Below are 143830 nucleotides of genomic sequence, written 5' to 3'. Positions count from 1 at the left end.
GTGGGGGGGGAGAGTGGGGGGGGGCAGAGAGAGTGGGGGGGGGAGAGTGGGGGGGGGGAGAGTGGGGGGGGGAGAGTGGGGGGGGGCAGAGAGAGAGACGGGGAGAGAGAGAGTGGGGAGAGTGGGGGGGGGCAGAGAGAGTGGGGGGGGGGGGGGAGTGGGGGGGGAGAGTGGGGGGGGGGAGAGTGTGGGGGGGGGCAGAGAGAGTGGGGGGTGGGGGGAGTGGGGGGGGGGAGAGTGGGGGGGGGGCAGAGAGAGAGACGGGGAGAGAGTGGGCAGAGAGAGAGCTTGGGGGAGAGTGGGAGAGTGGGAGAGAGAGTGGGGGTGGGCAGAGAGAGAGACGGGGAGAGAGAGAGTGGGGAGAGTGGGGGGGGGGGCAGAGAGAGTGGGGGTGGAGAGAGTGGGGGGGGGGGGAGAGTGGGGGGGGGAGAGTGGGGGGGCAGAGAGAGTGGGGGGTGGGGAGAGTGGGGGGGGGGGGAGAGTGGGGGGGGGGGGAGAGTGGGGGGGGGGAGAGTGGGGGGGGGCAGAGAGAGAGACGGGGGAGAGAGAGAGTGGGGAGAGTGGGGGGGGGGGCAGAGAGAGTGGGGGGGGGGGAGTGGGGGGGAGAGTGGGGGGGGGGGAGAGTGTGGGGGGGGGCAGAGAGAGTGGGGGGTGGGGGGAGTGGGGGGGGGGGAGAGTGGGGGGGGGGCAGAGAGAGAGACGGGGAGAGAGTGGGCAGAGAGAGAGCTTGGGGGAGAGTGGGGAGAGTGGGGAGAGAGAGTGGGGGTGGGCAGAGAGAGAGACGGGGAGAGAGAGAGTGGGGAGAGTGGGGGGGGGGCAGAGAGAGTGGGGAGGGGGAGAGTGGGGGGGGGGGGAGAGTGGGGGGGGGCAGAGAGAGTGGGGGGTGGGGAGAGTGGGGGGGGGGAGAGTGGGGGGGGAGAGTGGGGGGGGCAGAGAGAGTGGGGGGTGGGGAGAGAGTGGGGGGGGGGAGAGTGGGGGGTGGGGAGAGTGGGGGGGGGGGGAGAGTGGGGGGGGGAGAGTGGGGGGGGGCAGAGAGAGTGGGGGGGGGGGAGTGGGGGGGGAGAGTGGGGGGGGGGGGAGAGTGGGGGGGGGGGGGCAGAGAGAGTGGGGGGGGGAGAGTGGGTAGAGAGAGGGGCAATCGGTGTTGCCGTGTGTGACTGAGTGTGGTAATTGAGGTCCTGTGCCTCCCCTAGGTCTACTCCAGCCTTCAATGAGCACCTGCTGCTGTGCTGTGTGAACGTCACCACTGGGGGAGACAAAGGCGGCCCGGAGTGGTGAGGGCCCCCCACCCCCTCGTGTGCCGTGTCGGCCTTCATAGGCGCTGCTGCTGCTGCTCGCTAACAGCACTTGCCCCATGAGTGTGTTGAAGGCTATACGGGATGTCTTTGCCTTGTGTGTATGTGGCGCAACAATCTTACTGGTAGGAACCTCCTGGTGACACCAGCCCACAGGGGATTATTGTGTCCGTCGTGCAGAGAGGGGCTGGGTGGGGAGGGAGGGGCTGGGTGGGGAGGTGAGGGTGGGGGAGGGGCTGGGTGGGGAGGGTGGGGCTGGGTGGGGGGTGGGAGGGGGTGGGGATGGGTGGGGAGGGGCTGGTCACCCCATGGTGCCCTTATAAAACTCAACGTTTAACCTACTCACGCCGGCTTGTGCCCGCCCTCACAGTCGGGCATATTTGCGGAATACACCACGCCGCAGTTGACCCTGCAGGCCATTGACCGAGCAACCCAACGTTCCTACCAGCTCCCTCCGCAGGAATGTGTTAGGTGCTCGCAAACAGCACTTGCCCCATATGTCTGTTAAAGGATATACGGGGGTCTTTATCTCTTGTGTGTGTGTGGCACAACAATCTTTAATAGGCGCTCGCAGACAGCCCACGCGATCCGCGCGCCACTGGAGCGGTTCGCACGTGCGGGGCCGCCCCGGGGAATACAGGCGCGCGGGAAACAATCAACACGTGCCGAGAGAGAGAGCCGGAGAGAGAGAGAGCGACTTGGAGTAGGAAGAGAGGGGTAGAGAGAGGGGGGGGGCAGAGAGGGGGTAGAGAGAGGGGGGGCAGAGAGGGGGTAGAAAGGGGGGAGGGGCGGAGAGGGGGTAGAGAGAGAGGGGGGGCAGAGAGCGAGAGAGCCGGAGAGAGAGCGCGACTTGGAGTAGGAAGAGAGGGGTAGAGAGAGGGGGGGGGCAGAGAGGGGGTAGAGAGAGGGGGGGGCAGAGAGGGGGTAGAAAGGGGGGGGGGGCGGAGAGGGGGTAGAGAGAGAGGGGGGGCAGAGAGGGGGTAGAGAGAGAGGGGGGGCAGAGAGGGGGTAGAGAGAGAGAGGGGGGAGCAGAGAGGGGGTAGGGAGAGAGGGAAGGGGTAAGGGGAGCAGAGCGAGAAATCTTTTGCTAAATTTTTCATTTAAAAGGGGGCAGGGGTGGGTTTACATAAAGCAAAGCATTGAAAAAAAACCGAAATGATGAACGAAGCAAAGTGCCGACTACACCGAGCATCTTCTTGTTTCCTCTGATCGTAAAAGAAGAGAGAGAGAGAGATAGCCGGCAAGAGAGGGAGGGAGGAGAAAACGACTTTTGACTTTTAAACAACTTTTATTGCCGCCAGCAGCAACAGCACTGGAGGCGATTCCGATATGAAACAACACAAAGTCACCAGCAACACAAATGAAAATAAACGCTACAAATCCACACGCTGTGTACCCGGCCGGGTACGGGTACCCGTTTGCGACCCTGGTGTGGCCGGGTACGGGTAGGCCGTGAGTCACTGGTGAGTCACCGATTGTCACTCATTTCCCAACGTCTTGTCTCTTCTCACAATTCAAGTTCCTAGAATCAACCCACCCGCGCCTGCAACATGGCTTCATCCCAGAGGTCGCAATCGGGTATCGGGCAGGGTACGGGTATTAATTCTAGATTTGAAGCCACTTGATGCAGCTAATTCGGCTGTGACGGTCCCACCTGATGACGGAGACTTGTGTTGCCTCCGAAACGTCGTGATTTTTGTTTTATTTTATTTTATTTTCATTAATTTTGATGTTTTACCTACGTGACTTTACCGAAAAAACCTAAGAATAGAATAGGGTACGGGTAGCAGGGTATCGGGTAGGGTACGGGTACCCGTTTGTGACCCTGGTGCGGCCGGGTACGGGTACGGGTAAGGAATCAAAACCCGTTTGCGACCTCTGCTTTGCCCCAACGTTCCGCGTGCATTTGACACGCGACGCGGGCGATTACACTGGTCAACAACAACAAAAAACATGTTTTTCTGGCCTGGACTTTTGCAGCTGTTTTAGACTAATTTCGGGGTGCTGATTCCAAATATGATCTCAGATTTGCTCCATCACATCTCATTTTTAAATCCTTTATATTAAGTTCGCTTGTTTGCTTAGGACCGTGCAAATCTTTCGGTCGTTTTTTAACCCACTTCCCGTGATCCAATCGAGCTGACATTTTCCACACAGACTCGTTGTGCGACTTTTTAGGACAAAAATATTATATTTAATTACCAATTGCTTAATGCTGCCATGCAATCATCTGACCCATGGGTGGCAGCCATCTCAAGCCAGAGGACGAGAGGACTCTAGCCGCCACGCGTATAAAGGATTTATAGTGAAGACTTGTTATGTTATCGGCATACCCCATTTTAATTGATTTTACCCGAAATTAACTCGGTCACTGATGATTGCAAGTTGTTGCGAGTCAGTGACTGCTTTAGTGTTAAAATATGGCGCTGTATTTTTAGGATAGTGTGTTTATAATATCATTTTATGTAGACATCCACATTTATTTAATATTTTTCTTCTGCCGTTTTTATTGAAAATGCAATATTTAATATCTCAAAAACCTGATGTGGTAGGCAAAAACTGATGCCAGATTCGGAATCAGCACCCCAAAATTACCTCAAAACCGTTGGAATACATTATGCCAGAAACACGTGTGTTGACCAGTGTTATATAACACAGACACAGATGGAACAGATGGAGATTAGTCCACACACTTTGCTGTTAACCCCCCTTAGCCCGAGCAGATCCAAGAGGGCGCGGTTCCCCTTCGACACTGCTCCACGGATGACACTTTATAGTATAGCACAGCGATGGGCCTTACCTGCTAAAATTAAAAAGTGATATTTTAAAATACTTTTTTTTAAACGCGCTTTAATGAAATGTACCGTACGAGTAGTGGCAGAACTCCACGACTCCAGGAAGTGGCCCCGAAGCTTGCCATCACGTAAGGGGACCGTGGTGATTTACAGCCAACGTCAGTTGAGCGTGGACAATTAGACCCAAGCCGAAACATAACTTTTTAAAAATAATGTTAAAAAATATATACATATATTTTATGATAGAATATAGTATTGTCATCAGAATGACATGAGTATACCAAGTTTGCAGTCGATACCACATTGGGAAGTGGGTAAAAATTGAGTTACAAGATTTGAGGCTACGACAACAACAACAGACAGAGTTAAATAAAATTGTGTAATAATAAAAAATAAAGTTTCCTAGTAGCCGCTGCGTTACCCATCTTCACGACGGGAGATTACAGGCAGGCCACGTAGCCTAAACTACTAAACTAAACTATTTGAAGCATGTTTGGGGGGGGGGGGGAGGGGGCAGAGCTTTTTGACGTCATATCTGACTTTTTGTGACGCCGTGTGACGATGGGGGGGGGGGGTTAAAAATCGTCCAAAATCGCGTGACGTCATTTATGGACAGCCCCTTTATCACCACCATCACCATCGCCATCATCATCGCGTGGAGATTGATAGCAACCAGCATAATAACAATAACTCGAGACACGTGGCGTTGATTGTTGGCGTCGAGGAGACGAAACAACCGGAACACACCGAGAAATATCCACGCGACCACGGGGAGAGAGAGACATGGTCGGGATCGAACCCACGACCTCCTGTGTACCAGGCGAGGTAGTCAACATCTCCTAGCCACCGTGATGATGATGAGAGAGAGACACCACAAACTCCAAATATACAGCAGCAGGCATCGTCAGGGTCGGAATTGAACCCACGACCTCCTGTATATCAGGCGAGGTAGTCAACATCTCATAGCCACCGTGATGATGATGAGAGACACCGCAAACTCCAAATATACAGCAGCAGGCATCGTCAGGGTCGGGATCGAACCCACGCCCTCCTGTAGACCAGGCGAGGTAGTTAACATCTCCTAGCCACAGCGTCGCCCCCCCCCCCACCACCACCACCCCCCACCACCACCACCCACCACCACCACCACCCACCACCACGACCACCACCCACCACCACCACCCACCACCACGACCACCACCCACCACCACCACCCACCACCACCACCACCCCCCACCACCACCACCACCCACCACCACCACCACCCACCACCACTACCCCCCACCACCACCACCACCCACCACCACGACCACCACCCACCACCACCACCCACCACCACCACCACCCCCCACCACCACCACCACCCACCACCACGACCATCACCCACCACCACCCACCACCACCACCACCCCCCACCACCACCACCACCCACCACCACCCCCCACCACCACCACCACCCACCACCACCACCCCCCACCACCACCACCACCTACCACCACCACCCACCACCACCACCACCCACCACCACCACCCCCCACCACCACCCACCACCACCACCCACCACCACCCACCACCACCACCGTCTGGCTGCAGAGGCTGCCCGCTCATCTCTCGCGCGAGAATTGCCGGGCAATTGATGGCGAACGGCATCGGGAAGCCTCCCTGGGGTTCATTAGCTTGGCCAGCCGAGTCTCGGAGTGGGGGGGGGGTGGTGGGGTTGATTGGGGGGGGGGGGGGTAGGAGGAGTTAGGGGGGTTGATTGGGGGGGGGGGGGCAGCCGCTTTGTCGGGTCTCTCCGGCTCGAGCTGAGAATGAGCGAGAATTGAACGCACGATCGCAACGGGGGTTGCGAGCGAGGCGGGCAAATCGACATTTGAGTTGCCCTGGGATTGATGGGCAATTTGCGCTCGCGGGCGGGTGGGGGCTATGGGGGGCATGGGGGCGGGGGTGGAACGGGGTGGGGTGGGGGGGTGATGAGGAAAGTTGGGTGGCTAAATCGAGTACTCAGCTCTCATCTGGGGACGCGGTGAGCGCGGGCTCGATGGATGGAGGGAGAATTGTGATGGTGGTTGTGGTGGTGGTGATGGTGGTGGTAGTAGTGATGGTGGTGATAATGGTGGTGATGGTGGTAGTATTTGCGACGGTGGTGATGGTGGTAGTAGTAGTGATGGTGGTGGTAATGGTGGTGATGGTGGTAGTAGTAGCGATGGTGGTGATGGTGGTAGTAGTAGTGATGGTGGTGGTAATGGTGGTGGTAGTAGCGATGGTGGTGATGGTGGTGGTAGTAGTGATGGTGGTGGTAATGGTGGTGATGGTGGTAGTAGTAGCGATGATGGTGATGGTGGTGGTAGTAGCGATGGTGGTGATGGTGGTAGTAGTAGTGATGGTAGTGGTGATGGTGTTAGTAATAGTGATGGTGGTAGTGATGGTGGTGATGGTGGTAGTAGTGATGGTGGTGGTAGTGATGGTGGTGATGGTGGTGGTAGAAGTAGTGATGGTGGTAGTGATGGTGGTAGTAGTAGTGATGGTGGTGGTAATGGTGGTGATGGTGGTAGTGATGGTGGTGATGGTGGTAGTAGTGATGGTGGTGGTAGTGATGGTGGTGATGGTGGTGGTAGAAGTAGTGATGGTGGTAGTGATGGTGGTAGTAGTAGTGATGGTGGTGGTAATGGTGGTGATGGTGGTAGTGATGGTGGTGATGGTGGTAGTAGTGATGGTGGTGGTAGTGATGGTGGTGATGGTGGTGGTAGAAGTAGTGATGGTGGTGGTAATGGTGGTAGTAGTAGTGATGGTGGTGATGGTGGTGGTAGAAGTAGTGATGGTGGTAGTGATGGTGGTAGTAGTAGTGATGGTGGTGGTAATGGTGGTGATGGTGGTAGTGATGGTGGTGATGGTGGTAGTAGTAGTGATGGTGGTGGTGGGAGTGATCATGGTGGTGGTGATGGTCGTGATGGTCGGGGTGGTGATGGTAGTGGTAATGGTGGTGATGGTGCTAGTGAGGGTCGTAATGGGGATGATGTTGATAGTGTTAATTGTGATGGTGGTCGTGATGGTAGTAATGGTCGTGATGGTGATGGGGGTAGTAGTGATGATGGTGGTGGTGGGAGTGATGGTGGTGGTGGGAGTGATGGTGATGGGGGTAGTAGTAATGATAGTAGTGATGGTGGTGGTGATGGTGGTAATAGTAGTGATGGTGGTGGTGGGAGTGATGGTGGTGGTGGGAGTGATGGTGGTGGTGATGGTGGTAGTAGTAGTGATGGTGGTGGTGGGAGTGATGGTGGTGGTGATGGTGGTAGTAGTGATGGTAGTGATGGTCGTGATGGTGATGGTGGTAGTAGTGGTGATGGTGGTGGTGGGAGTGATGGTGATGGTGGTAGTAGTAGTGATGGTAGTAGTAGTAGTGATGGTGGTGGTGGGAGTGATGGTGGTGGTGGTAGTAGTAGTGATGGTGGTGATGATGGTGATGGTGGTGGTGGTAGTAGTAGTGATGGTGGTGGTGGGAGTGATGGTGATGGTGGTAGTAGTAGTGATGGTGGTGGTGGGAGTGATGGTGATGGTGGTAGTAGTAGTGATGGTAGTGATGGTGGTAGTGATGGTGGTGGTGGTAGTAGTAGTGATGGTAGTGATGGTCGTGATGGTGATGGTGGTAGTAGTAGTGATGGTAGTGATGGTGGTAGTGATGGTGGTGGTGGTAGTAGTAGTGATGGTAGTGATGGTGGTAGTGGTAGTAGTAGTGATGGTAGTGATGGTGGTAGTGGTAGTAGTAGTGATGGTAGTGATGGTGGTGATGGTGGTGGCGGTATTCGTGGTCGCTGTACACAGACCCAAACGTTCCACTACACCAAGCGGCCAGTAACAATCAGCACGATGTATGGAATATACCAGCCACGGTATATAAACATACTTTGTACATTGACTGCCAAGTCGCCTTGTACAATCTAAATACACCACGTTGTAGGCTTTCGCGACCAGTATTATGATTAGATTTGAGGGGGGGGGGTCAGATCTCCCCGTACAGTGATATGTTGAAATGTGCTTCTTGTCAATGAAAAAACTCGGTGTGCATTTGTGTCATTCCTTCACGTAAAGTCCTGGCCACAAACGCAAAGTTTGTGGAGGAAAAACAACAGCCATTTCATATACTTTTGAGGCATAAGCAATGAGAAAATAACACTTTCTACCCAGGGCCAAAACTCATGTTACATTGTGAAATCAAATTGAATGCGGAAAGTTTACTTGACGCGCCTGTCACTGCAAATCGCATTTCGTTGTAGGGGGCCGTCCATAAATGACGTCACGCACCTAAGGGGGTTGGGGGGGGTCAGACATTTGTGACGATGTGTGACGAGGGGGGGGGGACTTTGAGAAATGTGACGTCGCATCAAAATGCGCAACTTTAAATAAATGTAGACAACACGTTCTACTTAATTAAATAGACTTTTTATTAAATGTTTTCTCCTACAACATCAGAGTGCAGCGCCACATTAAATACGCACTACAATGACAATAAAATAATTCAAATAAAACATGATAAAAAATAATTCTCACGACGTTTCGGCCACAACGCAAGCAACCGTCCTCAGGTAATGAACAGGTCTGTGGCCGAAACGTCGTGAGAATTATTTTTATTATGTTTTATTTTTTATTATTTTATTATTTCCCTTCTACGTGACTTTACCGAAAGAACCAAGAAGATGAATCCCTGCAGTCACGAAAGCTTTACATCGAAATACAATGACAATAGTTTAAAGCGATTTGAATGAAGCATGCTTTATTTTCAAAATGAAAACATGGTTTTGGGGGGGGGGGAGGGGGCAGAGCTTTGTGACGTCATATTTGAGGGGGGGGGGGGTCTGACTTTTTGTGACGCCGTGTGACGAGAGAGGGGGGGGGGGAGGGGGTCAAAAATCGTCCAAAATCGCGTGACGTCATTTACGGACGGGCCCCGTACACTCATTTAAGTCTGAGTCGACCTAGGCGGAAACCGGCTCAGAACGCTCGCTGTCGCTGTTTTATTTGGTCGTGAGCGGGAATCGAACTCGGGCTGTTTTGACCGCAGCGTTTGTGGGGCGCGGTGCGGCGCTAACCGCTGCGCCACCGCTCCCCCAATGCATGAATGAATGACACTTTGAAAGTTTTTTTACTGAAAACTTTCGTGGACTTGCGAGGGAATTCATCTTCGTTGGTAGAAAATAAAAAAAAATGAAAAATAAAAATTCCATTTACACGTGACTTTACCGAAAGAACAAAAGAAAATGCTTCATAATGTTCTACAGAATTGTCTCGTACGTTCTAATAGCGTCCCGTAAAACCCTCTGCGTTAATTAGACGTAATTACCCCATCCCAGCATATACATCCACTGCCAAGCAAATTAGAACATTAATGAAATTATCCATAATAGAGGGGGGAGGGGGGGGTTTGGGGGGGGGGGTTTAGTGAAATTAATAAGCAGCACGAATACACAAAGCACAGACAACTCAAATTAATGAAACTCAATATTCTACGAGGTCTGAGGCACATATTTCAGAAGCGACCCTGGTTAGGGGCCGTCCATAAATGACGTCACACGATTTTGGACGATTTTTGACCCCCCCCCCCCCCATCGTCACACGGCGTCACAAAAAGTCAGACCCCCCCCCCCTCCTCAAACATGACGTCACAACGCTCTGCCCCCCCCCCCCAAAAAAATAAAACATGCTTCAAATTGATCATTGGTTTTTTACCCTTCTATCTGGCAACAAAACTGACACCTTTTTACAAGGAGTCATGTTTGCATAGACCACAATACCTGCAGTCATAATGCAAACAAAAAACACAACTCTGATAATGTATGCACTGTCCTTGAAGTTGATTGGTCCACACCCGAGACAGCTTTCCTTAGAGCCTAGTCTCACATTTTGCATTATGGCTGCAGGTATTGTGGTCTATGCAAACATGACTCCTTGTAAAAAAAGGTGTCAGTTTTGTTGCCAGACAGAAGGGTAAAAAAACAATTATTATATTTTTTACTGGCAAATGAGGTTCCAATGATGCTTCAAATCGCTTTAAACTATTGTCATTGTAGTGCATATTTAATGTGGCGCTGCACTCTGATGTTGTAGGAGAAAACTTTTATTAAAAAGTCTATTTAATTAAGTAGAACGTGTTGTCTATATTTATTTAAAGTTGCGCATTTTGATGTGACGTCACATTTCTCACCCCCCCCCCTCCTCGTCACACATCGTCACAAATGTATGACCCCGCCCCCCCCCCTAGGTGCGTGACGTCATTTATGGACGGCCCCCTATCACGAAAAGTGGACATTTGTGGTGGCGAAATAACTCTAAGCGTGCGATGTCGATCTTCTAACGTGGAGGGGAAACCCGGAGAAAAATCCACGCGACCACGGAGAGAGAGACACGCAAACTCCAAATATACAGCAGCAGCAGCAGGCGTCGTCAGGGTCGGGATCGAACCCACGACCTCCTGTAGACCAGGCGAGGTAGTTAACATCTCACCACGGATCTGAGAGTCTCCAAGAGGCTGGCTTACACAGCGAACCCAGGACCTCCTGTAGACCGGGCGAGGTAGTTAACGTCTCATAGCCACCGGGATGATGATGAGAGAGACACACGCAAACTCCAAATATACAGCAGCAACATGCATCGCCAGGGTCGGGATCGAACCCACGACCTCCTGTACACCAGGCGAGGAAGTCAACATCTCACCACGGATCTGAGATTCTCCAAGAGGCTGGCTCACACAGCGAACCCACGACCTCCTGTATACCGGGCGAGGTAGTTAACACTCCTAGCCACCGTGATGATGAGAGAGAGAGACACGCAAACTCCACATACACAGCAGGCGTCAGGGTCGGGGATCGGACCCACGACCTCCTGTAGACCATGCGAGGTAGTCAACATCTCCTGGCCGGCGTAGCGCCCCAAGAAGCGTTATCACAACAGAGAAATGAGTCCATGAGGTCTCAACATCCCAACCAAGGCAGGGAAACCTTCGCAGGAGGTGCCAATCCACTGCTGGATGAGACGCGCCAAGGAGGCGTGCAGTGTCTGCTCGTCAATTTGACCCTGACGCCCCCTGGCGTATCGATAGCTCAGCGTTGCCTTGGTGTGGCCTGGGGCTGTTGTTGTTGTTGTCTTGGTGTGGTCTGTGATTGTTGTTGTTGTTGTTGTGTTGGTGTGGAATTGTTGTTGTTGTTGATGTCTTGGTGTGGTCTGGGATTGTTGTTGTTGTGTTGGTGTGGTCTGTGATTGTTGTTGTTGTTGTTGTGTTGGTGTGGGATTGTTGTTATTGTGTTGGTGTGGTCTGTGATTGTTGTTGTCTTGGTGTGGTCTGGGATTGTTGTTGTTGTTGTGTTGGTGTGGTCTGTGACTGTTGTTGTTGTTGTTGTGTTGGTGTGGGATTGTTGTTGTTGTGTTGGTGTGGTCTGTGATTGTTGTTGTCTTGGTGTGGTCTGGGATTGTTGTTGTTGTTGTGTTGGTGTGGTCTGGGATTGTTGTTGTTGTGTTGGTGTGGTCTGGGATTGTTGTTGTTGTTGTGTTGGTGTGGTCTGGGATTGTTGTTGTTGTTGTGTTGGTGTGGTCTGGGATTGTTGTTGTTGTTGTCTTGGTGTGGTCTGGGATTGTTGTTGTTGTTGTGTTGGTGTGGTCTGGGATTGTTGTTGTTGTTGTCTTGTTGTGGTCTGGGATTGTTGTTGTTGTTGTGTTGGTGTGGTCTGGGACTGTTGTTGTTGTTGTCTTGATGTGGGACCGTTGTTGTTGTTGTCTTGTTGTGGTCTGGGATTGTTGTTGTTGTCTTGTTGTGGTCTGGGATTGTTGTTGTTGTTGTCTTGGGGTGGTCTGGGACTGTTGTTGTTGTTGTCTTGTTGTGGTCTGGGATTGTTGTTGTTGTTGTTGTTGTTGTTTTGGTGTGGTCTGGGACTGTTGTTGTTGTTGTCTTATTGTGGTCTGAGATTGTTGTTGTTGTTGTTGTCTTGGTGTGGTCTGGGATTGTTGTTGTTGTTGTCTTATTGTGGTCTGGGATTGTTGTTGTTGTTGTTGTTTTGGTGTGGTCTGGGATTGTTGTTGTTGTCTTGGTGTGGTCTAGGATTGTTGTTGTTGTTGTTGTTTTGGTGTGGTCTGGGATTGTTGTTGTTGTCTTGGTGTGGTCTGGGATTGTTGTTGTTGCTGTTGTTTTGGTGTGGTCTAGGATTGTTGTTGTTGTCTTGGTGTAGTCTAGGATTGTTGTTGTTGTTGTTTATCTGCCTTGCCCCAAGCTTGCATTTGCCGTTGACAAATTGGCAAGTTCTGTATGAACTTACGCAATCTGCGCCTCTGAACTGCCTAGTTATTTATTTATAGTTGCTGACTTGCTTTACTTTTTATCTGTTATGCACCGCTATCGTATGCGTGCGCGTATGCGTGTGTGTGTTTGTATTGTGTGTTGTTGTATCTTTCTGAGCCAGCCCTACTGGATGGACAAAGAGCTCAATAAAGATTCAGATTCGAGGCAGGCGGCAAAGGCTACGAAGCGTGGCCTGTAACCCAGCACTGTGGAGGCAGCGAGCGTTGGTGGATCGCACACAGATGGGATCTACATCTCACTTTCCCTGGGCGCCGAGGAAGAGCCCCCTCGTTATGCGCGACCCTCGCTATCCGCGGTTTTGGCTATTGTTGAATGCCATTTGGAACTTTCTGCATGACTGCACTTTGAGCGAGAGAGAGAGAGAAAGTAAGAGATACAGTGATGAGAGAGAAAGTGTTGAGATAAAGTGATGAGAGAGAAAGTGTTGAGATGAAGTGATGAGAGAGAAAGTGTTGAGATGAAGTGATGAGAGAGAATGTGTTGAGATGAAGTGATGAGAGAGAAAGTGTTGAGATGAAGTGATGAGAGGGAAAGTGTTGAGATGAAGTGATGAGAGAGAAAGTGTTGAGATGAAGTGATGAGAGAGAATGTGTTGAGATGAAGTGATGAGAGAGAAAGTGTTGAGATGAAGTGATGAGACAGAAAGTGTTGAGATGAAGTGATGAGAGAGAAAGTGTTGAGATGAAGTGATGAGAGAGAATGTGTTGAGATGAAGTGATGAGAGAGAAAGTGTTGAGATGAAGTGATGAGAGAGAAAGTGTTGAGATGAAGTGATGAGAGAGAAAGTGTTGAGATGAAGTGATGAGAGAGAAAGTGTTGAGATGAAGTGATGAGAGAGAAAGTGTTGAGATGAAGTGATGAGAGAGAATGTGATGAGATGAAGTGATGAGAGAGAAAGTGTTGAGATGAAGTGATGAGAGAGAAAGTGTTGAGATGAAGTGATGAGAGAGAAAGTGTTGAGATGAAGTGATGAGAGAGAAAGTGTTGAGATGAAGTGATGAGAGAGAAAGTGTTGAGATGAAGTGATGAGAGAGAATGTGTTGAGATGAAGTGATGAGAGAGAAAGTGTTGAGATGAAGTGATGAGAGAGAAAGTGTTGAGATGAAGTGATGAGAGAGAAAGTGTTGAGATGAAGTGATGAGAGGGAAAGTGTTGAGATGAAGTGATGAGAGAGAATGTGTTGAGATGAAGTGATGAGAGAGAAAGTGTTGAGATGAAGTGATGAGAGAGAAAGTGTTGAGATGAAGTGATGAGAGAGAAAGTGTTGAGATGAAGTGATGAGAGAGAAAGTGTTGAGATGAAGTGATGAGAGAGAAAGTGTTGAGATGAAGTGATGAGAGAGAAAGTGTTGAGATGAAGTGATGAGAGAGAAAGTGTTGAGATGAAGTGATGAGAGAGAAAGTGTTGAGACGAAGTGATGAGAGAGAAAGTGTTGAGATGAAGTGATGAGAGAGAAAGTGTTGAGATGAAGTGATGAGAGAGAAAGTGTTGAGATGAAGTGATGAGAGAGAATGTGTTGAGATGAAGTGATGAGAGAGAAAGTGTTGAGATGCAGTGATGAGAGAGAAAGTGTTGAGATGAAGTGATGAGAGAGAAAGTGTTGAGATGAAGTGATGAGAGAGAAAGTGTTGAGATGAAGTGATGAGAGAGAAAGTGTTGAGATGAAGTGATGAGAAAGAATGTGTTGAGATGAAGTGATGAGAGAGAAAGTGTTGAGATGAAGTGATGAGAGAGAAAGTGTTGAGATGAAGTGATGAGAGACAATGTGTTGAGATGAAGTGATGAGAGAGAAAGTGTTGAGATGAAGTGATGAGAGAGAAAGTGTTGAGATGAAGTGATGAGAGAGAATGTGTTGAGATGAAGTGATGAGAGAGAAAGTGTTGAGATGAAGTGATGAGAGAGAAAGTGTTGAGATGAAGTGATGAGAGAGAAAGTGTTGAGATGAAGTGATGAGAGAGAAAGTGTTGAGATACAGTGATGAGAGAGAAAGTGTTGAGATGAAGTGATGAGAGAGAAAGTGTTGAGATGAAGTGATGAGAGAGAAAGTGTTGAGATGAAGTGATGAGAGAGAAAGTGTTGAGATGAAGTGATGAGAGAGAAAGTGTTGAGATGAAGTGATGAGACAGAATGTGTTGAGATGAAGTGATGAGAGAGAATGTGTTGAGATGAAGTGATAAGAGAGAAAGTGTTGAGATGAAGTGATGAGAGAGAAAGTGTTGAGATGAAGTGATGAGAGAGAATGTGTTGAGATGAAGTGATGAGAGAGAATGTGTTGAGATGAAGTGATGAGAGAGAAAGTGTTGAGATGAAGTGATGAGAGAGAAAGTGTTGAGATGAAGTGATGAGAGAGAAAGTGTTGAGATGAAGTGATGATAGAGAATGTGATGAGATGAAGTGATGAGAGAGAAAGTGTTGAGATGAAGTGATGAGAGAGAAAGTGTTGAGATGAAGTGATGAGAGAGAATGTGTTGAGATGAAGTGATGAGAGAGAATGTGTTGAGATGAAGTGATGAGAGAGAATGTGTTGAGATGAAGTGATGAGAGAGAAAGTGTTGAGATGAAGTGATGAGAGAGAAAGTGTTGAGATGAAGTGATGAGAGAGAATGTGTTGAGATGAAGTGATGAGAGAGAAAGTGTTGAGATGAAGTGATGAGAGAGAATGTGTTGAGATGAAGTGATGAGAGAGAAAGTGTTGAGATGAAGTGATGAGAGAGAATGTGTTGAGATGAAGTGATGAGAGAGAATGTGTTGAGATGAAGTGATGAGAGAGAATGTGTTGAGATGAAGTGATGAGAGAGAATGTGTTGAGATGAAGTGATGAGAGAGAAAGTGTTGAGATACAGTGATGAGAGAGAAAGTGTTGAGATGAAGTGATGAGAGAGGATGTGTTGAGATGAAGTGATGAGAGAGAAAGTGTTGAGATGAAGTGATGAGAGAGAAAGTGTTGAGATGAAGTGATGAGAGAGAATGTGTTGAGATGAAGTGATGAGAGAGAAAGTGTTGAGATACAGTGATGAGAGAGAAAGTGTTGAGATGAAGTGATGAGAGAGGATGTGTTGAGATGAAGTGATGAGAGAGAAAGTGTTGAGATGAAGTGATGAGAGAGAAAGTGTTGAGATGAAGTGATGAGAGAGAAAGTGTTGAGATGAAGTGATGAGAGAGAATGTGTTGAGATGAAGTGATGAGAGAGAAAGTGTTGAGATACAGTGATGAGAGAGAAAGTGTTGAGATGAAGTGATGAGAGAGGATGTGTTGAAATGAAGTGATGAGAGAGAAAGTGTTGAGATGAAGTGATGAGAGAGAAAGTGTTGAGATGAAGTGATGAGAGAGAATGTGTTGAGATGAAGTGATGAGAGAGAATGTGTTGAGATGAAGTGATGAGAGAGAAAGTGTTGAGATGAAGTGATGAGAGGGAAAGTGTTGAGATGAAGTGATGAGAGAGAAAGTGTTGAGATGAAGTGATGAGAGAGAAAGTGTTGAGATGAAGTGATGAGAGAGAATGTGTTGAGATGAAGTGATGAGAGAGAATGTGTTGAGATGAAGTGATGAGAGAGAAAGTGTTGAGATGAAGTGATGAGAGAGAAAGTGTTGAGATGAAGTGATGAGAGAGAAAGTGTTGAGATGAAGTGATGAGAGAGAAAGTGTTGAGATACAGTGATGAGAGAAAATGTGTTGAGATGAATTGATGAGAGAGAAAGTGTTGAGATGAAGTGATGAGAGAATGTGTTGAGATGAAGTGATGAAAAAGAATGTGTTGAGATGAAGTGATGAGAGAGAAAGTGTTGAGATGAAGTGATGAGAGAGAAAGTGTTGAGATGCAGTGATGAGAGAGAAAGTGTTGAGATGAAGTGATGAGAGAGAAGTGTTGAGATGAAGTGGATGAGAGAGAATGTGTTGGGATGAAGTGATGAGAGAGAAAGTGTTGAGATGAAGTGATGAAGAGAGAAAGTGTTGAGATGAAGTGATGAGAGAGAAAGTGTTGAGATGAAGTGATGAGAGAGAAAGTGTTGAGATGAAGTGATGAGAGAGAAAGTGTTGAGATGAAGTGATGAGAGAGAAAGTGTTGAGATGAAGTGATGAGACAGAAAAGTGTTGAGATGAAGTGATGAGACAGAAAGTGTTGAGACGAAGTGATGAGAGAGAAAGTGTTGAGATGAAGTGATGAGAGAGAATGTGATGAGATGAAGTGATGAGAGAGAAAGTGTTGAGATGAAGTGATGAGAGAGAAAGTGTTGAGATGAAGTGATGAGAGAGAAAGTGTTGAGATGAAGTGATGAGAGAGAAAGTGTTGAGATGAAGTGATGAGAGAGAAAGTGTTGAGATGAAGTGATGAGAGAGAATGTGTTGAGATGAAGTGATGAGAGAGAAAGTGTTGAGATGAAGTGATGAGAGAGAAAGTGTTGAGATGAAGTGATGAGAGAGAAAGTGTTGAGATGAAGTGATGAGAGGAAAGTGTTGAGATGAAGTGATGAGAGAGAATGTGTTGAGATGAAGTGATGAGAGAGAAAGTGTTGAGATGAAGTGATGAGAGAGAAAGTGTTGAGATGAAGTGATGAGAGAGAAAGTGTTGAGATGAAGTGATGAGAGAGAAAGTGTTGAGATGAAGTGATGAGAGAGAAAGTGTTGAGATGAAGTGATGAGAGAGAAAGTGTTGAGATGAAGTGATGAGAGAGAAAGTGTTGAGATGAAGTGATGAGAGAGAAAGTGTTGAGACGAAGTGATGAGAGGAAGTGTTGAGATGAAGTGATGAGAGAGAAAGTGTTGAGATGAAGTGATGAGAGTGAAAGTGTTGAGATGAAGTGATGAGAGAGAATGTGTTGAGATGAAGTGATGAGAGAGAAAGTGTTGAGATGCAGTGATGAGAGAGAAAGTGTTGAGATGAAGTGATGAGAGAGAAGTGTTGAGATGAAGTGATGAGAGAGAAAGTGTTGAGATGAAGTGATGAGAGAGAAAGTGTTGAGATGAAGTGATGAGAAAGAATGTGTTGAGATGAAGTGATGAGAGAGAAAGTGTTGAGATGAAGTGATGAGAGAGAAAGTGTTGAGATGAAGTGATGAGAGACAATGTGTTGAGATGAAGTGATGAGAGAGAAAGTGTTGAGATGAAGTGATGAGAGAGAAAGTGTTGAGATGAAGTGATGAGAGAGAATGTGTTGAGATGAAGTGATGAGAGAGAAAGTGTTGAGATGAAGTGATGAGAGAGAAAGTGTTGAGATGAAGTGATGAGAGAGAAAGTGTTGAGATGAAGTGATGAGAGAGAAAGTGTTGAGATACAGTGATGAGAGAGAAAGTGTTGAGATGAAGTGATGAGAGAGAAAGTGTTGAGATGAAGTGATGAGAGAGAAAGTGTTGAGATGAAGTGATGAGAGAGAAAGTGTTGAGATGAAGTGATGAGAGAGAAAGTGTTGAGATGAAGTGATGAGACAGAATGTGTTGAGATGAAGTGATGAGAGAGAATGTGTTGAGATGAAGTGATGAGAGAGAAAGTGTTGAGATGAAGTGATGAGAGAGAAAGTGTTGAGATGAAGTGATGAGAGAGAATGTGTTGAGATGAAGTGATGAGAGAGAATGTGTTGAGATGAAGTGATGAGAGAGAAAGTGTTGAGATGAAGTGATGAGAGAGAAAGTGTTGAGATGAAGTGATGAGAGAGAAAGTGTTGAGATGAAGTGATGATAGAGAATGTGATGAGATGAAGTGATGAGAGAGAAAGTGTTGAGATGAAGTGATGAGAGAGAAAGTGTTGAGATGAAGTGATGAGAGAGAATGTGTTGAGATGAAGTGATGAGAGAGAATGTGTTGAGATGAAGTGATGAGAGAGAATGTGTTGAGATGAAGTGATGAGAGAGAAAGTGTTGAGATGAAGTGATGAGAGAGAAAGTGTTGAGATGAAGTGATGAGAGAGAATGTGTTGAGATGAAGTGATGAGAGAGAAAGTGTTGAGATGAAGTGATGAGAGAGAATGTGTTGAGATGAAGTGATGAGAGAGAAAGTGTTGAGATGAAGTGATGAGAGAGAATGTGTTGAGATGAAGTGATGAGAGAGAATGTGTTGAGATGAAGTGATGAGAGAGAATGTGTTGAGATGAAGTGATGAGAGAGAATGTGTTGAGATGAAGTGATGAGAGAGAAAGTGTTGAGATACAGTGATGAGAGAGAAAGTGTTGAGATGAAGTGATGAGAGAGGATGTGTTGAGATGAAGTGATGAGAGAGAAAGTGTTGAGATGAAGTGATGAGAGAGAAAGTGTTGAGATGAAGTGATGAGAGAGAATGTGTTGAGATGAAGTGATGAGAGAGAAAGTGTTGAGATGAAGTGATGAGAGAGAAAGTGTTGAGATGAAGTGATGAGAGAGAAAGTGTTGAGATGAAGTGATGAGAGAGAATGTGTTGAGATGAAGTGATGAGAGAGAAAGTGTTGAGATACAGTGATGAGAGAGAAAGTGTTGAGATGAAGTGATGAGAGAGGATGGGTTGAAATGAAGTGATGAGAGAGAAAGTGTTGAGATGAAGTGATGAGAGAGAAAGTGTTGAGATGAAGTGATGAGAGAGAATGTGTTGAGATGAAGTGATGAGAGAGAATGTGTTGAGATGAAGTGATGAGAGAGAAAGTGTTGAGATGAAGTGATGAGAGGGAAAGTGTTGATATGAAGTGATGAGAGAGAAAGTGTTGAGATGAAGTGATGAGAGAGAAAGTGTTGAGATGAAGTGATGAGAGAGAATGTGTTGAGATGAAGTGATGAGAGAGAATGTGTTGAGATGAAGTGATGAGAGAGAAAGTGTTGAGATGAAGTGATGAGAGAGAAAGTGTTGAGATGAAGTGATGAGAGAGAAAGTGTTGAGATGAAGTGATGAGAGAGAAAGTGTTGAGATACAGTGATGAGAGAAAATGTGTTGAGATGAATTGATGAGAGAGAAAGTGTTGAGATGAAGTGATGAGAGAATGTGTTGAGATGAAGTGATGAAAAAGAATGTGTTGAGATGAAGTGATGAGAGAGAAAGTGTTGAGATGAAGTGATGAGAGAGAAAGTGTTGAGATGCAGTGATGAGAGAGAAAGTGTTGAGATGAAGTGATGAGAGAGAAAGTGTTGAGATGAAGTGATGAGAGAGAATGTGTTGGGATGAAGTGATGAGAGAGAAAGTGTTGAGATGAAGTGATGAGAGAGAAAGTGTTGAGATGAAGTGATGAGAGAGAAAGTGTTGAGATGAAGTGATGAGAGAGAAAGTGTTGAGATGAAGTGATGAGAGAGAAAGTGTTGAGATGAAGTGATGAGAGAGAAAGTGTTGAGATGAAGTGATGAGACAGAAAGTGTTGAGATGAAGTGATGAGACAGAAAGTGTTGAGACGAAGTGATGAGAGAGAAAGTGTTGAGATGAAGTGATGAGAGAGAATGTGTTGAGATGAAGTGATGAGAGAGAAAGTGTTGAGATGAAGTGATGAGAGAGAAAGTGTTGAGATGAAGTGATGAGAGAGAAAGTGTTGAGATGAAGTGATGAGACAGAAAGTGTTGAGATGAAGTGATGAGACAGAAAGTGTTGAGACGAAGTGATGAGAGAGAAAGTGTTGAGATGAAGTGATGAGAGAGAATGTGTTGAGATGAAGTGATGAGAGAGAAAGTGTTGAGATGAAGTGATGAGAGAGAATGTGATGAGATGAAGTGATGAGAGAGAAAGTGTTGAGATGAAGTGATGAGAGAGAAAGTGCTGAGATGAAGTGATGAGAGAGAATGTGTTGAGATGAAGTGATGAGAGAGAATGTGTTGAGATGAAGTGATGAGAGAGAAAGTGTTGAGATGAAGTGATGAGAGAGAAAGTGTTGAGATGAAGTGATGAGAGAGAAAGTGCTGAGATGAAGTGATGAAAGAGAAAGTGCTGAGATGAAGTGATGAGAGAGAATGTGATGAGATGAAGTGATGAGAGAGAAAGTGTTGAGATGAAGTGATGAGAGAGAATGTGTTGAGATGAAGTGATGAGAGAGAAAGTGTTGAGATGAAGTGATGAGAGAGAATGTGTTGAGATGAAGTGATGAGAGAGAAAGTGTTGAGATGAAGTGATGAGAGAGAATGTGTTGAGATGAAGTGATGAGAGAGAATGTGTTGAGATGAAGTGATGAGAGAGAATGTGTTGAGATGAAGTGATGAGAGAGAATGTGTTGAGATGAAGTGATGAGAGAGAATGTGTTGAGATGAAGTGATGAGAGAGAAAGTGTTGAGATGAAGTGATGAGAGAGAAAGTGTTGAGATGAAGTGATGAGAGAGAAAGTGTTGAGATGAAGTGATGAGAGAGAAAGTGTTGGGATGAAGTGATGAGAGAGAAAGTGTTGAGATGAAGTGATGAGAGAGAAAGTGTTGAGATGAAGTGATGAGAGAGAATGTGTTGAGATGAAGTGATGAGAGAGAAAGTGTTGAGATGAAGTGATGAGAGAGAATGTGTTGAGATGAAGTGATGAGAGAGAAAGTGTTGAGATGAAGTGATGAGAGAGAAAGTGTTGAGATGAAGTGATGAGAGAGAAAGTGTTGAGATGAAGTGATGAGAGAGAAAGTGTTGAGATGAAGTGATGAGAGAGAAAGTGTTGAGATGAAGTGATGAGAGAGAAAGTGTTGAGATGAAGTGATGAGAGAGAATGTGTTGAGATGAAGTGATGAGAGAGAAAGTGTTGAGATGAAGTGATGAGAGAGAATGTGTTGAGATGAAGTGATGAGAGAGAATGTGTTGAGATGAAGTGATGAGAGAGAAAGTGATGAGATGAAGTGATGAGAGAGAAAGTGTTGAGATGAAGTGATGAGAGAGAATGTGTTGAGATGAAGTGATGAGAGAGAATGTGTTGAGATGAAGTGATGAGAGAGAAAGTGATGAGATGAAGTGATGAGAGAGAATGTGTTGAGATGAAGTGATGAGAGAGAAAGTGTTGAGATGAAGTGATGAGAGAGAAAGTGTTGAGATGAAGTGATGAGAGAGAAAGTGTTGAGATGAAGTGATGAGAGAGAAAGTGTTGAGATGAAGTGATGAGAGAGAAAGTGTTGAGATGAAGTGATGAGAGAGAAAGTGTTGAGATGAAGTGATGAGAGAGAAAGTGTTGAGATGAAGTGATGAAAGGGAAAGTGTTGAGATGAAGTGATGAGAGAGAAAGTGATGAGATGAAGTGATGAGAGAGAATGTGTTGAGATGAAGTGATGAGAGAGAATGTGTTGAGATGAAGTGATGAGAGACAATGTGTTGAGATGAAGTGATGAGAGAGAAAGTGTTGAGATGAAGTGATGTGAGAGAATGTGTTGAGATGAAGTGATGAGAGACAATGTGTTGAGATGAAGTGATGAGAGAGAAAGTGTTGAGATGAAGTGATGTGAGAGAAAGTGTTGAGATGAAGTGATGAGAGAGAATGTGTTGAGATGAAGTGATGAGAGAGAAAGTGTTGAGATGAAGTGATGAGAGGGAAAGTGTTGAGATGAAGTGATGAGAGAGAAAGTGTTGAGATGAAGTGATGAGAGAGAAAGTGTTGAGATGAAGTGATGAGAGAGAAAGTGTTGAGATGAAGTGATGAGAGAGAAAGTGTTGAGATGAAGTGATGAGAGAGAAAGTGTTGAGATGAAGTGATGAGAGAGAAAGTGTTGAGATGAAGTGATGAGAGAATGTGTTGAGATGAAGTGATGAGAGAGAAAGTGTTGAGATGAAGTGATGAGAGAGAAAGTGTTGAGATGAAGTGATGAGAGAGAAAGTGTTGAGATGAAGTGATGAGAGAGAATGTGATGAGATGAAGTGATGAGAGAGAAAGTGTTGAGATGAAGTGATGTGAGAGAAAGTGTTGAGATGAAGTGATGAGAGAGAATGTGTTGAGACGAAGTGATGAGAGAGAAAGTGTTGAGATGAAGTGATGAGAGAGAAAGTGTTGAGATGAAGTGATGAGAGGGAAAGTGTTGAGATGAAGTGATGAGAGAGAAAGTGTTGAGATGAAGTGATGAGAGAGAAAGTGTTGAGATGAAGTGATGAGAGAGAAAGTGTTGAGATGAAGTGATGAGAGAGAAAGTGTTGAGATGAAGTGATGAGGGAGAAAGTGTTGAGATGAAGTGATGAGAGAGAAAGTGTTGAGATGAAGTGATGAGAGAGAAAGTGTTGAGATGCAGTGATGAGAGAGAAAGTGTTGAGATGAAGTGATGAGAGAGAAAGTGTTGAGATGAAGTGATGAGAGAGAATGTGTTGAGATGAAGTGATGAGAGAGAAAGTGTTGAGATGAAGTGATGAGGGAGAAAGTGTTGAGATGAAGTGATGAGAGAGAAAGTGTTGAGATGAAGTGATGAGAGAGAAAGTGTTGAGATACAGTGATGAGACAGAAAGTGTTGAGATGAAGTGATGTGAGAGAATGTGTTGAGATGAAGTGATGAGACAGAAAGTGTTGAGATGAAGTGATGAGAGAGAAAGTGTTGAGATGAAGTGATGAGAGAGAAAGTGTTGAGATGAAGTGATGAGAGAGAATGTGTTGAGATGAAGTGATGAGAGAGAAAGTGTTGGGATGAAGTGATGAGAGAGAAAGTGTTGAGATGAAGTGATGAGACAGAATGTGTTGAGATGAAGTGATGAGAGAGAAAGTGTTGAGATGAAGTGATGAGAGAGAAAGTGTTGAGATGAAGTGATGAGAGAGAAAGTGTTGAGATGAAGTGATGAGAGAGAAAGTGTTGAGATGAAGTGATGAGAGAGAAAGTGTTGAGATGAAGTGATGAGAGAGAAAGTGTTGAGATGAAGTGATGAGAGAGAAAGTGTTGAGATGAAGTGATGAGACAGAATGTGTTGAGATGAAGTGATGAGAGAGAAAGTGTTGAGATGAAGTGATGAGAGAGAAAGTGTTGAGATGAAGTGATGAGAGAGAAAGTGTTGAGATGAAGTGATGAGAGAGAAAGTGTTGAGATGAAGTGATGAGAGAGAAAGTGTTGAGATGAAGTGATGAGAGAGAATGTGTTGAGATGAAGTGATGAGAGAGAAAGTGTTGAGATGAAGTGATGAGACAGAAAGTGTTGAGATGAAGTGATGAGAGAGAAAGTGTTGAGATGAAGTGATGAGAGAGAAAGTGTTGAGATGAAGTGATGAGAGAGAAAGTGTTGAGATGAAGTGATGAGAGAGAATGTGTTGAGATGAAGTGATTAGAGAGAATGTGTTGAGATGAAGTGATGAGAGAGAAAGTGTTGAGATGAAGTGATGAGAGAGAAAGTGTTGAGATGAAGTGATGAGAGAGAAAGTGTTGAGATGAAGTGATGAGAGAGAAAGTGTTGAGATGAAGTGATGAGAGAGAAAGTGTTGAGATTAAGTGATGAGAGAGAAAGTGTTGAGATGAAGTGATGAGAGAGAAAGTGTTGAGATGAAGTGATGAGAGAGAAAGTGTTGAGATGAAGTGATGAGAGAGAACGTGTTGAGATGAAGTGATGAGAGAGAATGTGTTGAGATGAAGTGATGAGAGGGAAAGTGTTGAGATGAAGTGATGAGAGAGAAAGTGTTGAGATGAAGTGATGAGAGAGAAAGTGTTGAGATGAAGTGATGAGAGAGAAAGTGTTGAGATGAAGTGATGAGAGAGAAAGTGTTGAGATGAAGTGATGAGAGAGAATGTGTTGAGATGAAGTGATGAGAGAGAAAGTGTTGAGATGAAGTGATGAGAGAGAAAGTGTTGAGATGAAGTGATGAGAGAGAAAGTGTTGAGATGAAGTGATGAGAGAGAAAGTGTTGAGATGAAGTGATGAGAGAGAAAGTGTTGAGATGAAGTGATGAGAGAGAAAGTGTTGAGATGAAGTGATGAGAGAGAATGTGTTGAGATGAAGTGATGAGAGAGAAAGTGTTGAGATGAAGTGATGAGAGAGAAAGTGTTGAGATGAAGTGATGTGAGAGAATGTGTTGAGATGAAGTGATGAGAGAGAATGTGATGAGATTGAGCGAGAGAGTGAGCGAGAGAGTGAGCGAGACTTTTTTGACTTTTATAACAATTTTATTCCTCCAGCGACAATGGCGCAGGAGCCTTTCCGTGCATCAAAACGAACGTACATGCCTTTATGGCAACAGCATTCACTTCATTTGATCGCCAAACAAAATGTACATGCCTTCATGGCAACAACCACACTTCACTGATCGTCACGCAACACATCGCCACCGCATCACAGTCAATGTCCGGTGTGCGCGTCGTTCAGGTTCCGGCGCAAATTGCACTGAAACAAGTCCGAGTGCATTCGGCGTGGTCATCTCATGGCAGCACCAAGCACTGCCCAGCCATCGCGCACCACATCGCCACCGCCTCACAGTCAGTGTCCAATGACATTCCGGGCCTTGACACCCTTTCGCCTGGCAGGGCTTCTCCTAACATGACATCCCCTCCACTCCCACCTCCTCACCTCCCCCCCCGGCTGGCGGCGGCGGTAGTGGCGTCGTCCTCAACGCCTCGGGGGAGAAGGGGGGAGGCGGCGGGGGGGGATGGTGGCTGTTTTCGGACCTTGCCCATCAAGGCTTTGACCCGGAAAATTTCCTGGCGACTGTACCCGAAAGTACTCGGGTCCTGGACCACACGCTGGGCCCTTCTCATGAATGTCTTTCTATTCGGGAAGCTGTCCCGCACGTGGATGTTTCGCCTCCCGTATGACCATTTTAGGAAGCCGAGGAGATACTCGGGGGAGCACTCCATCTCGGCCATCGGAGGCCAGGCCTTCGGCCTCTCCCTCCATCCCGTTGGGGCGCCACCGCTGACGGCGCTCACCCCGCTCCCCTGCGACGACGAGGCAGGCGAGGCCGGGTCCGGCTGCTTCGCTCCCTCGGTCGCCGCCTTCACCCGCGCGTCGCCGCTGGCCTTCATGGCCTCCCTCTCCTTGACCTCCCTCGCCCAGGCTATCCTCTCGTCTTCTTCCTCTTCGTCTTCGTCCACCAAAAAGGAGGGGAACAGCCCCGATTTGTCCATTATTTCCGCTATCCGTTTGATCTCTCGGTACCACAACGCCGTAGCGTTGCAGTTCTACCCTCAGCTCTGCGTTCGTGAAGTATGGTGGCGCGCCGGAGATGGTTACCCGAACAGCCGGTGTAGAGAGCGGGCTGCATTGCACGAGCAGCCCCCCCTCCCCTCCGACGCTGAGCCCCCTCTCAACGACACGCGCCGCCACCTCCACCGTGGCCACGTAGACCACGTAGCCCCGATTCTCCCTCTGGATTATTCGGATGGCTGCCGGCCCGGTGTGTGCCGCCACCGCCTCAGCGACGTCGTCGAGCGACGTCCCCAGCGGAGGAAAGCAGCGAAACCCGTGCCGATCCGTGAGGGCCTCCATGCTGCCAGGCTGAGCCATGGTGCTTGCATGGCAGCAGCGCAGTGGCAGCGAAAATTAATCGTAGAAAAAATAAAAAAGTGATAAAAAAAAAAGTAATAACCCCCACACAAAACAAACACACAACAACACACAACCACGCAAACTACCAGCCAGACAGACGAACAAACAAAAGCAACAACCACACAAACAAACACACCAACCACACCACACCGACCACACCACACCAACCAGCCGACAGAACAAACAATGGAAAAGGACGATCAAACAAAAAAGACGACAGACAAACGAACAACCACACAGACAAAGCACTCAGACAGACAAACAACAGCAGTGTTAAAACTGCTATTTATCACAAGCTGATACACGCGAAAGAGAAATCGCAGGTACACCTCTTTTCTAGGCCGGGCTCAGGCTCTCACCTGAGCCCAGGCCTCCATCCGCAGGAGCAACTCGTTTGTGCGACCGCACCCCACGGTGGCGAGAGAGAGAGAGAGTGAGCAAGAGAGTAAGTGAGGAGCGAGAGGTGGGCGTTTTACATAAAGCAAACTTTAAAATTTTAATTAAAAAAATTACGAAATGATGAACGAAGCAAAGTGCCGAATACACCGAGCATCTTCTTGTTTCCACTGATCGTAAAAAAAAGAGAGGGAGTGATGAGAGAGAATGCAATGGGATAGAGTTATGAGATAAAGATAAGTTCACTTATAAAGTGTCACATAATACTGCACTATCACGAATGTTTTCTTATGACAATTGTCATGGATCTAATAGCTTATTTGCGTATTTATTTGAGGTTATTTATTCAATGATGCAATGTTTTCGTAGGCCAATATCATTGTCCGCGAAATTTGCTATTCATGAGCATCTCAGGAACGAATCCTTCGCGGATAACGAGGGGAAGTGAGGCCTTGAAAAGTGTATTTAGATCATCATCATTATTGTTGTTATTTGGCTGCTATAAATGTTCACGTGGTGACAGGACGCTTCGTCGAGCTATCATTTGCCCTCGCCAAGGGTGGAGTCTGAAACAGAGCCACCGTACAGCTCAGTGTGGCCTCACACCTGGTAAAATAAAATAAAAAATAGTTTAGTTTTTTTTGTTTTACTCATCGCCATGTGTTTCCATCTTGTACGCGGGATAGAGCGTTGCTCCCTCGCACGCACTCGCACACACACGCACACGCACTCACACACACGCACGCACGCACACACACACACGCACACACACACGCACACACGCACACGCACTCACACGCACGCACGCACGCACACACACGCACACGCACACACACACGCACATACGCACACGCACACACACGCACGCACACGTGGGTGTGCTTCAGCGCGCTGCTGTTTCCTACCCCCACGTGTAAAAACACTCGTTACACAGGTAGAAACAACAGGTTCCACACTTCGATTTAAAGCTTTCGTGACTGCAGGGATTCATCTTAATTCTCACGACGTTTCGGCCACAACGCAAGCCGCCGTCCTCAGGTGGAGAACAGGTCTGTTGAGAAGACAGAGTCTTGTGAACGACAGTCATTCAGACTCTGTCTTCTCGACAGACCTGTTCTCGGCTGCTTGCGTTGTGGCCGAAACGTCGTGAGAATTGCATTTTATTATGTTTTATTTTATTATTTCCATTCTACGTGACTTTACCGAAAGAACCAAGAACAGGTTCCACACTGCCCACCAGGGATTATTTGTCTGTCTGACTGTCTGTCGTGCATAAATATATATATATAATATAAGCAGCTCTTTGATTGGTGGAGACCTACTGCCGGGTACGGAGAGGGGAAGGGCCTAAGGAAGAGCGGAGTCAGGAGAGGGGCCTGAGGGGGGGGGGTCAGGGGAGGGGTCTAAGGATAAGGGAGGGGGGTCAGGGGAGGGGCCTAAGGGGGGAGGGGCCTAAGGGAGGGGGGGTAAGGGGAGGTGCCTAAGCAAGGAGGAGGGGCCGATAGTTAAGGGGGCTGGCTACCTGGCTGGCTGCCTGACTCCCTAAAGTCAAGTTATCTTGTATACAGGTAGGAACAACAGGTTCCACACTGCCCACCAGGGATTATGTGTCTGTCTGTCGTGCATACCACGACCCCGCCCTACCAGAGCCCTCCCATTGGCTCAGGGGCGCCGAATACAATTATTTAATTAATCGAGCTCGCGGGGTTTCGCCGACCAATGGGAGCAGTGGGTTGGGGTTGGTAGTGGTGGGGGGGGTTAGCGGTGAGGGGGGCGGGGCACCGCCGCGACTCGGGCCAATGAGGAGACGGGAGATGTTTCATTCACAAAATGGAACTGCGGGAGGGGGGGGGGCTCCATTCATAAAATGGCAGCCTTGAAAATAAAAAATTAACCCGTAAAAACAAAGTTTTTCACTATAAATCCTTTATATGCGTGGCGGCTAGAGTCCTCTCGTCCTCTGGCTTGAGATGGCTGCCACCTATGGGTCAGATGATTGCCTGCCAGAAGAGCCGGCCCAGCCACTAAGCGACCCTTGCAATTGCAAAGGGCCCCGTGGCCAGCAGAGGGCCCACCTAGAGTCACTGCGAGCTAGTGGGTGAAAAAAATCATACATCAAAGGGGCCTCCAACCAAATTTTGCTTAGGGCCCCCAAAGGTCTAGGGCCGGTTCTGCCTGCCACCATTAAGCAATTGGTAATTAAATATCTTTTTTTTTTCCTAGAAAGTGTAAAATTTAGGAAAAAATTTCACGAAAATTAATTGTCACGCACAACGAGTCTGTGTGGAAAATGTCAGCCCGATTGGATCACGGGAAGTGGGTTAAAAAACGACCGAAAGATTTGCACGGTCGTAAGCGCGCAAGCAAGCAAGTGAACTTAATATAAAGGATTTAAAAAGCGGATTTTTTGCCTCGTGTTTCTTTCAACATTCCCAGCCTTAAGATGATTCAGTTTGTTCAAAAAAGCAAATGTATTCATTGTAATAGATCAAACAAATTAATGCATTTGTAGGTTAACATGAAGCATATAAATTAACCCCCCCCCCCCAATAAAAACATTTAATTTATGGAGTATTATATATGGCAGGAGGTCACGGGGCAGACCCAGCAGGTGCCACGGGTCGACTGACTGAGATGACCGAGATGACTGGCTGATGCACCACCTGTGCCCCCTACTGTGCCAACAACAACCGCCATTCTCCACTAAGTCGCGGTGACGTCACCACGACGCTTGTGCCAGGCCATGTGCACCTTGAGGCTTCCACGTGAATTGTCGAACGCCCGCTGGCAGGAGGTCACGGGGCAGACCCAGCAGGTGCCACGGGTCGACTGACTGAGATGACCGAGATGACTGGCTGATGCACCACCTGTGCCCCCTACTGTGCCAACAACAACCGCCATTCGCCACTAAGTGGCGGTGACGTCACCACGACGCTTGTGCCAGGCCATGTGCACCTTGAGGCTTCCACGTGAAGTGTCGAACGCCCGCTGGCAGGAGGTCACGGGGCAGACCCAGCAGGTGCCACGGGTCGACTGACTGAGATGACCGAGATGACTGGCTGATGCACCACCTGTGCCCCCTACTGTGCCAACAACAACCGCCATTCGCCACTAAGTGGCGGTGACGTCACCACGACGCTTGTGCCAGGCCATGTGCACCTTGAGGCTTCCACGTGAAGTGTCGAACGCCCGCTGGCAGGAGGTCACGGGGCAGACCCAGCAGGTGCCACGGGTCGACTGACCGAGATGACCGAGATGACTGGCTGATGCACCACCAGCTTGCTGTGTGAGAACAACGCCTCAAGGCGGACAGGACCAGGGCAATGCCACACGTAGCAGAGCATTGATAGGAGCCCGTACCCCTGCCTCTGCCAGGATGATGGCGGTTACAGCCAAGTGTGTGGACTAATCCCCATCTGTTCCAAACTCCCTCCCTTCTACCTGTGGGTGGGGGTCGAAAAGGAGACGTAGCCCCCCCCCCCGGCTCTGCCAGGACATGGCGGTAACAGCAAATGTTGACCTCACGTGTTCCATCTGTATGGGGATAGAGTGTTTCCCCCTCGCACACGTGCGTTTCTTTTTAAATCCTTTATATTAAGTTCGTTTGCTTGCTTGCTTGCGCGCTTACGACCGTGCAAATCTTTCGGTCGTTTTTTAACCCACTTCCCGTGATCCAATCGAGCTGACATTTTGCACACAGACTCGTTGTGCGTGACAATTAATGTTCGTGAAACATTTTTTTCCATAACTTTACACTTTTTAGGAAAAAATAAAATTATTATATTTAATTACCAATTGCTTAATGGTGGCAGGCAATCATCTGACCCATAGGCGGCAGCCATCTCAAGCCAGAGGACGAGAGGACTCTAGCCGCCACGCATATAAAGGATTTATAGTGAAAAACTTTGTTTTTACGGGTTATTTTTTTTTGTATCAGGGTCGCTCAGGTTTCCTCCTGTGAACGACACTCGATTCCGCCGGTGAGTTCAAATGTTTAAATGTCCCGTTTATAGACGTATAGTGACCAGGCAGTGCGCGGATCATTGATCAGATTTGAAGTCATAAACGATGCTCTTTGAATTCTTCTTAATTGCATTTCCGTAATGGATTTATGTCTCAACAGCGTTCGTGCTTTAATTACACGCAGATTGTTGTTATCGCGGGCGAGTGAAAACGAAAACAGATCTCAACGACTGCGTCTCTCGAATTTCACTTTTAATTTGAATTCTTGTTTAATTTTAATTTGTTGATATGTTCATGCGAATCTTGGTGAAGATGTTATCAGTCCGGACCCAGCCTCGCTCACGAACTCAATGAACTGTGAAAACAACAACAATAACAACAACAAAAATAACACCCCCAACCAGACAAAAACAAAGATCCCCCGTATAGCCTTCACAGACTGTAGGGGCAAGTGCTGTTAGCGAGTGGCACCTATGATGGCCGGCACAGCACACGAGGGGGTGGGTGGCCAAAACCACGCCCGGCCGCCTTTGTCTCCCCAGTGGCGAAGTATTTACGCACTGCACCAGCTACTCGTTTGAGGCTGAGTCGACCTGGGGGAGGCCCAGGACCGGTTCAGATAATCGTCACTGGTGTTGGCCGTGAGCGGGAATCGAACCCGGGTCGCCGAGTTCATAGCGCAGCGTAGCGCTAACCGCTGCACCACCGCTCCCCACCTACCAGACACACTACACACACTACACACACAGACACACAACACACACAACACAGACACACACACTACACACACAGACACACTACACAACACACAACACACTGCACAGACACACACTTTACACACACTACACAACACACACGACACAGGAAACACATTACACACAATACACACACAACACAGACACACGACACACACAGACACACTACACAACACACTACACACACAGACACACAACACACACAACACACACTACACACAGACACACTACACAACACACTACACACACTACACACTACACAACACAGACACACTACACAACACACTACACACACTACACAGACACACAACACACAACACATTACACACGCAGACACACAACACACACAACACACACTACACACAGACACACTACACAACACACTACACACACTACACACTACACAACACAGACACACTACACAACACACTACACACACTACACTACACAGACGCACAACACACAACACATTACACACGCAGACACACTACACACACTACACACACTACACAACACAGACACACAACACACACAACACACACAACACAGACACACTACACAGACAAACACTACACAGACACACACTACACAGATACACTACACAGACACATAACCCAGACACACAACACACACAACACACACACAGACACACACTACACACACACCACACACTACACTACACACACAACACAGACACACTACACACACAACACAGACTCACTACACACACTGTACACACTGCACACACACAACACAGACACACACACTACACACACTACACTAGACACACTACACAACACACACTACACACACTACACTACACACACTACACACACTACACACACTACACTAGACACACTACACAACACACACTACACACACTACACACACAACACAGACACACACACTACACACACTACACTAGACACACTACACTACACACACTACACACACTACACTAGACACACTACACTACACACACTACACACACAACACACACTACACACACTACACACACAACACACACTACACAACACACACTACACACACTACACTACACACACTACACAACACACACTACACACACTACACACACAACACACACTACACACACTACACTACACACACTACACAACACACACTACACACACTACACTAGACACACTACACTACACACACTACACTACACACACTACACTAGACACACTACACAACACACACTACACACACTACACTAGACACACTACACACACTACACTAGACACACTACACTACACACACTACACACACTACACTACACACACAACACACACTACACACACTACACTAGACACACTACACTACACACACTACACTACACACACTACACTAGACACACTACACAACACACACTACACACACTACACTAGACACACTACACTACACACACTACACTACACACACTACACTAGACACACTACACAACACACACTACACACACTACACTAGACACACTACACACACTACACTAGACACACTACACTACACACACTACACACACTACACTACACACACAACACACACTACACACACTACACTAGACACACTACACAACACACACTACACACACTACACTACACACACTACACACACTACACTAGACACACTACACTACACACACTACACACACTACACTACACACACAACACACACTACACACACAACACACACTACACACACTACACTACACACACTACACTACACACACTACACACACTACACTAGACACACTACACAACACACACTACACACACTACACTAGACACACTACACTACACACACTACACACACTACACTACACACACAACACACACTACACACACTACACTAGACACACTACACAACACACACTACACACACTACACTACACACACTACACACACTACACTAGACACACTACACTACACACACTACACACACTACACTACACACACAACACACACTACACACACAACACACACTACACACACTACACACACTACACTACACACACTACACACACTACACTAGACACACTACACAACACACACTACACACACTACACTAGACACACTACACTACACACACTACACACACTACACTACACACACTACACACACTACACTAGACACACTACACTACACACACTACACACACTACACTACACACACAACACACACTACACACACAACACACACTACACACACTACACTACACACACTGCACACACTACACTACACTATCTACACACTACACTACACAACACTACACACTACACTACACACACTACACACACACACACTACACACACTACACTACACACACTACACACACTACACTACACACACAACACACACTATACACACAACACACACTACACACACTACACTACACACACTGCACACACTACACTACACTATCTACACACTACACTACACAACACTACACACTACACTACACACACTACACACACACACTACACACACTACACTACACACACTACACACACAACACACACTACACACACTACACTACACATACTACACACACTACACTACACACACAACACACACTACACACACTACACTACACACACTACACACACTACACTACACATACTACACACACTACACTACAGACACTACACAACACTTCACTACACTGGTGGGGAGTGGTGGTTGTGGTGGTGTGGAGTGGTGGTGGTGGTGGTGAATGGTGGTGGTGAGTGGTGGTGGTGAGTGGTGGTGGTGAGTGGTGGTGGTGTGGAGGTGTGGTGGTGGTGAGTGGTCAGTGGTGGTGGAGGTTGTGGTGGTGAGTGGTGGAGGTGGTGAGGAGTGGTGGAGGGGAGTGGTGGGGAGTGGTGGTGGTGGTGAGTGGTGAGTGGTGGTGGTGGTGGAGGTGGTGGTGGTGAGTGGTGGTGGTGGGGAGTGGTGGTGGTGGTGAGTGGTGAGTGGTGGTGGTGGAGGTGGTGGTGAGTGGTGGTGGGAGGTGAAGGTGGTGGTGGTGGTCCTGGGGAGCGGTGGCGCAGCGGTTAGCGCTACGCTGCGCAACGAACCCAGCGGCCCGAGTTTTGATTCCAGCTCACGGCCAACCACCACCGGTGACGATTCTCTGAACCGCTCCTGGGCCTCCACTAGGTCGACTCAGCCTCAAATGAGTACCTGGTGCGGTGTGTAGTAAACATCGCCACTGGGGGAGAGACAAAGGCGGCCGGGCGTGGTACACGCCCCACAACCACCTCGTGTGCCGTGCCTGCCCATGTCCTGCAGTGAGCGAGTGGCGTATGGGGGCGTCCATAAATGACGTCACGCACCTAGGGGGGGTGGGGAGGGGGGTCAGACATTTGTGACGATGTGTGACGAGGGGGGGGAATGTGACGTCACATCAAAATGCGCAACTTTAAATAAACATAGACAACACGTTCTACTTAATTAAATAGACTTTTTCATAAATGTTTTCTCCTACAACATCAGAGTGCAGCGCCACATTAAATACGCACTACAATGACAAAAGTTTAAAGCGATTTGAAGCGTGTTTTATTTTTTTTTGTTGGTAGGGGGGGGGCAGAGATTTGTGACGTCATATTTGAGGGGGGAGGGGTCAAAAATAGTCCAAAATCGCGTGACGTCATTTATGGACGGCCCCTATGCGCTCGTGAACAGCACTTGCCCTAACAATCTGTCGAAGGCTATACGGGGGATCTGTACCTGTGGTGTCCGTGCGCGGTCAACTCTGCCTCGGTGGCGGGACAGCACCACCGCGTGGACGGTGTGAGAATCTCGTCTAGAGGTAAAACCTCTGTCCTGAAGAGAGGAACCTGGTGTAGAGGTAAAACCTCTGTTCTGAAGAGAGGAATCTGGTGTAGAGGTAAAACCTCTGTTCTGACGAGAGGAACCTGGTGTAGAGGTAAAACCTCTGTCCTGAAGAGAGGAATCTGATGTAGAGGTAAAACCTCTGTTCTGAAGAGAGGAATCTGGTGTAGAGGTAAAACCTCTGTTCTGAAAAGAGGAATCTGGTGTAGAGGTAAAACCTCTGTCCTGAAGAGAGGAAACTGGTGTAGAGGTAAAACCTCTTTTCTGAAGGGAGGAATCTGGTGTAGAGGTAAAACCTCTGTCCTGAAGAGAGGAATCTGGTGTAGAGGTAAAACCTCTGTCCTGAAGGGAGGAATCTGGTGTAGAGGTAAAACATCTGTCCTGAAGGGAGGAATCTGATGTAGAGGTAAAACCTCTGTTCTGGCGAGAGGAACCTGGTGTAGAGGTAAAACCTCTGTCCTGAAGAGAGTAAACTGGTGTAGAGGTAAAACCTCTGTCCTGAAGAGAAGAATCTGGTGTAGAGGTAAAACCTCTGTTCTGAAGAGAGGAATCTGGTGTAGAGGTAAAACCTCTGTTCTGAAGAGAGGAATATGGTGTAGAGGTAAAACCTCTGTTCTGAAGAGAAGAATCTGGTGTAGAGGTAAAACCTCTGTTCTGAAGAGAAGAATCTGGTGTAGAGGTAAAACCTCTGTTCTGAAGAGAAGAATCTGGTGTAGAGGTAAAACCTCTGTTCTGAAGAGAGGAATATGGTGTAGAGGTAAAACCTCTGTTCTGAAGAGAGGAATCTGGTGTAGAGGTAAAACCTCTGTTCTGAAGAGAGGAATCTGGTGTAGAGGTAAAACCTCTGTTCTGAAGAGAGGAATCTGGTGTAGAGGTAAAACCTCTGTTCTGAAGAGAGGAATATGGTGTAGAGGTAAAACCTCTGTCCTTAAGAGAGGAATCTGGTGTAGAGGTAAAACCTCTGTCCTGACGAGAGGGATCTGGTGTAGAGGTAAAACCTCTGTTCTGAAGGGAGAAATCTGGTGTAGAGGTAAAACCTCTGTTCTGAAGGGAGAAATCTGGTGTAGAGGTAAAACCTCTGTCCTAAAGAGAGGAATCTGGTGTAGAGGTAAAACCTCTTTTCTGAAGAGAGGAATCTGGTGTAGAGGTAAAACCTCTGTTCTGAAGAGAGGAATCTGGTGTAGAGGTAAAACCTCTGTTCTGAAGAGAGGAATCTGGTGTAGAAGTAAAACCTCTGTTCTGAAGAGAGGAATCTGGTGTAGAGGTAAAACCTCTGTTCTGAAGAGAGGAATCTGGTGTAGAGGTAAACCTCTGTTCTGAAGAGAGGAATCTGGTGTAGAGGTAAAACCTCTGTTCTGAAGGGAGGAATCTGGTGTAGAGGTAAAACCTCTGTCGTGAAGAGAAGAATCTGGTGTAGAGGTAAAACCTCTGTCCTGAAGAGAGGGATCTGGTGTAGAGGTAAAACCTCTGTTCTGAAGGGAGGAATCTGGTGTAGAGGTAAAACCTCTGTCCTGAAGAGAGGAATCTGGTGTAGAGGTAAAACCTCTGTCCTAAAGAGAAGAATCTGGTGTAGAGGTAAAACCTCTGTCCTGAAGAGAGGAATCTGGTGTAGAGGTAAAACCTCTGTTCTGAAGAGAGGAATCTGGTGTAGAGGTAAAACCTCTGTTCTGAAAAGAGGAATCTGGTGTAGAGGTAAAACCTCTGTCCTGAAGAGAGGAAACTGGTCTAGAGGTAAAACCTCTGTCCTGAAGGGAGGAATCTGGTGTAGAGGTAAAACATCTGTCCTGAAGGGAGGAATCTGATGTAGAGGTAAAACCTCTGTTCTGGCGAGAGGAACCTGGTGTAGAGGTAAAACCTCTGTCCTGAAGAGAGTAAACTGGTGTAGAGGTAAAACCTCTGTCCTTAAGAGAGGAATCTGGTGTAGAGGTAAAACCTCTGTCCTTAAGAGAGGAATCTGGTGTAGAGGTAAAACCTCTGTCCTGACGAGAGGGATCTGGTGTAGAGGTAAAACCTCTGTTCTGAAGGGAGAAATCTGGTGTAGAGGTAAAACCTCTGTTCTGAAGGGAGAAATCTGGTGTAGAGGTAAAACCTCTGTCCTAAAGAGAGGAATCTGGTGTAGAGGTAAAACCTCTTTTCTGAAGAGAGGAATCTGGTGTAGAGGTAAAACCTCTGTTCTGAAGAGAGGAATCTGGTGTAGAGGTAAAACCTCTGTTCTGAAGAGAGGAATCTGGTGTAGAAGTAAAACCTCTGTTCTGAAGAGAGGAATCTGGTGTAGAGGTAAAACCTCTGTCCTGAAGAGAGGAATCTGGTGTAGAGGTAAAACCTCTGTTCTGAAGAGAGGAATCTGGTGTAGAGGTAAAACCTCTGTTCTGAAGAGAGGAATCTGGTGTAGAAGTAAAACCTCTGTTCTGAAGAGAGGAATCTGGTGTAGAGGTAAAACCTCTGTCCTGAAGAGAGGAATCTGGTGTAGAGGTAAAACCTCTGTTCTGAAGAGAGGAATCTGGTGTAGAGGTAAAACCTCTGTTCTGAAGAGAGGAATCTGGTGTAGAGGTAAAACCTCTGTTCTGAAGAGAGGAATCTGGTGTAGAGGTAAAACCTCTGTTCTGAAGAGAGGAATCTGGTGTAGAGGTAAAACCTCTGTTCTGAAGAGAGGAATCTGGTGTAGAAGTAAAACCTCTGTTCTGAAGAGAGGAATCTGGTGTAGAAGTAAAACCTCTGTTCTGAAGAGAGGAATCTGGTGTAGAGGTAAAACCTCTGTTCTGAAGAGAGGAATCTGGTGTAGAGGTAAAACCTCTGTCCTGAAGAGAAGAATCTGGTGTACAGGTAAAACCTCTGTTCTGAAGAGAGGAATCTGGTGTAGAGGTAAAACCTCTGTTCTGAAGAGAGGAATCTGGTGTAGAGGTAAAACCTCTGTTCTGAAGAGAAGAATCTGGTGTACAGGTAAAACCTCTGTTCTGAAGAGAGGAATCTGGTGTAGAGGTAAAACCTCTGTCCTGAAGAGAAGAATCTGGTGTACAGGTAAAACCTCTGTTCTGAAGAGAGGAATCTGGTGTAGAGGTAAAACCTCTGTTCTGAAGAGAAGAATCTGGTGGAGAGGTAAAACCTCTGTCCTGAAGAGAAGAATCTGGTGGAGAGGTAAAACCTCTGTCCTGAAGAGAGGAATCTGGTGTAGAGGTAAAACCTCTGTTCTGAAGGGAGAAATCTGGTGTAGAGGTAAAACCTCGGTTCTGAAGAGAGGAATCTGGTGTAGAGGTAAAACCTCTGTCCTGAAGAGAAGAATCTGGTGTAGAGGTAAAACCTCTGTTCTGAAGAGAGGAATCTGGTGTAGAGGTAAAACCTCTGTTCTGAAAAGAGGAATCTGGTGTAGAGGTAAAACCTCTGTTCTGAAGAGAGGAATCTGGTGTAGAGGTAAAACCTCTGTCCTGAAGAGAGGAAACTGGTCTAGAGGTAAAACCTCTGTCCTGAAGGGAGGAATCTGGTGTAGAGGTAAAACCTCTGTTCTGAAGAGAGGAAACTGGTCTAGAGGTAAAACCTCTGTCCTGAAGGGAGGAATCTGATGTAGAGGTAAAACCTCTGTTCTGGCGAGAGGAACCTGGTGTAGAGGTAAAACCTCTGTCCTGAAGAGAGTAAACTGGTGTAGAGGTAAAACCTCTGTTCTGAAGAGAGGAATATGGTGTAGAGGTAAAACCTCTGTTCTGAAGAGAAGAATCTGGTGTAGAGGTAAAACCTCTGTTCTGAAGAGAGGAATCTGGTGTAGAGGTAAAACCTCTGTTCTGAAGAGAGGAATCTGGTGTAGAGGTAAAACCTCTGTCCTTAAGAGAGGAATCTGGTGTAGAGGTAAAACCTCTGTCCTGACGAGAGGGATCTGGTGTAGAGGTAAAACCTCTGTTCTGAAGGGAGAAATCTGGTGTAGAGGTAAAACCTCTGTTCTGAAGGGAGAAATCTGGTGTAGAGGTAAAACCTCTGTCCTAAAGAGAGGAATCTGGTGTAGAGGTAAAACCTCTGTTCTGAAGGGAGAAATCTGGTGTAGAGGTAAAACCTCTTTTCTGAAGAGAGGAATCTGGTGTAGAGGTAAAACCTCTGTTCTGAAGAGAGGAATCTGGTGTAGAGGTAAAACCTCTGTTCTGAAGAGAGGAATCTGGTGTAGAAGTAAAACCTCTGTCCTGAAGGGAGGAATCTGATGTAGAGGTAAAACCTCTGTTCTGGCGAGAGGAACCTGGTGTAGAGGTAAAACCTCTGTCCTGAAGAGAGTAAACTGGTGTAGAGGTAAAACCTCTGTTCTGAAGAGAGGAATATGGTGTAGAGGTAAAACCTCTGTTCTGAAGAGAAGAATCTGGTGTAGAGGTAAAACCTCTGTTCTGAAGAGAGGAATCTGGTGTAGAGGTAAAACCTCTGTTCTGAAGAGAGGAATCTGGTGTAGAGGTAAAACCTCTGTCCTTAAGAGAGGAATCTGGTGTAGAGGTAAAACCTCTGTCCTTAAGAGAGGAATCTGGTGTAGAGGTAAAACCTCTATCCTGACGAGAGGGATCTGGTGTAGAGGTAAAACCTCTGTTCTGAAGGGAGAAATCTGGTGTAGAGGTAAAACCTCTGTTCTGAAGGGAGAAATCTGGTGTAGAGGTAAAACCTCTGTCCTAAAGAGAGGAATCTGGTGTAGAGGTAAAACCTCTTTTCTGAAGAGAGGAATCTGGTGTAGAGGTAAAACCTCTGTTCTGAAGAGAGGAATCTGGTGTAGAGGTAAAACCTCTGTTCTGAAGAGAGGAATCTGGTGTAGAAGTAAAACCTCTGTTCTGAAGAGAGGAATCTGGTGTAGAGGTAAAACCTCTGTTCTGAAGAGAGGAATCTGGTGTAGAGGTAAACCTCTGTTCTGAAGAGAGGAATCTGGTGTAGAGGTAAAACCTCTGTCCTGAAGAGAGGAATCTGGTGTACAGGTAAAACCTCTGTTCTGAAGAGAGGAATCTGGTGTAGAGGTAAAACCTCTGTCCTGAAGAGAAGAATCTGGTGTAGAGGTAAAACCTCTGTCATGAAGAGAGGAATCTGGTGTAGAGGTAAAACCTCTGTCCTGAAGAGAGGGATCTGGTGTAGAGGTAAAACCTCTGTCCTGAAGAGAAGAATCTGGTGTACAGGTAAAACCTCTGTTCTGAAGAGAGGAATCTGGTGTAGAGGTAAAACCTCTGTCCTGAAGAGAGGAATCTGGTGTAGAGATAAAACCTCTGTTCTGAAGGGAGAAATCTGGTGTAGAGGTAAAACCTCGGTTCTGAAGAGAGGAATCTGGTGTAGAGGTAAAACCTCTGTCCTGAAGAGAAGAATCTGGTGTAGAGGTAAAACCTCTGTCCTGAAGAGAGGGATCTGGTGTAGAGGTAAAACCTCTGTTCTGAAGGGAGGAATCTGGTGTAGAGGTAAAACCTCTGTCCTGAAGAGAAGAATCTGGTGTAGAGGTAAAACCTCTGTCCTGAAGAGAGGGATCTGGTGTAGAGGTAAAACCTCTGTTCTGAAGGGAGGAATCTGGTGTAGAGGTAAAACCTCTGTCCTGAAGAGAGGAATCTGGTGTAGAGGTAAAACCTCTGTCCTGAAGAGAAGAATCTGGTGTAGAGGTAAAACCTCTGTCCTGAAGAGAAGAATCTGGTGTAGAGGTAAAACCTCTGTCCTGAAGAGAAGAATCTGGTGGAGAGGTAAAACCTCTGTCCTGAAGAGAGGAATCTGGTGTAGAGGTAAAACCTCTGTCCTGAAGAGAAGAATCTGGTGTAGAGGTAAAACCTCTGTTCTGAAGAGAGGAATCTGGTGTAGAGGTAAAACCTCTGTCCTGAAGAGAGGAATCTGGTGTAGAGGTAAAACCTCTGTCCTGAAGAGAGGAATCTGGTGTAGAGGTAAAACCTCTGTTCTGAAGGGAGAAATCTGGTGTAGAGGTAAAACCTCGGTTCTGAAGAGAGGAATCTGGTGTAGAGGTAAAACCTCTGTCCTGAAGAGAGGAATCTGGTGTAGAGGTAAAACCTCTGTTCTGAAGAGAGGAATCTGGTGTAGAGGTAAAACCTCTGTCCTGAAGGGAGGAATCTGGTGTAGAGGTAAAACCTCTGTTCTGAAGGGAGGAATCTGGTGTAGAGGTTAAACCTCTGTTCTGAAGAGAGGAATCTGATGTAGAGGTAAAACCTCTGTTCTGAAGAGAGGAATCTGGTGTAGAGGTAAAACCTCCGTTCTGAAGAGAGGAATCTGGTGTAGAGGTAAAACCTCTGTTTTGAAGAGAGGAATCTGGTATAGAGGTAAAACCTCTGTCCTGAAGAGAGGAATCTGGTGTAAAGGTAAAACCTTTGTTCTGAAGAGAGGAATCTGGTCTAGAGGTAAAACCTCTGTCCTGAAGAGAGGAATCTGGTGTAGAGGTAAAACCTCTGTTCTGACGAGAGGAACCTGGTGTAGAGGTAAAACCTCTGTCCTGAAGAGAGGAATCTGGTGTAGGGGTAAAACCTCTGTTCTGAAGAGAGGAATCTGGTGTAGAGGTAAAACCTCTGTTCTGAAAAGAGGAATCTGGTCTAGAGGTAAAACCTCTGTCCTGAAGGGAGGAATCTGGTGTAGAGGTAAAACCTCTGTCCTGAAGGGAGAAAGCTGATGTAGAGGTAAAACCTCTGTTCTGGCGAGAGGAACCTGGTGTAGAGGTAAAACCTCTGTCCTGAAGAGAGGAATCTGGTGTAGAGGTAAAACCTCTGTTCTGAAGGGAGGAATCTGGTGTAGAGGTTAAACCTCCGTCCTGAAGGGAGGAATCTGCTGTGGAGGTAAAACCTCTGTCCTGAAGAGAGGAATCTGATGTAGAGGTAAAACCTCTGTCCTGAAGAGCGGAATCTGGTGTAGAGGTAAAACCTCTGTCCTGAAGAGAGGAATCTGGTGTAGAGGTAAAACCTCTGTTCTGAAGAGAGGAATCTGGTGTAGAGGTAAAACCTCTGTTCTGAAGAGAGGAATCTGGTGTAGAGGTAAAACCTCTGTCCTGAAGAGAGGAATCTGGTGTAGAGGTAAAACCTCTGTTCTGAAGAGAGGAATCTGATGTAGAGGTAAAACCTCTGTTCTGAAGAGAGGAATCTGGTGTAGAGGTAAAACCTCCGTTCTGAAGAGAGGAATCTGGTGTAGAGGTAAAACCTCTGTTTTGAAGAGAGGAATCTGGTATAGAGGTAAAACCTCTGTCCTGAAGAGAGGAATCTGGTGTAGAGGTAAAACCTTTGTTCTGAAGAGAGGAATCTGGTCTAGAGGTAAAACCTCTGTCCTGAAGAGAGGAATCTGGTGTAAAGGTAAAACCTCTGTTCTGACGAGAGGAACCTGGTGTAGAGGTAAAACCTCTGTCCTGAAGAGAGGAATCTGGTGTAGAGGTAAAACCTCTGTCCTGAAGGGAGGAATCTGGTGTAGAGGTAAAACCTCTGTCCTGAAGGGAGGAATCTGGTGTAGAGGTAAAACCTCTGTCCTGAAGGGAGAAAGCTGATGTAGAGGTAAAACCTCTGTTCTGGCGAGAGGAACCTGGTGTAGAGGTAAAACCTCTGTCCTGAAGAGAGGAATCTGGTGTAGAGGTAAAACCTCTGTTCTGAAGAGAGGAATCTGGTGTAGAGGTTAACTCCTCTGTTCTGAAGAGAGGAATCTGGTGTAGAGGTAAAACCTCTGTTCTGAAGAGAGGAATCTGGTGTAGAGGTAAAACCTCTGTTCTGAAGAGAGGAATCTGGTGTAGAGGTAAAACCTCTGTTCTGAAGAGAGGAATCTGGTGTAGAGGTAAAACCTCTGTCCTGAAGAGAGGAATCTGGTGTAGAGGTAAAACCTCTGTCCTGAAGAGATGAATCTGGTGTAGAGGTAAAACCTCTGTCCTGAAGAGATGAATCTGGTGTAGAGGTAAAACCTCTGTCCTGAAGAGAGGAATCTGGTCTAGAGGTAAAACCTCTGTCCTGAAGAGAGTAATCTGGTCTAGAGGTAAAACCTCTGTCCTGAAGAGAGGAATCTGGTCTAGAGGTAAAACCTCTGTCCTGAAGAGATGAATCTGGTGTAGAGGTAAAACCTCTGTCCTGAAGAGAGGAATCTGGTGTAGAGGTAAAACCTCTGTTCTGAAGAGAGGAATCTGGTGTAGAGGTAAAACCTCTGTTCTGAAGAGAGGAATCTGGTGTAGAGGTAAAACCTCTGTCCTGAAGAGATGAATCTGGTGTAGAGGTAAAACCTCTGTCCTGAAGAGATGAATCTGGTGTAGAGGTAAAACCTCTGTCCTGAAGAGATGAATCTGGTGTAGAGGTAAAACCTCTGTCCTGAAGAGATGAATCTGGTGTAGAGGTAAAACCTCTGTCCTGAAGAGAGGAATCTGGTCTAGAGGTAAAACCTCTGTCCTGAAGAGAGTAATCTGGTCTAGAGGTAAAACCTCTGTCCTGAAGAGAGGAATCTGGTCTAGAGGTAAAACCTCTGTCCTGAAGAGAGGAATCTGGTGTAGAGGTAAAACCTCTGTTCTGAAGAGAGGAATCTGGTGTAGAGGTAAAACCTCTGTTCTAACGAGAGGAATCTGGTGTAGAGGTAAAACCTCTGTTCTGAAGAGAGGAATCTGATGTAGAGGTAAAACCTCTGTTCTGAAGAGAGGAACCTGGTGTAGAGGTAAAACCTCTGTTCTAACGAGAGGAATCTGGTGTAGAGGTAAAACCTCTGTCCTGAGGAGAGGAACCTGGTCTAGAGGTAAAACCTCTGTCCTGAAGAGATGAATCTGGTGCAGAGGTAAAACCTCTGTCCTGAAGAGAGGAATCTGGTGTAGAGGTAAAACCTCAGTTCTGACGAGAAAATTCTGGTGTAGAGGTAAAATCTCTGTTCTGAAGAGAGGAATCTGGTGTAGAGGTAAAACCTTTGTTCTGACGAGAGGAATCTGGTGTAGAGGTAAAACCTCTGTTCTGAACATAAGAATCTGGTGTAGAGGTAAAACCTCTGTTCTGGCACTTTGGCGGGAATGCTCCGCGGGGGCGTTCCGGTTCTCTTTGCTGATTGGTTAGAATCGGGGGCATGGCTCAGCATTGAAGGAATCGATTCCCGTCTAACCCAAACCTTTGGACTCCCATTGTTTCTCATAGGAATCGAAAGTCTACCGAAGAATCGATTCCATCACGCTTCTTAGCGTGGAATCGATTATTGAAAAACTTATTCTGCGCTAAATCGAATTCGCCTCAGTCGAATCAACGTGAGTCCACAGTCGGCAGCAGGTGAGTGCATCTGTGAGTGTGGGGGTGAGTGTGGGGGTGAGTGTGGGGGTGAGTGTGGGGGTGAGTGTGGGGGTGAGTGTGGGGGTGAGTGTGGGGGTGAGTGTGGGGGTGAGTGCATAGGTGAGTGAGTGCATAGATGAGTAAGTGTGGGGGTGAGTGAGTATAGGGGTGGGTGAGTGCATAGGTGAGTGAGTGCATAGGTGAGTGCATAGGTGAGTGCATAGGTGAGTGCATAGGTGAGTGCATAGGTGAGTGCATAGGTGAGTGCATTGGTGAGTGTAGGGGTGAGTGTAGGGGTAAGTGTGTGTGTGTATGCACATGTGCTCGCTAACAGCACTTGCCCCAACAGTATGTTAAGGCTATACGGGGGATCTTTATCTTTGTCTGTACACGCGCGTCTGTGTGTAGGCTTGTGAGAGCCTCTCGTTTGTAGAACCACATCTAAGAAAGTCTGTGGGCAGTGTTGAGTCTATGGGCAGTGTTGAGTCTATGGGCAGTGTTGAGTCTATGGGCAGTGTTGAGTCTATGGGCAGTGTTGAGTCTATGGGTAGTGTTGAGTCTATGGGCAGTGTTGAGTCTATGGGCAGTGTTGAGTCTATGGGCAGTGTTGAGTCTATGGGCAGTGTTGAGTCTATGGGCAGTGTTGAGTCTATGGGCAGTGTTGAGTCTATGGGCAGTGTTGAGTCTATGGGCAGTGTTGAGTCTATGGGCAGTGTTGAGTCTATGGGCAGTGTTGAGTCTATGGGCAGTGTTGAGTCTATGGGCAGTGTTGAGTCTATGGGCAGTGTTGAGTCTATGGGCAGTGTTGAGTCTATGGGCAGTGTTGAGTCTATGGGTAGTGTTGAGTCTATGGGCAGTGTTGAGTCTATGGGCAGTGTTGAGTCTATGGGCAGTGTTGAGTCTATGGGCAGTGTTGAGTCTATGGGCAGTGTTGAGTCTATGGGCAGTGTTGAGTCTATGGGCAGTGTTGAGTCTATGGGCAGTGTTGAGTCTATGGGCAGTGTTGAGTCTTTGGGCAGTGTTGAGTCTATGGGCAGTGTTGAGTCTATGGGCAGTGTTGAGTCTGTGGGCAGTGTTGAGTCTGTGGGCAGTGTTGAGTCTATGGGCAGTGTTGAGTCTATGGTGCAGTGTTGAGTCTATGGGCAGTGTTGAGTCTTTGGGCAGTGTTGAGTCTATGGGTGATGTTGAGTCTATGGGTAATGTTGAGTCTATGGGCAGTGTTGAGTCTATGGGCAGTGTGAGTCTATGGGTAATGTTGAGTCTATGGGTAGTGTTGAGTCTATGGGCAGTGTTGAGTCTATGGGTAATGTTGAGTCTATGGGCAGTGTTGAGTCTATGGGCAGTGTTGAGTCTATGGGCAGTGTTGAGTCTATGGGCAGTGTTGAGTATGGGTAGTGTTGAGTCTATGGGCAGTGTTGAGTCTATGGGCGGTGTTGAGTCTATGGGCAGTGTTGAGTCTATGGGCAGTGTTGAGTCTATGGGCAGTGTTGAGTCTATGGGCAGTGTTGAGTCTATGGGTAGTGTTGAGTCTATGGGCAGTGTTGAGTATGGGCAGTGTTGAGTCTATGGGCAGTGTTGAGTCTATGGGCAGTGTTGAGTCTATGGGTAGTGTTGAGTCTATGGGCGGTGTTGAGTCTATGGGCAGTGTTGAGTCTATGGGCAGTGTTGAGTCTATGGGCAGTGTTGAGTATGGGTAGTGTTGAGTCTATGGGCAGTGTTGAGTCTATGGGCAGTGTTGAGTCTATGGGCAGTGTTGAGTGGGGAGTGAGTGAGGAGTGAGTGAGTGAGTGAGGTGAGTGAGTAGTGAGTGAGTGAGGAATGAGTGAGTGAGATGAGTAGTGAGTGAGTGACAAATGAGTGAGTGAGGAGAGTGAGGTGAGTGAGTGAGTGAGGTGAGTGAGTGAGAGAGGTGAGTGAGTGAGTGAGGTGAGTGAGTGAGGAGAGTGAGAGATGAGTGAGGGGGAGGGGTTTAATCCGTGGCACGGTGTGGACAGCCACCGACATTGAGTGAGTGGTGAGTGAGTGAGTGAGGAGTGAGTGGTGAGTGAGTGAGAGAGATGAGTGAGTGAGTGAGGTGAGTGAGTGACGAGTGAGTGAGTGGTGAGTGAGTGACGAGTGAGAGAGGTGAGTGAGTGAGATAGTGAGAGAGAGGAGTGAGTGAGAGAGGTGAGTGAGTGAGATAGTGAGGAGTGAGTGATTGAGTGAGGAGTGAGTGGTGAGTGAGTGAGTGAGGTGAGTGAGTGGTGAGTGAGTGAGGAGAGTGAGAGATGAGTGAGGGGGAGGGGTTTAATCCGTGGCACGGTGTGGACAGCCACCGACATTGAGTGAGTGAGTGGTGAGTGAGTGGTGAGTGAGTGAGTGGTGAGTGAGTGAGGTGAGTGAGTGAGTGAGAGAGGTGAGTGAGGGGGAGGGGTTTAATCCGTGGCACGGTGTGGACAGCCACCGACATTGAGTGAGTGAGTGGTGAGTGAGTGAGGAGTGAGTGGTGAGTGAGTGAGAGAGGTGAGTGAGTGAGATAGTGAGTGAGAGAGGTGAGTGAGTGAGATAGTGAGTGAGAGAGGTGAGTGAGTGAGATAGTGAGGAGTGAGTGAGTGAGTGGTCAGTGAGTGAGGAGTGAGTGGTGAGTGAGTGAGAGAGGTGAGTGAGTGAGATAGTGAGTGAGAGAGGTGAGTGAGTGAGAGAGGTGAGTGAGATAGTGAGGAGTGAGTGAGTGAGTGGTGAGTGAGTGAGTGAGGTAAGTGAGTGAGGAGAGTGAGAGATGAGTGAGGGGGAGGGGTTTAATCCGTGGCACGGTGTGGACAGCCACCGACATTGAGTGAGTGAGTGGTGAGTGAGTGGTGAGTGAGTGAGTGGTGAGTGAGTGAGTGAGAGAGGTGAGTGAGTGAGATAGTGAGTGAGAGAGGTGAGTGAGTGAGATAGTGAGTGAGAGAGGTGAGTGAGTGAGATAGTGAGGAGTGAGTGAGTGAGTGGTGAGTGAGTGAGTGAGGTGAGTGAGTGAGGAGAGTGAGAGGTGAGTGAGGGGGAGGGGTTTAATCCGTGGCACGGTGTGGACAGCCACCGACATTGAGTGAGTGGTGAGTGAGTGAGTGGTGAGTGAGTGAGTGGTGAGTGAGTGAGTGAGAGAGGTGAGTGAGTGAGATAGTGAGTGAGAGAGGTGAGTGAGTGAGATAGTGAGTGAGAGAGGTGAGTGAGTGAGATAGTGAGGAGTGAGTGAGTGGTGAGTGAGTGAGTGAGGTGAGTGAGTGAGTGAGAGGTGAGTGAGGGGGAGGGGTTTAATCCGTGGCACGGTGTGGACAGCCACCGACATTGAGTGAGTGAGTGGTGAGTGAGTGAGTGAGGAGTGAGTGACTGAGTGAGTGAGAGAGGTGAGTGAGTGAGTGAGTGAGGAGTGAGTGACTGAGTGAGTGAGAGAGGTGAGTGAGTGAGATAGTGAGTGAGAGAGGTGAGTGAGTGAGAGAGGTGAGTGAGATAGTGAGAGAGAGGAGTGAGTGAGTGGTGAGTGAGTGAGAGAGATGAGTGAGTGAGTGAGGTGAGTGAGAGAGGTGAGTGAGGGGGAGGGGTTTAATCCGTGGCCCGGTGTGGACAGCCACCGACCTCCATGGCGAGCCCGCGGGCAGGGGAGTGGCTCCTCTGCCTGCGTTAGGAATGCGCAGGAGGTGTGTGGGGGGTGAGCGTGTGGGGGGGGGGTGAGCGTGGGGGGGGTGAGCGCGTGGGGGGGTGAGTTTGTGGGGGGTGAGCGTGTGGGGGGTGAGTTTGTGGGGGGTGAGCGCGTGGGTGGTGAGCGTGTGGGGTGAGCGCGTGTGGGGGTGAGAGCGTGGGAAGGTGAGTTTGTGGGGGGTGAGTTTGTGGGGGGTGAGTTTGTGGGGGGTGAGTTTGTGGGGGGTGAGTTTGTGAGGGTGAGTTTGTGGGGGTGAGTTTGTGGGGGGGTGAGTTTGTGGGGGGGTGAGCGTGGTGGTGGTTGTGGTGGTTGTGGTGAGCGTGGTGGTTGTGGTGGGGGTGGTTGTGGTGGTTTTGGTGAGCGTGGTGGTGGTTGTGATGGTTGTGGTGAGCGGTGAGTGGAGGCGCAGTGGTTAGCGCGCCACGCCCGGCGACCCAGGGCGGGGTTCGATTCCCGCTCGCGGTCAATCGGCGCTGGCTCGCGCCTAGGTGGACTCGGCCTCAAATGAGTACCTGTGCTGTGAGCAAGCATCGTCACTGGGGGAGACAAAGGCGGACGGGCGGACGTCGTGCCGTGCCGGCCTTCATGGGTGCTGCTACTCGCTAACAGGACTTTTCTTTCGTGTTGTGCGCGGTGCTTTTAGCGCCACAGCGCGTGGATTTGTAGCGTTTGTTTTCATTTGTGTTGCTGGTGACTTTGTGCGTTTCGTATCGAAATCGCCTCCAGTGCTGTTGCTGCTGCTGGCGGCAATAGAAGTTGTTTTGAAAGTCAAGTCTAGCTCTCTCTCTCGCTCTCTCACTTGTTCACTCTCTCACTTGTTCACTCTCTCATCCGCTCTCTCTCTCGCTCTCTCACTCTCTTACCAAAACACAAACACATGGCTGGGCAAACACAGAACGCAGATGAAACGCCAGAGCACAGAAGCGAGAGGGGAGAGGTGGACTTGCGACTTTCGGGGGGCGTGAGCCTGCGTCAGCTGCAGCGGGGCCTGTGACCCAGTAGTGCCAGGGTTGGTGGGTCGCACACAGATGGCGTTGCGAAACTCCCTCCCTACCCCCGGGCTCTGTGACACAAGAGTTGGCCATTGTGTGGCAGGGCCCAAACTCACTCACAAATTCATTCATCAACCCAGCCACTCACCATCTCACCCACCCATCCACCCACTCACCATCTCACGCACCTACTCACCATCTCACGCACCCACTCACCATCTCACCCACTCACCATCTCACCCGCCCACTGACCAGCTCACCCATCCACTCACCATCTCAGCCACCCACTCACCAGCTCACCCACTCACTCACCAGCTCACCCGCCCACTCACCAGCTCACCCACCCACTCACCAGCTCACGCACCCACTCACCATCTCACGCACCCACTCACCATCTCACCCGCCCACTGACCAGCTCACCCATCCACGCACCATCTCAGCCACCCACTCACCAGCTCACCCACCCACTCACCAGCTCACGCACCCACTCACCAGCTCACGCACCCACTCACCATCTCACCCACTCACCATCTCACGCACCCACTCACCATCTCACGCACCCACTCACCATCTCACCCACTCACCATCTCACCCGCCCACTGACCAGCTCACCCATCCACTCACCATCTCAGCCACCCACTCACCAGCTCACCCACTCACTCACCAGCTCACCCGCCCACTCACCAGCTCACCCACCCACTCACCAGCTCACGCACCCACTCACCATCTCACGCACCCACTCACCATCTCACCCACTCACCATCTCACCCGCCCACTGACCAGCTCACCCATCCACGCACCATCTCAGCCACCCACACACCAGCTCACCCACCCACTCACCAGCTCACGCACCCACTCACCATCTCACCCACTCACCATCTCACCCGCCCACTGACCAGCTCACCCATCCACTCACCATCTCAGCCACCCACTCACCAGCTCACCCACCCACTCACCAGCTCACGCACCCACTCACCAGCTCACGCACCCACTCACCATCTCACCCGCCCACTCACCAGCTCACCCATCCACGCACCATCTCAGCCACCCACTCACCAGCTCACGCACCCACTCACCATCTCACCCGCCCACTCACCAGCTCACCCATCCACTCACCATCTCACGCACCCACTCACCATCTCACCCACTCACCATCTCACCCGCCCACTGACCAGCTCACCCATCCACGCACCATCTCAGCCACCCACTCACCAGCTCACCCACCCACTCACCAGCTCACCCACCCACTCACCAGCTCACGCACCCACTCACCAGCTCACGCACCCACTCACCATCTCGCCTGCTAACTGAAATGACCTAATAAGATGAATTGCTGCAGTCACGGAAGTCAAAATTTAACCTTTCCTATACTTTTGCACTCTCGTGCTTTTTTGTATTTTGGTTGTTGTTGTTGTCACGTTCTTACTCCGTCCCCCTCCTGGACATCTGTGGGGAAAAACGCGCTTCATAGCTCATGGGATTCCTCCTGTCTTAAATACTCATTCTGACGTAGACCGTGTGCGTGTGTGCCATGTGTGTGCCGTGTGTGCCGTGTGTGCCGTGTGTGTGCGTGCCGTGCGTGTGTGCCGTGTGTGTGTGCCGTGTGTGTGCGTGTGCCATGTGTGTGCCGTGTGTGTGCGTGTGCCATGTGTGTGCCGTGTGTGTACCGTGTGTGCGTGTGTGTGCCGCGTGTGCGTGTGCCGTGTGTGTGTGTGCCGCGTGTGCGTGTGGCGTGTGTGCGTGCCGTGTGCCGTGTGTGTGCTGTGTGCGTGCCGTGTGCCGTGTGTGTGCCGTGTGCCGTGCGTGTGGTGTGTGTGTGTGTGTGCCGTGTGCCGTGCGTGTGTGTGTGTGTGCCGTGTGTGTGTGTGTGTGCCGTGTGTGTGTGTGCCGTGTGCCGTGCCAGCATCAATCAGCCATGGCGTCGTCGTTCATCCCGGTGCCCGCCGACTCCGACTTCCCCGTGGAGAACCTCCCCTACGGCGTGTTCTCCACGCACGACAACGTGAGCCTCACACGCACGCACACACAGACACGCACACACGCACGCACACACACACACGCACACACACACACGCACGCACACACAGACACGCACACACGCACGCACACACACACACAGAGCCCCACACGCACACGCACAGACACACACACAGACACACACACTGACACAGAGCCCCACACACGCACACACACACACGCACGCACACAGACACGCACACACACACGCACACACACACACACACACGCAGGCACACACAGACACGCACACACGCACGCACACACACACACACAGAGCCCCACACGCACACGCACAGACACACACACAGACACACACACTGACACAGAGCCCCACACACGCACACACACGCACACAGACACACAGACGTGCACACGCACACACATAGACACAGAGCCCCACACGCACACGCACAGACACACACACACAGACACACACGTAGACACAGACACAGCCCCACACACGCACACAGACAACAACAACAACCGCCATTCGCCACTAAGTGGCTTTGACGTCACCACGACGCTTGTGCCAGGCCATGTGCACCTTGAGGCCACGTGAAGTGTCGAACGCCCGCTGGCAGGAGGTCACGGGGCAGACCCAGTAGGTGCCAAGGGTCAGCTGACTCAGATGAGTGGCTGATGCACCACCTGTGCCCCCTACTGTGGCAACTTGCTGTGCTTTAGCCACCCGGCGCTCTGCTCATTGTTGTGAGCGTCGCTCCTCCGCCCTCCGTTGTTGTTGGAGGGCGACTGCCTCCAACTGCCCAGTAGCGTCCTTCACGAGCCTCCTCCACAGAGGCCGATCTTGACACCGCTGGTACCAGTCATCGGCAAGTCCACTCAGCTCCACGTCCTCCTGTACCACATCACTCCATCTCTTCTCTAGCCCGTGCCGCGCCCGTTTAGCCCCCTCGATTCGGCCGAACAAAAGCTGCTTGGGCATGCGGTGGCTGGGCATGCGGGCTACATGACCCAGCCAACGTAGCCTTGCCTGCTGGAGGAGCTCACCGATGGGACTTTGTCCAAATCTTTCAAGGATTCGTGAGCTCCTCACACAATCCAGCCTACTGGTTGAACCCAGGCTGGATCGTAGGCAGGCCAGCCTGATTGGTTCAGTTAGGGGGGTCCACGTTTCGCGAGCGTAGAGAAGGGGAGGGCATGACAGTGGCCGAGAAGACCCGAAGCTTCGTGTGGAGCGACAGACCAGGTAGCTTCTCAGTCTCAGACTCTGGATCACAGACACACACAGAGACACGCACAATGACAAAGAGACACACACAGACACATACAGACACATACAGACACACACAGAGACACACAGAGACACACAGAGACACACAGACACATACAGACACATACAGACACACACAGAGACACACAGAGACACACAGACACATACAGACACATACAGACACATACAGACACATACAGACACACACAGAGACACACAGAGACACACAGACACATGCACAATGACAAAGAGACACACAGACACACACAGATACACACAGAGACACACAGAGACACACAGAGACACACAGACACATGCACAATGACAAAGAGACACACAGACACATACAGACACACACAGAGACACACGCACAATGACAAAGAGACACAGACACACACAGAGACACACGCACAATGACAAAGAGACACACAGACACATACAGAGATACACGCACAATGACAAAGAGACACACAGACACGCACAGAGATACACGCACAATGACAAAAAGACACACAGACACACACAGAGACACACAGACACACACAAAGACACACAGAGACACACAGACACATGCATAATGACAAAGAAACACACAGACACACACAGACACACACAGAGACACACGCACAATGACAAAGAGACACACAGACACACACAGAGATACACGCACAATAACAAAGAGAGACACAGAGACACACAGACACACAGACACACACAGAGACACACGCACAATGACAAAGAGACACACAGAGACACACAGACACATACAGACACACACAGAGACACACGCACAATGACAAAGATACACACAGAGACACACAGACACACAGATACACACAGAGACACACGCACAATGACAAAGAGACACACAGAGACACACAGACACACACAGAGACACACGCACAATGACAAAGAGACACACAGAGACACACAGAGACACATACAGACACATGCACAATGACAAAGAGACACACAGACACACACAGAGATACACGCACAATAACAAAGAGAGACACAGAGACACACAGACACACACAGACACACACAGAGACACACGCACAATGACAAAGATACACACAGAGACACACAGACACACAGATACACACAGAGACACACGCACAATGACAAAGAGACACACAGAGACACACAGACACACACAGAGACACACGCACAATGACAAAGAGACACACAGAGACACACAGACACATACAGACACATGCACAATGACAAAGAGACACACAGACACACACGCGACCGGGAGAACGTGGATTCGATTCCATCTGAAACACAACCCCCTTCACCCCCCCTTTCACCCACCCCTGTTACTCGCTACTAACAGCACTTGCCCCAACAGTCTACGTGGGCTACACGGTGGTGGGGGGGACCTTTGTCTTTGTGTGGGCGCAGCCTCGGCCTAGGATCGGCGTGGCGATCGGGGACCACATCCTGGACCTGGGCGTGGTGAAGGAGGCCTTCGGCGGGCCCCAGCTCGCTCCTCACCAACACGTGCTCAGCGAGGTGAGCGCCGCACGCACACACGCACCCATGCACACACGCACACACACACGCACACACACACGCACCCATGCACACACTCACTCACGCACACACTCACGCACTCACTCATGCATGCTCTCACTCACGCACTCACACACGCACACACACACCCATGCACACACTCACTCACGCACACACGCACACACACACGCACTCACGCACTCACACGCACACACACACGCACCCATGCACACACGCACACACACACGCACTCACGCACTCACTCACACACTCATGCATGCTCTCACTCACGCACTCACACACACACGCACACACACACCCATGCACACACGCACGCACTCACTCACTCACGCACTCACACACGCACACACACACCCATGCACACACGCACGCACTCACTCACTCACGCACTCACACACGCACACACTCACCCATGCACACACGCACGCACTCACTCACTCACGCACTCACACACGCACACACACACCCATGCACACACGCACGCACTCACTCACGCACTCACACACGCACACACACACGCACACACGCACACACACACCCATGCACACACGCACACACTCACTCACGCACTCACTCACGCACTCACTCATGCATGCTCTCACTCACGCACTCACACACGCACACACGCACACACTCACTCACACACGCACACACGCACCCATGCACACACGCACGCACTCACTCACGCACGCACACACTCACTCACACACGCACCCATGCACACACGCACTCACTCACGCACTCACTCACACACTCATGCACTCACACACGCACCCATGCACACACGCACACACTCACTCACTCACGCACGCACTCACACACGCACACACACACCCATGCACACACGCACACACTCACTCACGCACTCGCTCACGCACTCATGCATGCTCTCACTCACGCACTCACACGCACACACACACACACGCACACACGCACACACTCACTCACTCACGCACGCACTCACACACGCACACACACACCCATGCACACACGCACGCACTCACTCACGCACTCACTCCCGCACTCACTCCCGCACTCGCTCACGCACTCACACACGCACACATACACGCACACACTCACTCACGCACACACACACCCATGCACACATGCACGCACTCGCTCGCTCACTCGCTCACTCACTCACGCACTCACACACGCACACACACACGCACACACACACCCATGCACACATGCACACGCTCACTCACGCACTCACTCACGCACTCGCTCACTCGCTCACTCACTCACTCACTCACGCACTCACACACGCACTCACACACGCACACACACACGCACACACTCACTCACGCACACACACACCCATGCACACATGCACACACTAACACACACGCTCACTCACTCACGCAATGAGGTTCCAATGGTGTAAATGCTTACCCCAAGCTCTCATACTCTGATGGTGCATTGTCTTTGAGTTGTGCGCCTTTTGGCGTCATCTGGTCCAACACCATGTGAGACTAGGCTCTAAGGAAAGCTGTCTCGGGTGTGGACCAATCAACTTCAAGGACAGTGCAAATATTATCAGAGTTATGTTTTTTGTTTGCATTATGGCTGCAGGTATCGTGGTCTATGCAAACATGACTCCTTGTAAAAAAGGTGTAAGTTTTGTTGCCAGATAGAAGGGTAAAAAATCAATTATCATATTTTTTTACTGCCAAATGAGGTTCCAATGGTACATCGAAACTGGTAAGAAAATCGCGTGGAGATCGTGAGATGTCCTGAATTAACGAAACCGTTGCTCGTTCTTACATCTTCTTGGTTCTTTCGGTAAAGTCACGTAGAATGGAAATAATAAAATAATAAAAATAAAACATAATTAAATAATTCTCACGACGTTTCGGCCACAACGCAAGCAGCCGTCCTCAGGTGGAGAACAGGTCTGTCGAGAAGACAGAGTCTGTCTTCTCGACAGACCTGTTCTTCACCTGAGGACGGCTGCTTGCGTTATTATTTCCCTTCTACGTGACTTTTATTTTTATTATTTTATTATTTCCCTTCTACGTGACTTTACCGAAAGAACCAAGAAGATGAATCCCTGCAGTCACGAAAGCTTTAAATCGAAGTTTTATTATGTTTTATTTTTATTATTTTATTATTTCCCTTCTACGTGACTTTACCGAAAGAACCAAGAAGATGAATCCCTGCAGTCACGAAAGAAGCTTTAAATCGAAACGTTCTTACATTGACATGCACATTTCATCTCTAGCCCCACCCACTTGGCTTGTGACCCTTGGGCTGCACCCATCACAAACCTCAGCAGCTCTCTCGCTAATCTTTCACCCGATGACGAGTGCTCGTGTTGCGATCGAAACGTGCTGATGTTTCTGTTTATTTTTTCTACCTCCGTGGCTTGACCCCCCCATGCGTGTGTGCGTGCGTGCGAGTGTGCAGGCTTCTCTGAACGGGCTGATGGCGCTGGGCTGCGGTGCGTGGAGGGAGCTGCGAGCGACGCTGCAGCGCCTGCTCGCCGCCACGGGAGGAGACGGCGTCCTGCGGGACGACGCCGCCCTGCGCCAGCGGTGAGCGGTGGCGGTGAGCGGTGGCGGTGAGCGGTGGCGGTGAGCGGTGGCGGTGAGCGGTGGCGGTGAGCGGTGGCGGTGAGCGGTGGCGGTGAGCGGTGAGCGGTGGCGGTGAGTGGTGGCGGTGAGCGGTGGCGGTGAGCGGTGAGCGGTGGCGGTGAGTGGTGGCGGTGAGCGGTGGCGGTGAGCGGTGGCGGTGAGCGGTGGCGGTGAGCGGTGGCGGTGAGCGGTGGCGGTGAGTGGTGGCGGTGAGCGGTGGCGGTGAGCGGTGGCGGTGAGCGGTGGCGGTGAGCGGTGGCGGTGAGCGGTGAGCGGTGGCGGTGAGTGGTGGCGGTGAGCGGTGGCGGTGAGCGGTGGCGGTGAGCGGTGGCGGTGAGCGGTGGCGGTGAGCGGTGGCGGTGAGCGGTGAGCGGTGGCGGTGAGCGGTGGCGGTGAGCGGTGAGCGGTGGTGGTGAGCGGTGGCGGTGAGCGGTGAGCGGTGGTGGTGAGCGGTGGCGGTGAGCGGTGGCGGTGAGCGGTGAGTGGTGGCGGTGAGCAGTGGCGGTGAGCGGTGGCGGTGAGCGGTGAGCGCCAGGGTTGGGAGCCGGCGGTGAGCGCCGGCTCTCACCGCCGGCAACGGGTTTTGGGTGTGTGGGGGTTGTTGGGGGGGGGGGGGGGGGTTCGGGGGGTTGGGTGGGGGGGATTATGGGAGGGGTTGTTGGGTGTGGGGGGTTGGTGGGGGGGTTGGGGGGGATGTTCGGTACAGAACCCCAGAGGTGCTGTGGGTTGACCGATGTGCCAGGCTGGGGGCAGGAGGAGGTCACGGGACAGATGCACACACACACACACAAAGGTGGCCAGGCGTGGTGACTGTGTGTGTGTCTGTGTGTGTCTGTGTGTGTGTCTGTGTGTGACTGTGTGAGTGTCTGTGTGTGACTGTGTGTGTGTGTGTTTCTGTGGAGCGGTGGTGTAGTGGTTAGCGCGCTGCGCTACGAACCTGGCCACCCGGGTTCGATTCCCGCTCACGGCCAACGCCAGTGACGATTATCTGAACCGGTCTTGGGCCTCCCCTAGGTCGACTCAGCCTCAATTGAGTACCCGGTGCGATGTGCAAACATCGCCACTGGGGAGACAAAGGCGGTCGGGCGTGGTGCTGGCCACCCACCCCCTCGTGTACCGTTCCGGCCTTCATATGCGCTCGCTAACAGCACTTGCCAATACAGTCTGTTAAGGCTACACGGGGGATCTTTATCTTTATGTGTGTGTGTGTGTCTGTGTGTGAGTGTCCATGTGCGTGTTCATGTGTGTGTGTGTGTGTCCGTGTGTGTGTGTGTCCGTGTGTGTGTGTCCATGTGTGTGTGTGTGTGTCCATGTGTGTATGTGTGTGTCTGTGTGTGACTGTGTGTGTGTCTGTGTGTGTCTGTGTGTGTGTGTGACTGTGTGTATGTCTGTGTGTATGTCTGTGTGTCTGTGTGTGACTGTGTGAGTGTACATGCGGTGGTGGTGGCGGTGGTGGTGGCGGTGGTGGTGGCGGTGGTGGTGGTGGTGGTGGTGCAGGCGGTTAGCAAACCACTTGCCCCCACAATCTCTTTTTGAGGCTAACACGGGGGGGGGGGATCTTTGTCTTTACCTTTGCCGTCAGGGCATTCACGCTGCGAGAAGAGGCCACCATGCACCTCCCCGCCAACATCGGTGAGCGGCGCGCGGCATCGGTGGAAACTCCACGTTCCTGTGGCGGGAGCGAGTCTGTTCGACGGACAATTACCGTTGACCCCATCCCCACACCCCACAAAGTGGTATTCATTTTACCAACCGCCCCCGGAGAGAGGTGTGATGGGTTTGAATCAATGCCCACACCAGCATGGGGACTCGCCAACGCCGGCGACGATGATCTGAGCCGGTCCTGGGCCTCCCCTAGGTCCGCTCGACCTCAAATGAGTCGGACCGCCGCGATGGCGAGATGTTAACTACCTCGCCTGGTCTACAGGAGGTCGTGGGTTCAATCCCAACCCTGACGCCTGCTGCTGTATATTTGGAGTTTGCGTGTCTCTCTCTCATCATCATCATCACGGTGGCTATGAGATGTTGACTACCTCGCCTGGTACACAGGAGGTCGTGGGTTCAATCCCGACCCTGACGACGCCTGCTGCTGTATATTTGGAGTTTGCGTGTCTCTCTCTCATCATCATCATCACGGTGGCTATGAGATGTTAACTACCTCGCCTGGTCTACAGGAAGTCGTGGGTTCAATCCCAACCCTGACGCCTGCTACTGTGTATTTGGATTTTGCGGCGTCTCTCTCTCTCCCCGTGGTCACGTGTGTTTTTTTCTCCGGGTCCTCCGGTTTTTCCCTCCACAGTTAGAATCAACGTCACGCTTTCAGAGCGCTTGGAGTGCTGTGCATTTCCATACGATGATAAGCCACTTCGAGTCTGAAAAAGAGCTGAGTGGGCTTGACCTGGTAAAATTAAAACTATGTAATCAGATTAAATAGCTTTAAATTTAAGCCTGGTGCGGTGCGTAAACGCAACCTACGCCCTCGTGTGCCGTGCCGGCCTTCATAGGCGCTGCACGCTAACAGCACTTGCCCCGACAGTCCGTGAACTGTTGTCTTTGCATGAGTGGGTTTGGTGGGTGGGTAGGTGAGTGGGTGAGGGAGTGGGTGGGTGGGTCGTGAGGGAGTGGGTGGGTGGATGAGTGGGCGAGTGGGTGGGTGAGTGGGTGGGTGAGGGAGTGGGTGGGTGGGTGAGTGGGTGGGTGGGTGAGGGAGTGGGTGGGTGGGTGGGTGGGCGAGTGAGGGAGTGGGTGGGTGGGTGGGTGGGCGAGTGAGTGGGTGGGTGGGTGGGCGGGCGAGTGAGTGAGTGAGTGGGTGGGTGAGCGGGTGAGTGGGTGGGTGAGCGGGTGAGTGGGTGGGTGAGCGGGTGAGTGGGTGGGTGAGCGGGTGAGTGGGTGAGGGAGTGGGTGGGTGAGTGGGTGGGTGAGGGAGTGGGTGGGTGAGTGGGTGGGTGAGGGAGTGGGTGGGTGAGTGGGTGGGTGAGGAAGTGGGTGGGTGAGTGGGTGGGTGAGGGAGTAGGTGGGTGGGTGAGTGGGTGAGGGAGTGGGTGGGTGAGTGGGTGGGTGAGGGAGTGGGTGGGTGAGTGGGTGGGTGAGGGAGTGGGTGGGTGGGTGAGTTGGTGGGTGAGTGGGTGAGCGGGTGAGTGGGTGGGTGAGCAGGTGGGTAGGTGAGTGGGTGGGTAGGTGAGTGAGTAGGTGAGGGAGTGGGTGGCTGAGTGGGTGACTGAGTGGGTGGCTGATTGAGCGAACTCATTTGAGAAACACCGAGACAGAGCGAGTGACACCCAGACCCGGGGATTGAACCCAGGCTCTCGGCCGTGCTGGCTCCGTATCTCTGGACACGGCCATTATGAACCTCACGCCCCCCCCCCCCCCCCCCCCCCCCGAGCACTGTGCCCCCCAAATGGTTTGTTTAAATGGCACCTTTGTGTTTGGCGCGACTGCAGGAGACTACACGGACTTCTACTCCTCGCGAGACCACGCGACCAACGTGGGCATCATGTTCCGTGGTCCCGACAACGCGCTCATGCCCAACTGGTGAGGGGACACAGAGAGAGAGAGACTCACACAGCCAGCATTGCTCACAGATCAACTCCACGCACTCCCCTGCCTCTCCCCTCTCATCTCACTCTACTCCCCTCCACGCACTCTCCCACCTCTCCCCTCTCATCTCACTCTACTCCCCTCCACGCACTCCCCTGCCTCTCCCCTCTCATCTCACTCCACTCCCCTCTCATCTCACTCTACTCCCCTCCACGCACTCTCCCACCTCTCCCCTCTCATCTCACTCTACTCCCCTCCACGCACTCCCCTGCCTCTCCCCTCTCATCTCACTCTACTCCCCTCCACACACTCCCCTGCCTCTCCCCTCTCATCTCACTCTACTCCCCTCCACGCACTCCCCTGCCTCTCCCCTCTCATCTCACTCTACTCCCCTCCACGCACTCTCCTGCCTCTCCCCTCTCATCTCACTCTACTCCCCTCCACGCACTCTCCTGCCTCTCCCCTCTCATCTCATTCTACTCCCCTCCACACACTCCCCTGCCTCTCCCCTCTCATCTCACTCTACTCCCCTCCACGCACTCTCCTGCCTCTCCCCTCTCATCTCACTCCACTCCCCTCCACGCACTCTCCTGCCTCTCCCCTCTCATCTCACTCCACTCCCCTCTCATCTCACTCCACTCCCCTCCACGCACTCTCCTACCTCTCCCCTCTCATCTCACTCCACTCCCCTCTCATCTCACTCCACTCCCCTCCACGCACTCTCCTACCTCTCCCCTCTCATCTCACTCTACTCCCCTCCACGCACTCTGCTGCCTCTCCCCTCTCATCTCACTGTAGCCCCATGGTGAGCATGGTTGTGGTGAGCTTGGTAGTGGTGAGCGTGGTGGTGGTGAGCGTGACGGTGGTAGTGGTGAGCGTGGTGGTGGTGAGCGTGTTGGTGAGCGTGGTGAGTGTGGTGCTGCAGGCTGCACCTCCCCGTGGGGTACCACGGCCGCGCCTCCTCCGTGGTGGTGAGCGTGGTGAGCGTGGTGAGTGGTGAGCGTGGTGAGCGTGGTGGTGGTGGTGAGCGTGGTGGTGGTGGTGGTGAGCGTGGTGGTGGTGAGCGTGGTGGTGGTGGCGAGCGTGGTGAGCGTGGTGAGCGTGGTGGTGAGTGTGGTGAGCGTGGTGGTGAGTGTGGGGAGCGTGGTGGTGAGTGTGGGGAGCATGGTAGTGGTGAGTTTGGTGGTAGTGGTGAGTGTGGTGAGCGTAGTGGTGAGTGTGGTGGTGAGCGTGTTGGTGAGTGTGGTGAGCGTAGTGGTGAGTGTGGTGGTGAGTGTGTTGGTGAGCGTGTTGGTGAGCATGTTGGTGAGCGTGGTGAGCGTGGTGAGTGTGTTGGTGAGCGTGTTGGTGAGCGTGTTGGTGAGTGTGGTGGTGGTGAGCGTGGTGGTGAGTGTGGTGGTGAGCGTGGTGAGTGTGTTGGTGAGCGTGTTGATGAGCGTGTTGGTGAGCGTGTTGGTGAGCGTGTTGGTGAGCGTGTTGGTGAGCGTGGTGAGCGTGGTGGTGAGTGTGGTGGTGAGCGTGGTGAGTGTGTTGGTGAGCGTGTTGGTGAGCGTGGTGAGTGTGGTGGTGAGTGTGGTGGTGAGTGTGTTGGTGAGCGTGTTGGTGAGCGTGTTGGTGAGTGTGGTGGTGGTGAGCGTGGTGGTGAGTGTGGTGGTGAGCGTGGTGAGTGTGTTGGTGAGCGTGTTGGTGAGCGTGTTGGTGAGCGTGTTGGTGAGCGTGTTGGTGAGCGTGTTGGTGAGCGTGGTGAGCGTGGTGGTGAGTGTGGTGGTGAGCGTGGTGAGTGTGTTGGTGAGCATGTTGGTGAGCGTGTTGGTGAGTGTGGTGGTGGTGAGCGTGTTGGTGAGCGTGTTGGTGAGTGTGGTGAGTGTGGTGGTGGTGAGTGTGTTGGTGAGCGTGGTGAGTGTGTTGGTGAGCATGTTGGTGAGCGTGTTGGTGAGTGTGGTGAGCGTGGTGGTGAGTGTGGTGGTGAGCGTGGTGAGTGTGTTGGTGAGCATGTTGGTGAGCGTGTTGGTGAGTGTGGTGGTGGTGAGCGTGTTGGTGAGCGTGTTGGTGAGTGTGGTGAGTGTGGTGGTGGTGAGTGTGTTGGTGAGCGTAGTGGTGAGTGTGGTGAGCGTGTTGGTGAGCGTGTTGGTGAGTGTGGTGGTGGGCGTGGTGAGTGTGTTGGTGAGTGTGTTGGTGAGCGTGTTGGTGAGCGTGTTGGTGAGCGTGGTGAGCGTGGTGGTGAGTGTGGTGGTGAGCGTGGTGAGTGTGTTGATGAGCGTGTTGGTGAGTGTGGTGGTGAGCGTGGTGAGCGTGGTGGTGAGTGTGTTGGTGAGCGTGTTGGTGAGCGTGTTGGTGAGCGTGTTGGTGAGTGTGGTGGTGAGCGTGGTGAGCGTGGTGGTGAGTGTGGTGGTGGTGAGCGTGGTGGTGAGTGTGGTGGTGAGCGTGGTGAGCGTGGTGGTGAGTGTGGTGGTGGTGAGCGTGTTGGTGAGTGTGGTGGTGAGCGTGGTGAGCGTGTTGGTGAGTGTGGTGGTGGTGAGCGTGGTGGTGAGTGTGGTGGTGAGCGTGGTGAGTGTGTTGGTGAGCGTGTTGGTGAGCGTGTTGGTGAGTGTGGTGGTGAGCGTGGTGAGCGTGGTGGTGAGTGTGGTGGTGAGCGTGGTGAGTGTGTTGGTGAGCATGTTGGTGAGCGTGTTGGTGAGCGTGTTGGTGAGCGTGTTGGTGAGCGTGGTGAGCGTGGTGGTGAGTGTGGTGGTGAGCGTGGTGAGTGTGTTGGTGAGCATGTTGGTGAGCGTGTTGGTGAGTGTGGTGGTGGTGAGCGTGTTGGTGAGCGTGTTGGTGAGCGTGTTGGTGAGCGTGGTGGTGGTGAGTGTGTTGGTGAGCGTGGTGAGTGTGTTGGTGAGCATGTTGGTGAGCGTGTTGGTGAGTGTGGTGAGCGTGGTGGTGAGTGTGGTGGTGAGCGTGGTGAGTGTGTTGGTGAGCGTGTTGGTGAGCGTGTTGGTGAGCGTGTTGGTGAGTGTGGTGAGTGTGGTGGTGGTGAGTGTGTTGGTGAGCGTAGTGGTGAGTGTGGTGAGCGTGTTGGTGAGCGTGTTGGTGAGTGTGGTGAGTGTGGTGGTGGTGAGTGTGTTGGTGAGCGTAGTGGTGAGTGTGGTGAGCGTGTTGGTGAGCGTGTTGGTGAGTGTGGTGGTGAGCGTGGTGGTGGTGAGCGTGTTGGTGAGTGTGGTGGTGGTGAGCGTGGTGGTGAGTGTGGTGGTGAGCGTGGTGAGTGTGTTGGTGAGCGTGTTGGTGAGTGTGGTGGTGGTGAGCGTGTTGGTGAGCGTGTTGGTGAGCGTGTTGGTGAGTGTGGTGAGTGTGGTGGTGGTGAGTGTGTTGGTGAGCGTAGTGGTGAGTGTGGTGAGCGTGTTGGTGAGCGTGTTGGTGAGTGTGGTGGTGGGCGTGGTGAGCGTGTTGGTGAGCGTGGTGAGCGTGGTGGTGAGTGTGGTGGTGAGCGTGGTGAGTGTGTTGGTGAGCATGTTGGTGAGCGTGTTGGTGAGTGTGGTGGTGGTGAGCGTGGTGAGTGTGGTGGTGGTGAGCGTGTTGGTGAGCGTGTTGGTGAGCGTGTTGGTGAGTGTGGTGAGTGTGGTGGTGGTGAGTGTGTTGGTGAGCGTAGTGGTGAGTGTGGTGAGCGTGTTGGTGAGCGTGGTGAGCGTGTTGGTGAGCGTGGTGGTGGTGAGCGTGTTGGTGAGTGTGGTGGTGGTGAGCGTGTTGGTGAGCGTGTTGGTGAGTGTGGTGAGTGTGGTGGTGGTGAGCGTGTTGGTGAGCGTGGTGAGCGTGTTGGTGAGCGTGGTGGTGAGCGTGTTGGTGAGCGTGTTGGTGAGCGTGTTGGTGAGTGTGGTGAGCATGTTGGTGAGCGTAGTGGTGAGTGTGGTGAGCGTGTTGGTGAGCGTGGTGAGCGTGTTGGTGAGCGTGTTGGTGAGCGTGGTGAGTGTGTTGGTGAGCGTGTTGGTGAGCGTGGTGAGTGTGTTGGTGAGCGTGTTGGTGAGCGTGTTGGTGAGCGTGGTGGTGAGCGTGGTGAGTGTGTTGGTGAGCGTGTTGGTGAGCGTGTTGGTGAGCGTGTTGGTGAGCGTAGTGGTGAGTGTGGTGAGCGTGTTGGTGAGCGTGGTGAGCGTGGTGGTGAGTGTGGTGGTGGTGAGTGTGTTGGTGAGCGTAGTGGTGAGTGTGGTGAGCGTGTTGGTGAGCGTGGTGAACGTGGTGAGCGTGGTGGTGAGTGTGGTGGTGGTGTGTTGGTGAGCGTAGTGGTGAGTGTGGTGAGCGTGTTGGTGAGCGTGGTGAGCGTGGTGAGCGTGGTGGTGAGTGTGGTGTTGGTGAGCATAGTGGTGAGTGTGGTGAGCGTGTTGGTGAGCGTGGTGAGCGTGGTGGTGAGTGTGGTGGTGGTGAGTGTGTTGGTGAGCGTAGTGGTGAGTGTGGTGAGCGTGTTGGTGAGCGTGGTGAGCGTGGTGGTGAGTGTAGTGGTGAGCGTGTTGGTGAGCGTGTTGGTGAGCGTGGTGAGCGTGTTGGTGAGCGTGTTGGTGAGCGTGTTGGTGAGCGTGTTGGTGAGCGTGGTGAGCGTGGTGGTGAGTGTGGTGGTGGTGAGCGTAGTGGTGAGCGTGTTGGTGAGCGTGTTGGTGAGCGTGTTGGTGAGCGTGGTGAGCGTGGTGAGCGTGGTGAGCGTGTTGGTGAGTGTGGTGGTGAGCGTGTTGGTGAGCGTGTTGGTGAGCGTGGTGAGCGTGTTGGTGAGCGTGGTGGTGAGCGTGTTGGTGAGCGTGTTGGTGAGCGTGGTGGTGAGCGTGGTGGTGAGCGTGGTGGTGGTGAGCGTAGTGGTGAGCGTGTTGGTGAGCGTGTTGGTGAGCGTGTTGGTGAGCGTGGTGAGTGTGGTGGTGGTGAGTGTGTTGGTGAGCGTAGTGGTGAGTGTGGTGAGCGTGTTGGTGAGCGTGTTGGTGAGCGTGTTGGTGAGTGTGGTGAGTGTGGTGGTGGTGAGTGTGTTGGTGAGCGTAGTGGTGAGTGTGGTGAGCGTGTTGGTGAGCGTGTTGGTGAGTGTGGTGGTGGGCGTGGTGAGCGTGTTGGTGAGCGTGGTGAGCGTGGTGGTGAGTGTGGTGGTGAGCGTGGTGAGTGTGTTGGTGAGCATGTTGGTGAGCGTGTTGGTGAGTGTGGTGGTGGTGAGCGTGGTGAGTGTGGTGGTGGTGAGCGTGTTGGTGAGCGTGTTGGTGAGCGTGTTGGTGAGTGTGGTGAGTGTGGTGGTGGTGAGTGTGTTGGTGAGCGTAGTGGTGAGTGTGGTGAGCGTGTTGGTGAGCGTGGTGAGCGTGTTGGTGAGCGTGGTGGTGGTGAGCGTGTTGGTGAGTGTGGTGGTGGTGAGCGTGTTGGTGAGCGTGTTGGTGAGTGTGGTGAGTGTGGTGGTGGTGAGCGTGTTGGTGAGCGTGGTGAGCGTGTTGGTGAGCGTGGTGGTGAGCGTGTTGGTGAGCGTGTTGGTGAGCGTGTTGGTGAGTGTGGTGAGCATGTTGGTGAGCGTAGTGGTGAGTGTGGTGAGCGTGTTGGTGAGCGTGGTGAGCGTGTTGGTGAGCGTGTTGGTGAGCGTGGTGAGTGTGTTGGTGAGCGTGTTGGTGAGCGTGGTGAGTGTGTTGGTGAGCGTGTTGGTGAGCGTGTTGGTGAGCGTGTTGGTGAGCGTGGTGAGCGTGGTGGTGAGTGTGGTGGTGGTGAGTGTGTTGGTGAGCGTAGTGGTGAGTGTGGTGAGCGTGTTGGTGAGCGTGGTGAACGTGGTGAGCGTGGTGGTGAGTGTGGTGGTGGTGTGTTGGTGAGCGTAGTGGTGAGTGTGGTGAGCGTGTTGGTGAGCGTGGTGAGCGTGGTGAGCGTGGTGGTGAGTGTGGTGTTGGTGAGCATAGTGGTGAGTGTGGTGAGCGTGTTGGTGAGCGTGGTGAGCGTGGTGGTGAGTGTGGTGGTGGTGAGTGTGTTGGTGAGCGTAGTGGTGAGCGTGTTGGTGAGCGTGTTGGTGAGCGTGGTGAGCGTGTTGGTGAGCGTGTTGGTGAGCGTGTTGGTGAGCGTGTTGGTGAGCGTGGTGAGCGTGGTGGTGAGTGTGGTGGTGGTGAGCGTAGTGGTGAGCGTGTTGGTGAGCGTGTTGGTGAGCGTGTTGGTGAGCGTGGTGAGCGTGGTGAGCGTGGTGAGCGTGTTGGTGAGTGTGGTGGTGAGCGTGTTGGTGAGCGTGTTGGTGAGCGTGGTGAGCGTGTTGGTGAGCGTGGTGGTGAGCGTGTTGGTGAGCGTGTTGGTGAGCGTGTTGGTGAGCGTGGTGGTGAGCGTGGTGGTGAGCGTGGTGGTGAGCGTGGTGGTGGTGAGCGTAGTGGTGAGCGTGTTGGTGAGCGTGTTGGTGAGCGTGTTGGTGAGCGTGTTGGTGAGCGTGTTGGTGAGCGTGGTGAGCGTGTTGGTGAGCGTGTTGGTGAGCGTGTTGGTGAGCGTGTTGGTGAGCGTGGTGGTGAGCGTGGTGGTGAGCGTGTTGGTGAGCGTGGTGGTGAGCGTGGTGAGCGTGTTGGTGAGTGTGGTGGTGAGCGTGGTGGTGAGCGTGGTGGTGAGCGTGGTGGTGGTGAGCGTGTTGGTGAGCGTGGTGGTGAGCGTGGTGGTGAGCGTGGTGGTGAGCGTGGTGGTGGTGAGCGTAGTGGTGAGCGTGTTGGTGAGCGTGTTGGTGAGCATGTTGGTGAGCGTGTTGGTGAGCGTGGTGAGCGTGGTGAGCGTGGTGAGCGTGTTGGTGAGCGTGTTGGTGAGCGTGTTGGTGAGCGTGGTGGTGAGCGTGGTGGTGAGCGTGTTGGTGAGCGTGGTGGTGAGCGTGGTGAGCGTGTTGGTGAGCGTGTTGGTGAGCGTGTTGGTGAGCGTGGTGGTGAGCGTGGTGGTGAGCGTGTTGGTGAGCGTGGTGGTGAGCGTGGTGAGCGTGTTGGTGAGCGTGTTGGTGAGCGTGGTGGTGAGCGTGGTGAGCGTGTTGGTGAGCGTGTTGGTGAGCGTGTTGGTGAGCGTGGTGGTGAGCGTGGTGGTGAGCGTGTTGGTGAGCGTGGTGGTGAGCGTGGTGAGCGTGTTGGTGAGCGTGGTGGTGAGCGTGTTGGTGAGCGTGGTGAGCGTGTTGGTGAGCGTGGTGAGCGTGCTGCTGCAGGCTTCACCTCCCCGTGGGCTACCACGGCCGCGCCTCCTCCGTGGTGCCGTCGGGGACTCCGATCCGCCGCCCCCACGGGCAGACGCGGCCCCACGACGGTGAGCACACACCTCCCGTCCAGCGGCACGCACGCACACGCGCACACGCACGTACACGCACGTACACACGCGCGCATGCACGCACGTACATGCGCGCACACACACACGCACGTACACACGTACACGCATACACGCGCGCACACACACGTACACGCGCACACGCGCATACACGCGCATACACGCGCACACGTACACACACGCGCACACGTACACACACGCACACACACACACACACGTACACGCACGTACACACGTAGACGCGCACACAAACACACTACATTCACGTGCACGCACGCACACTACGCGCACACACTACCCACACACACACACTTGACACACGTGTGTGTGTGTGTGGGGGGGTCTGCGTGTGTGACCTCAAGGTGCACATGGCCTGGCACTAGCGTCGTGGTCACCGCCACTTAAGTGGCGGTTGTTGTTGTTGTTGTTGTGTAGGTGTATGTGTGTGTGACACGACTGTGTTCCCGTGCGTACGCGTGTGTGCGTGTGCGCCTGTGTGTGTGCGTGTTTATGTATCTATGTGTGTGTGTGTGTGCGTGTGTGTGTGTGCGTGTGTGAGTGTGTGTGTAGGGAGCGGTAGTGCAGCGGTTAGCGCGCTGCGCTACGAACCCGGCGACCCGAGTTCGATTCCCGCTCACGGCCAACACCAGTGACGATTATCTGAACCGGTCCCGGGCCTCACCTAGGTCGACTCAGCCTCAAATGAGTACCTGGTGCGGTGTGTAAACATCGCCACCGGGGAGACAAAGGCGGCCGGGCGTGGTTGCTGGCCACCCACCCCCTCGTGTGCCGTGCAGGCCTTCATAGGTGCTCGCTAACAGCACTTGCCCCTACAGTCTGTTAAGGCTACACGGGGGATCTTTGTCTTTGTGTGTGTGTAGACCAGCCCCCCGTGTTCGGAGCGAGCCGCCTTCTGGACTTCGAGCTGGAGATGGTAACAACAACAACATCAACAACAACAACAACATCAACAACAACAACAACAACGACGCAGCCTGCGGACACCCCCGTTCACACCGCCGTGTTTCTATTAGCCTCACGACAACAACAACAACAACTACGACAACAACAACAACAACACCGCTACTACCACGCGCCCTTCGCTCGCCAGTGACGTCATCGTGAGCCACCGCTCTCTGACGGTCCACGGTTAGACGAATTTGAAAATAATTCCACCGCATCGTCACCCCCCTCGCCCCCCCCCCTCGCCCCCCCCCTCGCCCCCCCTCGCCCCCCCCCTCTCCACCCCCCTCGCCCCCCCCCTCTCCCCCCCTCGCCCCCACCCCTCTCCACCCCCCTCGCCCCCCCCTCCCCCCCCCTCGCCCCCACCCCCTCTCACCCCCCTGTCACCCCCCCTCGCCCCTCCACGTGACCCCTCTCCCCCCTCTCCCCCCCATCTCCCCCCCTCCCCCTCTCCCTCCTCGCCCCCCCCCTCTCCACCCCCCCTCGCCACCCCCTCCCCCCCCCCTCGCCCCCACCCCCTCTCACCCCCCTGTCACCCCCCCTCGCCCCTCCACGTGACCCCTCCCCCCCCCCTCTCCCCCCCTCCCCTTCTCCCTCCTCGCCCCCCCCCCCCTCTCCCCCCCCCTCTCACCCCCCTCGCCCCCCCCCTCTCACCCTTGTCCCCCCCCCTCTTCCCCTTCTCCCCCCTCGCCCTCCCTGCCCCACCCTCTCTCCCCCTCGCCCTCTCCCCCACTCCCCCCCTCTCCCCCCCCCCTCTCCCTCCCCCTCTCCCCCCCTCTCCCCCCTCGCCCCCCCCCTCTCCCCCCCCCTCTCACCCCCCTCGCCCCCCCCCTCTCACCCTTGTCCCCCCCCCTCTTCCCCTTCTCCCCCCTCTCCCCCCTCGCCCCCCCCCTCTCCCCCCCCCCCTCTCACCCCCCTCTCCCCCCCTCCCCCTCTCCCTCCTCGCCCCCCCCCTCTCCACCCCCCCTCGCCCCCCCCCTCCCCCCCCCCTCGCCCCCACCCCCTCTCACCCCCCTGTCACCCCCCCTCGCCCCTCCACGTGACCCCTCCCCCCCCCCTCTCTCCCCCCTCCCCCCTCTCCCTCCTCGCCCCCCCCCTCTCCCCCCCCCTCTCACCCCCCTCGCCCCCCTCCTCTCACCCTTGTCCCCCCCCCCTCTTCCCCTTCTCCCCCCTCGCCCTCCCTGCCCCACCCTCTCTCCCCCTCGCCCTCTCCCCCACTCCCCCCTCTCCCCCCCCCCTCGCCCCCTCTCCACCCCCTCTCCCTCCCCCTCGCCCCCCTCGCCCCCCTCGCCCCCCCCCCTCTCCCCCCTGTTCCCCCCCCCCCCCCACGTGACCCCCAGGCCTTCTTCGTGGGGCCCGGCAACCGGCTGGGCGAGCCCATCGCCATGGAGCGCGCACAGGACCACATCTTCGGCATGGTGCTCATGAACGACTGGAGCGGTGAGACACAACAACCACAACAACAACCACAACAACAACAACCACAACAACAACAATATGAACTACAATAGCAACCACAACTACAACAGCAACCACGACGACAACAACACGCACGGCAACAACAATCACAACAATAACAACAACAATCACACCAACAACCACAACAACAACCACAACAACAACCACATCAACACGCACGGCAACAACCATCACAAACATAACAACATTCACAACAACAATCACAACCATAACAGCAATCACAACAATTACAGCAACAATCACAACCATAACAACATTCACAACAACAATCACAACCATAACAGCAATCACAACATTCACAACAACAATCGCAACAACAATCACAACAACAATCACAACAGCAACCACAATGACGATGCAGTTCGACTAGTAACAGTTGGACGAGTCTCCACTCATCGCCTGCGTAGAGAGAGAGAGAGACAGGGCAACTGCATTGAACATGGCTGGTGACGATGACGATGATGATGACGATGATGATCATGATGACGAGGATGATCATGACGATGATCATGACGATGATGATGACGATGATGATCATGACGATGATGATGACGATGATGATCATGACGATGATTATGATGATGACGATGATGATCATGACGATGATGATGACGATGATGATCATGACGATGATTATGATGATGACGATGATGATCATGACGATGATTATGATGACGACGATGATGATCATGACGATGATGATGACGATGATCATGACGATGATTATGATGATGACGATGATGATCATGACGATGATGATGATGATGACGATGATGATCATGACGATGATGATGACGATGATGATCATGACGATGATTATGATGATGACGACGATGATCATGACAATGATGATGATGATGATGATGACGATGATCATGACAATGATGATGATGATGATGACGATGATGATCATGACGATGATTATGATGACGACGATGATCATGACGATGATTATGATGACGACGATGATGACGACGATGGTAATAACGATGGTGACGATGACGATGATGATCAAGAGGTGGAGGAATCCTCCGTAATCTCACTGCCCCCCCCTCCCGCCGCTCAGCCCGCGACATCCAGAAGTGGGAGTACGTGCCGCTGGGGCCCTTCCTGGGCAAGAACTTTGGCACCTCCATCTCCCCCTGGGTGGTCACCATGGAGGCGCTGGCGCCCTTCACGCTGCCCAACGCAAAGCAGGTGCGGCGGTGACCCTCGGTAACCCACGGTGACCCACGGTAACCCACGGTGACCCACGGTAACCCACGGTGACCCTCGGTAACCCACTGTGACCCACGGTAACCCACGGTGACCCTCGGTAACCCACGGTAACCTACGGTGACCCACGGTGACCCACGGTGACCCTCGGTAACCCACGGTGACCCACGGTAACCCACGGTCACCCACAGTAACCCACGGTAACCCACGGTAACCTACGGTGACCCTCGGTGACCCACGGTGACCCACGATAACCCACGGTCACCCACGGTAACCCACGGTAACCCACGGTGACCCACGGTAACTCGCGGTCACCCACGGTAACCCACGGTAACCTGTGGTCACCCACGGTAACCTGTGGTCACCCACGGTAACCCACGGTCACCCACGGCGACCCACGGCGACCCACGATCACCCACGGTGACCCCCGGTGACCCACGGTGACCCACGGTGACCCACGGTGACCCCCACGGCACGAGCCGGATGTTCACCGCGGCCCGCCCACCGTTGACCGTGCGGTGCGCTGCGTGCGGCACGGCGGTGGTAGCTACGAACCCGGTGACCCGGGTTCGGTCGTGAGCCTCCCCCTAGGTCTGCTCAACCTCAAATGAGTACCCAGGAAACAAAGGCGGCGGCCAAACCGCTCCATCGCGTGTGTGTAGGTGTGTGTGTGTGTATGTAGGTGTGTGTGTGTGTAGGTGTGTGTGTAGGTGTGTAGGTGTGTGTGTGTGTTAGGTGTGTGTGTGTGTAGGTGTGCGTGTAGGTGTGTGTGTGTGTGTGTAGGTGTGTGTGTGTGTAGGTGTGTGTGGGTGTAGGTGTGTAGGTGTGTGTGTGTGTGTAGGTGTGTGTGTGGGTGTAGGTGTGTGTAGGTGTGTAGGTGTGTGTGTAGGTGTGTGGGTGTAGGTGTGTGTAGGTGTGTAGGTGTGTGTGTGTAGGTGTGTGTATGTAGGTTAAGGGGGCGTGGGAGCGTGGCGGTGAGGTGTGGGAAGCTGTAAGCCCCAGGATACTTTGGGCTCGCCTTCCCATCAACCAGAGGCGAGGAGTGGTGGTCGTGGTTACTTATGCCCCCACCGAAGACGAACATCCGTGGAGGGATGCAGGCAAAGCCGATGAGTCAGACGCTTTCTATGACCTCCTGTCACAGGTGCTGGCTAAAGTGGCCACTCGGGACAGAGTCATCTTGTTGGGTGACTTCAATGCCCGAGTTGGTCATGATGCTGGCACCTGGTCTGGAGTGATTGGAAGGCATGGGCCAGATCAGCTCAATAATAACGGTAGGAGGCTGCTAGATTTTTGTGCAGCCCATGGGCTTGTAATTACCAACACGCTCTTCCGGCATCGGCGCATCCACACAACATCATGGATACATGCCGGGTCCAAGCAAGAACATCTGCTGGACTACATAGTGACGGACCAGCGGATGCGAGCCCATGTCCTTGACACCAGGACCTACCGTGGAGCTGATCTGACCTCTGACCATCGACTAGTCATCTGTAAGATGCGCCTGCCATTCTTCCACTCCGGTGGTGGGTGTACACCCAGGACCCCATTCCAACCAAAAGTGGCCTGGTCTCAGCTAGCTGATGAAAGTTGCAAGCGAAAATTTCATCATTGCTTGCAGCTGGGGTTGGCATCGTCCCCCACTCCACCTGATGTCGAGGGTAAATGGGCGAGGTTTAAGACTGTGACTCATGCAGCTGCAATGGCTGCTTTGGGTACGCGGTCCAGACCTCCCCGGAAACCCTGGCTGACGGAGGAGGTGTTCAGGTTAATTGAGAAAAAGCGACAGGCCCACTCTCATCGCCTACAGCATCCCACGTCAGAGAATGAGGAGGTTTACCGCAGCCTTCGCTCGGAGGTTCAGAGAGCCGTAAGGCGCTGTAAGGATGGGTGGTGGTCGCGGGTTGCTGAGGAGATGGAGTCTGCCTCAGTGGCCCGCGATCACAAATCACTATTTAACTCCATCAAAAAAGTAACCTGCAGCGCCACACCTATTACCATCATTAGAGGAAAAAACGGTGATCCAATCTCCGACCCCCAGGAACAGGTTTGCAGATTTGCTGAGCATTTCTGTGAGGTCCTGGGGGAGGGAAAATCTCTCAGCCAGGAAAACATCATGGCACAAAGTGGGGATAACCCTGCTGAGGCTGCGGTGCCTCAAATATTGGAAGAGGTCACCCCCTGTGAGTGGCTGGCTGAGGTACCAGCTGTTGAGGAAGTACTGAGGGCGATCCGGAGTCTGAGACCAGGGAAGGCACCGGGCAGAGATGATCTCCCAAGCGAAATGCTGAGGGAGGGTGGCGTTTGTGCACAGACTGCCCTATATGACATCATAACAACAGTCTGGACCACTGGACGGGTTCCGCAGGACTGGAAGGATGCCCTGGTGGTCCCCCTCTTTAAGAAGGGGGACCGTACCGACTGTAACAACTACAGGGGCATCTCACTCCTCAGTGTGCCGGGTAAGGTCCTGGCAAGGATTATTCAACATCGCCTTGCTAGGCACGCTGAGGAGAGGCTTGCGGAGCCCCAATGCGGTTTCAGGAAAGGGCGGTCCTGCACAGATGCCATATTTTCTGTCCGTCTGCTACAGCAGAGGTGTAGGGAATTCCAAAAAGACCTACATCTCTGCTTTATTGACCTGGTCAAGGCCTATGATACCATCAGTAGGACTGGGCTCTGGGTTGTTCTTCGTGCTTTCGGAGTCCCTGACCCTCTGCTCACGATCATTAAGGACCTTCATGATGGTGAGCGGGCCCGGGTAAAACTACGTGGCCGGGAGTCGGAGCCTTTCCCTGTACACCTTGGGGTGCGACAGGGATGTCCTCTGGCTCCCACATTATTTAACATCTATTTCGACTGCGTAGTTCGTGAAGCCTTCAATAGCTGTACCGGGGGAATTACCATTTGGTACAGATATAATGGGAGGCTGATCGACGCCCGGGTGCGATCAAGGGATGGCTCCCTATTGGTCAACCACGTTATGTAGGCCGATGATTTGGTAATAGCAGCTCATTCTGAAGAGGAGTTGGAGACGCTGCTGCTGATGTAATGTAGTAACTCGGCGGGAGACGACTTCACGGGTAACACACTCTTTATTTTATCAAACTTGGTTACAGGTGACTAACACCTACTTTGTATCTCGGGTGACAACCACCCACTTAGCTCCTTGGCGACTAACGCCCACTGAGCTACTCGGATGACCAACATCCACTTAGTACTCGGGTGACAAACACCCACTTAGCTACTTGGCGACTAACGCCCACTGAGCTACTCGGATGACCAACATCCACTTAGCTACTCGGCGACTAACGCCACTGGGCTACTCGGATGACCAACATCCACTTAGTACTCGGGTGACAACCACCCACTTAGCTACTTGGCGACTAACGCCCACTGAGCTACTCGGATGACCAACATCCACTTAGCTACTCGGCGACTAACGCCACTGAGCTACTCGGATGACCAACATCCACTTAGCTACTCGGCGACTAACGCCACTGAGCTACTCGGATGACCAACATCCACTTAGCTACTCGGCGACTAACGCCACTGAGCTACTCGGATGACCAACATCCACTTAGCTACTCGGCGACTAAGTCTTCAGCTCCGTCTTCGGGTCTTCAACTGGGTAACTCTCCCCGAGTGCTCTCGCGCGTCCCCCTTTATACCCCACCTGCGGACGTCGCTGCGAGCACCCACTTATTCGACCAAGCGCCGGGCGCTGGCTACGATCCTCTTTTCCCACATCTCATCGTGCCTCACCACTCACTCCGCGCCGCCCCGTCATCTGTCACTCCCGGCGCGCGCGTCCACACCACGCCCACAACGCGTGCCCAACCCCGCACCCCGCGCCGCCCCGTGATCCATCACTGTCACAGTCGGCGCACGTCAATACCACCACTACATCACCCCCTACCACATAGCTCGCAGCCGCCCCGGCTGCTATAAAAATATACAACCCCCCCTGTGTGCCCCGTAACACAACACAACAACAAGAACAACAACTAAGCTAACAACACAACACGACGCGAACACTACCATCCGCAACCCTCAACCAATGCCACCGCGACAATAGAACAATATATACAAACCGGCGAGTGACAATAGCAATGTGTATGCAAAAAAAATAAATGGAAATTTTTTTTTTTTTTTCTTTCGACTCGTGCAGTGTCCCCTTTTCTTCCGAGCGTCCCTACAACGGGACATTACCCCGGCAGAGGGGAACACCGGGCGAGCTCGGTGTAGAGCAAAAAACGTCTTCATGAAAATTGTTGAGACCTAGCCCGAGTCCGCCTTGCCGGTCCGTCATACGGCACCAGACGCGGTTGAACGTCCGGTGGCGCCGGCGGTTCAGGAAGACATCGGCCAGGCATCGAGGACTCGTGCGTGCCCCGGGGTTCAGGCTCTCGACGGTCAGCAGCCGTCAAGCCCGAGGCACCTGGGGGTGGGTCAGGTGGAGACACGTGAGGATCAGCCTGCGACACCTCCCGCCCCGAGTCGACGGTCACATCACACGCCCGGTCGTCACGGCACAGAACGGGGTCACACGGTGCCGCATAGGGCTTCAGTCGGGAGGGGTGCACATACCAACGGCGTTTCCCCCATTTAATCTGTATACTCTGGGGTCGTGCAACCCGCACAATTTCCACCGGTCCCCTCCAAGGTCTCAACAACTTGGGGGACGTAGCCAACGGTGCATGTGGACAATGCAGCCAGGCCTTATCGCCTGGTTTCCAATCATGCGTATGCACCCTCCGCTCATGCAATTTCTCGTTTGCAATTTGCCGCGACCGCGAATTCAACCTTGCCGCCTCGCGCGCTTCAGTCAATTTGGCGATATTAAATTTGATGTGGTCTGCCAATTTAGATTTTGCCCGTGGCTGGGAAATCCCCAGTTGGACGTCCACGGCCGGATCGGCCTCCCGCCCGTACATAAGAAAAAATGGGGAAAACCCCGTCGCCGCATGAGGGGCCATTCGATAGGCCGCGAGTACCCCCGGCACCTGTAAGTCCCAATCAACCTGATCGTTGCAGACCTGTTGGCACAACATAGACGTAATCGTCCTGTTCAGACGCTCAACCATCCCGTCAGTCTGCGGGTGGTAGGGGGAAGTACGCACTTTCTTTGTACCCAACAGGTCGCACACCTCGCGCAACAAAACGCTCGAAAAATTCTTCCCTTGATCCGTCAGCAAGCGTTCGGGGGCGCCCTTGTCCAACACATAACCCTGGACAAAGGCGTCCGCCACCGCCGCAGCCGACTGGTTGGCGAGCGGCCATGCCATAGGCCATCGGGTGAAGTATTCCACGCCAACCAGCAGGAACCTATTTCCCCTTGGTGTAACCGGAAAGGGCCCCAAGATGTCCAACGCTACCAATTCGTTTATACGCGAAACCTGAATGGATTGCAGCGGTGGATTAGCTGCCAATGGTGGCGGTTTCCTTCTGGCGCACCCTACGCATCCCTTAAGAATATTCGCCACGTCGTTACCCATCCCCGGCCAATAATAGTCTCGCTGGATTAGGGCGAGCGTTTTGTGAAAACCCAGATGCATGAGCCGTTCATGAGCTGCCAGAACAACCCTACCCCGCATAGCAACAGGCACAACGAGCACGTGACGCCGGGACATGTTGTCCCACCTCATCAAAAGGCCCTGTCTGCACACCCAGGAACCGACCCGCGCCTCCCCTTCTTCGGGAGCGCCAACTTTCCGACGCAGCGTAAGTAGGGAGCTGTCGGACATCTGGAGGCGGCCCCACTCAATGAGGGGCAACGACAACAGCGAATCCCTCCCCGTGGGGGCGTCCTCTCCCGGGGTGTCAGTGGCGGCGAGCGCAACTCCCGGGGTGCCGGCGACCGGGGGTTTGCACCGCGCTGATCCCAACAAACATGTGCAGTCCGTGCACGGCGGCAACCGCGACAAGGCGTCCGCGTTTGAGTGCCGCATCCCCTTGCGGTAAATCGTCGTGAATTGGTAGTCTTGAAGGACCTCCAACCATCGGGACAATTGGCCCGATGGCTGTGCCACGCGCATAGCGTATTGTAGAGCCGCATGGTCCGTCCGGACCGTAAAATGACGGCCGTAAAGATACGGCCTGAATTGCTGTGTAAAAAACACAATGGCTAACAATTCACGACGAGTTACGCAATAGCGTTGTTCTGCGGGGGAAAGAACCCTACTACCGTAGGCGACCACCCGTTCAACCCCCCCGACCACCTGTGAGAGCACCCCCCCGATACCCGTATTGCTGGCGTCCGTGTCAAGCAAAAACGGTTGTGTGAAATCGGGGTAACACAAGGGGGGAGCCTGCACCAAAGCGTCACGGAGGGAGCAGAACGCAGCCTCCTCTTCCGCCCCCCAGTGAAACCTCACACCCTTAGCCGTCAAAGCGTGCAGGGGCTTGGCTATGGTGGCAAATTGCTTGACAAAACGACGGTAATAGGAGGCAAAACCAATGAAACTACGAACCTCCGTGACCGAGGTTGGCGTTGGCCATGAGCTGACGCAATGCGTCTTAGCAGGGTCCGTCGAGATCCCTGAACGACTCACGATATGGCCCAAATACCTGACCGATTCCCGAAGCAGAAAACATTTAGCCGGTTTAAATTTAAGCTTAGCGGAACGCATCCTGAGGAACACCGCTCTCAGTCGCTGGAGGTGCTCCTCGAAAGTCCGACTAAAGACGATAATATCGTCAAGATAAATCAAACAGGTATCCCATTGGAGGCCCGACAAAACCAATTCCATGAGTCTCTGGAACGTGGCGGGAGCGGAATGTAAGCCCATGGGCAAACGGTTGAATTCAAATAGGCCCCCAGGTGTCCGGAAAGCAGTTTTAGGTTTTGACTCGTTATCGAGTGGCAATTGCCAAAATCCAGAAAGCAGATCGAGTGTGGAAAAAAACTGCGCTCCCGCCAAGGCATCCAGCGACTCATCCATCCTGGGGAGCGGATACGCATCCGCCATCGAGATTTTGTTTAAGCGGCGGAAATCGACACAAAACCGCAAGGACCCGTCCTGTTTCTTTACTAGGACAATAGGAGCACCCCACGGACTAGAAGAGGGCGAAATGATATCGGCCGCCAACATATCATTAACCGCCGATTGCACATGTTCCTTCTCGGCCGGGCTGAGCCGGAAGGGATTCTGACGAATAGGGGCCGCGTCCCCTGTAGCTATGTGGTGGCGCAACAGGTCAGTGCAGCCGATATCGTACTTATGTTTGCTGAACACGTCAGCAAACTCGATGAGCAAACCCCTCAATGCTCCCAATTGCACCCCGGACAAGTTAGCAGAACCCGCACACAGCGAGTCCAACCACTCAGTCCCCTCATCACTTTGAGGATGCGACTCGACAGTGAAATCTGCTTGAGCCACGAGCCGTTCCTCAACGGGTAGCGGCGCGGCGTGAGCCAGCACCGTTCCCTGCGCAATTACGGCCGGCCGCGACCCCGTATTCAGGACCATTACGAACGGCTCACTGTCCCCTCTCACCATGGTTTGAGCAACCGCTAAATCGAGGCCCTTACTGGCTCTGTTTGACGGCCCCAACAGCACCCCCTGTGCCTCCGCACCCACCTCGAGTGGCTTCCTGAACCGAAGGGGTACTAACATTTGCGATCCCGGGGGCACCCGTACAGTGTGAGTCGCCAGCGCCTGCACCGTCGCACAAACCGTGCGCACTTTGGTAGGGCTCGACAAGAAGGCAACCCGCCGACCTGACGGAAGCTCTATGCAGGCCTGATCTATAAGAATTTTGATGGGCATTTTTGACAAAAAGTCCGTACCTAGCAAACAGGGAACGGCCAGCGATGATGATACAAAAATAGGGCCCGCTAATTTAATGTCACCAATGCAAATAGTCGCCCGAATCTGGCCGATGATCCCCAGGGATCCCCCATTCGCCGCATAAAATGGCACGTCTACTGGCAGAAGGGGTCTACTTTGGACGGGAAGAATGTTATAAATAAGGTCCGAGATGATGGTGGCCGACGCACCCGTGTCAACAAGCACCCGGACCTCAACCCCGTCAATGAACCCCGTTACCACGGACGACCCGGCTGACGCAGCCACGATCCTGTGGGCCAATTCGGACCACTCGACTGCTTGCGGGCCGCGTACGGACCCCCCTCGCTGAATTGAACCCCCGGCACCCAGCCGCGAACCCCCCACCGCGAAGCGGCGACCCGAATGTGCCGTGTTTTTGGACCGAACGTGTGAGGTGCCGCGACTTGCCGGGTTTTGTTGGGATGACTTGTGGCCCTGGTCGTCGTCCCGACGTGGTCCTGCGGCGCGCTGACGCGGGGCCCGGCACCCGGCTGCGACGTGACCCCGAAGGCCGCAGTTGTAGCAGACGACGGACGTCGTAGGTTTCGGTTGCTCCAGCTTGCGGGGCGAACGTGTGGGCGAACGACCTCCCGTTCTCCACTCCCCCGGACGCGATGCAGCGAAGGCCTGCTCCTGCACCGCAGCTGGCTGAGGTTCGGCGATCGTGGCGGCCAGTGCCGCGTTCCCCGGCCATTTGCAGACGACCCCCGGCTTGCGTTTGAGGACCTCGTACGCGTGAATGCTCGTGGCGATCGCCAGGGAGCAGATCTCCATCTCGTCTGCCACGTTGATGGGGACCCCCAACTCGTGGGCCAACACCAGCAGCTGCTCCGTCACCATGGCGTCCTTCCCCTCCTTATCCATGCGGGGAAAAGCTGCGTCCGCCAAGGCGAGTAGTGCCGTGCGGTAGGCTAGCGTCGTTTCCCCAGCCACCTTCCGCCGATCGTAGAACTGGTGGCGACACGTGGAGGGCGGCCCGAACACCTTCGCCATCAGGTGTAGTGCGGCCTGGAGCGTAGAGCGGGACGACCTTGCAGCAGATGTGAAGGCTGCAAGCGCGTCGTCGTCAAGCATCGCTGGCAACGCACGCAGGGCAGTGGTGTCGGACCACCCCGACATCTCCTGATGAGCGAGGAACCTTCGTTGGAAGGCTCCCCAGTCGCCCCCATCCGCCTTGAACGCCGACAGCGCGGGCAATCTTTGCTGGAGGACCCGATCGTCGTCGACGTCGGAGAGATTTTCCCGCGCTCCGCTGGAGTTGTGTAAAATGTCGGCTCGGTTGTCAGGCGCAAAATGGAGGGCTCCGGCGCGCGCTGATGACGTGGGCTGCGCTGCGCGGAGGTGTCCGGCCACGTGGCGTCCGTCTTTCCCGCCAATCGGTGGCGGCCCCCCAAAAACGGCGGCAACTTCCAGACTTTTGGCGCGAAGCGCCTTTTGGCGGGAATCCTCCAACGTCGCTTCCTCCACGACCCCCGCAGCCGTTTTTCCGCTCGCCGGAACGGAGATGTCGGCCAAGACAGCGGCGGCGGCGAGTAGCAACTCCGCCAACCGGGAGTGCGCGTCCTGGAGGCTGGTGTCGGAGGCAAGCGGAGCGTCGGCCATCACCGCGAAGTGCTGCATCGGCGGCAACTCCTCGTCCTCTACTCCCGAGGTCGGTGTCCCCGGTACGCCGTCGTCATCCCGACCTCGCTCGTGGGTACGGGTAGTCTTCCTTGTGTCCATACTTCTTGAAGACAGGTTTACTTCTGACGCCAGTTGTAATGTAGTAACTCGGCGGGAGACGACTTCACGGGTAACACACTCTTTATTTTATCAAACTTGGTTACAGGTGACTAACACCTACTTTGTATCTCGGGTGACAACCACCCACTTAGCTCCTTGGCGACTAACGCCCACTGAGCTACTCGGATGACCAACATCCACTTAGTACTCGGGTGACAAACACCCACTTAGCTACTTGGCGACTAACGCCCACTGAGCTACTCGGATGACCAACATCCACTTAGCTACTCGGCGACTAACGCCACTGGGCTACTCGGATGACCAACATCCACTTAGTACTCGGGTGACAACCACCCACTTAGCTACTTGGCGACTAACGCCCACTGAGCTACTCGGATGACCAACATCCACTTAGCTACTCGGCGACTAACGCCACTGAGCTACTCGGATGACCAACATCCACTTAGCTACTCGGCGACTAACGCCACTGAGCTACTCGGATGACCAACATCCACTTAGCTACTCGGCGACTAACGCCACTGAGCTTCTCGGATGACCAACATCCACTTAGCTACTCGGCGACTAAGTCTTCAGCTCCGTCTTCGGGTCTTCAACTGGGTAACTCTCCCCGAGTGCTCTCGCGCGTCCCCCTTTATACCCCACCTGCGGACGTCGCTGCGAGCACCCACTTATTCGACCAATCGCCGGGCGCTGGCTACGATCCTCTTTTCCCACATCTCATCGTGCCTCACCACTCACTCCGCGCCGCCCCGTCATCTGTCACTCCCGGCGCGCGCGTCCACACCACGCCCACAACGCGTGCCCAACCCCGCACCCCGCGCCGCCCCGTGATCCATCACTGTCACAGTCGGCGCACGTCAATACCACCACTACACTGAGACTGGAGCGTGCCACTAAGAGGTGGGGCCTTACCATCAGCCCCACCAAAACTAAGCACCTGCCTAGGTATTTTGTACCATCGGGCACTCCACCCCCACAACTCTCAATTGGTGATGGGGCAGTTGTGGAGAGAGTGGAGAGTTTCCCATACCTGGGCAGTGTGCTTATGACCGGCTCCAGTTTATCAGCAGAGGTCTCACTCCGAATCAGTCGAGCGGCAATATCTTTTCATCGGTTGCGTAACGCTGTGTGGAAGCTACCTGGTCTGTCGCTCCGCACGAAGCTTCAGGTCTTCTCGGCCACGGTCATTCCCTCCCTTCTCTACGCTTGCGAAACGTGGACCCCCCTAGTGGAGCATCTTCGCCGGTTGGAAACATTTAGGCTGGCCTGCCTACGATCCATCCTGGGTTTAACCAGGCTGGATTGTGTGAGGAGCTCACAAGTCCTTGAAAGATCTGGGCAAAGTCCCATCAGTGAGCTCCTCCGGCAGGCAAGGCTGCGTTGGCTGGGTCATGTAGCCCGCATGCCCAGCCACCGCATGCCTAAACAGCTTTTGTTCGGCCGGATCGAGGGGGTTAAACGGGCGCGGCACGGGCTAGAGAAGAGATGGAGTGATGTGGTACAGGAGGACGTGGAGCTGAGTGGACTTGCCGATGACTGGTACCAGCGGTGTCAAGATCGGCCTCAGTGGAGGAGGCTCGTGAAGGACGCTACTGGGCAGTTGGAGGCAGTCGCCCTCCAACAACAACGGAGGGCGGAGGAGCGACGCTCACAACAACGAGCGGAGCGCCGGGTGGCTAAAGCACAGCAAGTTGGCACAGTAGGGGGCACAGGTGGTGCATCAGCCAGTCATCTCGGTCATCTCGGTCAGTCGACCCGTGGCACCTGGGTCTGCCCCGTGACCTCCTGCCAGCGGGCGTTCGACACTTCACGTGGCCTCAGGGTGCACATGGCCTGGCACAAGCGTCGTGGTGACGTCACCACCACTTAGTGGCGAATGGCGGTTGTTGTTGTTGTTTGTAGGTGTGCGTGTAGATGTGCGTGTAGGTGTGTGTGTAAGTGTGTGTGTGTAGGTGTGTAGGTGTGTGTGTCTAGGTGTAGGTGTGTGATCTTTGTCTTTGTGTGAGTGCAGGATCCGCCGCCCCTCCCATACCTGCAGCACGCCGACCCCTTCTCCTTCGACATCCACCTCAGCGTGGGGATCCACGGTGAGCGCTCCTCCCCCTCCTCCTCCTCCTCCTTCTCGTCGTCGTTGTCATGGTCAATGATGTCATCGTCATTGATGTCGTCATTGTCGTCATGGTCAATAATGTCATCGTAATTGATGTCGTCGTCATTGATGTCGTCATGGTCAATGATGTCATCGTCATTGATGTCGTCATCGATGTCGTCATGGTCAATGATGTCGTCATCGTTGATGTCGTCGTTGTCGTCATGGTCAATGATGTCATCGTCATTGATGTCGTCATCATTGATGTCGTCATCGATGTCGTCATGGTCAATGATGTCGTCATCGTTGATGTCGTCATTGTCGTCATGATCAATGATGTCATCGTCATTGATGTCGTCGTCATCGATGTCGTCATTCTCGTCGTCGAAGGTCATCGTTGTCATCGATGTCATTGTCATGGATGTCGTCATCGTTATCGTCGTCGTTGTTTTTGTCATTGTCGCCATTGTCATCTTTATTGTCGTCATCATCATCTTTATCGTCATCATCATCGCCATCGTCATGATCATCGTCATCATCATCATCATCGTCATCGCACCGCATTCTATCTTAGAGCAGCGCCGCACCAGTGTCCAATAAAGGAGCCAGCGTGATCCACTTCCCCTTCAAGTGACCACTGCGGTGGCTAGGAGATGTTAACTACCTCGCCTGCTGTGCAGGAGGTCGTGGGTTCAATTCAGACCCTGACGACGCCTACTGCTGTGTATTTGGAGTTTGCGTGTCTCTCTCTCTCATCATCACGGTGGCTAGGAGATGTTAACTACCTCGCCTGCTGTGCAGGAGGTCGTGGGTTCAATCCAGACCCTGACGACGCCTACTGCTGTGTATTTGGAGTTTGCGTCTCTCTCCCTCTCTCTCTCGCCCCGTGGCCGCGTGGATTTTTTTAGCGGTCCTCCAGATTTTTCTCTCCGCAATCTCGATTCAACGCCGCGCGTTCAGAGCGTCGATGTCCACGCGGCGATGGCGATGGTTAGCCGCTAAGTGGCAGCTCGGCGGTGGACAATACACAAGTGAAATTAGTCTTAAGTAACGGGACCCACCCTGCGGCTTGCGGTAGTCTTCAGGAAAAGGGTTAACGCGAGGGGGCGAGGGGGCGAGGGGGTGAGGGTGCGAGGGTGGACTTGGTGATGGGTAACTGTCGTGTCCGTGTCCACCTCCCACTCAGGAGAGGGGATGGCTGAGCCGGCGATCGTCTGCAAATCCAACTTCAAGGTTGGTACCCAGATTCACACCACCACGCACCCCTCTCCTGCCTCTCCCCTCTCATCTCACTCCACTCCCCTCTCATCTCGCTCCACTCCCCTCCACGCACTCTCCTGCCTCTCCGCTCTCATCTCACTCCACTCCCCTCCACGCACTCTCCTGCCTCTCCCCTCTCATCTCACTCCACTCCCCTCTCATCTCACTCCACTCCCCTCCACACACTCTCCTACCTCTCCCCTCTCATCTCACTATACTCCCCTCCACGCACTCTCCTGCCTCTCCCCTCTCATCTCACTCCACTCCCCTCTCATCTCACTCCACTCCCCTCCACGCACTCTCCTGCCTCTCCGCTCTCATCTCACTCCACTCCCCTCCACACACTCTCCTGCCTCTCCGCTCTCATCTCACTCCACTCCCCTCCACACACTCTCCTGCCTCTCCCCTCTCATCTCACTCCACTCCCCTCCACGCACTCTCCTGCCTCTCCCTTCTCATCTCACTCCACTCCCCTCCACGCACTCTCCTGCCCCTCCCCTCTCATCTCACTCCACTCCCCTCCACACACTCTCCTGCCTCTCCCCTCTCATCTCACTCCACTCCCCTCTCATCTCACTCCACTCCCCTCCACGCACTCTCCTGCCTCTCCCCTCTCATCTCACTCCACTCCCCTCTCATCTCACTCCACTCCCCTCCACGCTCTCTCCTGCCTCTCCCTTCTCATCTCACTCCACTCCCCTCCACGCACTCTCCTACCTCTCCCCTCTCATCTCACTCCACTCCCTTCTCATCTCACTCCACTCCCCTCCACGCACTCTCCTGCCTCTCCCCTCTCATCTCACTCCACTCCCCTCCACGCACTCTCCTGCCTCTCCCCTCTCATCTCACTCCACTCCCCTCCACGCACTCTCCTGCCTCTCGCCTCTCATCTCACTCCACTCCCCTCCACGCAATCTCCTACCTCTCGCCTCTCATCTCACTCCACTCCCCTCCACACACTCTCCTGCCTCTCCCCTCTCATCTCACTCCACTCCCCTCTCATCTCACTCCACTCCCCTCTCATCTCGCTCCACTCCCCTCTCATCTCACTCTACTCCCCTCCACGCACTCTCCTGCCTCTCCCCTCTCATCTCACTCTACTCCCCTCCACGCAGTCTCCTGCCTCTCCCCTCTCATCTCACTCCACTCCCCTCTCATCTCACTCCACTCCCCTCTCATCTCACTCTACTCCCCTCCACGCACTCTCCTACCTCTCCCCTCTCATCTCGCTCCACTCCCCTCCACGCACTCTCCTACCTCTCCCCTCTCATCTCACTCCTCTCCCCTCCACGCACTCTCCTACCTCTCCCCTCTCATCTCACTCCACTCCCCTCCACGCACTCTCCTGCCTCTCCCTTCTCATCTCACTCCACTCCCCTCCACGCACTCTCCTGCCTCTCCCTTCTCATCTCACTCCACTCCCCTCCACGCACTCTCCTGCCTCTCCCTTCTCATCTCACTCCACTCCCCTCCGCGCACTCTCCTACCTCTCCCCTCTCATCTCGGGTGAGCTGTACGGGTGAGCGTTGTGGGTAAGCTGTGTGGGTGAGCGGGGTGGGTGAGCTGTGTGGGTGAGCGTTGCGGGTGAGCGGTGTGGGTGACGTGTGTGGGTGAGCGTTGTGGGTGAGCGGTGCGGGTGAGCGGTGCGGGTGAGCGTTGTGGGTGAGCTGTGTGGGTGAGCTGTGTGGGTGAGCGTTGTGGGTGAGCGTTGTGGGTGAGCGGTGCGGGTGAGCGGTGCGGGTGAACGTTGCGGGTGAGCTGTGTGGGTGAGCGGTGCGGGTGAGCGGTGCGGGTGAACGTTGCGGGTGAGCTGTGTGGGTGAGCTGTACGGGTGAGCGACCGTGCCACGTGACCCCCCCCCCGCCCAGCACATGTACTGGAGCATGAAGCAGCAGCTGGTGCACCACGCCGCCTCCGGCTGCAACCTGCGCCCCGGGGACCTGCTGGCGTCCGGCACCATCAGCGGCCCGGTGAGCGGCGGCGGCACGCCAGGCCCACACAACCACCACCACCACAACAACAACAACCACCACCACGACAACAACCACCACCATGATAACAACAGCAACCACCACGACAACAACCACGACAATAACCACCACCACGACCACAACCACCACCACGACAACAACCACCACCACCACGACAACAACCACCACCACGACAACAACCACCACCACCACGACAACAACCACCACCACGACAACAACCACCACCACGAAAACAACGACCATCACCACCACCACCACGACAACAACCACCACCATGATAACAACAACAACCACCACGACAACAACCACGACAATAACCACCACCACGACCACAACCACCACCACGACAACAACCACCACCACCACGACAACAACCACCACCACGACAACAACCACCACCACGAAAACAACGACCATCACCACCACCACCACGACAACAACCACCACCACCACGACAACAACCACCACCACCACCACAACAACCACCACCACCACGACAACAACCACCACCACCACGACAACAACCACCACCACCACGACAACAACCACCACCACCACGACAACAACCACCACGACAACAACCACCACCACCATGACAACAATCACCACCACGAAAACAACGACCATCATCACCACCACCACGACAACAACCACCACCACCACCACGACAACAACCACCACCACCACCACAACAACCACCACGACAACAACCACCACCACCACGACAACAACCACCACCACCACGACAACAACCACCACCACCACGACAACAACCACCACCACCACGACAACAACCACCACCACCACGACAACAACCACCACCACCACCACGACAACAACCACCACCACCACCACGACAACAACCACCACCACGAAAACAACGACCATCATCACCACCACCATGACAACAACAACCACCACCACCACAACCACCACAACAACAACCACCACGACATTTCTAGCAGCGGACACACACTCTAAATTCGTGGTGGAGGTGTTGATTCTTAACGCGGAGGGAAAACCCGGAGGACCTGGAGCAAAATCCACGCGACCACAGGGAGAGAGAGAGACACGCAAACTCCAAATATACAGCAGCAGCAGGCGTCAGGGTCGGGATCGAACCCACGACCTCCTGTATACCAGGCGAGGCCGTTAACATCTCCTAGGCACCGTGATGATGATGAGAGACACACGCAAACTCCAACTACACAGCAAGCGTCAGGGTCGGGATCGAACCCACGACCTCCTGTAGACCAGGCGAGGTAGTCAACATCTCCTAGCCACCGTGATGATGATGATGAGAGAGACACGCAAACTCCAAATATACAGCAGCAGGCATCAGGGTTCGGATCGAACCCACGACCTCCTGCGTACCAGGCGAGGTAGTCAACATCTCCTAGCCACCGTGATGATGATGATGAGAGAGACACGCAAACTCCAACTACACAGCGTCAGGGTTCGGATCGAACCCACGACCTCCTGTAGACCAGGCGAGGTAGTCAACATCTCCTAGCCACCGTGATGATGATGAGAGAGAGACACGCAAACTCCAAATATACAGCAGCAGGCGTCAGGGTCGGGGTCGAGCCCACGACCTCCTGCAGACCAGGCGAGGTAGTTAACATCTCCTAGCCACCGTGATGATGATGAGAGAGAGACACGCAAACTCCAAATGTACAGCAGCAGGCGTCAGGGTCGGGGTCGAGCCCACGACCTCCTGCGTACCAAGCGAGGTAGTTAACATCTCCCTCGCCACCCGTGATGATGATTAGAGAGAGAAAGACACCGCAAACTCCAAATATACAGCAACAGCAGGCGTCGTCAGGGTCAGGATCGAACCCACGACCTCCTGCATACCAGGCGAGGTAGTCAACATCTCCTAGCCACCGTGATGATGATGAGAGAGAGACACGCAAACTCCAAATATACAGCAAGTGTCAGGGTCGGAATTGAACCCACGACCTCCTGCGTACCAGGCGAGGTAGTCAACATCTCATAGCTACCGTGATGATGATGAGAGAGAGAGACACGCAAACTCCAACTACACAGCGTCAGGGTTCGGATCGAACCCACGACATCCTGCATATCAGGCGAGGTAGTTAACATCTCCTAGCCACCGTGATGATGATGAGAGAGAGAGAGAGACACGCAAACTCCAAATATACAGCAGCAGGCATCAGGGTCGGAATTGAACCCACGACCTCCTGCGTACCAGGCAAGGTAGTCAACATCTCCTAGCCACCATGGCGCCCCCCCAAGGTGCTTTGTGCTGTCAGCCACGAGCGTCACCTTTGCACCCCCCCCCCGCACTCCCCCTCCCCTCCCCTCCCCCAACCCCCCCCCGTCCCCCCCCCCCCCCGTCCCGGTGCAGGAGCCCGGGAGCTTTGGCTCCATGCTGGAGCTGTCGTGGAAGGGCACCAGGAGCGTGGACCTGGGCGGTGGGAACACTCGTAAGTTCCTCCAGGACGGAGACGAAGTGATCATCACAGGTGGGCCGCGCGTCATCGCTCGCAGCGCACGACAACAACGCACCCGCTCGGTCACTCGCTCACACACTCACTCACTCGCTCACACACTCATTCACCCACTCAGCTACTCACCCACTCAGCCACTCAGCCACTCACTCACTCGCTCACACACTCATTCACCCACCCACCCACTCGCACACTCACACACTCACCCACTCAGCCACTCACACACTCAGCCACTCACACACTCGCACACTCACTCATTCACCCACCCACCCACTCGCACACTCACACACTCACACACTCAGCCACTCACCCACTCAGCCACTCACACACTCGCACACTCACTCATTCACCCACCCACCCACTCGCACACTCACACACTCACCCACTCAGCCACTCACACACTCAGCCACTCACACACTCGCACACTCACTCATTCACCCACCCACCCACCCACTCGCACACTCACACACTCACACACTCGCCCACTCACCCACTCAGCCACTCACACACTCGCCCACTCACTCATTCACCCACCCACCCACTCGCACACTCACACACTCACCCACTCACCCACTCAGCCACTCAGCCACTCACACACTCGCAAACTCACTCATTCACCCACCCACCCACTCGCACACTCACACACTCACCCACTCAGCCACTCACCCACTCAGCCACTCGCACACTCACACACTCACTCATTCACCCACCCACCCACTCGCACACTCACACACTCACACACTCGCCCACTCACCCACTCAGCCACTCACACACTCGCCCACTCACTCATTCACCCACCCACCCACTCGCACACTCACACACTCACACACTCGCCCACTCACCCACTCAGCCACTCACACACTCGCCCACTCACTCATTCACCCACCCACCCACTCGCACACTCACACACTCACCCACTCACCCACTCAGCCACTCAGCCACTCAGCCACTCACACACTCGCACACTCACTCATTCACCCACCCACCCACTCGCACACTCACACACTCACACACTCGCCCACTCACCCACTCAGCCACTCACACACTCGCCCACTCACTCATTCACCCACCCACCCACTCGCCCACTCACTCATTCACCCACCCACCCACTCACCCACTCAGCCACTCACACACTCGCACACTCACCCACTCAGCCACTCAGCCACTCACACACTCGCACACTCACTCATTCACCCACCCACCCACTCGCACACTCACACACTCGCCCACTAACCCACTCAGCCACTCATACACTCTGTGCTGTGTGTGGTGCTGTGGTATGATGTGTGTGGTATGATGTGTGTGGTATGATGTGTGTGGTATGATGTGTGTGGTATGATGTGTGTGGTATGCTGTGCGTGGTGTGTTGTGCGTGGTGCTGTGGTATGATGTGTGTGGTGTGCTGTGCGTGGTATGATGTGTGTGGTATGCTGTGCGTGGTGTGTTGTGCGTGGTGCTGTGGTATGATGTGTGTGGTGTGCTGTGCGTGGTATGATGTGTGTGGTATGCTGTGCGTGGTGTGTTGTGTGTGGTGCTGTGGTATGATGTGTGTGGTATGATGTGCGTGGTATGATGTGCGTGGTGCTGTGTGTGGTATGCTGTGTGTGGTATGAAGTGTGTGGTATGATGTGTGTGGTATGATGTGCGTGGTATGATGTGTGTGGTGCTGTGGTATGATGTGTGTGGTGTGCTGTGTGTGGTATGATGTGTGTGGTATGATGTGTGTGGTGCTGTGGTATGATGTGTGTGGTGTGCTGTGTGTGGTATGATGTGCGTGGTATGATGTGTGTGGTGCTGTGGTATGATGTGTGTGGTGTGCTGTGTGTGGTATGATGTGCATGGTATGATGTGTGTGGTGCTGTGGTATGATGTGTGTGGTGCTGTGGTATGATGTGTGTGGTGTGCTGTGCGTGGTATGATGTGTGTGGTATGATGTGTGTGGTGTGCTGTGTGTGGTATGATGTGCGTGGTATGATGTGTGTGGTGCTGTGGTATGATGTGTGTGGTGTGCTGTGCGTGGTATGATGTGTGTGGTATGCTGTGCGTGGTGTGTTGTGCGTGGTGCTGTGGTATGATGTGTGTGGTGTGCTGTGCGTGGTATGATGTGTGTGGTATGCTGTGCGTGGTGTGTTGTGTGTGGTGCTGTGGTATGATGTGTGTGGTGTGCTGTGCGTGGTATGATGTGTGTGGTATGCTGTGCGTGGTGTGTTGTGCGTGGTGCTGTGGTATGATGTGTGTGGTGTGCTGTGCGTGGTATGATGTGTGTGGTATGCTGTGCGTGGTGTGTTGTGTGTGGTGCTGTGGTATGATGTGCGTGGTATGATGTGCGTGGTGCTGTGTGTGGTATGCTGTGTGTGGTATGATGTGTGTGGTATGATGTGTGTGGTATGCTGTGTGTGGTATGATGTGTGTGGTATGCTGTGTGTGGTATGATGTGCATGGTATGATGTGTGTGGTGCTGTGGTATGATGTGTGTGGTGTGCTGTGTGTGGTATGATGTGTGTGGTATGATGTGTGTGGTGCTGTGGTATGATGTGTGTGGTGTGCTGTGTGTGGTATGATGTGCGTGGTATGATGTGTGTGGTGCTGTGGTATGATGTGTGTGGTGTGCTGTGCGTGGTATGATGTGTGTGGTATGCTGTGTGTGGTATGCTGTGTGTGGTATGATGTGCGTGGTATGATGTGCGTGGTGCTGTGCGTGGTATGATGTGTGTGGTATGCTGTGTGTGGTATGCTGTGTGTGGTATGATGTGCGTGGTGCTGTGTGTGGTATGCTGTGTGTGGTATGATGTGCGTGGTATGCTGTGTGTGGTATGATGTGTGTGGTATGCTGTGTGTGGTATGCTGTGTGTGGTATGATGTGCGTGGTATGATGTGCGTGGTGCTGTGCGTGGTATGATGTGTGTGGTATGCTGTGTGTGGTATGCTGTGTGTGGTATGATGTGCGTGGTGCTGTGTGTGGTATGCTGTGTGTGGTATGATGTGCGTGGTATGCTGTGTGTGGTATGATGTGCGTGGTGCTGTGCGTGGTATGATGTGTGTGGTATGCTGTGTGTGGTGTGCTGTGTGTGGTGTGCTGTGCGTGGTGTGCTGTGTGTGGTGTGCTGTGTGTGGTATGCTGTGTGTGGTGTGCTGTGCGTGGTGTGCTGTGTGTGGTATGCTGTGTGTGGTATGCTGTGTGTGGTATGCTGTGTGTGGTATGCTGTGTGTGGTATGCTGTGTGTGTGTGTGGTATGATGTGCGTGGTGCTGTGCGTGGTATGATGTGTGTGGTATGCTGTGTGTGGTGTAGTCCGGCAAAACAACCTCCTACCTCCTCGCGGTGCCGGACGGGCAACATTGTCGTGGGCAGTGCTGTGGGGGGAGGGCCAATGCCCATTGGCCTCTCCCCTCATGGCGTCTGTGACCACCACAGTGGCTAAACGGGGGCTCTGGACGGGTGCGAGGGGCTGGTAACCCCTCCACCTTCAATTAACCACCACTAAACTACGAAGTAAACATAAACCTGTAATTAATAAGCTTGTGCCGGAGGCCCCGGGGGGTCAGGCTTTTATGACGTCTCCTGGCCAAACCCCATTTGGCGGAGCCAGGAGATTGAATTTTAACCCTCGGGGCTCCTCCAGAAACAACGAAAAACCATTGCGGATGGCCACGTGGAATGTTCGAACGCTCACTGCGGAGGAGAGGCTGCCACTCCTCTGTCGGGAGCTGGACCGGTACCGCCTGGATCTCTGTGGCATTCAGGAGGTCCGGTGGACCGGTTCTGGCTCCTGCCACCATGAGGGGTGGACAGTCCTCTACTCGGGGCAGGAGACTGCCAAACAACAGGGTGTGGCTCTTCTTCTGAACAAAAGAATGAAGGGGGCGTGGGAGCGTGGCGGTGAGGTGTGGGAAGCTGTAAGCCCCAGGATACTTTGGGCTCGCCTTCCCATCAACCAGAGGCGAGGAGTGGTGGTCGTGGTTACTTATGCCCCCACCGAAGACGAACATCTGTGGAGGGATGCAGGCAAAGCCGATGAGTCGGACGCTTTCTATGACCTCCTGTCACAGGTGCTGGCTAAAGTGGCCACTCGGGACAGAGTCATCTTGTTGGGTGACTTCAATGCCCGAGTTGGTCATGATACTGGCACCTGGTCTGGAGTGATTGGAAGGCATGGGCCAGATCAGCTCAATAATAACGGTAGGAGGCTGCTAGATTTTTGTGCAGCCCATGGGCTTGTAATTACCAACACGCTGTTCCGGCATCGGCGCATCCACACAACATCATGGATGCATGCCGGGTCCAAGCAAGAACATCTGCTGGACTACGTAGTGACGGACCAGCGGATGCGAGCCCATGTCCTTGACACCAGGACCTACCGTGGAGCTGATCTGCCCTCTGACCATCGACTAGTCATCTGTAAGATGCGCCTGCCATTCTTCCACTCCGGTGGTGGGTGTACACCCAGGATCCCATTCCAACCAAAAGTGGCCTGGTCTAAGTTAGCTGATGAAAGTTGCAAGCGAGAATTTCATCATCGCTTGCAGCTGGGGTTGGCATCGTCCCCCACTCCACCTGATGTCGAGGGTAAATGGGCGAGGTTTAAGACTGTGACTCATGCAGCTGCAATGGCTGCTTTGGGTACGCGGTCCAGACCTCCCCGGGAACCCTGGCTGACGGAGGAGGTGTTCAGGTTAATTGAGAAAAAGCGACAGGCCCACTCTCATCGCCTACAGCATCCCACGTCAGAGAATGAGGAGGTTTACCGCAGTCTTCGCTCGGAGGTTCGGAGAGCCGTGAGGCGCTGTAAGGATGGGTGGTGGTCGCGGGTTGCTGAGGAGATGGAGTCTGCCTCAGTGGCCCGCGATCACAAATCACTATTTAACTCCATCAAAAAAGTAACCTGCAGCGCCACACCTATTACCATCATTAGAGGAAAAAACGGTGATCCAATCTCCGACCCCCAGGAACAGGTTTGCAGATTTGCTGAGCATTTCTGTGAGGTCCTGGGGGAGGGAAAATCTCTCAGCCAGGAAAACATCATGGCACAAAGTGGGGATAACCCTGCTGAGGCTGCGGTGCCTCAAATATTGGAAGAGGTCACCCCCTGTGAGTGGCTGGCTGAGGTACCGGCTGTTGAGGAAGTACTGAGGGCGATCCGGAGTCTGAGACCAGGGAAGGCACCGGGCAGAGATGATCTCCCAGGCGAAATGCTGAGGGAGGGTGGCGTTTGTGCACAGACTGCCCTATATGACATCATAACAACAGTCTGGACCACTGGACGGGTTCCGCAGGACTGGAAGGATGCCCTGGTGGTCCCCCTCTTTAAGAAGGGGGACCGTACCGACTGTAACAACTACAGGGGCATCTCACTCCTCAGTGTGCCGGGTAAGGTCCTGGCAAGGATTATTCAACATCGCCTTGCTAGGCATGCTGAGGAGAGGCTTGCGGAGCCCCAATGTGGTTTCAGGAAAGGGCGGTCCTGCACAGATGCCATATTTTCTGTCCGTCTGCTTCAGCAGAGGTGTAGGGAATTCCAAAAAGACCTACATCTCTGCTTTATTGACCTGGTCAAGGCCTATGATACCATCAGTAGGACTGGGCTCTGGGTTGTTCTGCGTGCTTTCGGAGTCCCTGACCCTCTGCTCACGATCATTAAGGACCTTCATGATGGTGAGCGGGCCCGGGTAAAACTACGTGGCCGGGAGTCGGAGCCTTTCCCTGTACACCTTGGGGTGCGACAGGGATGTCCTCTGGCTCCCACATTATTTAACATCTATTTCGACTGCGTAGTTCGTGAAGCCTTCAATAGCTGTACCGGGGGAATTTCCATTTGGTACAGATATAATGGGAGGCTGATCGACGCCCGGGTGCGATCAAGGGATGGCTCCCTATTGGTCAACCACGTTATGTATGCCGATGATTTGGTAATAGCTGCTCATTCAGAAGAGGAGTTGGAGACGCTGCTGCTGAGACTGGAACGTGCCACTAAGAGGTGGGGCCTTACCATCAGCCCCACCAAAACTAAGCACCTGCCTGGGTATTTTGTACCATCGGACACTCCACCCCCACAACTCCCAATTGGTGATGGGGCAGTTGTGGAGAGAGTGGAGAGTTTCCCATACCTGGGCAGTGTGCTTATGACCGGCTCCAGTTTATCAGCAGAGGTCTCACTCCGAATCAGTCGAGCGGCAATATCTTTTCATCGGTTGCGTAACGCTGTGTGGAAGCTACCTGGTCTGTCGCTCCGCACGAAGCTTCAGGTCTTCTCGGCCACGGTCATTCCCTCCCTTCTCTACGCTTGCGAAACGTGGACCCCCCTAGTGGAGCATCTTCGCCGGTTGGAAACATTTAGGCTGGCCTGCCTACGATCCATCCTGGGTTTAACCAGGCTGGATTGTGTGAGGAGCTCACAAGTCCTTGAAAGATCTGGGCAAAGTCCCATCAGTGAGCTCCTCCGGCAGGCAAGGCTGCGTTGGCTGGGTCATGTAGCCCGCATGCCCAGCCACCGCATGCCTAAACAGCTTTTGTTCGGCCGGATCGAGGGGGCTAAACGGGCGCAGCACGGGCTAGAGAAGAGATGGAGTGATGTGGTACAGGAGGACGTGGAGCTGAGTGGACTTGCCGATGACTGGTACCAGCGGTGTCAAGATCGGCCTCTGTGGAGGAGGCTCGTGAAGGACGCTACTGGGCAGTTGGAGGCAGTCGCCCTCCAACAACAACGGAGGGCGGAGGAGCGACGCTCACAACAACGAGCGGAGCGACGGGTGGCTAAAGCACAGCAAGTTGGTACAGTAGGGGGCACAGGTGGTGCATCAGCCAGTCATCTCGGTCATCTCGGTCAGTCGACCCGTGGCACCTGGGTCTGCCCCGTGACCTCCTGCCAGCGGGCGTTCGACACTTCACGTGGCCTCAAGGTGCACATGGCCTGGCACAAGCGTCGTGGTGACGTCACCGCCACTTAGTGGCGAATGGCGGTTGTTGTTGTTGTGGTGTGCTGTGCGTGGTGCTGTGCGCGGTACAGGTCACTGCCAGGGCCAGGGCTACCGCGTGGGGTTCGGGGCCTGCACGGGGAAGGTGCTGCCGGCCCTGTGAGAGGCCGCCCGTAGCCCAACGCACATTCCTGTTGAGGCTACAACAGCCTCGTGAAGGCTGACCCAGTCTCGCGAAGGCCTTCGCAGCCTTGTGAAGGCCTTCGCAGCCTTGTGAAGGCCTCCGCAGCCTTGGGAAGGCTGACGCAGCTTTGTTAAGGCCGGCAGCCTTGTGAAGGTCGACGCAGCCTTGCTAAGGCCTCCACAGGCGTGCGATGGTCTGCACAGGCTTGCGAAGGCCGCCACAGGTTTGCGAAGGCCGCCACAGGCTTGCGATGGCCTGCACAGGCTTGCGAAGATCTCTACAGCCGTGCGAAGACCTCCACAGGCTTGCGAAGGCCGCCACAGGATTGCGAAGGCCTCCACAGGCTTGTGAAGGGCGTCTCCCGCAGCTCTACGATGATTCGCGCTGATCGTCCCGATGCCTCGCGTCTTAAGCGCCGATTCCTCTCTCTATTTTTTTATATAATCGATACGTAAAACGTGCAGTACACACACGGGTGATTTTTGGTGCAAATTAAAGCTGTTGCTGAACGGTGATCGATTGCGTCGTCTGTTTTATTCGCCATGTCTCACGGCGCGCTCCGCCACTGGATGAGCCGACGAATTTACATCGTGTGCACGCAGCTTCATATAAGATGGAAATTATACTGGTAGGAACCTCCTGGTTCCACCAGCCCACAGGGGATTATTGTGTCTATCCGTCCGTCATGCATCAAAAAATGGGAGGGGTGGGGCTGGGTGGAGAGGGAGGGCTGGGTGGGGAGGGGAGGGTAGGGAGGGGCTGGGTGGGGAGGGTGGGGAGGGGCTGGGTGGGGATGGGTGGAGAGGGGCTGGGTGGGGAGGGTAGGGAGGGGCTGGGTGGGGAGGGGCTGGGTGGGGAGGGGCTGGTCACCCCATGGTGCCCTTATAAAACTCAACGTTTAACCTACTCACGCCGGCTTGTGCCCGCCCTCACAGTCGGGCATATTTGCGGAATACACCACGCCGCCGTTGACCCTGCAGGCCATTGACCGAGCAACCCAACGTTCCTACCAGCTCCCTCCGCAGGAATGTGTTTCTCGTTGTCGTGAATGCACTCCCGCTTGCTTTGCCCAGGAAAGCATCGGTGAGGTCTCGAGGCTTTTTCGGAGAGGGTCTTGCCAAGTTTTTTTTGTTTGCAGCGACGAGGATGTTGCTGCTCTGTTTGTATCCCCGATTGATTGACTTATTTGCAGTGTGGTCATCACATCTACGCCTCTATATGAGGAGCGAAACGGGAGGACTTCTTCACAAATCTGGCTGTCGCCTGATGAAGCTGGTTATAATTACTGGCGAAACGTCGCGGTACTCTGATTGTGAATGTTGTGGCTTGGCTCTCCAACACACAATCGGTTAGTGCTGTACTAGTGACGAATTGGCCACGTTCTGTTTACGTGACAACCCACACTAATTGGCTGCGTCGGGTGGTGGCGGGTTTAACGACACATAATTACACGATCTAACCAAAAAAAACTATTATGGAGTGTCATTTTTCTTCGTCGAGATGGCGTTTGGGCCAATGCCGGTTCCATCCTGTGGTTCGGTTTTTTTTGCTTTTCTTTTGGGAGGAAACTGGAGAATCCAGGGGAGAAAACTTCGTGCGGAACACAGGGGCAGCAGAGAATGCAAACGCAGCTCACGCTCTGCAGGATAGGGGGGTGATCGGGGCAGAGAGCAGGGGGCTGCCCACACTCTCCTACTGAGTTGTCATCGATTGGGATCGAACCCACGGCCTCCTGTGTACCAGGCGAGGTAGTTGACACCTCACCACCGTGGTGCCCTACACTCTATCCACTGAGTTGTCATCGATTGGGATCGAACCCACGGCCTCCTGTGTACCAGGCGAGGTAGTTGACACCTCACGACAAAGCGTGCAAGACCTCTCGTAGTAGCCCACCCTGGCCACCAGACAAGCGCCATTCGCCACTAAGTGGCGGTGACGTCACCACGACGCTGGTGCCAGGCCATGTGCACCTTGAGGCCACGTGTCGAACGCCCGCTGGCAGGAGACACCGCCACCAACACAGGCGGCGTTGTGTACGCCGCAAACCACTCGTGCTCAACAAGCCACCACCTCGCTCGCGTTTCTCAGCAAGCAGCAGTAGCCACCACCACCCACCACGACTACCCACCCACCCACCACTATCACTCACCACCACCCACCACAACTACCACCCACCACTACCACCCACTACCACCCACTACCACCCACTACCACCCACTCACCACTACCACCCACCACTACTACCAGCCACCACTACCACCCACTACCACCCACTACCACCCACTCACCACTACCACCCACCACTACTACCAGCCACTACCACCCACTCACCACTACCACCCACCACTACTACCAGCCACTACCACCCACCACTACCACCCACCACTACTACCACTACCACCCACTACCACTACCACCCACTACCACCCACTCACCACTACCACCCACCACTACTACCAGCCACTACCACCCACCACTACCACCCACCACTACTACCCACCCACCACGACTACCCACCCACCCACCACTATCACTCACCACCACCCACCACAACTACCACCCACCACTACCACCCACTCACAACTACCACCCACCACTACCACCCACCCACCACTACTACCACTATCACCACTACCACCCACCACTATCACCCACCCACCACTACCACCCACCACAACTACCACCCACTACCACTCACCAATACCACCCACTCACCACTACCACCACCCACCCAACACTATCACCACCACCACCACCACCCATCACTATCACCCACCACCACCACCCACCACTACCACCCACCCAACACTACCACCCACCACTACTACTACCCACCACTACCACCCACCACTATCACCCACCCACCACTATCACCCACCCACCACTATCACCCACCCCTACCACTATCACCCACCCCTACCACTATCACCACTACCACCCACCACTATCACCCACTCACCACTACCACCCACCTCCCACCACCCACCCACCCACCACTACCACCCACCACTATCACCCACTCACCACTACCACCCACCTCCCACCACCCACCCACCACCACCGTCACCAGCGTCACTGACGCACTCTCCCTCCCACTGCCAACGATTCGTCACCGAGACGGGGGGAGGGGCCACTCCAGACGCATCTCGCTCGGCTCCCTCCTCATCCTCCTCCTCATCATCATCCTGTGGAAGTCGTCTGCCCCTTCACTCATTCATTCAGCCGTTCGTTCATTCAGTCGTCCGTTCATTCACTCATTCATTCAGTCGTCCGTTCATTCAGTCGTTCGTTCGTTCACTCGTTCATTCAGCCGTTTGTTCGTTGCCCAGTTGGTTCGGTAAGCTGCTTCTGCTGGTGGTTGTTGTGGTTGTTGGTGGTGGTGGTGATTTGAAGAAGCCATGTCCGGAGACGCTGAGCAACAGCAGCAGCAGCAGGAGCCGCCTCTGGGTGAGTGACCTCGTCCGTGTCCACCTCCGTGTCCACCTCCGTGTGTCCGATGTGAATCTCTCCACTCCACCCACCACGACAGCTCTTGTCTCGCCGTTGTTGTTTTGAGTTGCGCACTCGCTGCTACGTGGCGTCGTCAATGTGTGACGCCTCTGTGTGTGTGTGCTGTGTGTGTGTAGTGTGGGTGTGTAGTGTGGTGTGGGTGTAGTGTGTGTATGTGGTGTGTTGGGTGTAGTGTGGTGTGTCTGTGGTGTGTGTAGTGTGGTGTGGGTGCAGTGTGTGTGTGTGGTGTAGGTGGTGTGTGGTGTAGGTGGTGTGTGGTGTAGGTGGTGTGTGGTGTATGTGTAGTGTGTGTAGTGTGTGTGTAATGTATGTGGTGTGTGTGTAGTGTATGTGGTGTATGTGGTGTGTGTGTGGTGTGTGTGTAGTGTGTGTAGTGTATGTGGTGTGTGTGGTGTGCAGTGTGCGGTGTGTAGTGTGTGTGTGCTGTGTGTGTGTGGTGTGTGTGTGTGGTGTGTGTGTGGTGTGTGTGTGGTGTATGTGTGGTGTGTAGTGTGTGTGTGGTGTGTGTGTGGTGTATGTGTGGTGTGTAGTGTGTGTTTGCGGTGTATGTGTGATGTGTAGTGTGTGTGGTGTGGTGTGTAGTGTGTGTGGTGTGTGTAGTGGTGTGTGTAGTGTGTGTAGTGTATGTGTGTGGTGTGTGTGTGTGGTGTGTCTGTGTGTGTAGTGTATGTGGTGTGTGTGGTGTGTGTGTGGTGTGTCTGTGTGTGTAGTGTATGTGGTGTGTGTGGTGTGTGTGTGGTGTGTGTGTGGTGTGTGTAGTGTATGTGGTGTGTGTGTGGGGTGTGTGTGTGGTCTGTGTGTGGTGTGTGGTCTGTGTGTGGTGTGTAGTGTGTGTGTGGTGTGTGTGTGTAGTGTGTGTGTGGTGTGTGTGTAGTGTGTATGGTGTGTGTGTTTATGTGGTGTGTAGTGTGTGTAGTGTGTGTGTGGTGTGTGTGTGTGTAGTGTGGAGTATGTGTGTGGTGTGTGTGGTGTAGTGTGTGATGTGTAATGTGTGTAGTGTGTGTGGTGTGTGTGTGTAGTGTGTGTATTGTGGTTGGTGTGTGTGGGTGGCGTGTATAGTGTAGTGTGTGTAGTGTGTGTGGTGTGGTGTGTGTGGTGTAGTGTGTGTATGTGGTGTGTAATGTGTGTGTGGTGTGTGTAGTGTGTGTATGTGGTGTGTAATGTGTGTGTGGTGTGTGTAGTGTGTGTGTGTATGTGGTGTGGTGTTGGCCCGGGCACGGCTAACGTCATTGGCGAGCCGTCGATCTTAGTCCAAATCCTCAACGTCCAACCCATTGACCAGCGTGGTGAAGTATGGTCACCCCCCCCCCACCCAGTAGCTTAACAGAGTCACAATGTAATACACTACTACTACTACACACACTAAACCTGCACGGGCGATGATTATATCCACTGCGTGACCAGGGCCCAGGCTTGCCTCACTGTACAGTACACGTGTGTGCCGGACAGTACAGTGCAAACCACGTTATGTCAACTCATCTTAAATATCACAGCAGCCGTGCACACTCGCGGCTAACACGAAATCTGCTCGCGTGTGCTAAACAACATCACGATTTACTGTCATGTATATGACATGTATATGACATGTGTGATGCCTGCAGCAGTAATATTTCCGCATTCGTTAGCTATGTTGTTACTGTGGTTGTGCAGAGGGGTGGTCCGAGAAGTCTTGTGACCTCCCATTTAATTCTGTAAAAAACTTAATGTGTATGTGGTTTATATAAAAAAAAAAGGTTTATTTAAAATAGAAATTAATAATGACAAAACATTTAGGGGGTCAATTCATTGGTGGGTGGGGGCGGGGGTCACAAGACATCAGGACCAACCAGTGTGGTGAGGGTGAGTGTGGTGAGGGTGAGTGAGGTGAGGGGGAGTGAGGTGAGTGGGGTGAGGGTGGCGAGTGTGGTGAGGGGGGTGAGGGTGGTGAGTGTGGTGAGGGTGAGGGTGGTGAGGGTGGTGAGGGTGATAAGGGTGGTAAGGGTGGTGAGGGTGAGTGGGGTGAGGGTGGTGAGGGTGGTGAGTGTGGTGATGGTGAGTGGGGTGAGGGTGAGTGGTGAGGGTGAGTGGGGTGAGGGTGAGTGGGGTGAGGGTGAGTGGGGTGAGGGTGAGTGGGGAAGGTGAGTGTGGTGAGGGTGATTGGGGAGGGTGAGTGGTGAGGGTAAGTGTGGCGAGGGTGATGGCGGTGAGGATGAGTGAGTTGAGGATGAGTGAGTTGAGGATGAGTGTGATGAGGGTGAGTGAGGTGAGGGTGAGGTGAGTGAGGTGAGTGAGGTGAGTGACGGTGAGGGTGGTGAGAGTGAGTGAGGGTGAGCGTGGTGAGTGAGTGTGGTGAGTGAGGTGAGTGTGGTGAGTGACGGTGAGCGTGGTGAGTGAGGGTGAGTGATTTTTCTCTCACCAAAAATAAATAAAAATAAAAATGCAGTGAATTTGAATATGAGCAAACTGCGTCGTGACACGAGACGATGGGAATGTTGCGCAATCGTGAATAATAATAATATGATGTAGTATAGATATTAATAATAATAATGACAAGTACGTCAACCTGCAGCGCATGTGGGATTAGGCAGAGATCGTGTTAAACCTGAAAATTGCACAATTACGACGTTAAGTTAATGCAAACATGGGAGACGTGTACAGTACTGATGTCTCTACAGACGTGGGTAATGTTGAGTCTATGATGGGTAATGTTGGTATATTGGTAGTGTTTAGTCTATGGGTAGTGTTGAGTCTATGGGCAGTGTTGAGTCTATGGGTAGTGTTGAGTCTATGGGCAGTGTGAGTCTATGGATAGTGTTGAGTCTATGGGCAGTGTGAGTCTATGGATAGTGTTGAGTCTATGGGCAGTGTGAGTCTATGGGTAGTGTTGAGTCTATGAGCAGTGTTGAGTCTATGGGTAGTGTTGAGTCTATGGGCAGTGTTGAGTCTATGGGCAGTGTTGAGTCTATGGGCAGTGTGAGTCTATGGGTAGTGTTTAGTCTATGGGTAGTGTTAAGTCTATGGGCAGTGTTTAGTCTATGGGTAGTGTTGAGTCTATGGGCAGTGTTGAGTCTATGGGCAGTGTTGAGTCTATGGGTAGTGTTGAGTCTATGGGCAGTGTTGAGTCTATGGGTAGTGTTGAGTCTATGGGCAGTGTTGAGTCTATGGGCAGTGTTGAGTCTATGGGTAGTGTTGAGTCTATGGGTAGTGTTGAGTCTATGGGCAGTGTGAGTCTATGGATAGTGTTGAGTCTATGGGTAGTGTTGAGTCTATGGATAGTGTTGAGTCTATGGATAGTGTTGAGTCTATGGGCAGTGTGAGTCTATGGGCAGTGTTGAGTCTATGGGCAGTGTTGAGTCTATGTGCAGTGTTGAGTCTGGGCAGTGTTGAGTCTATGTGCAGTGTTGAGTCTGGGCAGTGTTGAGTCTATGGGTAGTGTTGAGTCGATTGGTAGTGTTGAATCTTTGGGCAGTGTTGAGTCTATGGGCAGTGTTGAGTCTATGGGCAGTGTTGAGTCTATGGGCAGTGTGAGTCTGTGGGCAGTGTTGAGTCTATGGGTAGTGTTGAGTCTATGGGCCGTGTTGAGTCGATTGGTAGTGTTGAGTCTGTGGGCAGTGTTGAGTCTATGGGCAGTGTTGAGTCGATTGGTAGTGTTGAGTCTTTGGGCAGTGTTGAGTCTATGGGCAGTGTTGAGTCTGTGGGCAGTGTGAGTCTGTGGGCAGTGTTGAGTCTATGGGTAGTGTTGAGTCTATGGGCAGTGTTGAGTCGATTGGTAGTGTTGAGTCTTTGGGCAGTGTTGAGTCTATGGGCAGTGTTGAGTCTATGGGCAGTGTTGAGTCTATGGGTAGTGTTGAGTCTATGGGCAGTGTTGAGTCTATGGGTAGTGTTGAGTCTATGGGCAGTGTTGAGTCTATGGGTAGTGTTGAGTCTATGGGCAGTGTTGAGTCTATGGGTAGTGTTGAGTCTATGGGTAGTGTTGAGTCTATGGGCAGTGTTGAGTCTATGGGCAGTGTTGAGTCTATGGGCAGTGTTGAGTCTATGATGGGCAGTGTGAGTCTATGGGCAGTGTTGAGTCTATGATGGGCAGTGTTGAGTCTATGATGGGCAGTGTTGAGTCTATGATGGGCAGTGTTGGGTCTATGATGGGCAGTGTTGGGTCTATGATGGGCAGTGTTGAGTCTATGATGGGCAGTGTTGAGTCTATGATGGGCAGTGTTGAGTCTATGATGGGCAGTGTTGAGTCTATGATGGGCAGTGTTGAGTCTATGATGGGCAGTGTTGAGTCTATGATGGGCAGCGTTGGGTCTATGATGGGCAGTGTTGAGTCTATGATGGGCAGTGTTGAGTCTATGATGGGCAGTGTTGAGTCTATGATGGGCAGTGTTGGGTCTATGATGGGCAGTGTTGGGTCTATGATGGGCAGTGTTGAGTCTATGATGGGCAGAGTTGGGTCTATGATGGGCAGTGTTGGGTCTATGATGGGCAGTGTTGGGTCTATGATGGGCAGTGTTGAGTCTATGATGGGCAGAGTTGGGTCTATGATGGGCAGTGTTGAGTCTATGATGGGCAGTGTTGAGTCTATGATGGGCAGTGTTGGGTCTATGATGGGCAGAGTTGGGTCTATGATGGGCAGTGTTGAGTCTATGATGGGCAGAGTTGGGTCTATGATGGGCAGTGTTGAGTCTATGATGGGCAGTGTTGAGTCTATGATGGGCAGTGTTGAGTCTATGATGGGCAGTGTTGAGTCTATGATGGGCAGAGTTGGGTCTATGATGGGCAGAGTTGGGTCTATGATGGGCAGAGTTGGTTCACGGGCCACCTGCCATCAAGCACTGTGCAGTCCTTATCTCGCCAGCGTAAAATCCCACATTATTATTATTGCAGGGGCTGTTACCTCTCTCATAAACCACTCTGTTACTGCCTCTGCATGCGTCATGAGCTGACGAATGCGTCCCGAGGGTGTGTCTCTGTGTGTGTGTGCGCGTTAGTCGCAATATTGCATCATGCTTGCGAGAAAGTCGGCTAGAAGCAGCTGGGTAGCGCACCGGGGCACGAATCCGGCGAATTCCCGAGTGTCGCTCACGGCCGCCCAACACCGCATCGACGGCGGTTGTCTGAACCGCTCCTGTGGCCTCCCCCTAGGTCGACTCGGCCTCAAATGAGTACCCGTTGCGGAGTAAACATCGCCACGGGCGGGGGGTGGGGGGGGGGGAGAGACAAAGGCGGCCGGGCGAGGTGATTTTGCGCCGTGCCGGCCTTCGTAGATTCCGCTCACTCACAGCGCTTGCCCCAACAGTCCGTTTTAGTTCTTGGTTCTTTCGCTAAAGTCACGTAGATCTTCTTTATATATAAGAGGGACATTTGTGAATTTGTGTGTCTGTTTGAAACGTTTAGCGTACTTCCCGACATGCAACAAACTTGAAATTTGCCATGTGGGTAGCTTCCAGACTGTACACAATGCAAAAAGTATAAACTTAGACTTTTGTATTTTGGGGGGGCGGGGGGGGGGCCGCAATAATGGATGTATTTTGCACGGCAAGTGAGCGGTGACGTCACATCTGTGACGTCACATCTGTGACGTCACAGATGTGGCGTCACATCTGTGACGCCACATCTGTGATGTCACAGATGTGATGTCACCGCACGCGGCAGCGTCACGCAGTGTGACTGCTGACGTCACGCAGTGTGCCTGCTGACGTCACCCCCCCCACCCCCGCCAACCCTCCGTGTAGGCCGTGTGTTAATCCAAGACTAGAAGTCCCGGGCGAGGCCGGGTAGTAAAGCTCGTAAAAAATAAAACAAAAAATGTAAAATAAAATAAAAGTGTAAATTTAGTACCGTTTTAGTCTATACGGAGGATGCTGGTTCGGCACACATCGTTCTTGCGTTGGGAGAGGGAGGAAACACCCACAACTTTTACAATTCCAAGCGCGGGTCCATGTGCCCCCCCCCCCACGTACCCCCGAAAGGTGTAAACGTTGCGGCTTTTTCTCTCCCGGCACAGAACCGGCGCGTGCGGGATGAGTGACCGGTTGGCACGTCTTGCGTCACGTGGCAAACCCACAACCCCCCCCCCCCCCCCCGACTTATCTGGCTGTCGCCTGATGAAGCCGGTTGTAATTACCGGCGAAATGTGACGGTGCTCGGATTGTGAATGTTGTGGGCTTTGGTCTCCAACACAACCGGTGTGCTGTACTAGTACACTACATTATACACTACACTACTATACACTACACTACTATACACTACACTACTATACACTACTATACACTACACTACTATACACTACACTACTATACACTACTATACACTACACTACTATACACTACTATACACTATACACTACACTATACACTACACACTAGTGCTGTACTAGTACACTACACTATACACTACACTATACACTACCAACTACTATACACTACACTATACACTACACTACTATACACTACACTACTATACACTACACTATACACTACACTATACACTACACTACTATACACTCCACTATACACTACACTATACACTACACTATACACTACACTACTATACACTCCACTATACACTATACTATACACTACACTACTATACACTACACTACTATACACTACACTATACACTACAATACACTATACACTACACTACACACAAGTGCTGTACTAGTGACGAATTGGCCACGTTCCGTTTACGTAACAAAGCCTTACAAATTGGCCGTGTCGGGTGGTGGCAGGTTTAACGACACACATTCATATATTTACGCGATCTAACACCAAAACACCTCTATTACTGCACGTTAATATTTACACCATCTAACCCCCCCCCCCCCATATCATGGACAACACTAATCGCGAAAGCTTACTTCCTCCTGCTACTGCTCGTCTGAAACTGTACGGGGATATTTGCCTTGACAGTGAAGTTGCAAATATTGCATCGTGCACGCTGCTGCGTTGTAGACGTAGACCTTCCTCTAGCAGGGTCACTGGGCCCAACCCACTGGTTTGGTCCGGTTTTGGGGGGGCTTTTAGGGACCTTTTGTATGTGTGTGTGTGTTGGACTTCTTCTGTGGGTCTCTGTGTGTCTGGGTGTCTGTGGGTGTCTGTGGCTGTGTGTGTCAGAGTCAGAGCCATTCCCTGTACATCTTGGGGTGCGACAGGGATGTCAAACATTAGCATTTATTTCGACCACGTAGTTCGTGAAGACTTCAGTCGCTGTACCAGAGGAATTTCCATCTGGTACAGATACTGATCGACGCCCGGGTGCGATCAAGGGATGGCTCCCTATTGGTCAACCACGTTATGTATGCCGATGACCTGGTAATTTTTCGATTTAAAGCTTTCGTGACTGCAGGGATTCATCTTCTTGGTTTTTTCGGTAAAGTCACGTAGAAGGGAAGTAATAAAATAATAAAAATAAAACATAATAAAATGAAACAATTCTCACGACGTTTCGGCCACAACGCAAGCAGCCGTCCTCAGGTGAAGAATGAGACAATCCAAGCTAGGAGCTTACATATAAGCTGGGTTGGGGGTGGGAGAAGAGCGCCTTAACAAAAAGAATGTGCATATCAAGAGGAATTTAGCATATACATGGGAAATGCGCAGGGGGCGGGGGGGCTTCAAAGTCATACCATGCCCACGCACTATGCAGGATCAAGAGCACCCCCCCTTGGTGCTGGTGATTGCTGCTCAATCAGGAGGAGTTGGAGGCGCTGCTGCTGAAACTGGAGTGTGCCACTAAGAGGTGGGGCCTTACAATCAGCCCCACCAAAACGAAGCACCTGCCTGGGTATTTTGTACCATCGGGCACTCCGCCCCCACAACTCCCAATCGGTGATGGGGCATTTGTGGAGAGAGTGGAGAGTTTCCCATACCTGGGCAGTGTGCTCATGACCAGCTCCGGTTTAACAGCAGAGGTCTCACTCCGAATCAGTTGAGCGACAATATCTTTTCATCGGTTGCGTAACGCTGTGTGGAAGCTACCTGGTCTGTCGTTCCGCACGGAACATCTTCGCCGGTTAGAAACATTTAGGCTGGCCTGCCTACGATCCATCCTGGGTTTAACCTGCAGGCCGGATTGTGTGAGGAGCTCACAAATCCTCGAAAGATCTGGGCAAAGTCCCATCGGTGAGCTCCTCCGACAGGCAAGGCTGCGTTGGCTGGGTCATGTAGCCCGCATGCCCAGCTACCGCATGCCTAAACAGATTTAGTTCGGCCGGATCGAGGGGGATAAAAGGGCACAGCACGGGCTAGAGAAGAGATGGAGTGATGTGGTACAGGAGGATGTGGAGCTGAGTGGACTTGCCGATGACTGGTACCAGCGGTGTCAAGATCGGCCTCTGTGTAGGAGGCTCGTGAAGGATGCTACTGGGTAGTTGTGAGTCTTTGGGTCTTTGCGTGAGTCTATGGGTCTCTGTGTGAGTCTATGGGTCTGTATGTGAGTCTATGGGTCTCTGTGTGAGTCTATGGGTCTGTATGTGAGTCTATGGGTCTCTGTGTGAGTCTATGGGTCTCTGTGTGAGTCTATGGGTCTGTATGTGAGTCTATGGGTCTCTGTGTGAGTCTATGGGTCTCTGTGTGAGTCTACGGGTCTGTATGTGAGTCTACGGGTCTCGATGTGAGTCTATGGGTCTCTGCGTGAATCTACGGCTGTGTGAGTCTATGGGTCTCTGCGTGAGTCTGTGTCTCTGCGTGCGTCTGGATCTCTGCGTGAGTCTGTGGGTCTCTGTGTGAGTCTATGGATCTCTGCGTGAGTCTGTGGGTCTCTGCGTGAGTCTGTGGATTTATGTGAGTCTATGGGTCTCTGTGTGAGTCTATGGATCTCTGTGTGAGTCTGTGGGTCTCCGTGTGAGTCTGTGGGTCTCTACGTGAATCTCTGGATCTCTACGTGAGTCTCTGGGTCTCCGCGTGAGTCTGAGACCCTCCCTGTGGTGAAATCACTTTGGTCAGAGTCTGCAACCCGGAGTTGAACCCAGGCTGTCCGCGTTGCCGGCTCCCCCCGCAGTGTCGCCCCGGTGCCCGCCCAGCTCCCTCCCTCCCGTCGCTCGCGCTGCGGAGGCGGCGGGGAGGAGGGTTGGTGGATCGTGTGGAGATCTCGTCAAGGTCGCGTCGACGGAAGTGGCCGGACTGGTGGTTCTTGTTTGCGGCCGATGGGGGGGGGCGGTTGTTTTGTGTTTATTGCAAAGTCTTTGGTTTAGAGCAGAGGTCGCAAACGGGTTTTGTTTCCTTGCCCGTACCCGTACCCGTACCCGGCCGCACCAGGGTCGCAAACGGCTACCCGGCTACCCATACCCGGCCGGGCACGGGTATCAGGTAGGGTACGGGTATCGGGTAGGGTACGGGTATCGGGTAGGGTACGGGTATCGGGTAGGGTACGGGTATCGGGTAGGGTACGGGTAGCCGGGTATCGGGTAGGGTACGGGTATCGGGTAGGGTATGGGTATCGGGTAGGGTACGGGTATCGGGTAGGGTACGGGTATCGGGTAGGGTATCGGGTATCGGGTAGGGTACGGGTAGCCGGGTATCGGGTAGGGTATCAGGTAGGGTATGGGTATCGGGTAGGGTATCGGGTAGGGTACGGGTATCGGGTAGGGTATGGGTATCGGGTAGGGTACGGGTAGCCGGGTATCGGGTAGGGTATGGGTATCGGGTAGGGTATGGGTATCGGGTAGGGTATCGGGTAGGGTATGGGTATCGGGTAGGGTATGGGTAACGGGTAGCCGGGTATCGGGTAGGGTATCGGGTTGGGTATCGGGTAGGGTATGGGTATCGGGTAGGGTACGGGTAGCCGGGTATCGGGTAGGGTATCGGGTAGGGTATGGGTATCGGGTAGGGTATGGGTATCGGGTAGGGTACGGGTATCGGGTAGGGTATCGGGTAGGGTACGGGTATCGGGTAGGGTACGGGTAGCCGGGTATCGGGTAGGGTATCGGGTAGGGTATCGGGTAGGGTACGGGTATCGGGTAGGGTATGGGTATCGGGTAGGGTACGGGTAGCCGGGTATCGGGTAGGGTATGGGTATCGGGTAGGGTATGGGTATCGGGTAGGGTATCGGGTAGGGTATGGGTATCGGGTAGGGTATGGGTAACGGGTAGCCGGGTATCGGGTAGGGTATCGGGTTGGGTATCGGGTAGGGTATGGGTATCGGGTAGGGTATCGGGTAGGGTATGGGTATCGGGTAGGGTATGGGTATCGGGTAGGGTACGGGTATCGGGTAGGGTATCGGGTAGGGTATGGGTATCGGGTAGGGTATGGGTATCGGGTAGGGTATCGGGTAGGGTACGGGTATCGGGTAGGGTACGGGTAGCCGGGTATCGGGTAGGGTATCGGGTAGGGTACGGGTATCGGGTAGGGTACGGGTATCGGGTAGGGTACGGGTATCGGGTAGGGTACGGGTATCGGGTAGGGTATCGGGTAGGGGTAGCCGGGTATCGGGGGGTACCCGGTAGCGACCTCTGGTTTAGAGACTGGCGCTTGAGCGAGGCCACTCGTGGAGTTGATGGGCACGGAGAGTGAACGCGTCACTCCAGATCATCACGTGGGGAAGGGTGGGGGGGGGGGGGGCATTTTTATTGAGACCGCAGGAGGAATCCGATGAGCTATGAAGCACTTGTTGCACAGGTGTCCCAGGCGGGGCACGGGGTGAGAGAGGTGAGCGAGAGACGCCCCTGTGAACTGTGACCTCGTCCATGAACTGTGACCTCGTCCATGAACTGTGACCTCGTCCATGAACTGTGACCTCGTCGGGTTTGGCCACGTGGGTCGACATCGTCACCTTCGTCGATTTGGGGGGTTGCGCACGGTGGCAGTGATGTCACTCCCTAGACGCACCACACGGTTGTGAATACCGAGCTGAACCCCGTTGTTGTTGTGGTCGTTGTTGTGGTCGTTGTCGTGATTGTCGTTGTGATCGTTTTCGTTGTTGTGGTCGTTGTTGTGGTCATCGTTGTGGCTGTGTTCGTTGTTGTGGTTGTGATCGTTGTTGTGGTCATCGTTGTGGTTGTGGTCGTTGTTGTGGTCATCGTTGTGGCTGTGTTCGTTGTCGTTGTTGTGGTCTTGTGGTCGTTGTTGTGATCGTTGTCGTTGTTGTGGTCGTTGTTGTGGTCATCGTTGTGGCTGTGGCCGCGTCTGACGTCATCGTTGCCCCTCCCCCCGCAGGCGCCGTCTACACGTCGGAGCGCGACGGCGACGACGAGAGCGGAGACGGCAGCCAGCAGAAGCCCTTCAAGAGCGCCCTGCAGGTAGCACACACACACACACAGTCACCCTGCACACACACACACAGTCACCCTGCACACACACACACATGCTGTCACCCTGCACACACACACACATTGTCACCCTGCACACACAGACACACGCTGCACCCTGCACACACACACAGTCACCCTGCACACACACACACACGCTGTCACCCTGCACACACACACACATTGTCACCCTGCACACACAGACACACGCTGCACCCTACACACACACACAGTCACCCTGCACACACACACACACACACGCTGTCACCCTGCACACACACTCACACACACACACACTGTCACCCTGCACACACACACCCTGCAGGTAACACACACACACAGTCACCCTGCACACACACTCACACACACACACACACTGTCACCCTGCACACACACACACACCGTCACCCTGCACACACACACACACACACCCTTCAGGTAACACTCACACATGCACACGCCGTCACCCTGCACACACACACACCGTCACCCTGCACACACACACAGTCACCCTGCAGGTAACACACACACACACACAGTCACCCTGCACACACACACACTCACAGTCACCCTGCACACACACACACACACGCCGTCACCCTGCACACACACACAGCCACCCTTCAGGTAACACACACACACACAGTCACCCTGCACACACACTCACACACACACACACAGTCACCCTGCACACACACACACTCACCGTCACCCTGCAGATAGCACACACACCGTCACCCTGCACACACACACACACACACCGTCACCCTGCACACACACACACACACTCACCGTCACCCTGCACACACACACACACACTCACCGTCACCCTGCACACACACACGCCGTCACCCTGCACACACACTCACACACACACCGTCACCCTGCACACACACACACACTCACCGTCACCCTGCACACACACACACCGTCACCCTGCACACACACACACACCGTCACCCTGCACACACACACACACTCACCGTCACCCTGCACACACACACACAGTCACCCTGCAGGTAACACACACACACGCCGTCACCCTGCACACACACACACAGTCACCCTGCACACACACACACACACGCCGTCACCCTGCACACACACACACACACCGTCACCCTGCACACACACACACTCATCGTCACCCTGCACACACACACACACACCGTCACCCTGCACACACACACACAGTCACCCTGCACACACACACACTCACCGTCACCCTGCACACACACACACACACAGTCACCCTGCACACACACACACACCGTCACCCTGCACACACACACACACACAGTCACCCTGCACACACACACACACACTCACCGTCACCCTGCACACACACTCACACACACCGTCACCCTGCACACACACACACACACACCGTCACCCTGCACACACACTCGCACACACACGCTGCACCCTGCAGGTACCCCACTGGGACTCCCCACTCGCTCCCACAGGTCCCACTCGCCAGGTGAGCGGGGACCTGCCGAAGCTGCCTGGTCTTCTTTGCTGTTGTAGCTTTCTGACCCCGTGACCCTGATGGACATCCGTGACAAAGATCTTTAGAGCTCATCGGATTCCTCCTGCAGTCGACATCGAGACTCTGAGGCCTGCCTGTACCCCCACCCCCCACCCCCACCCTGTCGCTCTCTCAGGCCTTGAAAGCTGCGGGCAAGGAGCCCTTCCCCAGCGTCTACGTGGACGCCAAGGCCGAGGGAGAGGTAACGACTCGCTGCCTGCGCGTGACCACGATCGTTGTCGATCACGACGACGACGATGGTGACGACGACGATGGTGACGACGACGATGGTGACGACGACGATGGTGACGACGACGATGGTGACGACGATGATGGTGACGACGATGATGGTGACGACGATGATGGTGACGACGATGATGGTGACGACGATGATGGTGACGACGATGATGACGATGATGATGGTGACGATGATCATGATGATGGTGACGACGATGATGGTGACGACGACGATGGTGACGACGACGATGGTGACGACGATGATGGTGACGACGATGATGGTGACGACGATGATGACGATGATGATGGTGACGACGATGATGGTGACGACGATGATGGTGACGACGATGATGGTGACGACGATGATGGTGACGACGATGATGGTGACGACGATGATGGTGACGATGATGATGGTGACGACGATGATGACGATGATGATGGTGACGATGATCATGATGATGGTGACGACGATGATCGTGACGACGATGGTGACGACAATAATTATGACAATAATGATGATGATCATGATGATGATGGTGACGACGATGATGACGATGATGATGATGATGGTGACGATGATCATGATGATGTTGACGACGATGATGATGATGACAACGGTGACGATGGTGACGATCATGATGATGGTAACGGTGATAATGACGACAATGATGAAGGCGACGATGACAATGAAGACGATGACGACGACGATAATGACGACGATGATAATGACGAAGATGATGACGATAACGACGATGACAATGACGACGATGATAATGACTATGATGATGCTACTAATTTTACCGGGGCCAGCCCGGGTTCAGGATGAAGTGTCCTGCTCCACTGTGGATGGGTTTTAGTTCTTAAACCGGAAACCAATTTTTATTTCACCAGGTAAAGCCCCCACTCCGCTACGTAGTTCGCTTTCAGAAGCGGCCACAAATGATAGCTCAACGAAGTGGGCTTATCGTCATCATCGTCGTCGTCGCCATCATCGTCGTCGTCGTGTGGAAACTTATACCGGCCGAATACTCTCAACGCACCTTGATTCTAAATGTGGAAGGAGAAGCCGGAGAAAAATCGACGCGACCATTGGGTGAGCGAGCGAGCGAGAGAGAGAGAGAGACGCAGACTCCAAATGTACAGCAGGCATCCGGGTCGAGATCGAACTCATGACCTCCTGCAGACCGGGCGAGGTGCCATTTGGTGCATGCGGAGAGACGGAACGTGCGGACGTGGCTGTGTGTCTGCTAGAGATGGGAGCTGATCTCCAAGACGCAGCTCAAGGGCGTCAAGAAGGTCTGGCAGCGCGAGCAGATGAAGCAAGACGCCAAGGACAAGAAGGAGGTGCATGGGCCTACAAGCACACACACACACAGACACACAGACACACACACACACAGAGAGACACGCGGACACACACACACAGACACACACACACAGAGAGACAGACACACACACAGAGAGACACGCGGACACACACACACAGACACACACACACAGAGAGACACACACACACAGAGAGACACACACACACACAGAGAGACACGCGGACACACACACACAGAGACACACACACACAGAGAGACACGCGGACACACACACAGAGACACACACACACAGAGAGACAGACACACACACAGAGAGACACGCAGACACACACACACAGAGACACACACACACAGAGAGACACGCGGACACACACACACAGAGACACACACACACAGAGAGACACGCGGACACACACACACAGACACACACACACAGAGAGACACACGCACACAGAGAGACACACACACACACAGAGAGACACGCGGACACACACACACAGAGAGACACACACACAGAGAGACACGCAGACACACACACACAGAGACACACACACACAGAGAGACACGCGGACACACACACAGAGACACACACACACAGAGAGACACACACAGAGACACGCGGACACACACACAGAGAGACACACACACACAGAGAGACACGCGGACACACACACACAGAGACACACACACAGAGAGACACGCGGACACACACACACAGAGACACACACACACAGAGAGACACACACAGAGACACGCGGACACACACACAGAGACACACACACACAGAGAGACACGCGGACACACACACAGAGACACACACACACACAGAGAGACACGCGGACACACACACAGAGACACACACACACAGAGAGACACGCGGACACACACACAGAGAGACACACACACAGAGAGACACGCGGACACACACACAGAGAGACACACACACAGAGAGACACGCGGACACACACACAGAGAGACACACACACACAGAGAGACACGCGGACACACACACACAGAGACACACACACACAGAGAGACACGCGGACACACACACAGAGAGACACACACACACAGAGAGACACGCGGACACACACACACACAGAGACACACACACAGAGAGACACGCGGACACACACACAGAGAGACACACACACACAGAGAGACACGCGGACACACACACACAGAGACACACACACACAGAGAGACACACACAGACACACACACACAGAGACACACACACAGAGAGACAGACACACACAGAGACACGCGGACAGACACACACACACAGAGACACACACACACAGAGAGACAGACACACACAGAGAGACACGCGGACAGACACACACAGAGACACACACACACAGAGAGACACACACACACAGAGACACACACACACACACACAGACACACACACACAGAGAGACACGCGGACACACACACAGAGAGACACACACACACAGAGAGACACGCGGACACACACACACAGAGACACACACACAGAGAGACACGCGGACACACACACACAGAGACACACACACACACACACAGAGACACACACACAGAGAGACACGCGGACACACACACACAGAGACACACACACACAGAGAGACACACACACACAGAGACACGCGGACACACACACAGAGACACACACACACACAGAGACACACACAGACACACACACACAGAGACACACACACAGAGAGACAGACACACACAGAGACACGCGGACAGACACACACACACAGAGACACACACACACAGAGAGACAGACACACAGAGAGAGACACGCGGACAGACACACACAGAGACACACACACACAGAGAGACACGCGGACACACACACACAGAGACACACACACACACAGAGAGACACGCGGACACACACACACAGAGACACACACACACAGAGAGACACACACACACAGAGACACACACACACAGAGACACACACACACACAGAGAGACACGCGGACACACACACAGAGAGACACACACACACAGAGAGACACACACACACAGAGACACACACACACAGAGACACACACACACAGAGAGACACGCGGACACACACACAGAGAGACACACACACACAGAGAGACACGCGGACACACACACACAGAGACACACACACACAGAGAGACACACACAGACACACACACACAGAGACACACACACAGAGAGACAGACACACACAGAGACACGCGGACAGACACACACACACAGAGACACACACAGAGAGACAGACACACACAGAGAGACACGCGGACAGACACACACAGAGACACACACACACAGAGAGACACGCGGACACACAAACACACAGACGCGCGGACAGACACACACACACAGACACGCGGACAGACGCACACAGACACACACACACAGAGACACGCGGACACACACACAGACACACACAGAGACAGACACACACACAGAGACAGACACACACACACACAGAAACAGACACACACACACAGAGACAGACACACACACAGAGACAGACACACACACACAGAGACAGACACACACACAGAGACAGACACACACACACACAGAGACAGACAGACACACACACACACAGAGACAGACACACACACACACACACAGAGACAGACACACACACACACAGATACAGACACACACACACACAGAGACAGACACACACACACACAGAGACAGACACACACAGAGACAGACACACACACAGACGCGCGGACAGACACACACAGAGACAGACACACACACACACACAGAGACACGGGGACACACAAAGACAAAGATCCCCCGTATAGCCTTAACAGACTGTTGGGGCAAGTGCCGTTAGCGAGCACCTATGAAGGAAGGCACGGCACGCGAGGTGGTGGGTCGCCAACACCACGCCCGGCCGCCTTTGTCTCCCCAGTGGTGATGTTTACACACTGCACCAGGTACTCATTTGAGGCTGAGTCGACCTAGGGGAGGCCCAGGACCGGTTTTAGATAATCGTCAATGGTGTTGGCCATGAGCGGGAATCGAACTCGTGTCGCCGGGTTCATAGCGCAGCGTTAACCGCTACACTACCTCTCCCCACTAGACAGACACACACACACGCAGGCATATACACTCACAGAGACACACGCGCACATACAGGCACACACACACACACGCGTGGACACGTATACACAGACAAAGACAAAGATCCCCCGTATAGCCTTAACAGACTGTTGAGGCAAGTGCTGTTAGCGAGCACCTATGAAGGCCGGCACGGCACACGACGTTTACACACCGCACCAGGTACTCATTTTAGGCTGAGTCGACCTAGGGGAGGCCCAGGACCGGTTCAGATAATCGTCACTGATGATGTTTGCCGTGAGCGGGAATCAAACTCAGTTTGCCACGTCCGTAGCGCAGCGCGCTAACCGCTACACAGACAAAGACGCACACGTGCACAGACACGTACACACAGACAAACACGCGCGTACACTCGCACACACAGACGCGCGTGCACAGACACGTACACAAAGACAAACACGCACATACACTCGCACACACAGACGCACGTACACTGACACGTACACAAAGACAAACACGCGCGTACACACACACACACAGACACGCACGCACACACAGACGCGTACACTCGCACACACAGACGCGTACACTCGCACACACAGACGCGTACACTCGCACACACAGACGCGTACACTCGCACACACAGACGCGTACACTCGCACACACAGACGCGTACACTCGCACACACAGACGCGTACACTCGCACACACAGACGCGTACACTTGCACACACAGACGCGCGTACACTCGCAGAGAGAGACGAGAGGGGGGGAGAGAGGCCGCAGGAGATCGCGTGGAGGAGGAGTGGGGGGTGGGGGGGGCGGCGAGTGAGGGGGGGGGCACGGCGTGAGCGTGACGGTGGCCTGGCGGTGCTGCGCTGCGTGTGACGGGCAGGCGGAGGATGCTGCACGCCGGGAGAAGAACCTGGAGGAGGCTAAGAAGATCAGCATCGCACTCGACCCCAGCCTGCCCACACCGCTGCAGGTGAAGACAAAGACAAAGATACCCCCACACCACGTGTAGCCTTGACGGAGCGCTGGGGCAAGTGCTTGCTGGCGAGCGGCAACCGAGGTCGCTGCGTTCGTAGCGCTAACCACTGCGCCACCGCTCCCTATGTACAAAGACAAAGATCCCCCGTGTAGCCTTGACGGAGCGTGCGTGGTTGGTTGGGTGAGTGCGTGGTTGGGGGAGTTGCGTGGCTGGGTGAGTGCGTGGCTGGGTGTGTGCATGGCTGGGTGTGTGCGTGGTTGGGTGCGTGAGTGGCTGGGTGTGTGCGTGGCTGGGTGTGTGCGTGGCTGGGTGTGTGCATGGCTGGGTGTGTGCGTGAGTGTTAACCACTGCCGTGGTTTCTCCGCGTGGCAGCTCAAGGTGGCTGAGCTGGCGGCTCACCGGGGACGCCGCGTCAAGGTGTTCGGCTGGGTGCACCGGCTGCGGCGGCAAGGTGAGGCCTCCTCACCCGCTGGACCGGCCCCACACTCACCCTAAACCTCCGTGTCTCCTTCACGTGTCTCTCTCCCCGTGTCTCCTCCCCGTGTCTCTCCTCCCGTGTCTCTCCTCCTCGTCTCTCCACCCCGTGTCTCTCCTCCCCGTGTCCCTCCTCCCCGTGTCTCTCCCCCCGTGTCTCTCCCCCCCGTGTCTCTCCCCCCCGTGTCTCTCCCCCCCGTGTCTCTCCCCCCCGTGTCTCTCCCCCCCGTGTCTCTCCCCCCCGTGTCTCTCCTCCCCGTGTCTCTCCCCCCGTGTCTCTCCCCCCCGTGTCTCTCCCCCCCGTGTCTCTCCCCCCCGTGTCTCTCCCCCTCGTGTCTCTCCCCCCCGTGTCTCTCCCCCCCCGTGTCTCTCCCCCCGTGTCTCTCCCCCCGTGTCTCTCCCCCCCGTGTCTCCCCCCCCGTGTCTCTCCCCCCCGTGTCTCTCCCCCCGTGTCTCTCCCCCCCGTGTCTCCCCCCCCGTGTCTCTCCCCCCCGTGTCTCTCCTCCCGTGTCTCTCCTCCCCGTGTCTCTCCTCCCCGTGTCTCCCCCCCCGTGTCTCTCCCCCCCGTGTCTCTCCTCCCCGTGTCTCTCCCCCCCGTGTCTCCCCCCCCGTGTCTCTCCTCCCCGTGTCTCTCCTCCCCGTGTCTCTCCCCCCCGTGTCTCTCCTCCCTGTGTCTCTCCTCCCCGTGTCCCTCCTCCCCGTGTCTCTCCCCCTCTGTCTCTCTCCCCGTGTCTCTCCTCCCCGTGTCTCTCCCCCTCTGTCTCTCTCCCCGTGTCTCTCCTCCCGTGTCTCACTCCCCGTGTCTCTCCCCCCCATGTCTCTCCTCCCCGTGTCTCTCCCCCCCGTGTCTCTCCTCCCCGTGTCTCTCCTCCCCGTGTCCCTCCTCCCCGTGTCTCTCCCCCTCTGTCTCTCTCCCCGTGTCTCTCCTCCCCGTGTCTCTCCCCCTCTGTCTCTCTCCCCGTGTCTCTCCTCCCCGTGTCTCTCCCCCTCTGTCTCTCTCCCCGTGTCTCTCCTCCCCGTGTCTCTCCCCCCCGTGTCTCTCCTCCCCGTGTCTCTCCCCCCCGTGTCTCTCCTCCCGTGTCTCACTCCCCGTGTCTCTCCCCCCCGTGTCTCTCCTCCCCGTGTCTCTCCCCCCCGTGTCTCTCCTCCCCGTGTCTCTCCTCCCCGTGTCTCTCCTCCCCGTGTCTCTCCTCCCCGTGTCTCTCCCCCCCGTGTCTCTCCTCCCGTGTCTCACTCCCCGTGTCTCTCCCCCCCGTGTCTCTCCTCCCCGTGTCTCTCCCCCCCGTGTCTCTCCTCCCCGTGTCTCTCCCCCCCGTGTCTCTCCCCCCCGTGTCTCTCCCCCCCGTGTCTCTCCTCCCCGTGTCTCTCCCCCCCGTGTCTCTCCCCCCGTGTCTCTCCTCCTCGTGTCTTTCCTCCCGTGTCTCACTCCCCGTGTCTCTCCCCCCGTGTCTCTCCTCCCGTGTCTCTCCTCCCCGTGTCTCTCCTCCCCGTGTCTCTCTCCCCCGTGTCTCTCCTCCCCGTGTCTCTCCTCCCCGTGTCTCTCCCCCCCGTGTCTCTCCCCCCCCGTGTCTCTCCCCCCCGTGTCTCTCCCCCCCGTGTCTCTCCTCCCCGTGTCTCTCCCCCCGTGTCTCTCCTCCTCGTGTCTTTCCTCCCGTGTCTCTCCCCCCGTGTCTCTCCTCCCGTGTCTCTCCTCCCCGTGTCTCTCCTCCCCGTGTCTCTCTCCCCCGTGTCTCTCCTCCCCGTGTCTCTCCTCCCCGTGTCTCTCCCCCCCGTGTCTCTCCCCCCCGTGTCTCTCCTCCCCGTGTCTCTCCCCCCCGTGTCTCTCCCCCCCGTGTCTCTCCTCCCCGTGTCTCTCCTCCCCGTGTCCCTCCTCCCCGTGTCTCTCCCCCTCTGTCTCTCTCCCCGTGTCTCTCCTCCCCGTGTCTCTCCCCCTCTGTCTCTCTCCCCGTGTCTCTCCTCTCGTGTGTCTTCTTCCTGTATCTCCCCCCCCCCCTCTGCGTCTCCCCCCCCTCTGCATCTCCTCCCACATCAACCTAACAATTTCCATGGGAGGTATTTTGAATATAAAATATGATTCATATTTTCTAGTGACCCTAACCCTGACCCCGACCCTGACCATACCACTGACCCCGACCCTAACCCCGACCGTGACCCTGACCCTAACACTGACTCCAACCCCGAGACTAACTCGACTCTGACCCTAACCTTGACCCCGACCCTAACCCCGACCGTGACCCTAACCCCGACCCCGAGACTAATCCTGACCCTGACCCTAACACTGACCCTGACCCCAAGACTAACCCCGACCCTAATCCTGACCCCGACCGTGACCCTGACCCCGACCCTGACCCCGACCGTGACCCTAACCCTGACCCCGAGACCGTGACCCTGTGACCCCGACCCCGTGACCCTGAGGTGCGTGTCTCTCCCCCGGCAGGGCGCACGTTGATGTTCGTGGTGCTGCGTGACGGCACCGGCTTCCTGCAGTGCGTCATGAGCGAGAAACTGGTGAGGTCGCCTCGCTTCACTGGTGGCGGCGGTGGTGGCGGTTGTGGTGGTTGTGGTGGTTGTGGCGGTGGTTGTGGTGGTGGTGCCAGTGGTGGCAGTGGTGGTGGCTGTGGTTGTTGATTGTGGTGGTTGTGGTGGTTGTGGCGGTTGTGGTTGTGCCAGTGGTGATTGTGCCAGTGGTGGCAGTGGTGGTGGCAGTGGTGGTGGTTGTGCCAGTGGTGGCAGTAGTGGTGGTTGCGGTGGTGGTTGTGGTGGTTGTGGCGGTGGTGATGATTGTGGTGGTGACTGACGATGCTGTTGGTGACGGTGTTGTTGTGGTGTTGTTGTGGTGAAGTTGTGACGCTGGTGGTGTTGTGGTGTTGTTGTTGTGGTGTTGTTGTTGTGGTGTTGTTGTTGTGGTGATGTTGTGACGCTGGCGGTGTTGTTGTGGTGGTGTTGTTGTGTTGTTGTTGTGACACGGCAGTGCCAGTGCTACGCCGCCGTGCTGCTCGCCACCGAGAGCTCCGTCGCCGTGTACGGCACCGTGACGCCCGTGCCGGACGGCAAGGCGGTGAGCACCGGCACCACTCACGGCACCACACACGGCACCACTCACGGCCCCGGGGGGGTGGGGGGGACACAGTTGGGGGGTGGGCTCAGCATCACTCCTACAAGGGGCAGTCTGCATCCACCACACACCACGTGACTCGTCCGCCCACTGTCCTTACTGTTCTCCCTTGCCACCCGCCCACCGACCCCCCCCCCCCCACCTTGCCACCCACCAACCCCCCCTTGCCCACCCACCGACCCCCCCTTGCCCACCCACCGACCCCCCCCCTTGCCCACCCACCAACCCCCACCTTGCCCACCCACCAACCCCCACCTTGCCCACCCACCAACCCCCACCTTGCCCACCCACCAACCCCCACCTTGCCCACCCACTCCCCCCTTGCCCACCCCCCACTTGCCCACCCACCAACTCCCCCCCCTTGCCCACCCACCAACCCCCACCTTGCCCACCCACTCCCCCCTTGCCCACCCCCCACTTGCCCACCCACCAACTCCCCCCCCTTGCCCACCCACCAACCCCCACCTTGCCCACCCACTCCCCCCTTGCCCACCCCCCACTTGCCCACCCACCAACTCCCCCCCCTTGCCCACCCACCAACCCCCACCTTGCCCACCCACTCCCCCCTTGCCCACCCCCCACTTGCCCACCCACCAACTCCCCCCCCTTGCCCACCCACCAACCCCCACCTTGCCCACCCACTCCCCCCTTGCCCACCCCCCACTTGCCCACCCACCAACTCCCCCCCCTTGCCCCCCCCCAGGCCCCCGGCGGGCACGAGCTGGTGTGCGACTTCTGGGAGCTGGTGGGCGCCGCTCCGGCGGGCGGCGCCGACAACCTCCTGAACGAGGAGTCGAGCGTCGAGGTGCAGCTGGACCACCGGCACATGCTGCTGCGCGGGGAGACGCTGGCGCGCGTCCTGCGCGTGCGCTCCGCCGTCGTGCAGTGCTTCCGCGACCACTACTTCAGCCGCGGGTACCACGAGGTGCGTCCCCGTGGCAACGGGCGGGCGGGCGCTCGCTCGCACGCGCACTCGCACACTCGCACACACTCACACGCACACTCACTCGGTCGCGCACACACGCACACACACTCGCACACTCGCACACACGCACGCTCACGCGCACACACGCACGTACACACGCACACTCACTCGGTCGCGCACACGCACACACACTCACTCGGTCGCGCACACACGCACACACACTCGCACACTCGCACACGCACGTACACACGCACACTCACTCGGTCGCGCACACTCGCACACACACTTGCACACACACACTCACTCAGTCGCGCACACTCACACACACACACACGCACACACCCAGGTCTCCACCACACACACACACCCAGGTCTCCACCACACACACACGCACACACAGACACGCGCGTGTCTCCACCGCAAGACAAATGCAAAGATCCCCCCCCCCCTCGCACAGCCTCCACGGACTGCTGGGGCAAGTGTCGAGGCTGTGTGAGTAGCCGCAGCGTGTCTGTGTAGCGGCAGCGCGTCTGAGTAGCGGTGTCTGTGTAGCGGCAGCGCGTCTGAGTAGCGGTGTCTGTGTAGCGGCAGCGTGTCTGCGTAGCGGTGTCTGCGTAGCGGTGTCTGCGTAGCGTGTCTGAGTAGTGGTGTCTGCGTAGTGGTGTCTGCGTAGCGGTGTCTGAGTAGTGGTGTCTGCGTAGCGGTGTCTGCGTAGCGGTGTCTGTGTAGCGGCAGCGTGTCTGCGTAGCGGTGTCTGTGTAGCGGCAGCGTGTCTGCGTAGTGGTGTCTGTGTAGCGGCAGCGTGTCTGCGTAGCGGTGTCTGCGTAGCGGTGTCTGTGTAGCGGCAGCGTGTCTGCGTAGCGGTGTCTGCGTAGCGGTGTCTGCGTAGCGGTGTCTGAGTAGCGGTGTCTGAGTAGCGGCAGCGTGTCTGCGCAGCGTGTCTGAGTAGCGGTGTCTGAGTAGCGGCAGCGTGTCTGAGTAGCGGTGTCTGAGTAGGGGCAGCGTGTCTGCGCAGCGTGTCTGAGTAGCGGTGTCTGCGTAGTGGTGTCTGAGTAGCGGCAGCGTGTCTGTGTAGCGGCAGCGTGTCTGCGTAGCGGTGTCTGCGTAGCGGTGTCTGTGTAGCGGTGTCTGTGTAGCGGCAGCGTGTCTGTGTAGCGGCAGCGTGTCTGCGTAGCGGTGTCTGCGTAGCGGTGTCTGAGTAGCGGTGTCTGCGTAGCGGTGTCTGCGTAGCGGCAGCGTGTCTGTGTAGCGGCAGCGTGTCTGCGTAGCGGTGTCTGCGTAGCGGTGTCTGCGTAGCGGTGTCTGTGTAGCGGTGTCTGCGTAGCGGTGTCTGTGTAGCGGTGTCTGTGTAGCGGCAGCGTGTTTGCGTAGCGGTGTCTGCGTAGCGGTGTCTGAGTAGCGGCAGCGTGTCTGAGTAGCGGTGTCTGTGTAGCGGCAGCGTGTCTGAGTAGCGGTGTCTGTGTAGCGGTGTCTGCGTAGCGGTGTCTGCGTAGCGGTGTCTGTGTAGCGGCAGCGTGTCTGCGTAGCGGTGTCTGCGTAGCGGTGTCTGCGTAGCGGTGTCTGTGTAGCGGCAGCGTGTCTGAGTAGCGGTGTCTGCGTAGCGGTGTCTGCGTAGCGGTGTCTGCGTAGCGGCAGCGTGTCTGCGTAGCGGTGTCTGCGTAGCGGCAGCGTGTCTGTGTAGCGGTGTCTGCGTAGCGGTGTCTGAGTAGCGGCAGCGTGTCTGTGTAGCGGTGTCTGCGTAGCGGTGTCTGCGTAGTGGTGTCTGTGTAGCGGCAGCGTGTCTGCGTAGCGGTGTCTGCGTAGCGGTGTCTGTGTAGCGGCAGCGTGTCTGCGTAGCGGTGTCTGTGTAGCGGCAGCGTGTCTGCGTAGCGGTGTCTGCGTAGCGGTGTCTGCGTAGCGGTGTCTGTGTAGCGGCAGCGTGTTTGCGTAGCGGTGTCTGCGTAGCGGTGTCTGAGTAGCGGCAGCGTGTCTGAGTAGCGGTGTCTGTGTAGCGGCAGCGTGTCTGAGTAGCGGTGTCTGCGTAGCGGTGTCTGAGTAGCGGCAGCGCGTCTGCGTAGCGGTGTCTGTGTAGCGGCAGCGTGTCTGCGTAGCGGTGTCTGCGTAGCGGTGTCTGAGTAGCGGTGTCTGTGTAGCGGCAGCGTGTCTGCGTAGCGGTGTCTGCGTAGCGGTGTCTGAGTAGCGGCAGCGTGTCTGAGTAGCGGTGTCTGTGTAGCGGCAGCGTGTCTGAGTAGCGGTGTCTGCGTAGCGGTGTCTGAGTAGCGGTGTCTGAGTAGCGGCAGCGTGTCTGCGTAGCGGTGTCTGCGTAGCGGTGTCTGCGTAGCGGCAGCGTGTCTGTGTAGCGGCAGCGTGTCTGCGTAGCGGTGTCTGCGTAGCGGTGTCTGCGTAGCGGTGTCTGCGTAGCGGTGTCTGCGTAGCGGTGTCTGTGTAGCGGTGTCTGTGTAGCGGCAGCGTGTTTGCGTAGCGGTGTCTGCGTAGCGGTGTCTGAGTAGCGGCAGCGTGTCTGAGTAGCGGTGTCTGTGTAGCGGCAGCGTGTCTGAGTAGCGGTATCTGTGTAGTGGTGTCTGCGTAGCGGTGTCTACGTAGCGGTGTCTGTGTAGCGGCAGCGTGTCTGCGTAGCGGTGTCTGCGTAGCGGTGTCTGCGTAGCGGTGTCTGTGTAGCGGCAGCGTGTCTGAGTAGCGGTGTCTGCGTAGCGGTGTCTGCGTAGCGGTGTCTGCGTAGCGGCAGCGTGTCTGCGTAGCGGTGTCTGCGTAGCGGCAGTGTGTCTGTGTAGCGGTGTCTGCGTAGCGGTGTCTGAGTAGCGGCAGCGTGTCTGTGTAGCGGTGTCTGCGTAGCGGTGTCTGCGTAGTGGTGTCTGTGTAGCGGCAGCGTGTCTGCGTAGCGGTGTCTGTGTAGCGGCAGCGTGTCTGCGTAGCGGTGTCTGCGTAGCGGTGTCTGCGTAGCGGTGTCTGTGTAGCGGCAGCGTGTCTGCGTAGCGGTGTCTGAGTAGCGGCAGCGTGTCTGAGTAGCGGTGTCTGTGTAGCGGCAGCGTGTCTGAGTAGCGGTGTCTGCGTAGCGGTGTCTGAGTAGCGGCAGCGTGTCTGCGTAGCGGTGTCTGTGTAGCGGCAGCGTGTCTGCGTAGCGGTGTCTGCGTAGCGGCAGCGTGTCTGCGTAGCGGTGTCTGCGCAGCGTGTCTGAGTAGTGGTGTCTGCGTAGTGGTGTCTGAGTAGCGGCAGCGTGTCTGCGTAGCGGTGTCTGCGCAGCGTGTCTGAGTAGTGGTGTCTGCGTAGTGGTGTCTGAGTAGCGGCAGCGTGTCTGCGTAGCGGTGTCTGCGCAGCGTGTCTGAGTAGTGGTGTCTGCGTAGTGGTGTCTGAGTAGCGGCAGCGTGTCTGCGTAGTGGTGTCTGTGTAGCAGCATCGTGTCTGCGTAGCGGTGTCTGCGTAGCGGTGTCTGTGTAGCGGCAGCGTGTCTGCGTAGCGGTGTCTGAGTAGCGGCAGCGTGTCTGCGTAGCGGTGTCTGTGTAGCGGCAGCGTGTCTGAGTAGCGGTGTCTGCGTAGCGGTGTCTGAGTAGCGGCAGCGTGTCTGCGTTGCGCCGCAGGTGACGCCGCCCACGCTGGTGCAGACGCAGGTGGAGGGGGGCTCCACGCTGTTCCGCCTCGACTACTTTGGGGAGGAGGCGTTCCTCACGCAGTCCTCGCAGCTCTACCTGGAGACCTGCATCCCCGCGCTGGGGGACGTCTTCTGCGTGTCGCAGTCGTACCGCGCAGAGCAGTCGCGCACGCGGCGCCACCTCGCCGAGTACGCACTCGCACGCTCGCTCTCACCGCGGGGACTCACTCGCTCACTTCGCTCGCTCTCACCGCCGGGACTCGCTCGCTCACTCGCTCGCTCACAACGCTCACTCACTCGCTCACTCGCTCGCTCTCACCGCCGGGACTCGCTCGCTCACTCGCTCGCTCACACTCACTCGCTCACTCACTCGCTCACTCACTCGCTCGCTCACTCACTCACTCGCTTGCCCTCACTCACTATCACCGTGGGACTCGCTCACTCGCTCACTCACACTCACCATGGGACTCACTCGCTCTCACCGCTCTCACTCACACACCCACTCGCTCTCACCACGGGGATTCACTCGCTCACTCGCTCGCTTGCTCGCTCACTCACTCCCTCACTTACTCGCTCACTTCGTTCGCTCACTCGCTCACTCACTCACTCACTCTCACTCACTCTCGCCGTGGGACTCACTCGCTCACTCACTCGCTCGCTCTCGCCGTGGGACTCACTCGCTCACTCACTCGCTCACTCTTACCGTGGGAATCACTCACTCACTCTCACCGCCGGGACTCACTGTCGGAACACGCTCACCACGAGACTGGGACCCGCTCACTCACTCGTTCACTCACTTGCCCTCACCGCGGGGACTCGCTCACTCACTCGCTCGCTCTCACCGCGCTCGCTCACACCCACTCGCTCGCTTGCTCACTCACTCACTCTCACCACGGGGACTCACTCGCTCACTCACCGAGGGGACACTCACCACGGATGACTCGCTCTGGCTGCGTGTTGCTCGCTCCGTGGTGTGCGGAGCGGCGGGGCATCGGCCCGCGAGCCGCGCTACCGACCCAGCAACCCGCCTTCGAATCCCGCTCGCGACCAAAAACACGAATATTTTAACCGATCGCGGACCTCCCGTAGCTCCACTCGGCCTCAAACGAGTACCCGGTGCGGCGTGCAAACGTCGCGGCCGGGCGCGGCGCCGTCCACCCGCCCTGTAGCCCCACCGCTCCTCCGCTCCTCCGCTCCTCGCCACCGGCGGCACTTGCCCCTGCGGCCCGCTGGAGGCTACGCGGGGCTCCTGTGTACCGCGCCCCGTGTGTTCTGACGGGGGGCGCTGCGTGCCCGGCTAGGTACACGCACGTGGAGGCCGAGTGCCCGTTCATCACGTTCGAGGAGCTGCTGCAGCGCGTGGAGGACTTGGTGTGCGACGTGGTGGAGCGCGCACTCAGCTCGCCACTCGCCCCGCAGCTGCTCGAGGTCAACCCGGTGGGTGGGCCACCCTCCCTCCCACCCCCACTGTGCCCCCCCCCACCCCGCCCCCCCCCCACTGTGCCCCCCCCAGCCCTCCAACCCTCTGAGTCATCCTCTCTCTCTCTGAGTCGTCCTCTCTCTCTCTCCGTGCCGTGCTCTCTCTCTGAGTCGTCCTCTCTCTCTCTGAGTCGTCCTCTCTCTGAGTCGTCCTCTCTGCTGCTGCAGGGCTTTGTGGCACCCAAGAGGCCATTCCGCCGCATGGACTACACGGACGCCATCGCCTGGCTCCGTGAGCACAACGTCACCAAGGAGGATGGCACCTTCTACGAGTTCGGGGAGGTGAGGCCTCGCTCACCCGCTCGCTCGCCCGCACGCTCGCCCACACGCTCGCCCACACGCTCGCCCACACGCTCGCCCACACGCTCGCTCACCCGCACGCTCACCCGCTCGCTCACCCACACGCTCGCTCACCCACACGCTCGCCCACACGCTCGCTCACCCACACGCTCACCCGCACGCTCACTCGAACGCTCACCCACACGCTCAGCCACACGCTCACCCGCACGCTCACCCGCACGCTCACCCGCACGCTCACTCGCACGCTCACCCACACGCTCACCCACACGCTCACCCACACGCTCACCCCCACGCTCGCTCACCCCCTCCCTCTCCCCCCATGCTCACCCACACGGTGCCGCGTGTTTACGAGTCGGAGCGAGCGAGATAACACATCCTACTTGCTGCCCTGCCGCCGTGCGTCCTACTTGCCGCGCTGCCGCCGTGCGTCCTACTTGCTGCGCTGCTCGTCTCTCTCCGCAGGACATCCCCGAGGCCCCGGAGCGTCTGATGACGGACGCCATCGGCGAGCCCATCCTGCTGTGCCGCTTCCCGGCCGAGATCAAGTCCTTCTACATGCAGCGCTGCGCCCACGACCCGCGGCTCACCGAGTCGGTGCGCCCCCGCCACCGCCGCCTCGCGCTCGCCCGCTCGCCCGCTCGCCCACACGCTCACTCAGTCACTCAGTCACCCGCTCGGTCACTCGCCCGCATGCTCACACGCTCACTCGCTCGCCCACTCACTCAGTCACCCACTCGCTCACTCGCCCACACGCTCACACACCCGCACGCTCACTCGCCCACTCGCTCACCCACTCACTCGCCCACACGCTCACCCACTCACTTGCCCGCACACTCACTCACTCGCCCACACGCTCACCCACTCACTTGCCCACACGCTCACCCACTCACTTGCCCGCACACTCACTCACTCGCCCACACGCTCACCCACTCACTTGCCCGCACACTCACTCATTCGCCCACACGCTCACCCACTCACTCACACACTCACCCACTCACTCAATCACCCGCTCGGTCACTCGCCCGCACGCTCACTCACTCACACGCTCACCCACTCACTTGCCCGCACACTCACTCACTCACTCACCCACACACTCGCTCGTTCACTCGCTCGTTCACTCGCCCGCACACTCACTCACTCACCCGCACACTAGCTCACTCACCCGCACACTAGCTCACTCGCTCGCTCGATCGCCTGCACACTCACTCACTCACTCACCCGCACACTAGCTCACTCACTCACTCACCTGCACACTCACACAGCCATCTTTGTGTGTGTCTGTGAGTGTACGCACGTGTCTGTGTGTGTGTGAGTGTACACACGTGTCTGTGTGTGTCTGAGCGTACACGCACGTGTCTGTGTGTGTCTGTGAGTGTACACAAGTGTCTGTGTGTGTCTGTGAGTGTACACTCGTGTCTGTGTGTGTATGTGTGTACACAGTGTCTGTGTGTCTGAGTGTACACACGTGTCTGTGTGTGTCTGAGCGTACACACGTGTCTGTGTGTGTCTGTGAGTGTACACACGTGTCTGTGTGTGTCTGTGAGTCTACACACGTGTCTGTGTGTGTCTGAGCGTGCACGCATGTTTCAAGGCTACGCGGGTGACCTGTCTCTTCGTGACAGGTGGACGTGCTGATGCCCAACGTGGGTGAGATTGTGGGGGGGTCCATGCGTATCTGGGACCGCGAGGAGCTCCTGGAAGGCTACAAGCGGGAGGGCATCGACCCCACGCCCTACTACTGGTACACGGATCAGGTGAGCGGGGACCCACCGATTGTTGTTGTTGTTGTTTGTTGTTGCCCATACAGGGACTCCTCTACTTATGAACAAGTTAGGTTCCAGAGGTCTGTTCGTAAGTCCAACTTTAGTCCTGTCGATCCCAAACACGTTGTACGGCATGTACACTAAACACGGGGAATGGATTTAAACGTTGTATAATCTCCTGTGGATGTAGATGCCACTGGTTCTTCACGTTCTGCAGATGTAGATGCCATTGGTTCTTCACGTTCTGCAGATGTAGATGCCACTGGTTCTTCACGTTCTGTAAATGTAGATGCCACTGGTTCTTCACGTTCTGCAGATGTAGATGCCACTGGTTCTTCACGTTCTGCAGATGTAGATGCCACTGGTTCTTCACGTTCTGCAGATGTAGATGCCACTGGTTCTTCACGTTCTGCAGATGTAGATGCCACTGGTTCTTCACGTTCTCTAGATGTAGATGCCACTGGTTCTTCACGTTCTGCAGATGTAGATGCCACTGGTTCTTCACGTTCTGCAGATGTAGATGCCACTGGTTCTTCGCGTTCTGCAGATGTAGATGCCACTGGTTCTTCACGTTCTGCAGATGTAGATGCCACTGGTTCTTCACGTTCTGCAGATGTAGATGCCACTGGTTCTTCACGTTCTCTAGATGTAGATGCCACTGGTTCTTCGCGTTCTGTAGATGTAGATGCCACTGGTTCTTCACGTTCTGCAGATGTAGATGCCACTGGTTCTTCACGTTCTGCAGATGTAGATGCCACTGGTTCTTCACGTTCTGTAAATGTAGATGCCACTGGTTCTTCACGTTCTGCAGATGTAGATGCCACTGGTTCTTCACGTTCTGTGAATGTAGATGCCACTGGTTCTTCACGTTCTGCAGATGTAGATGCCACTGGTTCTTCATGTTCTGCAGATGTAGATGCCACTGGTTCTTCACCGCCACCACCATTGCACCACCGCCACCACGACCGCCACCACCGCACCACCGCCGCCACCACCATTGCACCACCACCACCGCCACCACCGCACCACCACAACCATTGCACCACCACCACCACTGCACGACCACCACCACCATGACCGCCACCACTGCACCGCCACCACCATTGCACCACCGCCACCACGACCACTGCACCACCGCCACCACCACTGCACGACCACCACCACCATGACCGCCACCACCGCACCACCACCACCACCTCCACCATTGCACCACCGCCACCACGACCGCCGCCACCGCCACCACCATTGCACCACCGCCGTCACCACCGCCACCGGGCAGTTGAGGTGATATCCGAATTTGTGTTGCAGCGCAAGTACGGCTCGTGCCCCCACGGCGGCTACGGCCTGGGCCTGGAGCGCTTCCTAACGTGGATCCTGAACCGGCACCACATCCGTGACGTGTGCCTCTACCCACGCTTCATCCAGCGCTGCAAGCCCTGAGCCCGCCGGCCCTGGCGGCGTCGCCACGGTGACCGCGGCGTCGCCAAGGGGACCGGGGTGTTGCCATGGGGACCGCGGTGGCAGGGCGACGCTACAAATCAATAATGAACACGGTGATGTAGAGGGTAACGGCGTCGCATATCCCACCTCTCGCCAGGACGGTGAGGTTGTAGGCGGGGACACGAGGTTAAGTTCAGATGTGTGGTGTGTGCGTGCGTGTGGTGCGTGTGTGTGTGGTGCGTGTGTGCGGTGTGTGTGGTGCGTGTGTGTGGTGCGTGTGTGTGTGGTGCGTGCGTGGTGCGTGCGGTGCGTGTGTGTGTGGTGCGTGCGTGGTGCGTGCGTGTGTGTGCTGCGTGTGTGTGTGGTGCGTGTGTGCGGTGTGTGTGGTGCATGCGTATGGTGCGTGTGTGTGTGTGGTGCGTGCGTGGTGCGTGCGGTGCGTGCATGGCGTGCGTGTGTGCGTGCGTGTGGTGCGTGCGTGCGGTGTGTGTGTGTGTGTGGTGCGTGCGTGTGATGTGCATGCGGTGCGTGCGTGCGGTTCGTGCGTGGTGTGTGCGCGGTGTGTGTGGTCCGTGTGTGCATGGTGCGAGTCTTGTGGTGTGTGCGTGTGGTGTGTGCGGTGTGTGTGTGTGGTGTGTGTGGTCCGTGTGTCTGTGGTCCGAGTCTGTGGTGTGTGTGTGTGTGGTGCTTGTGCAGTGTAGACATCCTCCAGTGTGGGAGCGTGATGGTTCACACGCGGCCTGTGCCCAGGGCTCGGCTGCTGACGCGTGCGGGTTGGGGGTGTGGGTGGGAACCGCTCGGCCGTGGCTCAAGGAGCCACGGCAGCAGGAAGAAAGGGTGGCCTAGGTTCGACCCCTGACCCGGGCGATTTTTTCTGTGTGTGTGGAGTTTGGATTCACCCCCCCCCCCACACCCTGTTCCGCATGGGTTTTCCTCCAGGTTCAAAATGTACCTGCAAATTGCTCGATTGGGATCGCTCGCAACAGCAATAAAAGCAGCATCATCGCCATCCCTCACTACTGCGCGCGAACTTGACGGGGCCCTCCTGAACGAGAGCCATGAGACTCGTGAATAAAAACCCGGCCCTCTACGGCACTGATTTCATGGTCTCAGCCTGATCACCAATCATCCACAGAGGGAGACCCACCCATAGACTCTCAGACACATCGACTTGCACAGAGACCCATCGACTCGCACAGAGGTCCATAGACTCGCACAGAGACTCATAGACTCTCATACCCATCGACTCACACAGAGACCCATGGCCTCGCACAGAGGTCCATAGACTCTCAGACACATCGACTTGCACAGAGACCCATCGACTCGCACAGAGACCCATAGACTCTCATACCCATCGACTCACACAGAGACCCATAGCCTCGCACAGAGGTCCATAGACTCGCACAGAGACTCATAGACTCTCATACCCATCGACTCACACAGAGACCCATAGCCTCACACAGAGGTCCATAGACTCGCACAGAGACTCATAGACTCTCATACCCATCGACTCACACAGAGACCCATAGCCTCACACAGAGGTCCATAGACTCGCACAGAGACTCATAGACTCTCATACCCATCGACTCACACAGAGACCCATAGCCTCGCACAGAGACTCATAGACTCTCAGACACATCGACTCACACAGAGACCCATAGCCTCGCACAGAGGTCCATAGACTCGCACAGAGACTCATAGACTCTCATACCCATCGACTCACACAGAGACCCATGGCCTCGCACAGAGGTCCATAGACTCTCAGACACATCGACTTGCACAGAGACCCATCGACTCGCACAGAGACCCATAAACTTGCACAGAGACCCATCGACTCGCACAGAGACCCATAAACTTGCACAGAGACACATCGACTCGCAGACCCATAGACTCTGAGACCCATCGACTTGCACAGAGGTCCATAGACTCACGGAGAGACCCATAGATTTGCAGAGAAATCCATAGAATCGGAGAGACCCATAGACTCACACAGACAACCATAGACAAAGAAGACCCATAGACACTATGAGACCTCCTTTACCAGTGGCAAAATATAGTAATAGGTTTTTACCCTTTCAACTGGTACAAAAACTGACACCTTTATACAAGGCATCATGTTTGCAATAACCACTAATAAAAGTTTTGACTGAAGATGGCAACAACGACGAGGACGAGGATGACGGTGATGGTGGTGATGATGGTGGTAGTGGTGGGGATGGTGGTGGTGGCGGCGATGGTGGTGGGGGTGGGGATGGTGGTGGTGGGGATGGGGGTGGTGGGGATGGGGATGGTGGTGGTGGGGATGGTGGTGGTGGGGATGGGGGTGGTGGGGATGGTGGTGGTGGGGATGGGGGTGGTGGGGATGGGGGTGGTGGGGATGGTGGTGGTGGGGATGGTGGTGGTGGGGATGGGGGTGGTGGGGATGGTGGTGGTGGGGATGGTGGTGGTGGGGATGGGGGTGGTGGGGATGGTGGTGGTGGGGATGGTGGTGGTGGGGATGGGGGTGGTGGGGATGGGGGTGGTGGTGGGGATGGTGGTGGTGGGGATGGGGGTGGTTGGGATGGGGATGGTGGTGGGGATGGTGGTGGTGGTGGGGATGGTGGTGGTGGTGGGGATGGTGGTGGTGGGGATGGGGGTGGTGGGGATGGTGGTGGTGGTGGTGGGGATGGGGGTGGTGGGGATGGTGGTGGTGGGGATGGTGGTGGTGGTGGGGATGGGGGTGGTGGGGATGGGGGTGGTGGTGGGGATGGTGGTGGTGGGGATGGGGGTGGTTGGGATGGGGATGGTGGTGGGGATGGTGGTGGTGGTGGGGATGGTGGTGGTGGGGATGGTGGTGGTGGGGATGGGGGTGGTGGGGATGGGGGTGGTGGGGATGGGGGTGGTGGGGATGGTGGTGGTGGGGATGGTGGTGGTGGGGATGGTGGTGGTGGGGATGGTGGTGGTGGGGATGGTGATGGTGGGGATGGGGGTGGTGGTGGGGATGGTGGTGGGGATGGTGGTGGTGGGGATGGGGGTGGTTGGGATGGGGATGGTGGTGGGGATGGTGGTGGTGGTGGGGATGGTGGTGGTGGGGATGGGGGTGGTGGGGATGGTGGTGGTGGTGGTGGTGGGGATGGTGGTGGTGGGGATGGTGGTGGTGGGGATGGTGGTGGTGGGGATGGGGGTGGTTGGGATGGGGGTGGTGGGGATGGGGGTGGTGGGGATGGGGGTGGTTGGGATGGGGATGGTGGGGATGGGGGTGGTGGTGGTGGTGGCGGCGTTGGTGGTGGGGGTGGGGATGGTGGTGGTGGGGATGATGGTGGTGGTGGTGGTGGGGTTGATGGTGGTGGTGATGATGGTGGTGGTGATGGTGATGATGGTGGTGGTGGTGGTGATGGTGGGGATGGGGATGGTGGTGGTGGTGATGGTGGTGGTGATGGTAGTGGTGGGGATGGCAGCGACTCGGGATCACGTGGCTCCCTAGACGCGCGCACCACCACAAGTGGCCAGGAGATGGCAGCAATTACAAAGGCAAAGGTCCCCCGTGTAGCCTCGAACAGACCGTTGGGGCAAGTGCTGGTGGAGAGCGCCGCCGAAGCAGGCCGGCTCGGCACACGAGGGGGAGGATGGCCACAACCACTCCCCCCCCCCCCCAAAACCATATTTCCATTGTAAAATGTAGGAGTGTTATAACAATTAGTGCTATAACAATTCTACATTTACACCATTGGAACGTCATTTGCCAGTAAAAATATATATAGTCCATCCTGTGTGCCTTCCCCCTTCTCCACCGACCTGCACTGGCCGGCGTGACGACATGGGGCCAAACAACCCCAGCAATGATTATTGTTTTTTTACCACAATACCTGCAGTCATAATGCAAACAAAAAACATAACTCTGATAATGTATGCACTGTCCTTGAAGTTGATTGGTCCACACCCGAGACAGCTTTCCTTAGAGCATAGTCTCACATGGTGTTGGACCAGACGACTGCAGGTATTGTGGTCTATGTAAGCATGACTCCTTGTAAAAAAGGTGTCAGTTTTGTTGGCAGCTAGAAGGGTAAAAAAACAATTAACAATTCTATATTTATTTAAAGTTGCGCATTTTAATGTGACGTCACATTTCTCAAACAACCCCCCACCCCTCGTCACACATCGTCACAAATGTCTGACTCCCCCCCCCCCCCCCAGGTGCGTGACGTCATTTATGGACGTCCCCGCACCGGGTACCCATTTGAGGCTGAGTCTACCTAGGGGAGGCTCAGACGATCCATCACCGGTGTTGGCCGTGAGCGGGAATCGACTCAGGGAGCCGAGTTCGTAGCGCTCACCGCGACCACGTGGGACGCGATCACGTGCTCGCCACAAATGAACCACGATATCACGATACCACGATGTCCACGATATCACAAATCCTACGATACCACGATGTTCACGATACTACGACCACAATACTACGATATCCACGATACTACGATATCCACGATGTCCACGATACTACGATACCACGATGTTCACGATACCAACCACACGACCCATCATCGTCAAGGAGGATAAACCGTCGTGATGCGATCTCCGGTCATCCTCGCAGCAGCGGATTTTTGGCTGAGCATCAGTCCTCTCTGAGTCGTCCTCTCTCTCCGAGTCGTCCTCGCTCGCTATCTCTGAGTTGGCCTCTCTCTCTGAGTCGTCCTCTCTCTCTCCGAGTCGTCCTCTCTCTCTGAGTCGTCCTCTCTCTCTCCGAGTCGTCCTCTCTCTCTCCGAGTCGTCCTCTCTCTGAGTCGTCCTCTCTCTCTCCGAGTCGTCCTCTCTCTCTCCGAGTCGTCCTCTCTCTCCGAGTCGTCCTCTCTCTGAGTCGTCCTCTCTCTGAGTCGTCCTCTCTCTCTCTGAGTCGTCCTCTCTCTGAGTCGTCCTCTCTCTCCGAGTCGTCCTCTCTCTGAGTCGTCCTCTCTCTCTCTGAGTCGTCCTCTCTCTGAGTCGTCCTCTCTCTGAGTCGTCCTCTCTCTCCGAGTCGTCCTCTCTCTGAGTCGTCCTCTCTCTGAGTCGTCCTCTCTCTGAGTCGTCCTCTCTCTCTCCGAGTCGTCCTCTCTCTGAGTCGTCCTCTCTCTCTCTCTGAGTCGTCCTCTCTCTGAGTCGTCCTCTCTCTATGACGTCTATCTCCGAGTCGTCCTATACAATTAAAACGTGTTAAAATACAAAGAATACAACATTATTGTAGGAATAATATCCGACGGGAAGTTAATGCAATACATGCAACGATAATCACCGCAGTAACAATATCCTATAGGAAGTGCATACAGTACATTAAACTATAACACCTTTTCTCTCTCTCTCATCATCATCACGGTGGCTAGGAGATGTTAACTACCTCGCCTGGTGTACAGGAGGTCGTGGGTTCGATCCTGACGATGCCTGCTGCTGTAAATTTGTAGTTTGCGTGTCTCTCTCTCTCATCATCATCACGGTGGCTAGGAGATGTTGACTACCTCGCCTGGTCTACAGGAAGTCGTGGGTTCGATCCCGACCCTGACGATGCCTGCTGTATATTTGGAGTTTGCGTGTCTCTCTCATCATCATCATCACGCTGGCTAGGAGATGTTAACTACCTCGCCTGGTGTACAGGAAGTCGTGGGTTCGATCCTGACGATGCCTATTGCTGTATATTTGGAGTTTGCGGTGTCTCTCTCTCTCATCATCATCACGGTGGCTAGGAGATGTTGACTACCTCGCCTGGCCTGCAGGAGGTGTAGACACGTGTGGGCGAGGCGATGTTACACAAATTAACTTCGACGATGACGGCAGCAGCGCTCGCTGGAGTTTTACAAAAAATATTTTAAAAAGTGATAAATAAATAAATAATTGGCTTGGGGTGTTGTTGTTACCCCCCCCCCACGTCAAGCCCCCACCCCCGTTAAGCCCCGCCCCCCCATCGAGCCCCGCCCCCCGTCAAGCCCCGCCCCCCGTCAGGCCCCGCCTCCCGTCAGGCCCCGCCCCCCCGTCAGGCCCCGCCCCCCGTCAGGCCCCGCCCCCCTCCCCGTCAGGCCCCGCCCCCGTCAGGCCCCGCCCCCCGTCAGGCCCCGCCCCCGTCAGGCCCCGCCCCCCGTCAGGCCCCGCCCCCCGTCACCCCCCGTCAGGCCCCGCTCACAACTGCGGGGCGTGACCCGCGGGCGGAAGGCGGCGACTTGGAGTGTTGGTGGTGGAGAGTCGGAGTCGGGGTGAGTTGGTGTGGTGAGTCCTGGTGAGTGTGGTGGTGAGTCCTGGTGAGTGTGGTGGTGAGTGTGGGGGTGTCGGGGTGAGTGTGGTGGAGAGTTGGAGTCGGGGTGAGTTGGTGTGGTGAGTCGGGGTGGTGAGTCCTGGTGAGTGTGGGGGTGAGTGTGGGGGTGTCGGGGTGAGTGTGGGGGAGAGTCGGAGTCGGGGTGAGTTGGTGTGGTGAGTCGGGGTGGTGAGTCCTGGTGAGTGTGGGGGTGTCGGGGTGAGTGTGGTGGAGAGTTGGAGTCGGGGTGAGTTGGTGTGGTGAGTGTGGGTGGTGGTGGTGAGTGTGGTGGTGAGTGTGGGGGTGTCGGGGTGAGTGTGGGGGAGAGTCGGAGTCGGGGTGAGTTGGTGTGGTGAGTCCTGGTGAGTGTGGTGGTGAGTCCTGGTGAGTGTGGAGGTGTCGGGGTGAGTGTGGGGGAGAGTCGGAGTCGGGGTGAGTTGGTGTGGTGAGTGTGTGGTGAGTTGGTGTGGTGAGTCCTGGTGAGTGTGGTGGTGAGTCCTGGTGAGTGTGGTGGTGAGTGTGGAGGTGTCGGGGTGAGTGTGGGGGAGAGTCGGAGTCGGGGTGAGTTGGTGTGGTGAGTGTGGTGAGTTGGTGTGGTGAGTCCTGGTGAGTGTGGTGGTGAGTCCTGGTGAGTGTGGTGGTGAGTGTGGGGGTGTCGGGGTGAGTGTGGTGGAGAGTCGGAGTCGGGGTGAGTTGGTGTGGTGAGTGTGTGGTGAGTTGGTGTGGTGAGTCCTGGTGAGTGTGGTGGTGAGTCCTGGTGAGTGTGGTGGTGAGTGTGGGGGTGTCGGGGTGAGTGTGGTGGAGAGTCGGAGTCGGGGTGAGTTGGTGTGGTGAGTGTGTGGTGAGTTGGTGTGGTGAGTCCTGGTGAGTGTGGTGGTGAGTGTGGGGGTGTCGGGGTGAGTGTGGTGGAGAGTCGGAGTCGGGGTGAGTTGGTGTGGTGAGTGTGTGGTGAGTTGGTGTGGTGAGTCCTGGTGAGTGTGGTGGTGAGTCCTGGTGAGTGTGGTGGTGAGTGTGGGGGTGTCGGGGTGAGTGTGGTGGAGAGTCGGAGTCGGGGTGGTGGTGGTGGTGGTGAGTCCTGGTGAGTGTGGTGGTGAGTGTGGAGGTGTCGGGGTGAGTGTGGTGGAGAGTCGGAGTCGGGGTGAGTTGGTGTGGTGAGTGTGTGGTGAGTTGGTGTGGTGAGTCCTGGTGAGTGTGGTGGTGAGTCCTGGTGAGTGTGGTGGTGAGTGTGGGGGTGTCGGGGTGAGTGTGGTGGAGAGTCGGAGTCGGGGTGGTGGTGGTGAGTCCTGGTGAGTGTGGTGGTGAGTGTGGAGGTGTCGGGGTGAGTGTGGTGGAGAGTCGGAGTCGGGGTGAGTTGGTGTGGTGAGTCGGGGTGGTGAGTCCTGGTGAGTGTGGGGGTGAGTGTGGGGGTGAGTGTGGGGGTGAGTGTGGGGGTGAGTGTGGGGGTGAGTGTGGGGGTGAGTGTGGGGGTGAGTGTGGGGGTGTCGGGGTGAGTGTGGGGGTGTCGGGGTGAGTGTGGGGGAGAGTTGGAGTCGGGGTGAGTTGGTGTGGTGAGTGTGGGTGGTGGAGAGTCGGGGTGAGTGTGGGGTGAGTGTGGGGATGTGGGGGTGAGTGAGTTCTGGTGAGTCGGGGTGAGTGTGTGGGTGTGTGTGGGGGTGGTGAGTGAGTCGGGGTGAGTGTGGGGGTGAGTGTGGGGGTGAGTGTGGGGGGTGAGTGTGGGGGGTGAGTGTGGGGGGTGAGTGTGGGGGGTGAGTGTGGGGGGTGAGTGTGGGTGGTGAGTGTGGGGGGTGAGTGTGGGGGGTGAGTGTGGGGGGTGAGTGTGGGGGGTGAGTGTGGGGGGTGAGTGTGGGGGGTGAGTGTGTGAGCGTCTCGCTCTGAAGTTCGCCTCTATCGTATCACTCGCAACATTCACAGGTGAGGAGAGAGCGAGGGTGGATGGCTGGGGTGGTGGTGATGGTGGTGGTGATGGTGATGTTGTTGGTGGTGATGGTGGTGGTTGTTGTGATGGTGGTTATGATGGTGATGATGAGGAGGATGATGATGGTGATGATGAAGGGGATGATGATGGTGATGTTGATAATTATGATGATGGTTGTGATGATGATGGTGGTGGCGGTGATGATGATGGTGATGTTGGTGATGATGGTGGTGGCGGTGATGATGATAGTGGTGGTGATGTTGGTGATGATGGTGGTGGCGGTGATGATAATGGTGGTGGTGATGATGATGGTGATGTTGGTGATGGTGATGATGGTGGTGGTGATGTTGGTGATGATGATGGGGGTGGTGACGGTGTCTAAACACACGCGGTCCGTGGTTGTTGACATTTAAAAGCGTCCGTTGGAAGTGAGTTGGTGATGGCGCTGTGCGACTCTTCACCCTCGCTGTGTCTCTCTCTCTCTGTGTCTCTCTGTGTGTGTCTCTCTGTGTGTGCCTCTGTCTCTCTCTGTGTCTCTGTCTCTCTGTCTCTCTGTGTCTCTCTCTCTCTGTGTCTCTGTGTGTGTCTCTGTGTCTCTGTCTCTCTCTGTGTGTGTCTCTGTCTCTCTGTGTGTCTCTCTGTGTGTGTCTCTCTCTCTGTGTCTCTCGGTGTGTCTCTGTGTCTGTCTCTGTGTGTGTCTGTCTGTCTCTCTGTGTGTCTCTGTGTCTCTCTGTGTGTCTCTGTCTCTCTGTGTCTCTCGGTGTATGTCTGTCTCTGTGTGTGTCTCTGTATGTGTCTCTGTCTGTCTCTGTGTGTGTCTCTGTATGTGTCTCTGTGTGTCTCTGTGTCTCTCTCTGTGTCTCTCTGTGTCTCTCTCTGTGTCTCTCTCTGTGTCTCTCTCTGTGTCTCTGTCTCTCTGTGTGTGTCTCTCTGTGTCTCTGTCTCGGCCACATTTGCCACTGAGCCAGGGGCCCAGCGAGAGACGTCGTGGTACAGTGCACAAGTCCCCCCCAGACGTGCGGGTCGTGTGGTGTGTAGTGTGGTGTGTGTGGGGTGTATAGTGTGTATAGTGTGTGTGGTGTTGTGTGTATGGAGTGTGTTGTGTGTGTGATGTATGTATGGTGTGTGTAGTGTGTGTGTGTGTTGTTGTGTTGTGTGTGTGGTGTTTTGTAGTGTGGTGTGTGTTGTGTGTGTGGTGTGTATGTGGTGTGTGTGGTGTGTATGTGGTGTGTGTGTAGTGTGTGTGGTGTTGTGTGTATGGAGTGTGATGTGTGTGTGGTGTGTGTGTGTAGTGTGTGTGGTGTTGTGTATGGAGTGTGTGTTATGTGTGTGATGTGTGTATGGTGTGTGTAGTGTTGTGTGTGTGTGGTGTGTGTTGTGTAGTGTGGTGTGTATGCGGTGTGTGTGTGGTGTGTGTGGTGTGTGTTGGGGTGTGTGTGGTGTGTGTAGGGTTGTGTGTGTAGTGTGTGTGTGGTGCGTGTAGTGTTGTGTGTGTTTGTAGTGTGTGGTGTGTGTGCTGTGGTGTTGTGTAGTGTGGTGTGTGTTGTGTATGGTGTGTGTGTATGGTGTGTGTGGTGTGTAGTGCGTCTAGTGCGGTGTGTGTATAGTTTCTTTGGGAGATACATTTTTAAGTAGTTGGTTGCGGTGTTGTGAGCACAGCTGTCGTGTTTAGCGCGTCGTGCGGAGAGATTGGGGGCGCAGCGGTGGCTAGGAGATGTTAACTACCTCGCCTGGTATACAGGAGGTCGTGGGTTCAATCCCAACCCTGACGCCTGCTGTATATTTGGAGTTTGCGTGTCTCTCTCTCATCATCATCATCACGGTGGCTATGAGATGTTAACTACCTCGCCTGGTATACAGGAGGTCGTGGGTTCGATCCCGACCCTGACGCCTGCTGTATATTTGGAGTTTGCGTGTCTTTCTCTCTCATCATCATCACGGTGGCTATGAGATGTTAACTACCTCGCCTGGTATACAGGAGGTCGTGGGTTCGATCCCGACCCTGACGCCTGCTGTATATTTGGAGTTTGCGTGTCTTTCTCTCTCATCATCATCACGGTGGCTAGGAGATGTTAACTACCTCGCCTGGTACACAGGAGGTCGTGGGTTCGATCCAGACCCTGACGACGCCTGCTGCTGTATATTTGGAGTTTGCGTGTCTCTCTCTCATCATCATCACGGTGGCTATGAGATGTTAACTACCTCGCCTGGTCGATAGGAGGTCGTGGGTTCAATCCAGACCCAGACGACGCCTGCTGCTGTATATTTGGAGTTTGCGTGTCTCTCTCTCATCATCACAGTGGCTATGAGATGTTGACTACCTCGCCTGGTCTACAGGAGGTCGTAGGTTCGATCCCGACCCTGACCGAAGCCTGCTGCTGCTGTATATTTGGAGTTTGTGGTGTCTCTCTCCCCGTGGTCGCGTGGATTCTTCTTCGGGTCCACCCGTTTTTCCCCTCCACATTTAGAATCACCATCACCACGCGCTTCGAGTTATTTTGCTTTTGCTGCTATAAATGTCCACACGATGACGATCCGCCACCACACTTCGTTGAGCCGTCTGAAAACGAGCTACAAGGCAGCTTGGTGGGGCATTTGCCCTGTAGAATAAAAATAAAATAAAATATTTGTACGTGTGGAACCCGTGCTGGACGCGTACTATTACGGTGGTTTTGTTTCGTTTGCATTCTGACCACAAGCATTGTGGTTAATGCAGACACGTGATGCCTTGTAAAAGGTCTCAGTTTGGTGTTTTAACATCTTCACAGCTGTTTTTTTGCCAGAAAAAGAGGGAAAAACCCTATTATCATATTTTGGTACTGGCAAAGGAGGTCTCATGATGTAGATGCTCTACCCCGAGCTCTCATTACTCTGATGGTGGCATTGTCTCTGGGCTGTGAACGCCTTTTGGCGTCATCTGGTCTAACACCGTTTGAGACGAGGCTCAAAAGAAAGCCGTCTCTGGTGTGTGGACCAATCAGTTTCAAAGACAATGCAAATATTTTCTTGGTTCTTTCGGTAAAGTCACGTAGAAAAAAACAACATTATTTCATTATTTTTTATTTATATTATTTTATTATTTCCCTTCTACGTGACTTTACTGTAGAAGGGAAATAATAAAATAATATAGATAAAAATAAGAAAATTATTTTATTATTTAACTACGATGCTTGTGGTCAGAATGCAAACAAAAAACACACTGATAATATATGCATTAAATTTCGATTTAAAGCTTTCGTGACTGCAGGGATTCATCTTCTTGGTTCTTTCAGTAAAGTCACGTGGAAGAGAAATAATAAAATAATATAAATAAAACATAATAAAATAATAAAATATTTATAATATAAATAAAACATAATAAAATCAATTTATTACGCTTTATTTATATTATTTTATTATTTCCCTTCTACGCGACTTATTTTATTGTTTTATTTATATTATTTTATTATTTCCCTTCTACGTGACTTTACCGAAAGATCCAAGAAGATGAATCCCTGCAGTCACGAAAGCTTTAAATCTAAATGTAATGCATATATTATCAGTGTGTTTTTTGTTTGCATTCTGACCACAAGCATTGTGGTTAATGCAGACACATGATGCCTTGTAAAAGGTTTCAGTTTGGTGTTTTAACATCTTAACACAGCTGTTTTGTGGCCAGAAAAAAGGGTAAAAACCTATTATCATTATTATGGTGGTTTGGCCAAAGTTGAGCGAGAGGTTTGGTGGCTTTGGTGGGTTTTGTAACCCCGAGTGCGTTTTTGTAAATTAAGATCATTCACAGGGGCAGGGCAGGTGGGGTCAGAATCCGAAAATGTATTTATCGCCGGAGGAGGAAATCCACTGGGCTACAAGTCGGGGCGCACGGGATCAGAACATCCTCGACAAAAAGCACACAACGCAACGCACACGGTCGTAGCGCTCAACGCACGACGGAGGTGAACGGATCGGCCAAACGCTCCTCCAAGCACCGCTGCTAAGCTATCCCCACAGGCAAAGCCCCCGCTGAGATGTGAACCTCTTTTTCAGATTTAAATTTCGATTTAAAGCTTCTTTCGTGACTGCAGGGATTCATCGTCTTGGTTCTTTCGGTAAAGTCACGTAGAAGGGAAGTAATAAAATAATACAAATAAAACATAATAACATTTCGATTGAAAGCTTTCGTGACTGCAGGGATTCATCTTCTTGGTTCTTTCGGTAAAGTCACGTAGAAGGGAAATAATAAAATTATAAAAATAAAACATAATAAAATTTCGATTGAAAGCTTTCGTGACTGCAGGGATTCATCTTCTTGGTTCTTTCGGTGAAGTCACGTAGAAGGGAAATAATAAAATAATGAAAATAAAACATTCAAATTTCGATTGAAAGCTTTCGTAACTGCAGGGATTCATCTTCTTGGTTCTTTCGGTAAAGTCACGTAGAAGGGAAATAATAAAATAATGAAAATGAAACATAATAAAATTTCGATTGAAAGCTTTCGTGACTGCAGGGATTCATCTTCTTGGTTCTTTCGGTAAAGTCACGTAGAAGGGAAGTAATAAAATAATAAAAATGAAACTTAATAAAATAATTCTCACGACGTTTCGGCCACAACGGAAGCAGCCGTCCTCAGGTGAAGACCAGGTCTGTCGGGGAGACAGCGTCTGAATGAAACACCACCATGCTTGGAGCGTATATTTAAGCTGGGTTGGAAGGGAAAGAGCGCCTTGACAAAATAATTTGCATATCAAGAGGAATTTAGCATATTTATGGGAAATGCAGATATGGGATTAGTACTACTTATGAAATGCGTAGGAGGTGGCGGGGGGTTTCAAAGTCATATTATGCTCGTACATTATGCAGGATTAGCAGCATCAAAGGGAGGGGATAGGGGTAGCATTAATAAAGGGAAGGAATGTTAATAGTATGTAGCTGCAGTTACTAAACAACCACGTAGAAAACTAAAGTATAAACTACATAGTATCATCAGTATACTAAATATACTCTCCAATAAGCTGAGCTACTAACTGTAATAACAGTAAGTAATACATTAATAGATTTAAAGTTTTCGTGACTGCAAGAATCCATGCTTTGTGGTTTTATTCGGTAAAGTCGCGTAGGTAGAAAATATAATTAAATAAAAGTTTAAACAACTAAATTAAATCACGACGTTTCGGGCACAACACAAGCGTCCGTCGTGATTTAATTTCGTTGATTTCATTTTATTTTATTTCTTTTTCAGAATCAACGTGGGCCGCCCGCAAATGAGGGAGCCGCTCAAGGAAAGTGGGCCCACCCCCATTTGGACATTTCGTATAACACCCAAAATAAATCTGAATAATCGACCCCTTTTCCCCGTGGCGTTTTTTATTGAGGACTTCACAAACGCCTTCACTTGTATTCATATTCTTAGGTTTTTTCGGTAAAGTCACGTAGGTAAAACATCAAAATTAATAAAAATACAATAAAATAAAAAATCACGACGTTTCGGAGGCAACACAAGTCTCCGTCATCAGGTGGGACCGTCACAGCCAGATTAGCTGTATCAAGTGAGGCAATGATTCAAGATGTAATCCCTTAAAAGCAAGTTGAGGGGGGGAGGAGAGGGGGGGGGAGCTCATCAGAATGTGGTAGCCAACTTGTAGGCAGCACGTTGTTGCAAAATACAGCTCGCTCTTGAAATGTTGAGTTAATAAAAAAAAATGTAATTTATAGAGATAGTGAGATAAAAAAAAATTGGCGTTTGAACATAACACCCAGAAAGGATACAATCCTATTCTTATTCTTCTTGGTTCTTTCGGTAAAGTCACGTAGAAGGGAAGTAATAAAATAATAAAAATAAAACATTAAATAATTCTCAGTGATTCTCAGTGAGAAATGTTTTAATTATTATTTTATTACTTCCCTTCTACGTGACTTTACC

The 143830-nt window shown here is 53.7% G+C and overlaps 3 protein-coding genes across 4 annotated transcripts in view; all 3 read left to right on the top strand.

Annotated features, from left to right (window-relative positions):
* The first annotated feature begins 43787 nt into the window (after positions 1-43787).
* Positions 43788-95347, top strand: FAH (fumarylacetoacetate hydrolase). 2 transcript variants are annotated; one of them, XM_078880862.1, is made up of 15 exons: positions 43788-43903; positions 50457-50555; positions 53211-53321; positions 55752-55879; positions 57501-57550; positions 59359-59449; positions 66576-66673; positions 67573-67625; positions 68995-69094; positions 70200-70330; positions 81935-82010; positions 83199-83245; positions 85141-85242; positions 87635-87752; positions 94741-95347. In XM_078880862.1, exons 2-15 carry the CDS (start codon positions 50469-50471, stop codon positions 94809-94811), a joined length of 1263 nt encoding a protein of 420 aa, XP_078736988.1. In that variant the 5' UTR covers positions 43788-43903; positions 50457-50468; the 3' UTR covers positions 94812-95347. The 2 variants fall into 2 exon arrangements, with proteins under 2 accessions (XP_078736988.1, XP_078736989.1); XM_078880863.1 differs by lacking the exon at positions 43788-43903 and adding an exon at positions 48462-48574.
* Positions 95348-97918: 2571 nt separating this feature from the next.
* Positions 97919-131100, top strand: NARS1 (asparaginyl-tRNA synthetase 1). The gene is made up of 15 exons (XM_078880861.1): positions 97919-98279; positions 109472-109554; positions 111228-111293; positions 112580-112672; positions 116604-116693; positions 117072-117150; positions 119611-119681; positions 120145-120231; positions 120992-121213; positions 124789-124988; positions 126101-126236; positions 126447-126560; positions 127041-127172; positions 128201-128332; positions 129650-131100. The coding sequence occupies exons 1-15, from the start codon at positions 98231-98233 to the stop codon at positions 129779-129781; spliced, it is 1686 nt and encodes a 561-aa protein (XP_078736987.1). The 5' UTR covers positions 97919-98230; the 3' UTR covers positions 129782-131100.
* A 4805-nt stretch (positions 131101-135905) lies between these two features.
* The window catches only part of PBXIP1 (PBX homeobox interacting protein 1), a 49680-nt gene continuing 41755 nt past the window's right edge, over positions 135906-143830 (top strand). Inside the window, exon 1 of the mRNA XM_078880860.1 lies at positions 135906-135978. The gene's annotated coding sequence lies outside the window, so the exon portion shown is untranslated. The remainder of the gene's footprint in view (positions 135979-143830) is intronic.

The sequence above is a fragment of the Lampetra fluviatilis genome, chromosome 59 (assembly GCF_964198595.1).
Source record: "Lampetra fluviatilis chromosome 59, kcLamFluv1.1, whole genome shotgun sequence".
In the NCBI taxonomy this organism is placed as follows: Eukaryota; Metazoa; Chordata; class Hyperoartia; order Petromyzontiformes; family Petromyzontidae; genus Lampetra; species Lampetra fluviatilis.
The sequence above is the reverse complement of the archived record's forward strand: the minus strand, read 5'-3'. Positions and strand labels throughout refer to the sequence as shown.

Bases quoted from the DNA above. Each gene is read 5' to 3' on its own strand.
- FAH (XM_078880862.1), top strand. From the start codon at position 50,469: ATGGCGTCGTCGTTCATCCCGGTGCCCGCCGACTCCGACTTCCCCGTG. The intron at 57,551-59,358 runs GTGAGCGGCGCG...GCGCGACTGCAG, and splicing joins GCACCTCCCCGCCAACATCG to GAGACTACACGGACTTCTAC. The intron at 59,450-66,575 runs GTGAGGGGACAC...GTGCTGCTGCAG, and splicing joins AACGCGCTCATGCCCAACTG to GCTTCACCTCCCCGTGGGCT.
- NARS1 (XM_078880861.1), top strand. From the start codon at position 98,231: ATGTCCGGAGACGCTGAGCAACAGCAGCAGCAGCAGGAGCCGCCTCTG. The intron at 120,232-120,991 runs GTGAGCACCGGC...GCCCCCCCCCAG, and splicing joins CCGTGCCGGACGGCAAGGCG to GCCCCCGGCGGGCACGAGCT. The intron at 126,561-127,040 runs GTGAGGCCTCGC...CTCTCTCCGCAG, and splicing joins CCTTCTACGAGTTCGGGGAG to GACATCCCCGAGGCCCCGGA.